At 42.3% G+C, this 122,854-nt stretch overlaps 1 protein-coding gene across 3 annotated transcripts; it reads right to left on the reverse strand.

Moving 5' to 3' along the window:
• Nucleotides 1-61,868: 61,868 nt before the first annotated feature.
• On the reverse strand, nucleotides 61,869-115,937 carry LOC115077541. Of its 3 annotated transcripts, XM_029579837.1 has the most exons (10): nucleotides 115,890-115,937; nucleotides 110,754-110,875; nucleotides 108,166-108,378; nucleotides 94,121-94,327; nucleotides 91,727-91,960; nucleotides 77,008-77,161; nucleotides 74,333-74,442; nucleotides 69,995-70,108; nucleotides 67,851-67,997; nucleotides 61,869-63,892 (listed from the first exon to the last, which is right to left on the reverse strand). In XM_029579837.1, exons 2-10 carry the CDS (start codon nucleotides 110,850-110,852, stop codon nucleotides 63,758-63,760), a joined length of 1,413 nt encoding a protein of 470 aa, XP_029435697.1. In that variant the 5' UTR covers nucleotides 110,853-110,875; nucleotides 115,890-115,937; the 3' UTR covers nucleotides 61,869-63,757. The 3 variants fall into 3 exon arrangements, with proteins under 3 accessions (XP_029435697.1, XP_029435712.1, XP_029435704.1); XM_029579852.1 differs by lacking the exon at nucleotides 115,890-115,937 and having other exon boundaries at nucleotides 108,166-108,308; nucleotides 110,754-110,881; XM_029579844.1 differs by lacking the exons at nucleotides 108,166-108,378; nucleotides 110,754-110,875; nucleotides 115,890-115,937 and adding an exon at nucleotides 103,355-103,611.
• Nucleotides 115,938-122,854: the final 6,917 nt, after the last annotated feature.

The following is a 122,854-nucleotide window of genomic DNA, read 5'->3' on the forward strand; positions in this document are numbered from 1 at the left end:
TAGCGCCCGTCTACAATAGAAGGGATCATGGCGATGGTAAGGAATAAAAGATAAGCCTTTATGCAGAAGATTAATGTAATCCGATGATAACTGTATTTGAGAAAGGTTTATGACGTTGCATTCCGCGTCTGTGACCTGGTGAATGGCCTCTGTTCTATGTCCGGTCCCATGGGTTGTCATGTGCAGCGAAAAATCCGTCTCTGCTGAGGACGAAATGATTGGTAATTTCCTCTTCCCCGATTATTATAACCAGTGTTGCCTCCCTGAGGTGCATCCTCTTCCGAACCAGATGAATTATCTGAAGAACCAGCGAAAGCCACTTTTCTAGGCTGATTTAAATTGGCACGTCACTGCCACGGATAAATAGCTCCTGTACTATAATCCTTTTCATCTCGCTTGAATTTGGTAATTTTGTTATTTTTTAACTCACTCTTAAATTTATCAGTCGCCGAATTGAACTCACATATTTTCTGATCATATTCATCTAAAGATGATTGCTGTTGTAAATTTGTTTTCATCAAGTCACACTCTGGTCGGATGGATTCAGCTAATTGGTTCGTGGTTTCCACCAACAACAACAATAAATCTAACAAACACTTGTTCAGGATGGCAATCCATCTCTGAACAAAGTCTTCGTTGTCTGGATAGATTGAAGGTTCCAGATTAATTCTGAGACCCCGAGGGATTCTTTCTGTTTTGATGTATTGCAATAAGGTGGCAGAATGCAATTCTGATCGTATTAGTCTTTTGAGAATCCATTAATTGTTCCCATGTTTGTCCTTCCGTTACTATACCTGCATCATCCAATAATAAGGCACCCTGAAGTGCCACAGCAAGCTGTTGCTCGGAATAACTATAAACGTTGGTCCACATGATAGAACAATTCAATCCACCACTGTACACGTCCAGTATCCACTTATGATATAACAGAAGGTAGACTAAGAATTTTGTAGAGGAATGTATTGGTCACCAAACATTCAAATAACTATACCAACACTTATCCACATATGCACATCATTTAAAGACGCCGTACCCAGACAACTTATATATCTTTATATCATGACCATCATACTAAGTCTCATCGTTTAAGCTTGCGCTATTTGGACTCAGCCTTATTTATAATCATAGGACATTGTGGTTGAATAGTCCCAATGAACTTAATTTTTTGAGCAAATATTTTATGCAATTAAAATTCAGCTGTGATATTTAACTTTTAATACTTCAAGCATTAATGTTCATATGAATTTCACATTACTTTAACGAAAAGCTGGTAATACTGAGCAGATATTTTGTGCAAAAGTAAAATCAAATGTGATACTTAGCTTCTAATGTTTCAAGCTGTACTATTCGTGATGGTCTTGCATTATTGTTTTTGGCCTGCCATGGCAAATTTCATATTTCCCATGGTTCGGGCCTTTGTAATTTGGGGGGACCCAAATTTTGGGTTAGTGCACGCTAACTCCCTGTTAGTGCATGCTAATATTTTAACGTTAGTATGCACTAACAGGAGTTAGTGTGCACTAACCTGAAAAATGAATTTTCACGAAATTTCGGGAAAATTTGGCTCAGTTTTCGGATTCCCCGAGCCAGGATGAATTAGGCAAATTCATTGAAATTGCCTAATACATCCTAAACGATTGCACATCCCTCAACAAACTTTTTAAATAAACTATATAACAGAGCACCAAGACAAATTTAAATGAAGTACAAAATAAAATAGGTAAAACAACATAGTGCAATAAAATAGAGCAAACTCTCATAAAAAAAAAAGTGGAACTAGAATGAATGAAGCCTGCCTCCGTTCCCTCCCCTCACCTTCCCCTCCCTTCCTCTACCTAACCCACCCCCCCGGGCCCTATCTAAACCCCCCCCCCCCCTACATTTATCCATGGATTTACGCCTCCCGGAGGGAGACGTAAATCCACTCGCCAGCGGGCTGCTGGCGCGCCGAGACCCAACCTGGGGGCGGTTCTGGAGGGCGCAGCCACGTCCCCAGAATGCACCCGGGCCGGCGCCACGCCCCGGGCCTGCCCCCAAACGCCGTACCACGTTCCCCAAACGCGGCGTCACTCGGCGACGCCCCGACACGCCCCTTTTCAGAAACCCCGGGACTTACGCGAGTCCCGGGGTTCTGCGCGTGCCGGCGGCCTATGGAAAATAGGCGCACCGGCGCGCAAGGCCCTGCTCGCGTAAATCCAGGCGGATTTACGCGAGCAGGGCTTTTAAAATCCGCCCGTAAGTGAACTTAATAGCAGGTAATGGATTTCTCCTCCAAGAACTTATCCAATCCTTTTTTAAACACAGCTATACTAACTACACTAACCACATCCTCTGGCAACAAATTCCAGAGTTTAATTGTGCATTGAGTAAAAAAGAACTTTCTCCGATTAGTTTTAAATGTGCCCCATGCTAACTTCATGGAGCGTCCCCTAGTCTTTCTACTATCCAAAAGAGTAAATAACCGATTCACATCTACCCATTCTAGTCCTCTCATAATTTTAAACATCTCTATCATATCCCCCCTCAGCCGTCTCTTCTCCAAGCTGAAAAGTCCTAACCTCTTTAGTCTTTCCTCATAGGGGAGATGTTCCATTCCCCTTATCATTTTGGTAGCCCTTCTCTGTACCTTCTCCATCGCAATTATATCTTTTTTGAGATGCGGCGACCAGAATTGTACACAGTATTCAAGGTGCGGTCTCACCATGGAGCGATACAGAGGCATTATGACATTTTCCGTTTTATTCACCATTCCCTTTCTAATAATTCCCAACATTCTGTTTGCTTTTTTGACTGCCGCAGCACACTGTACTGAGGATTTCAATGTGTTATCCACTATGACACCTAGATCTCTTTCTTGAGTTGTAGCACCTAATATGAAACCCAACATTGTGTAACTATAGCATGGGTTATTTTTCCCTATATGCATCACCTTGCACTTATCCACATTAAATTTCATCTGCCATTTGGATGCCCAATTTTTCAGTCTCACAAGGTCTTTCTGCAATTTATCACAATCTGCTTGTGATTTAACTACTCTAAACAATTTTGTGTCATCTGCAAATTTGATTATCTCACTCGTCGTATTTCTTTCCAGAACATTTATAAATATATTGAACAGTAAGGGTCCCAATACAGATCCCTGAGGCACTCCACAGTCCACTCCCTTCCACTGAGAAAATTGCCCATTTAATCCTAGTCTCTGTTTCCTGTCTTTTAGCCAGTTTGCAATCCACGAAAGGACATCGCCACCTATTCCATGACTTTTTACTTTTCCTAGAAGCCTCTCATGAGGAACTTTGTCAAACGCCTTCTGAAAATCCAAATACACTACATCTACCGGTTCACCTTTATCCACGTGTTTATTAACTCCTTCAAAAAAGTGAAGCAGATTTGTGAGGCAAGACTTGCCCTGGGTAAAGCCATGCTGACTTTGTTCCATTAAACCATGTCTTTCTATATGTTCTGTGATTTTGATGTTTAGAACACTTTCCACTATTTTTCCTGGCACTGAAGTCAGGCTAACTGGTCTGTAGTTTCCCGGATCGCCCCTGGAGCCCTTTTTAAATATTGGGGTTACATTTGCTATCCTCCAGTCTTCAGGTACAATGGATGATTTTAATGATAAGTTACAAATTTTTACTAATAGGTCTGAAATTTCATTTTTTATTTCCTTCAGAACTCTGGGGTGTATACCATCCAGTCCAGGTGATTTACTACTCTTCAGTTTGTCAATCAGGCCTACCACATCTTCTAGGTTCACCGTGATTTGATTCAGTCCATCTGAATCATTACCCATGAAAACCTTCTCCATTACGGGTACCTCCCCAACATCCTCTTCAGTAAACACCGAAGCAAAGAAATAATTTAATCTTTCTGTGATGGCCTTATCTTCTCTAAATGCAAGACTTTAAAAGTAAGGCATCCTATTTTGAATTGAATATGTAGGGACCCCAGGAGCCAGTGAAGCTCAACTAAAAGGGGAATTACATGGTCCAACTTTGATTTACTGCAGATGACCCAGCAGCATTGTTCTGTGCCAGTTGACATTGTTTGAACTGAGTGGTGGAAAGACCATGTAGCAGAGCATTGCAATAGTCAAGTCTAGAGAGCAAAAGAGAATGGGTTAAGGTTGTAAGATTAGAACAACCCAAATAAAATTGAAGATGATATATAGATCTTACAAAGAAGAAAGTGGTCTTAAGAACATTAGAGATATGGGAAGAGAATTTGAGCAATTAACTCATATAGGCTCAACCTAAATCATTTAACAGCAGTGACAGCAGCTGGAGAAATTTTCAAATTGAATAAGATCACAAATAAGGTATTTGCAGGGAAATTTCAAAAGAAATGTAGCACTCAAAGCCAAAACTCTGGGTTTTAAAATCAAAAACAACCTCTTGCGTGCTTGTGTCTCTTTAGCAACATCTGAGACTATGGTAATCTTATGTCCCAAAAAGGCAATGTATTTGAAATGAAAAAACCAATTTTAAGGTTCATTGTTTATCATACTCATGACCAAATATCACTAACAAAGTGGTTCTATCCTGGACAATCAAATTTGATTCTTCAAGAAAATTTAGTTAAATCAAGAAAATCATCTTTAGGTTTCTCTGCAGCATCTTCTATTTACTGAGAGTTATGTTTTAATCTCAGAAAGGTAATACACCTTAGAAATCTCAGGAATAGCTTCCTTGGAAATTCCCGGAAAGTCTAAATAAAACTTTCCAATCATCTCCAGGGGAGGAACCAATGAATATGGTAGAAAGTTTGGAAATCTCCAATTACCGGTAAATCATTTAAAGTAATTGCCCATACTTTTAATTTTCCTATGTAATAACTGGTTATCTTTTATCAAAGAAACATTTGCATCATACAAATTGGAACACATTTCAGTCATCTTGGCTATTTTCTCTCCTTGCTCTGAGATCTTCTGCGAATGAGCATTAACTTGCACAGTCAAATTCCCCAGTGATCAAAGAACAGAATCAATTCTTGAAGACAGAGCAGACTCCAGGTTTGACACTGCTATCCATAATGAATCCAAAGTTATTATTGCAGTTCTAGCCATCACCATGGGAGAAGATGATGAGACTTCTTGTCCTGACTGAGACCTCCCATCCAGGGAGGAAGCAGGAGTACCAAAGTAGCTACCATTCCCTCCACAGAACTCAGTGAAGATAAATCAGGTCATTGCAGAGGATCCGGGCTTAAGGGACTAAGGGAAACCAAACTCTCCTATTCAATGGAGCCTTAGTTCCCACCGTCTCCTAACTTATGTCAAAAATCATGGCAGGTGAAATTAAAGGCCTCCAAAGATGGTTAGGTCAGTTGTGAGGTAGACAAAGATGAGGATGGGACCTGCTTGTTGCATTCATGCCTGTTCTCACCCTCGCTCCACCCTCTTTACCTTAATGGCGACTCCCTTAGGGTCTGACGGTCAGATGCTGCCACGGCTTCTCCTCGCTGCTTCTCCCTGGAATCCCCGGGCTGGCCTGAAGCTGTGGATCCGCCATGTTTCTGATGACGTAAGGGCGCTCGCATGCGCGCGCTTCAGAGTTTTTACCGGCAAGGGTGCGAACCTCGGGGGCGTCCCCCAGTGGTGACGTCATCTGCTTCCACCTTAAAAGGTCTTTGCTTGCAACTACGAATCGAGTTAGCAAGGGGAACTCTTTCTCCACTGCTCTGCCTCCACCAACTTATCTAGGGGTACCAACTCCTCAGAGGCTCCGTTCTCTCTTCTTGATTTCAGATTGATAAGACAGGATCCGGTGCTCGCTCCACGAGGGCCTATGTCCCTGAATGCTCAGAAGACTCCTTATTACCTGGAAGTGATTGCAGACGTGAACACTGTGAGTTCTATTACAGATAGGAATCAGTACTCGCTCCATGAGGTCCTATGTTCCTAATCTCCGAAGACTCCCTTCAGTCTAAGATGTTATCGCAGGTACGGAGATTGTGAGTCATTATTGCAGATTGCAGATAGGAACCGGTACTCGCTCCTTGAGGGCCCATGTTCCTAAATCCCTTCTCAACTCTCTTCTATATCAGAAGCTATCATATACCTATATCTTGTGAATTACTATTATAGATTGCAGATAGGAACCGGTACTCGCTCCTATGTTCCTAAAACCCTCCAAAGACTCTCTTCTATTCCATAAGCCATCTCATACACAGATATTGTGAGTTCTCATTCCAGATTGCATATAGGAACCAGTACTCACCTACAGTTCCTGTTCCTGAATATACTGAAGACTCTCTGTTGCATAGAAGCCATTACAGATATCTACAATTGTGAGTGTATCATCTACTACTGGTTATGTATCCAGCATACCCTGTCTACTCACTACCTATAGTCTCTCTCTACAGCTCAGCAATTCCAGTATCTGAGAGACTTCAGCCCTGCCGGGCACATCAGCTCACTACTGCCACCTCTGGAGGTTATACTTCCTAATAAAGAACAATCTGTGTTTGTCTCCATACTCCAGCCTAGCCGGAGGTCCTTCTCAGGATATCCTCCTGAGGGCACTGTCATCTGCCATCGGCCCAGGGATTCACTAATTTACCTTAAGTGTTCATTCCTTACATTACTAGAGTGGTATTATACGACTGCCACTCTCTGGGAAGCCAACCCACCACAGATCATTAACTCCGGCTATGGAGTATTGCAATTGTTAGCTCTTTCCCTTGGCAGGGTGATCCATAACAGATTGCTAACTCCCTGGCGGATTCATAACAGATTACCAACTCCTCCCCTTGACAGGATGATTTATTACAGATTCTAACTTCGCCCCTGGGGAGCAGTTTCTACAGATTGCTACTCCTAGCAGCAGGGATTGATAACAGATTGTTAACTCCTCCCTCTCCAGAAGGAGATCCATAACAGATTGTTAACTCCTTCCTCTACAGGAGGAGCTTGATAACAGATTGCTAACTCCGAGCAGCAGATTTATAACAGATTGCTAACTACAGTGAATCCGGCTAATAGTATTGGAGAAGAATTGGAGAAGCTGTACCTCCAGTGAATCTGGCTAAATTATTGGAGAAGAATTGGAGAAACAGTAGCTATAGTGAATTCAGCTTTCAAGAAAAGTATTTGGAGAAGCAGTACTCCTGGGGATTCAGCTAAAGGTATTTGATGTCTGTAGCCCATGGACCTGGCTCACCTTTCTGCCTTGCAGGCTATTCCGGGCCTGGTTCAACACCTCTCAGAACAGCAAGAAACCTTGGAGAAACTTACTGCAGCTTTCCACCAACTTCACACATAGAAGGCACAAGGCACAGCTTCTATACAAGAAAGTTTGTTACTAGAGGAAACTTTGAAATCAGCTGTTCCACTGGCGGCGCCTATTCGATTCTCCGGAGAACTCCAAAAGACTCGGGGCTTCTTGGACCAGTGCAGCTTACATTTCACTTTACAACCTTCATTGTTTCCCACAGGCCTCTCTAAGGCCAGGTACATTCTGTCTTATTTGGATGGGAGAGCCTTATCGTGGGCATCTACTTTATGGGAATGCAAAGACCCTATCTTGCAGGACATAGAAGGATTTATGGACTTGTTTAAATCCGTTTTTGATGACCCTGCTCGTATGTCTGTTGCTGGGTTTGCTTTGGTGGACCTGAGGCAACGCAAAAGATCTCTGGCTGAATTTGCCATATAATTTAAAACTCTTGCAGCGGAACTTCGCTGGGACCCCAGATGTCTGAAGACACTCTTTTGCAGAGGCCTGGACACCCGCGTAAAGGACGAGCTGGCTGCTCATCAGACACCTGACTCGCTTGAAGAATTAATAGCCTTAGCTACTCGGATCGACTGGCAGCTCCGAGACAAGGTGAAGGAACTCCGGCCTAAGGTGTGACCTGGGTTGAAGTAAACCAGTGCTCCTGCACTGCGAGGGGATACAGCACCTTCTGCTGTGGGGAAGAAGGAACCGAAGGAACCTGGTCACGGTCACTTGACCTCTAAAGAGAGATTTAGGAGGAAGAACGGCCTGTGCATGTACTGTGGTCAGCCAGGCCATGATGTTTTCTGCCTGCTCTATTTGTCCGGGAAACGGATAAGCCTGAGTCCCACGGGAGGACTGTTCTTGGGCTATACAGCAATATCTCCTCCACTCTCTCGTCCAGTCTCTGTGATGTCTGAACCAGTGACGGTTCAAACCTCTACCCTGAAGGACTCAGGGGCAGGAGGCAACTTTAATCTCAGACATTTTGTGGAAGACCTGAGGAGTCCATTCAGCAAATTTAAAGATCCATTCTTGTATCACAATTTGAAGTGGGCCTTGGACGATTGTTTTTACCACCACTTCTTTTGAGGATCTTATCAACATCACCAGCAGTTTTTCTATTACCTGCTGTTTTTATAGTGATTGCTATGTGCGCCATAGCTAGGTGGCGCTCTACATAGTTAATGTCTTCTTGGATTACAATTTTGAGATATCCGCTACATTCTACTCACTTGGAAGTCATGCTGAAGGACTAAAGCACTGTTGATTCCGAAGAAGAAGATATCTCTGACTATCAACTTTATGTTTGATTTACTTGGAAGTCGTGCTGGAGGTTAACAGCACTGTTTGATTCCGGGAATGAAGATATCGCCATCCATCAGCCTGATCATTTTGCTGGTATTGCCATCATCTCTTTTCCAGTATCCTGCGGAAGAGCCAATCAGAAGTGGATTTTGGACAAGTGTCTACATCACCACTTCTACTGATACCTCAGTGACATCCACGGCAGCCCTCTCATTGCTGCTGACTTCATTATACACTCTGCAAGATTCTTCAAATCTCAACTCCATCTGCCATCATGAAATTACGAACTTGAACTCAAGAATTTAGAGATCCTGGATGCTTGAACAGAGGCTGAGTTTTGTTTGCCTGAAAGGGCTTTGGCCCCGAATCCATCTTTGGGAGACTCAGATCTATTGGATAAAGACATGCTTCATCAATTCCATCTCACGCATCCTTGGAACTTAAACCTGGTAACCAAAGAGGAGACAGCCCTTTGAAGGGGGTACTGTTGCGTTTGTGCCTGTTCTCGCCCTCGCTCCACCCTCTCTACCTTAGTAGCGACTCCCTTCGGGTCTGACGGACAGATGCCGCGGTTGCTCCTTGCCGCTTCTTCCTGGTATCCCCGGACTGGCCTGACGCTGCGGATCCACAATGTTCCTGATGACGTAAGGATGCGCACGTGTGCTCCAGAGTTTGTACCGGCAAGGGCACGAACCTCGGGGGCGTCCCCCCATGGTGAAGTCATCCACTTCCACCTTAAAAGATCTTTGCTGCGAACTACAAATCAGTTAGCAAGGGGAATTCTTTCTCCACTGCTCTGCCTCCACCGGACTTACCTAGAGGGGTACCCGCTCCTTGGGGCCCTGCTCTATCTTCTTGATTTCAGATTGCTAAATGGGATCCGGTACTCTCGCTCCATGAGGGCCTATGTCCCTGAATGCTCAGAAGACTCATTACCTGGAAGCGATCGCAGACGTGAACACTGTGAGTTCTATTACAGATAGGAATCGGTACTCGCTCCACGAGGGTACTATGTCCTATCTCCAAAGACTCCCTTCTGTCTAAGATGTATCGCAGGTACGGAGATGTGTGAGTCATTATTGCAGATTGCAGATAGGAACCGGTACTCGCTCCTCGAGGGCCCATGTTCCTAAATCCCTTCTCAACTCTCTTCTATATCAGAAGCTATCATATACCTATATCTTGTGAATTGCCTATTATAGATTGCAGATAGGAACCGGTACTCTCGCTCCTATGTTCCTAAAACCCTCCAAAGACTCTCTTCTATTCCATAAGCATCTCATACACAGATATTGTGAGTTCTCATTCCAGACTGCATATAGGGAACAGTACTCACCTACGGCTCCTGTTCCTGAATATACTGAAGACTCTCTGTTGCATAGAAGCCATACAGATATCTACAATTGTGAGTGTATCATCTACTACTGGTTATGTATCCAGCATACCCTGTCTACTCACTACCTATAGTCTTTCTCTACAACTCAGCAACCCAGAGACCACAATTCCAGTATCTGAGGGTCTTCAGCCCTGCTGGGCATATCAGCTCACTACTGCCACCTCTGGTGGTTATACTTCCTAATAAAGAACTATCTGTGTTTGTCTCCATACCTCCAACAGCCTAGCCGGAGGTCTCTCTCAGGATATCCTCCTGGGGGTGCTGTCATCTGCCATCGGCCCAGGGATTCACCAGTTTACCTTAAGTGTTCATGCCTTACACTACCAGAGCAGTATTATACGACTGCCACTCTGTGGGAATCCAACCCACCACAGATCATTAACTCCGCCTACGGAGTATTACAATTGTTAGCTCTTCCCCTTGGCAAGGTGATCCATAACAGACTGCTAACTCCCTGGCGGATTTATAACAGATTGCCAACTCCTCCCCTTGGCAGGATGATTTATTACAGATTCTAACTCCGCCCCCTGGGAAGCAGTTTCTCTACAGATTGCTACACCTACCAGCAGGGATTGATAACAGATTGTTAACTCCTTCCTCTTCAGGAGGAGATCCATAACAGATTGCTAACTCCTCCCTCTACAGGAGGAGATTGATAACCGATTGCCCTAACTCAGAGCAGCAGATTATAACACTGCTTCAGATTACCTTTTATCTTTCCAACACAAAAGAGGAACCCTAGAACAATGAAGAGATTAGGGGCAACCCAAAAATGCACAAATTGGTGTGCCCCTTTGGTGCTTGCCTTTGGCACATACTAGCAGCTGCATGCCACTGCATGCCATGATTTATGTAGTGCAGTTTGCAGCATTAAAGTCCCCGGATGTTCCAGGCTGCGGTAAGGGAATACTTCCTCCTCATTGTCTCCCACTTTTTGCTGCATGGCAGGATTTTATGTGGTGTAGGCCTGAGACGTCAGCTGCAGCGTCAAAGTCCTCGGAATGTTCCAGGCAGTGGTTAGGGAACACATCCTCCTCACTCTCTCCCCTTTTAAAGCGTTTTAGTGTTCTTGCTAAAGAGATTTTAGCTTGTTTTAATGCACAAGCCTCTATGAGCCCGATATTCAAAGCTGCTTAGCCAAATAAATAGCAAATTATGCAGCTAAGTGGCGGCCACTAAATATTTGGCTATGTTCAGCAGCCACCAATTAGCTAGATAAGTGACTTATCCAACTAAGTAGTTAGCTGGATAACTCAAGGGGAGAGAATGGGCAGATCTGGGTGATGCTACTTATCCAGCTAACTTATCCCTAGCTTCATCAAAATGCTATAAATATAGCAGGCAGGAGAGCGAGAAAGAGAAAGAACCTCTGTAGAGACCACAATGTAAGTATAACATTTATACCACTGTAAGAGGGGAGCACTATTAATTCAGGATGAGGTTTATGGGGGGTAGGTTTTTTGGGGGGGAGTTTTACATACACAGTCAGAGGTATGAACAGAAAAGTTGACATCAATGAAGATTTTCTGTCATTTCGAGTGATGAAAGTTAAAAGAGGAACTGATTTGTACAATGTACTCTCTTCCTAGCTTTATGCACTCTTGACCTAGCTGCAATCAAGCTAGGTAGAGAGTACATTGTACAAATTCAACTCCTCTTTTCACTTTCCATCACTTCAAATGACAGAAAATCTTGACTCATGTCAACTTTGCGTTCATACCTCTGACTGTGAATGTAAAACTGCCCACCCAAAACCTACCCCACCACCCAAACCTCACCCTGAGTTAAATAGTGCCTCCTACTTATAGTGTTATAAATAGTAAACTTACATATTGGTCTCTCACTCTCTCTCTTGGCACAATGCACAAAAAAAGGTGTAGTTATTTCTGGCATTAAAACCTACACTGTTGTGCATTTCTCTATTGCATTTGACATTAGGAGGCACAAATGAAAAAGGTGTAGTTAAAAGCCGTGCAATACAGCTGTGAAAATCTGTGAGCTTAGCCCACTTGGCCACCAATCCTCTCATTTGCATCACATTATGGTATTTTGCATGCGGTAAAGGCGTTTTTTGCATGCGAAAAACGCCATAAAGCACTTTGATAAATGACCCCCTTACTTAGCCATTTTCTTTCACTACTGACCTCTATATTTCTAATAAATCTATCCTGAAAATGTAAATGATCATTCTTTGCTAAGGAATAGAGCATTTAGAAATGATTATACACTGTTAAAATGTACCTGTCAACTGAAAATAATTTATCCATGATATTAATGCCACGATCTGAATCATGATGGTGTAGTAGCATTTTTCTGATTGGAGTAGTCTTCATATTTGGTATGTCATCAACACACCCTTCAGATGTGTCAATTATCCTTATTGGCACAAAATGCAACCGCTCAATAAATCAAAAGAAAGCTCTGGCATTTGAATGTTGTCAAAACAAAGAATGATTAGTTCCTTCTACCTGTAGAAATTCTGAAATTGGCCATAATGATGCTAAATTTCTTAGAAGTGTATCAACTTCAAGTTAAATCAAGTTAAAGGTGTTTTCAAAGCAACCTAATGGTTTAGAAAGTTTGTACACAAGCAATACTTGCAACACTTGTACCATTTACAGTCTTGACAAAAGTCATCATTTGTGGGGATGGGAGTCACAAGTCATTCTGATGCCATTGTGTGCCTGCTCACATCCTTGAGGGAAGCACAACTTCTCTTTCTTTGTACCTGGAATCACCATAATATTCAAACATGCTAAAATGTCTTAGAAGAGATCACAGAAATGAAATGGTCAGTTCTTAATTGTTTTAATCCTTATAATGTTTTGCAAAGCTCAATCCACAAATATTTGGCAACCAGCACTCACAGAAATCCAAGTTTAATTCAGCATCAAAAAAATATGAAAAATCCCTCATGAGAGTTATCTCATACATAGGGTCATTCATCAAAATGCGTTATGGCATTAACGCATGCGATAATCGTGTTACCACATGGCGTGAATACAAAGCTTTTGAAGGGGTGGGATTAATTAAAATGAGGGGCAATATCACATGGTTCAGAGAGAGAGAGAGAGACTCTTTATATGACCTTCACAGTAGTCAACTATTTATATCACTATAGTACGGCTAGCTAACAGCATGAGGTGAGGTATTGGTGGTGGTGTAGGATTTAGGGGCTAGTTTTACCTGCAGAATGAGACATATGAACAGCATAGATCACCTTGGTGAAGATTTGACATTATTTGACTTCATTTGACATCATTTGGAGTTATACAAACAGCACAGTACACCTCGGTGAAGATTTGATTTATTTATTTTAACATTTTATATACCGATTGCCGTTTACACATCGTACCACTTTACAGATAACATATGGAAGGCCACAGAAAGAAGACACATCCGTTACATGGAACATAAATCTAAAACAAATAACAAGCTTAGGGCGTACGAGTGAGTTTCCTCACTCCGTAGGTCATCAAATCTTCACAAGAGACCACTGTTCTGTTTGTACGTCTCACGTTGAATGTGAAAGTAGCCCCTAACCCCCTACACTAATACTTAAATCTCACCTCACTAGGTGGGCCTCCCATAGGGATACAAATACCTACCTATGGGCCATGATATTATGGCCAGGCTCGCTCTCTTTCTCTCTTTCTCTCTCTCTCTCTCTCTCTCTCTCACTCACTCAACTTTACCATACCCCCCTCACAATACTACCTATGCAAAGCTCATGGTGTAGTAATTCTAAAATTATCATAAACACACTCCTTTTTCTTGATGAATCTAGGGGACAGTTTGTTTCTATGACAGTTTCCCTTTTCAGAAGTTGCAGGAAACAGTTGATCACAAAATGTTTTCTGAAATTACATAATGAAACTGGCTTCTTGCAAGTTTATTTCCTTTTTTTTTTTTTTACCAAAACCTTAAGTCCAATCAACACTCATCTTATTATTACTAAAATCCAGCAGCATAAGTCAAGAGTATCATTAGACAACCCTCTTTAAATAAATAATCATTCAGTTCATTCACTAATATAACATAATTTGTATTTATCTCAGGGTGCTCTGCAGCTCCATTCGCACATCTGGATACTGTGTTCAAAACGTGTTTTGTTTCTTCCATAGATGCTCAGCACAGAACGTGTTACTAATGGGGAGAGGCTTTGAATGCTTGTTTGCAATATTAAATAGGAACTGGTTTAAGGTTCCTCTTTATTGCCCCTTTTTAGAAAAAAAGAAATTCTCCTTATTTGTCTGACAATTTTCTGCTGCTCAGTGTTGGACATCTGGCTTGGGACCTCTCTTGGGAATAAAGAGGCTTCCTTTGTCTTCACTGCCATTACGGTGTCCCCAGACCTAAGCGGTCTGCAATTGAACTCGGGTCTCTTGTGTATTGTTTATCTGCTCTTCTGCCCTAGGTTTCTTCTTTTGTTTTAAATACAACAGTACCTGAACATAATCTGCTTTGAAATCTTAAAAAAAATGGAATACAAATCAAATAAATTATAATAAATAATGATAATTTGGTAATAAACACTGGGACGGTAACTTTTAAACAGGCACGCAGGCGCACATGTGGATGTGTTTGCTGGCTTGTGCCCGTGGACATGATCATTTATAACATGCGCGTGTATATGCACACATGGTGTAAAATAGGCAGAGCTGTGTTCACATGTGTGCACAATTTTAAGGGGGGGAGGGCGTACACCTATGTGTGCAAATACCACTTTTGCCACACATGCCAATGTAATTGGCCATTTTCCCAGTTTGTTCTCAGTTCGCCCAGGTAAGGGATAGGACTTCCCAGACTCCCAGTTAAATAGCCTCCCTTCTTCCCTGTTAGCCCCCGACCCTTAAAACCCCACTGATCTTTGTATTTTTTATGATTTACAAGCCATCCATAGCAGAAGTAAAGTTACGTGGCAGGCAACCCTGGTGAGAACTGGTGTGCGTAAGTATTGACGCCCATGCCAGCCCCTTACCCCTTTTTTTGAAAAATATATTTGTGCATCCAGCGGGAGATACACGCGTATGCTGGCGGCTTTTAAAAATCCTCTCGGCAAGCGCCAGTCCAACATATTTGCGTGCCTTATAGTTTTGGTGCGCATCAGGATTTTAAATTTCACCTTTAATTGTGATATGTAGTGAATCTATTATGTTTTTGTATCGAGGTACAGGAGCTAATGTAGAAACCATCTCCATCAAAAAGCATCTCTTTGATTTACCAACGTCCTCTCACCTTTGGAAAATAACACATCATATCCCATATTCTGACAGACCTGTTTGTCATATCATACTTGACAATGTATGCCATCCTGATACTAATGGATCAGGTTTCATGTGGATCCTGAGAGCAGAATTTAAAAATAAGTCAAGGTGAAACTCACATGGATTTTATGTTATCTTGTTAAACGTCTACAGTTTCTTAGCTGCTTTACTTGTCTTAGAAGGATACAGCCCAGTTTAGCATGGCTAAAAGAACCACAACCTAGTCAGTCAAGACTTAGATCCACCCATACCTAGATCTTTCAGGAGCTCATGCCACTTATGGGCTGGTAGCCAAAAGGAAGGAAATCAGGCATTATTTTAAAAGCTTAAATTTATGTAAGAACATGCATGCTTTATGTCTTTGACAAGCATTTAAGATTGTAACAAATTATGCTGAAATAATGCACCCGCCGAACGCCACTAATGCCTGCATGCAGTTAATGCCAACACTGCCCCCAATAGCACCTCAGATTCTTCAGTGCTGTGCAGCACTTTTCCAAATTAGCAGACATCTATTGCAATGTGAATGGATCAAGGACAAGTGAGCTTTCCCATCAATTGGCCACCTTTCCACACAAGCTTGCCATGAGCTAATGCTTCAACATAAACTTTTTTAGGGAAATTTACAATTTTCTGTGCAATTGCGTGCTACAGTCTCAAGCATTCCTAAACCATTTATCATTGCTATGATTATGAAAATGGACACTAGAGGCAGGATTAATGAGTTTGCACATATTTTAGTGTGACTTAAATACCAGCAAGACAGTGTCAGCGGTGATGTTCTTAAAAAAAAAAATTCCAGGGTCATGGCCTGTACCTTTCATTCTGGCTTCATTAGGAAAAAGGAAGTGATTTGTCTCGATTCAAAAAAGATTGCAGGTCAGCAATCTGGCAGAAAAACAGTACTAGGTAGTAACACATTCCAAGAAAATGTGAAAATCCTTTACTTTTTTTGTGAAATTGTTTTTTTTATTGGGGGGGGAAGGAGTGTAGTGCACCCCTGTAAGTGCAGATTAATGAAGATCTGTACCCTGGAGATTCTGCCTTCTCCTCCTGCCTGATTGCATTAGCAGGATCACAGGTTTTTTGAAAGATCACAAAGTGGCCCATGGGAGTGAACTGCAGCTGGATCCTAACTGTAACCTGTGATATCATCCAAGGACTGAAGCAGGAGGAAAAGACAAATTATGCAACATACAGAACCCTCCTGCATGGAAGGTCAGAGATCCATGGCATTCTCTGGCTTTCCTGCAGATCGACAGGAAATTCAATGGAGTTGTTTTAGGTTGCTATGGCAACCCATAGGCAAACAATAGCATCACTTTAGAATTAGCAAAAGGTTTAACCAGCTAACTTTGAATATTAGCCAATTAAACCTAATTGATTAAATATACCCCTCCCTTTTCTCAGAAAGGCTATATTTAACCAGCTGCATGCAAAAATGTAGCTGGCTAAAAAAAAGGGGTGGGACCAGAAATGTTGCTATGTTGCTGGACAGAATTTAGCCAGTTAACGCTTCTTTTCTAGTGCTAACCAGTTAAGGGGGTCATTCTCTAATGTTATCGCACGCAAAAAGGAACGTTTCGCATGCGAAAAGTCCCTTTTCTCGTGCGATAGCTAGCTCGGGGCAGAGTCAGGGCGGAGTCGACCCCGGAAGAGGAGGAGTCGGGGCAGCACCAGGGCCGATACGGCGGACACATCGCTGGTGGTGAAAGGTAAGATTGCTTATCGCTGCCAGTTTCGCGCTGAATAACTTCACCTTTTATGGTGTAGTTATTCGCTGCCGGCTATCGCAGGACTGCCCCCCCCCCCTCCCCGGTTACCGCCGGATTCTCTGTGACCTTAGAGAATCCAGGCCTAAGTTAGCTGGTTAACTTTCAGTGAGAAAAATAGGCCAGCTAAATTTAGCCAGGCAAATATTGACAGGCAACATTAGAAGAATTTTCAGCCAAAAACCTAGCTAAAAATCCAGCTAAAGATAACAGGGTAAAATTATCCGGGTATCTTTTCTTCTCAGTGGCTTTTTGAAATTGGACCCTTTTCCAATCATAAAGGAAGGGGGACATTGAATATAAACCACTCTACAGCTAAAATAATGTTTCTATTATGTGCTCAAAAGCTATGCATGCTTCTTTAGACATTCGGAAAAACATTTTTTCTAATTTTAGAATTGCACAAACTAGTTTGGAACTCAAATACCACAGTAAACCTCCAAGAACCATTAAATAAACTTACAGCAGGCATTGCAAAAATGTCTTTTGCGTTACCAAAGTCCACAAGAAGATGATAATGTAATTCCTTGTACCTTTGTTCTGAAAAAGCTTTGGGAAGGCTTAGCCCTCTATGTTTGAATCGTATAGATTTTCTCAGTCTCCTGTAGCTGTAATTACATTATATCCAAGCCCCCCTCCCCCCAACACGTACTCCTTCTGATGAAGTTCAAATTTGTCAGCAGTTCCTTTATAAAAATAAAGGTTTGTCTCAGCAAATTGGAAGAGGAGGCCTAGCACCAAACCTGTTTTGCACTTGCACACTTCTCCAGGGATCTGGCTGATCACTGTGGCAGATCATTATTCTCTTCCTCATTTAAATATTCATGAACATTTACAAATATTTTGTGTTTAATAAAGAAATTCACCCCTTACATAACTTGTGTTTAGAACTCCAATAAAACATGCATTATAAATCAAAGTATGCAGCTTGTTAACATTTGAATTTAAATGATTTCATCCTTTTATTTTAATTCCAATCATCTATTCATTTTTCCATTTTCTTTTTTCCAGCAAATCTATCCATCTTCTATGTTTCCATACCATCAATCCAGTGCAATTTATAGTTTCAGCTTTGCAGTATAAAAGTCATATTTTGTAAGCCAATAAAGGTTTTAGGTCATATTTACATCTTAGTAGGAAGAAAATGTTTACTTTTCATTGGGTGTTCATTTTTTTATTACTTTATTTGTGCAAATAAAGGTAGAAGTGGTATTTTCTCTCCATATCTAGCAGCCCATTTAGGTTTTGTTTTTTTTAATTACCATTTCAAAGCCAGCCTATAGTCAAGTCCTTCATTCAAGTCAAGTGGAGTTATTGCTTTTGGTTTGAATTATCTGGAGCGTTTTCCCAAGTATCAAGATATATAATCTACTTCCACTTCTGTCTGGAATCTTTGTTTTCTCAGTGCCAAATCACATCAAATCTTCACCGATGTGTACTGTGCTGTTCATACGTCTGACTGTGCAGGTAAAACTGCCCCCCAAACCTTAGACCACCACCAAGACCTCACCTCGAGTTACTAGTTCACCCTCCTATAGTGGTATAAATAGATAATAAATAGGTTTGCCACCCTAGAGGTACTCGCTCGCACTCTCTCTTGCTCTCTCTCTCTCTCAGCAGCCCAAAACATGGAAATGTATGTCTGAGCTTGCCCTAACGGCTGCTATTCATGTGAAAATTATAGTAAAATGGTGAATCTAGGCCATAGCTGGCTAAATTTAGGACTGCTGAAGAGCAGCCCTATAGTTGGCCAGATAAACTTATCTGGCTAACTTGTACATAGCTGTTATATTCAGCTGAATATCCCAGCTGAGTTAGCTAGGTAAGTTGATCTGAGTAATCTTGGGGCTGATGCAATACAATGTGCTCAGCCGAGCGCACTGTTAACCCGCAGTTGGATGCAGATTGTAGAGGCGCTAACTAATCCTCTTATGCAAATGCATGTGAATGAGGCTATTAGCTATGCACTCCCTATGCAAAAAACAAATGTGCATCTAGGACGCATATTTAGCGATCAGAAATTAACGCCAGCCCAATAGCTGTGCGCTCCATAAACCAGTACAGAAAAGCAGGAAAAACTGCTTTTCTGTACTGCCTCCTACTTAATTTCATTGCGGTGTTAAGTAGGAGGAAAAGCTAAAGTAATTTAACAAAAAAAAGCACTGGCAGTCGGGTGCAGGAAACAGACTCTCAATTGAGAAACTTCTGTTTCCTGAACCCCTGGCTGTGCGGCATTTAGGAAAACCGACACTGAAAAAACTCGGCTTCGGTTTTCCTAATCGGCAGAATGCCGACGCACTCAGGCTCTCCTTGCTAATGCGACCCCCTATTTATTTATTTATTTATTTACTGATTTTATATACCGGCATTCAGTGAGCCATCATAAAGGTTTACAACAGTAAAAATTACAACAAAATAAATACAATAAAATACATAAAATTACAATGGCATAAGAACCTCATAATAAAATTATAGTTACAATAAAAGTAAGAGAAAGTAAAAACAACATAATAAAAATGGCTACAAAAATGATATTTATTTATTTATTTAATACAGTTCTATACCGTTTCACCATTACAAGAATGACCGAAGCGGTTCACAAAATTTTCCAAAAAAATAAACTCTTAAAAAAAATTGTTTTAAATAAAAGAAAACGAAAATATAAAAATAATATAAAAATGACATAATAAAAGCAGAAAAAATATACATTAACATCTTGATCAATAAAACAAAATACTAAAATAGACAACTTTTACCGTTACCTTATAAAATAAGAAAAAAACATATCGAAAAATAGCATGTAAAGAAAGGTGTGTTTAGTACCTTAAAAGTAATCATAAGATAATAAAAGATAGAGGTTGGTGAGTATGAGTAGGTTAATTAGATTCATTGAATGCCTTCATAAAGAGCCAAGTTTTTATCTCTTTCTTAAACATCTTTAAGTTTTGTTGTAGGCGTACTTCTGTGGGGAGTGTGTTCCAGATCTTCGGGCTAGCAAGAGATATTGCACGTTCTCTTACTAATTGGAATATTTCATGGCGCCCCCAGGGGGGCACCTGGGGCACATTAAGAAAGCGGGTGCTGACTGTTCAGCACCAGCTTTCTGCGTCAAAATATTGCATTGGCCTCTTTGATGGCCAGCCAGCCACTGAAAATTGATCCCAGTGTGTTAGGGACGAGCCACTAATGTAGTCAGACAGAGAACAATGTTCTGCCTTCAGGCTTGGAGAGTGCTGCCGTGCCAAACGTCTGGGAAGCTGCAGCCAATTCTTATTGGAGATCTGTTGTGGGAACTCAAAACTGGTGGTGGGACCAGAGTGGAGCTGGAAACAGTTAGCTGGCAGATGAAAACTGTATTTTCATCCATGCTAATGACCTGAATTGAACTTCCTGGTCAGGTCATGTTAAGGACTCAGGAATTTAGGGGAACTAGTGCCATGCCCAGTGACTCAGAACCTTTTAAATACAACTTGTAGACAGAGCTGACCAATCAAATGAAACACCCAACTCAGAAACAGTGACAAAGTCCAACGTAAGGAGGTGAATTCCTGATGATCCTGTCTAAATTTGAATGGGGGAAGGGGGTAATAATGACTGTGACCCCCTGAAGGTTTCAATGGTGGCAAGAGGAAGCCTTGCATGCAGAAATCACTCAGTAGACAAGATGGCAGTAGATGTCGTTCTGGAAAGAAGGAGCAGTATTTCTCTCTAAGAAAAATCCCCTGATGGTTCTCCGTTAGGGGACAGTCTGTTTCCTCAAATAGAGAAGTGGATAGCAGTTTGATGTGAAGGAGTTTTTTTCCCATTTGTTGAAACTAAATTCTGTTGAGATATATAATCTGTATTTTGCACTTGTCTCTTGCTGCCAGCACCCTTGGTTCCATGTTACTGTGGCTGTAAGCTCATATTCTTTGAAGCAAATTGCTACTTCAGAAAGATAAAGTGAATATCCCATTAGAAACAGTCATTAAGAATGTATATCGAACAGATGCTTTTCTCCCATGTTTTGTCTATATTGTTGTATTTCTGAATTCATTGGGACCTAAATAGAAATTTTAATGCAGGCATTTGAACTAAAAAACAAAAAAAGGAAATTGCTAGATAATAATGGCCGGATTTTAACACCCCCCCCCCCCCCCCGCGCATAAAAAATGGGGGTTATGCACGTGGCCGGGCCTTGCGTAGGCTGCGCACATTTTAGAAGAGGCCCGGCCACGAACGTGACCCCCGTTACGCGCACAAGAACCAGACCTCTGTGAAGGCGCGGTCCTGGGGGCAGGGAGGGGGGGGGGCCGGGGGGGGGGCAGAGCGGGATGGGCCGGGACGGCACCATTCCTCGCTCTGCCGGTGCGCACAAGTTATTTCAGGTCGGGCCCTGAAGTAACTTGCGAAATAAAACGTTAAAAAAAAAGGGGGTTTAGAAGGTGGGGAGGAGAGGGGAAGGGGAAGGGAGGTTAGGGTAGGGGATAGGAAGGCCCCCCGATGTGTCACCGCATGAAAGTTGCCGAATTTGACTCCACCTTGTGCGCGTCGCCCCTGATTTTATAACATGTGCACGCACCGGTGCGCGCATGTTCTAAAATCGTATGTCCATGTGTGTGAGCCAAGTAGCGCGTGCGCATGGACAAGCGCGTGTATTTATTTATTTATTTTTTTAAATCTACCCCTAAGTGTATGTGGTTTGCACCCAAAAGTCCACTGGTTTTAGTGTCTGAGATACAGCAAGCATGTCAGTGTGTAGGTCTGGGACCCAGATTCAGAGAAATGAATCTACACACCAGCTATCCATTAGGAGGGAAAGTTTGAATAGCCTGAGTTATTTGCAATGTTCACAGGCACCTGAGTAGTTTTTGTTTGAGAATTCGCTTCTGCAAAGTGCATGCATACAAAAGACCTGCACAATTTGCCCCTTCAATTTGTGCAGGTGGGGGCAAAATAGCACACATAGGATCAAAACTCCAATGCAGACCTGCTGTTTTCCCTCCCCTGACCTGACCACGCCCAAAGGAACGCCTCTTTTTAACCCAACTAAAAGTACGTGTGATGTAGAAGGGAAGCCTTCCTGTGCTTCTAGTTAGACATTTTACCCTGGACAAATAAAATAATTTATCCAGGTAAAAGGCTGTGAAAATTATCCTCTAGATGCAGAGTCTGTTCACACTGTTTACCCAGGAGAGGAGAAGTTTCTGTAAGTAACCTGGAGGGCGCAACCATGGTTAGAGCTAAATCCACTTTAAACCAGGACAGAGAGAGGGAATGGGAGATTTGACTTGAATTGCAATATTTAATCCATTTCTGATTCTGATGTGAAACGGCTCAGGGTTAGAGCCTAAACTGAACATAGGATAAAGCAGTGGCAACTATGCAGTTAAATGCCAGATAATAGAAAGATCCCAGAGCAAAATGGAGTGAGTATGACACCTAGGGGAAAGAAACAGAAGATTACATTTCATATAGAAGAGCACAGAGAAGAAAACGGTGGATCTGAAAAGCAGAACTGGATGAAGGCATTAAGAAAAACAATGTCATCCGTCACTATTAAGTATCAGCTGTTTTATCCAACAGAGATGTTTCCAGATGAGTGGGATCAGTAAAGATAAACATATTCCCCTGATACTCTACAATTTATGGGAACTGTTCTCTGCGAAATAAATTCAACCAAGCTCCAAAACATAATTTTAAATATACGGCATTGTGGACTTCACAGAGACATGGTTCACAGAATCTCATGATTGGGACACGGCAATACCAGGCTATAACTTGTTAAGGAAGGACAGAGTGGATAGAAAAGGGGGAGGTGTGGCTCTTTATGTCAGAAATAATATCCAAGCATCTGAGCTGCAAGGTAGTTGGGGCAAGGAAGAAGCACTATGGGTCGACCTAAAAACAGATGATGGAGCATCCATTTATATTGGAGTGGTTTACAGGCCTCCAAACCAAAAGGAAGAGCTGGACAGAGATCTGGTTGAAGACATCCATAAGATAGGTAAGAAAGGGGAAGTGGTGATCATTGGTGACTTTAATATGCCAGATGTAGACTGGAAAATCCCATCTGCAGAATCTAAAAACAGTAGAGCAATACTGGATGCCATGCAAGTATCTTTGTTCAAACAAATGGTATTGAAACCCACGAGAGAAGGAACTATTCTCGACTTAGTGCTCAATAATGGAGAAATCGTCTCTGATGTCAAGGTGGGCGCCCACCTCAGCACCAGTGATCATCAAACGGTATGGTTTAATATCACTAAAAGAATAGGGAAAAGAACCACAAAGACCCGAGTTTTACAGTTCAAAAACACAGACTTTGAGGAAATGGGGAAGTACCTAGAGGAAGAACTAAATGGATGGGAAAATGAGAGAGATGTGGATCAACAGTGGACCAATCTAAAAGGAGCAATCGCCAAGGCAACTGCTCTATATGTTAGAAATGTAAAGAAAAGCAAAAGAAAAATGAAACCTATCTGGTTCTCAAAGGAGGTGGCTGACAAAATTAAAGCTAAAAGAACTGCATACAAGAAATACAAAAGATCCCAAAGGGAGGAGCACAAAGAAGAATATCTGATTCAACTGAGGGAGACTAAGAAATTAATCAAGTTGGCAAAAAGTCAAGCAGAAGAGAGGATTGCCAAGGAGATAAAATATGGTGACAAAACATTTTTCAGATACATCAGCGAAAAGAGAAAAGTCCAAAGTGGTATAGTGAAATTGAAAGGTGGAAATGATCAATGTGTGGAGGGAGACGAAGAAATGGCAGAAATATTAAACGAATACTTCAGCTCTGTGTTCACTAAAGAAGACCCTGGAGAAGGACCATCTCTACACAACAAGAAACTGGAGGGAAGCGGAACAGAGGAAAATCCATTTACAGTAGATAATGTATGGGAAGAGCTAAAGAATCTGAAAGTGGACAAAGCCATGGGGCCTGATGGGATTCATCCAAGGATACTGAGGGAGCTCAGAGATGTTCTGGCGGGTCCGCTGTGCGACCTGTTCAATAGATCCCTAGAAACAGGAGTGGTGCCGAGTGATTGGAGAAGAGCGGTGGTGGTCCCTCTTCACAAGAGTGGGAACAGAGAGGAGGCTGGTAACTACAGACCGGTTAGCCTCACTTCGGTGGTGGGAAAAGTAATGGAGTCACTGTTGAAAGAGAGAATAGTGAACTATCTACAGTCCGGAGAATTGATGGACCAGAGGCAGCATGGATTCACCAGAGGAAGATCCTGTCAGACAAATCTGATTGACTTTTTTGACTGGGTAACCAAGGAATTGGATAGAGGAAGAGCACTCGATATCATATACTTGGATTTCAGCAAAGCTTTTGATACGGTTCCGCACAGGAGACTGGTGAATAAAACGAGAAGCTTGGGAGTGAGTGCCGAGGTGGTGACCTGGATTGCAAATTGGTTGACGGACAGAAGACAACGTGTGATGGTAAATGGAACCTTCTCTGATGAGAGAGCGGTTTTAAGTGGTGTACCGCAAGGATCGGTGTTGGGACCGGTCCTGTTCAATATCTTTGTGAGCGACATTGCGGACGGGATAGAAGGTAAGGTTTGTCTTTTTGCGGATGACACTAAGATCTGCAACAGAGTGGACACGCTGGAAGGAGTGGAGAGAATGAGACGGGATCTAAGGAAACTGGAAGAGTGGTCAAAGATATGGCAGCTGAGATTCAATGCCAAGAAGTGCAAAGTCATGCATATGGGGAGTGGAAATCCGAATGAACTGTATTCGATGGGGGGGGAAAGGCTGATGTGCACAGAGCAGGAGACGGACCTTGGGGTGATGGTGTCTAATGATCTGAAGTCGGCGAAACAATGCGACAAGGCGATAGCAAAAGCCAGAAGAATGCTGGGCTGCATAGAGAGAGGAATATCGAGTAAGAAAAGGGAAGTGATTATTCCCTTGTACAGGTCCTTGGTGAGGCCTCACCTGGAGTACTGTGTTCAGTTCTGGAGACCGTACCTTCAAAAAGACAAAGACAAGATGGAGGCGGTACAGAGAAGGGCGACCAGGAAGGTGGAGGATCTTCATCGGATGACGTACGAGGAGAGATTGAAGAATCTAAATATGTACACCCTGGAGGAAAGGAGGAGCAGAGGTGATATGATACAGACTTTCAGATACTTGAAAGGTGTTAATGATCAAAAGACAACGACAAACCTTTTCCGAAGGAAAAAAATCAGCAGAACCAGGGGTCACGATTTGAAGCTCCAGGGAGGAAGATTCAGAACCAATGTCAGGAAGTATTTCTTCACGGAGAGGGTGGTGGATGCCTGGAATGCCCTTCCGGAGGATGTGGTGAAGACCAGAACTGTGAAGGACTTCAAAGGGGCGTGGGATAAACACTGTGGATCCATAAAGTCAAGAGGCTGCCAATGAAGAGTGGGTGACTCGCCAGAATGATGGCTACTGCCTGGAGTCAATACCCTTATTAAATAAACATACACAGGCTTACGGTGACTCCAACATCGCTCTAAGCTTCAACAGCAAGAGGAAATGTGGAAAAAAGGATTCACACTCACAAAGAGGGGAGCAGCTGGCTTGTTACGGCGGTTACTACCCCAAATCAAATAAGCCTGATACTTCACTTTCAATGCATATACAGCAAAGTTCTCTGATTCAACGGCAGGGGAGAAGAAAAACTGATACTGCACACATCCAGCAGAGCTCTCTGCTTCAACGGCAGGGGAGAAGAAAAGAGGGTTCGCATTCACAAAGCGGGGAGTAGCTGGCTTGTTACGGCGGTTACTACCCCAAACCAAATGTGCCTGATACTTCACTTTCGATGCACATCCAGCATGGCTCTCTGCTTCAACGGCATGGGAGAAGACTTATACGTCACGCATATCCAGCATAGCTCCCTGCTTCAACGGCAGGGGAGAAGAAAAACAACCAATAAGGGCTAATAACATAGTCTGGGTAAAACAAATAAGCATGGGTGCAGCTTGCTTATTGCGGCGGCTACCACCCCTAACGAATCAAGCTAGATATTTCTCTTGGATGCAGCTCCATCACTGCTCTCTACATTAAAGGTGGGGGTGGAAGGGAAATAGAACCAAGAGCTAAGAGAAACAGATAAGTATGAGAGAAAATATGTGTGAAGCTTGCTGGGCAGACTAGATGGGCCATTTGGTCTTCTTCTGCCGTCATTTCTATGTTTCTATGTTTCTATGACCTGCCAGTGACTGACAATTATGACTCCAAGATGGCGACAACCCCTTGAGACAGGGATGGTGATATCACAACGCGGGCCTAGCATCGGGGCAGATCCGCTCATCAGGCAAGTCACTCTTAGCTCTGTGCTTTCTACCTTGCTACGCTGTACGCTTGGAATAAATTTCCTACGTCCTGCTGCCTTTATTGCCTTATTCAACTCCGGTCTAAAATTCTACCTTTTTGGGGCTTCATTTAAATCCTAACACCTAATTATCCCACTTCTAGCCTTATTGATTTTAACCATTTCCTGGCCCTGTATGTTTGTCTTGGTAAGACTATAAGCTCTATAGAGAAGGTTAGCGGGAGGCAGTGAATGCAAATTATCTAATGCATATTTATTGCAGATATCCTGAAAACCTGGCCTATTTGTCACTCTCAAGGACCACAGTTGGCCAAACCCTGTCCTAGTTTTTCCCTTGCTCCCCCTATACCTGTTTCTAGTTTACTACTTTCTGAGAGATGAATAAGATTTATTTTATATATAGTATGCTTTAAACAGCAAATATATAGTCCTAAATATTGTTGCTCTAAATTGAATGATATCCCCCCTCCCCTTATTTAACAATCTAATATGACCTATATAATATGAATTTCCCTTCAGCTTTTTCTGTGTCCACTTATTATTGGTCCAAAAGGGCTAAATGAGTTAAAAGAATATTCTACTCAAATAAATTACCTTTTAACAAGCATTTCAAAGGAACGAAGGGAGAAACTTTTGACTTTTGCTTGCTTATTTGACTGAGCCCTCCTTTACTCACAATCTGGGTGTTCTTGTCCGCTGATGTAACTGTCCTTCCTGGAAACCTTTATTTCTTTATTGTTCAGTCACATTTGTTTTTCTTGGCCTCCCAAACTACAATCAATCCCCAACTAATTAGATTAGTAATTTAAGGCAAGGCCTATTGTTATGATTTCAGATTAAACCAGTTCAAATTGCTAGTTTTTGCAACAAACGTCTTAAATGCAAGTTCCCTAGGGCACTATTTCCCTTTGAATCCTCTTGCTTCATACTGGCTTACCACGATTTATGCAATACCTTTCATTATCTCATTATTCACTCTTTCTCTGTCACTGGAAGACGGGTTCATTTCTTTCTAGCCCATCAAATGAGTTTTCAGACTTCTGCATAATTTAGCACAAAGTTAAATGCAAGTTCAGCTATTACCATACATACAGATTTTCTATCAAGACTATTTATTGCAGCCTCCCAGCTGAAGTGGCTTTTCAAACACTGAGTACCATAGTCAGTGGTTTCTCCATCCCAGACCAACATAAAATAAAAATAAAATAAAAAATCCCCTATCAAAGGCCTTTTCTGCATTCGAAAATAAGGGCATCATAGCACTTGCCTCATTCTTTAGCAAATTGTAAGATATTGTAAGATACCGTTATCTGTATGTAGCCAGTTACTCAGTTAAGCTGTTATAATGTACCATGTCATTACAAGGTCCGCCTTAGACATATTGTCATATGTAAACCGATGTGATATGCCAGATCGAATGTCGGTATAGAAAAATAAATAAATAAATATATAAATATTACAAAAAAATCTGGCTTTATCCATTGATTGTCTCCCTCTCATAAATCTTTATTGATCAGAATGAATTAGCAAATTCATAACATTCCCCGGGGCTACTGAGTGCTGGCAATTTTTCCTCCATCTGCTTGATTTGCCCTACAGTCCCTCAATTTAAAAAATATGCGTCCTATATATGAATACTAGGTACCTTTTTTCCAGAAAAAAAGCAGTGACTAAATGGTGGGATAATACCATTAGCATAGATTTCACATTCCACATCAGTTGCAAATAATGGCCTATAATTTAATCTTTATCTGACTTGGCAAGTACAGTCATCAATACTTCAAGCTTTGCCTTGTTGAGTAAAGAATTGTTGAGCAGCTTTTTATTGCTGAAATGAAATGTTTATTGCTGCTATTTTACTTGCCGGTTCTTTCAAATTATTGTACGCTATGGGGTAATTTTTAAACCCCGGCGCACATAAATCCCGGGGTTTACGCGCATGGCCGGGCATTATGTGTGCCGGGCCTATTTTCAAATGGGCCCGAAAACACCTGTAAACACCAGGACTCGATTAAGTGCCAAGGCCTGTAAAGGAGGTAGTGCTTGGGGCGGAGAGGAGTGGGGCTGGAGGCGGCCGGTACAGCGGTCATTTGCCGCTGTGCCAGGGAAGGCATGCCGGCAGTCGGCCGGCGCACGCAAGTTGCTTCTGCTCCAGAGGAGCAGCAAAAAATTTATTTATTTATTTAGTTATTTAGTGCTTTTATATACCGACATTCATGATACAGATCAAAATAAAATAAAATAAAACAAATATGTAAGGTAGGTTAGATTTAGGGGGTGGGGAGGAGAGGGGATGGGAAGGGAGGTTAGGTAGGAGGGTAGGGAACTGGGGAAGGCCAGGATACGTTGCCGTGTAAAGACTGCGTGCGCCGCCCACTCATGCGCACACGGATGATATAATCCGGCGTGCATGTGTGCGCGGCCCCTGGATTTCATAACATGCGCGCTGGTGCACGCATTTTATAAAATCAGCACATCCGTGTGTGCACACCAGGAAGCGTGCACACATGGACGCGCACGAGTAAGTTTAAAAATCTACCCCTATTTGTTTTATAAAGCTACAAATGAACTTTGCACATCTGCTGCTATTTTGATGTACGTTAAACCGCTTTGGGTGAATTTCATATTCAAAAAGGCAGGTAATCAATCAAAATAAATAATAAAGCAGTATCAGGATTGATTTAAATGCCTGAGAAAATTCTATAGCAAAGCCATCTATATCAGATCATTCACGTTGGTGCGAAGATTTAATTCACCTCTTCAATATCTCAGTATTTAAAAGAATACTTTCTGGTTTCTTCCTGAATTTGAGAGATACACTGAATACTTCCCAAAAATTCTTGTTTTTTTATTTGCACCACACCTCTGCTCTGCTTTATATAACTTAGTATAAAATTCCCTGAAGCCCTTATAGATGTCTGACTATTTATTTACCCAGCTCATTTCTATTGCAGGGAATGAATGGCAAACCTTTTTTTATTTCAGGTACTGGGCCAAGAGATGACCACCTTTAATGCCATCAGAATAATAATAAGCCTTACTGATAAAGATAGGACTAGCTGCCTGGGAACTACAAATGGAGTTGTATTTGCACCCATTTGCTCTCATTATCCAAATGTTGGGATGGCCGGTGCCATCTTGTGCTCCTACCATGTGACAGGAGCAGACCAATGGCACCAGAAGCCCCTGTGACATAGTAAGGGCAAAGGCTATCGGTGCCATTTTGATTACTGGTAGCCTACGGCCTGAGTGCAGGAGATCACTCCCGGACCCCCGCTAGACCACCAGGGACTTTTTGCAAGTCTTGTGGGGGTCAGGAGGGTGGGGGTTTTGTTTAAATTCGCTCCTTTAGACAGCCGAATAATTCGGTGAAGATTCATTGTATTTGTGGGAAATCGCGATACGTTTCGTGACTCAACAAATACAACGAATATGGCCCTATACATTGCAGATTGCAAATACATTGCAAACGAATGCACACCCCTACTCATAGCTAGCTACCCCATTCTTTTTGTGTACAGCAAGCAAAAACACGCAGGCTTCACACATTCTCTTTTGTAGTTTGAGAGACTCAGGTTAATTTAAATGAGTTTCCTGTAACAGTACATCAGAGTTACCCTTGTGAACAAAACTCAAAATATTCTCTCTATTCATGCTATTCACATTTAGAGAAGTAATCTTAACTTAAAGGATAACATTTTAACAAAACTTAACAGAAATTTGACTCATTGATGGAGTAAAAACTCCTAATAATTGAAATAGGACACACAGTTTTGATCTGCTAACTCTCTGGTATAAATCTGTTATAAGAAAAACGAAGGAAACCACAGAACAATAAGCACAATTCCCTCACGGAAATGGCCTTTTTGTGGGATGCATTTCAACAGGGGCTCTAAATATATCTTTATGATGTTACCTTTACTATATATTTACAAGTGAATTTTCAAAGAGTTATACGGGGGTTATGCTCATAAAAATAGCACATAAGTAGCATGTACGTGCGTATAAGATATTTTATAAACCTTGCGAATGTGCGTGTACTTGGCTTATCATGCGTAAGCTTAAATGGGGTTGGGGAAAGGGGTGGGGTTCGGTTCATAAGTGCATGCACAATTTTGTAAGACAGTGTACGCAATCATTACCGAACTTGCCCAGACGCTTTTCCAACCTGCTAATTGCCTTGTGCAATTGAAATCCGACTTGTCTTCTCTCTGCAGTTTTTGAGTGGGGGAGGCTGGGCGACTTGTTGGAAGTATTGGTGAACTGGGGATTCTAAGTATGCACGCAACTAAATATTTTCAGATTGCTGTGCACGCATTCTTTAAAATATAGCTGTCTCTGCATTTTATTCTGTACCATTATGCACAAGCTGTTACAATTATTTTACATATGAAATATTCACATGCATTTTTTTTAAATGGATAGAGAAAGTATATGTGATGTGTTCCTGTATTACAAATACAAACGTACAACACATAAAGATATATTTAGAGCCCCTGTTGAAATGCATCCCACATAAAGGCCATTTCTGTGAGGGAATTGTGCGTATTGTTCTGTGGTTTCTTTCGTGGTCCTTATGCCTTAGGGTATAAGTAAGTACACGGTATTTTATAAACTGTTGGCTCCCACCATACAGTTTATAAAACACTAGAATAAATCTCCATGCATCCACTTACATGCACAAATGGTGTACTTCGGACTGTTTTGAAAGCTGGGCTCTTAACTTTCAGAAATATACAGCACAGATACAGTTTCTCCTCCTGGTTTAAATACCTAACTTTCATTCAAATCATAGCGCTCATCTACATGTAGCCTGATTCATACGTCTTCATTCACTACATACAGGGCAATCATAGAGCAGAGTTTGGGATTACCTAACTTCTCCCTCCCCAGTCCAATATAACTAACACAATAACACAACATTCAGGTTACTCATGCATTTTAACTTTCAGCTTTGCTGCGTTAGTTGTTTTCACGGCACCTGCTGCTGGTCAATTTGGGTTTGCAGAGCGTTCTGCAGTTGCTGCTGCCCTGTAGCAAGGACCCGGATCACTTGTTCCATCTTCCCTGCTTTCCAAGCTGCCTCCTGAGGAAAGGAAAGGTGGGCAAAAACCAAAAAAAAAAACCTGCTGGCCTGTCTGGCCCTGACTCACTGCCTGAACCCTAACTATACAGACGGGCTGTTCCCTTGGCCAGTTGTAGCTTCAGCTGGGTGAGTGGAACTGGGAGGCCTCAGGAAAAAGAGAAAAAAAAAAACAAAACAAACTCTGCAGTGTATTGTTTGTCTGTTTATTTGTTTTGCATTTTAACTGTTGCTGCAGCGCCAGCTATGGGCTCTGCCCATGCTTCCCACTTAGGCAGCTGCCACCTATCTGGTAACTTGAGTAATAGCAGCTTGGAAACTGCCAGAAGGAACAAGGAGGCAGACTCTGGCTGTTTCCTGTTGTGCAATTTATTTACAAAAAAACAAAGTGCAGAGTAAAACAAACAAATGGATGTAGCTCACCTTAAAGTTTAGGTAACAGAGGTACCACACATAACAGGTTTTAGCATATGCTGGCTTCCTTCCTGCTCCCTGGGCCTCTCTAATCCTTCTGGGCCCTGTCTTCTAATGCTAGGCTGAAGGCATCTTCCCTGGGAACAGAATCCCTTGCTAGGTTGGGGCTTATGAAGACTGGGTCAGATCGCTATGGCCATTCCCTTAAGGTGGTCTGAGGGAGTCTCCTGTAGACTTCCTCACAGGGCCATTTCTGTGAGTGAAGCATTATTTTACCTATCAAATGGGCCGATAAAGTACAGTGCACTCCGATGGAGCGCACTGTTATCCCGCCATTGGACGCATGTTTTCCCTTACCCCTTATTCATGCAAATGCATGTTGATGGCCCTATTAGGTATTCCTGCGCGATTCAGAAAACAAAATGTGCAGCCAAGCCACGGATTTTACTGAATTGGCCCGAAAGTCTCTTTGAAAATGTTGCTCCCTATGTGTAGAATGCATTACACTTTTGAGTGGCATTAATCAAAACTACCCACATTGGTTCAAAATCCGCAGGTATGTTTACCCATGGGGTTTACACCAATATTCCAAGCAAAAGCTTGCAGTCTTTTGCTTTGATGATTGTCTCTGGAAATATTGCCCACATAGTTTGCATCTATGTTTTCTGTGGGTAATTTATCACTCAGAAACTACAGGGGTAGACATGAATAATCAAACCTATAGGTATAGTACTTCTCTCCACCCCTTCTCTGCCTGCTCAAACCATGAGTAAAAAAGTATGCATATTGTTTACATGAATGCAGGCAATTTTGAATATTACCCCAATATGTGTAATACCTTCTAAAAAATAAAATCAATACAGATGTAAATCGATCCTCCAACATCATCCTAATCCATTCACTACTCACCCTCATCCTCAAACCATTCTCCTCCCCACACCTTCATACCAAACCTCAAATTAGTGGTATCTTGTGGCTTGGCAGTGTATAATAAACTTTTTTTGTATATGAAATGTGGAAATAAAATGATTTTACTTTTATTGGTAAATCATTTAAATTAAATAAAAAAGAAAGAAATCAAGTGATAAACAACAAAAGACAGGTTGGGCAATAATGAAGGTATTTGACAAAGTTCCTCATGAGAAAGCCCTCAGGAAATCATGGGATAGCAGGCAGTGGTCCATTGTGGAGAAGTAACTGGTTAAAAAGTAGGAATGAGAGCAGGACTAAATGATCAGTTTTCAAAACGGAGAAAGGTAGTTTGCGGAGCACCACAGGGATTGGTACTGGAAATTGCACTGTTTAACATATTCATAAATGATCTGGAAAAGAGAAGAGTGAGGTAATCAAATTTGCAGATGACACAAAATTATTCAAAGTTGTTAAAATGGCAGTGCATTGCAAGGAACTGCAGAAGGACCTTGTGAGACTAGGAGATTGGGCATCTGAATGACAAATGATATTTAAATTTAAACTGGAAAAGTGCAAAGTGAGACACCTAAGAAAAAATAATCCCAACTTCAAGAACATGATACTGGGTTCTGTTTTAGGCATCACCACCCAGGAAAAAGATCTTGGAATCTTCGTGGATAATACTGTGAAATCTTCAGCCCAGTGCTCAGCAGCAGACAATAAAATAAAGAGAAGGAATGTTAGGAAAGGAATGGAAAATAAAATAGAGGATATCACAATGCCTCTGTATCACTCCATGGTGCAACCGCACCTTCAGTATTATAACAGCAACTTTCAAACCGGCGCGCAGGCACACTTTGGTGCATGTGTGTTGGTGCACGCCTAGATACACGGCCATTTTATAACTTGCAAGCATGTTATGAAATGGCTTGGCCGCACGTGCAAGTGTGCCCAATTTTAAGCGGTGCACAAATCCCGATTCTACTGCATAAGTCAGGGTATTTTATAATGGGCACGTGCCCATACCATGACCAGTTTCACCAGTTAGTCTACCAGATCACTCAGTTAAGAGCTAGGTCCTACAAACTCCTCTGGTTTGATTACCTGTAATTTCCCTAGTTTCCCCAGACCCTTGAAATGTGGCAGAAATGGCTATTTTCTTTTATTTTTCAAATTACACTTCTTCCAAACCAGAAGAGAAGTTACACCTCAGTAGGCCCGGGCATGCTCCAGGGCACATAAGTATTTATGTGCACATCTCTGACCAAGCCCTGAAATGCCCAGACCATGTCCAGACTTTGTCCCTTTTTGGATCCGAGTGAGATGTGAGCACTGCAGGAGATACACGCACATCTGGGAGGCTTTTAAAATTCTATGAGCGCGCGTGAACCCTATTTGTGCGTGCATCTCCTGATTTCAGTGCATGCTGAGCTTTTAGAAATCACCTTTAAGTGCAGTTTTGGGCATCCCATTTCAAAAAAGACAGTGGCAGAACTAGAAAAAGTGCAGAGGAAGGAAACCAAAAAGATAAAGGGGATAGAATGGCTCCATTATGACCAGAGGCTCCACAGATTAGGACTCTTCAGCTGGGAAAAGAAATGACAATAGGAGGGAACATTATAAAGTTACTAAAATCATGAGTGGGGTGGAATAGGTAAATTAAGAACATTTATTTTCCCTTTCAAATAAAACTAATAAAAGGAGGACACATGATGAAACTAATAACACCCAGATTTAAAATAAATCATAAAAAGTACATTTTACTCAAGTACAATCAAGTAAATAGTCAAGGCAACTAGCATAGTGGAGTAAATAGTCAAGGCAACTAGCATAGTGGAGTTTAATAGAGATTGGAAGAAAACGTCCATAAAGCATTAGTAGCCAGATAGACTAGGGAAAGCCACTGCTGTCACTAGGAGTCAGAAACATTAACTGGATCTAATTTTAGAGATCTACCTTTAGGGATCTACCAGGCAGTTATGACCCTGACTGGCCACTGTTAAAGACAGAATCCTGAGCTTCATGGATCCTGGGCTGATCCAGCATGCATTTCTTAACTCATGTTCTTAAAGTCCTGATATTCACAGATAAAATGTTATTTTACTCGTGGAAATGCCTTTCATTATTGCCTTCACGATTTATAGTAGGGATGTGCATTCATTTTTAATGAAATAGACAATAGCAATGAAATGTCTATTTTGTCGTGTTTTGGGAGTGCCCTGAAACAAAATGAAATTGACAACATTTCTTGAAATTTCAAATTTTGTGTTAGTGCAACTATGTCCCATTAGCGCGCACTAAATATAGTTTTCCTATTTACAGGCTTAGTGCGCGCTAATGGGACTTTGGTGCTCACTAACTAGATGTTAGTGCGCATTATGTCCGTTAGTGTGCACTACCTAATTTTCTAATTTCAGAGTTAGTGAGCCCTAATAGGATTTAGGGCGCACTAACTGTATGTTACCAAAATATTACCAATAAGTTAAAAAGTGTCAATTGGGGAGCAATTTGTTAGCTAGAGGTATGGTTCTGCATTCTCATTGGCTGTCTCCTTCATAGTTAGTGCACGCTATACGCTAATATCCAGTTAGTGCACCCTAACTCCTATTAGGTGCACTAAGCCCAAAATTAGGAAACTGGTAAGTGCTTACTAATGTATGGTACTATACTAATGTATAGTAATATTAATTGTTTATAGGCAGGGTAAGGAGAGTTTGGATAGGTTACGATGTTGAAGGATGGATTTGTGTGAGTATTTCATTTTAGCAGGGGATTGTACTTTAATGTGTAGAATGTGCTTAGATACTACTAGAAATTAGGCAATATGTATATTATGCGAAGTGCTCGATTTAATGACAGAGGAAAGTATCCCAAAGAATGAGAAAAAGAGCACTGATGTTTAATATGTATAAATAAAATAAAATCTTTATTACCACATTTTTCAAAAATAAAATAAATGAGCAACTATAAATCTATAGCTTTAACTAAACACAAATATGTTTTACATAAACATGCATAAATATGTACAAAACCCATTTGATACCTGCACATATTACAAGGCAAATTGAACTATGTTTGATTTACAACTTGAACTGTGTTGTATTAATATTAGCCACTATGCCAAATGTATGCAGTGGATTTTCACATGCATTCTATACAGTAATATCAGTATATGACATATTCAATAAAAAATCTCACTGAATGCACTTACAAACATGTTCATAGTCATTTAATGAGATGTTTGCATCTTGTGTTGATTATGGATGCCTCCCAAAACATAATTAAGTTGTGAATCAATTATTTAACTTACAGGTCATGCCCTTTAACAGTTATAGCTAGGTATTAGAAAATCCTTAGATGGAAATGTGGAGCCCCCACTACCTCACTAATACTCTCTACTACTGTATATATTAGTTATAAGATGATATACTGCATATTCTTGGTGTGATGTAAATTCCCTACATTTCATCATGTGCCAGTCTGCTGCATATCTAAACATGGATCTACAAAAAAGAGGTCAATGTTAGACCTAAACTACAGAAGAGAACACTACAAGACTGGGTGTCGAATCATGAGAACAAAATACGAGAACACACTGTATTATTCCTCTAGTTCAGTTTCAGTGACAGAATTCTCTCATGTGACAAAACATGAATCTTAATATTTTGACTGCTGTCTATGATTTAAAAAAATTTTACTTTGTTTAAATATGCTACTGTTTTTTTAATGGCTCTTTATTTTATGAAACATTTTGTTTCATTTTTTAGTTCTGTCTTGGTATTTTAATTGATGTTCAAGAATTCATTGGTGAAACGGCTCCTTCTGTCCATGAAGAGGAGCTGATAAGACTTTATGATAGTTTTTGTGTCAGAGGTTCCCCCTGAGGAAGCCCGCAGCAGCAAAACAAGGGCCTTGTCGGGGATTTGGCATAATATCCAGGATATGCATTACACCGGCACATGGTCAAATGTAGGGAATTTACATCACACCAAGAATATGCAGTATATCATCTTATAACTAATATTTATAGTAGTAGAGAGTATGTGAGGCATGGGGGCTCCACATTTCATAAGAACAAGCCATACTGGGTCAGACCAAGGGTCCATCAAGCCCAGTATCCTGTTTCCAAAAGTGGCCAATGCAGGCTACAAGTACCTGGCAAATACCCAAAAATAAGCATATCCCATGCTACTGATGCTAGTATTAACAATTTAGCTGGGGCTATTTTCTAAGTCAACTTGATTAATAACAGGTAATGGAATTCTCCTCCAAGAACTTATGAAAACCTTTTTTAAACCCAGCTACACTAACTGCACTAACTACATCCCCTGGCAACAAATTCCAGAGTTTAATATGCGTTGAGTGAAAAAGAATTTTCTCCAATTAGTTTTAAATGTGCCACATGCTAACTTCATAGAGTGCCCCTAGTCCTTCTATTATCCAAAAGAGTAAATAACCTATTCACATTTACCCTTTCTAGCCCTCTCATGATTTTAAAGACCTCTATCATATCCCCCCTCAGCTATTTCTTCTCCAAGCTGAACAGCCCTAACCTCTTTAGTCTTTCCTCATGGGGGAGTAGTTCCATCCCCTTTATCATTTTGGCCGCCCTTCTCTGTACCTTCTTCATCGCAACTATATCTTTCTTGAGATGCAGCGACCAGAATTGTACACAGTATTCAAGGTGCGGTCTCACCATGGAGCAATGCAGAGGCATTATGACATCATTCGTTTTATTCACCATTCCCTTCCTAATAATTCCTAACATTCTGTTTGATTTTTTGACTGCCACAGCATACTGAGCAGATTATTTCAAAGTATTATCCACTGTGACACCTAGATCTCTTTCCTGGATGGTAGCTCCAATATGGAACCTAATATTGTGTAACTATAGCATGGATTATTTTTTGCTATATGCATCACCTTGCACTTAACCACATTAAATTTCATCTGCCATTTTGATGCCCAATTTTCCAGTCTCACAAGGTCCTCCTGCAATTTATCACAATCCGCTTGTGCTTTAACTACTCTGAATAATTTTGTATCATCTGCAAATTTGATTATCTCACTCGTCGTATTCCTTTCCAGATCATTTATAAATATATTGAAAAGCATGGGTCCTAGTACAGATCCTTGAGGCACTCCACTGTATACCCTTTTCCACTGAGAATATTGTCCATCTAAGGATTTTCTAATAACTATCTACAACTGTTAAAGGGCATGACCTGAAAGTTAAATAATTGATTCTCAATTTAATTGTATTTTGGGAGTCATCCGCAGTCAACATAGGATGCAAACATCTCATTAAAATGACTATGAACATGTTTGTAAGTGCATTCAATAAAATATTTTATTGAATATGTCATATACTGATATTACTGTATAGAATGCATGTGAAAATCCACTGCATACATTTGGCATAGTGGCTAATATTAATACAACACAGTTCAAGTTGTAAATCGAACATAGTTCAATTTGCCTTGTAATATGTGCAGGTATCAGATGGGTTTTGTACACATTATGCAGGTATACGTGAAACATAGTTGTGTCTAGTTAAAGCTTTAGATTTATAGGTGCTCATTTATTTTATTTTCGGAAATGTGTTAATAAAGATTTGATTTTATTTATACATATTGAACATCAGTGCTCTTTTTCTCATTCTTTGGGATATTTTCTTGTATATAAATATATATAATGTATATGGATGTATTTATTGTTTATGTCTGTCATTTTGGTTAAGCCATTCAGTCTGTAAAGGTGGTTTACAAATGTATAAATAAAATTACAAATTAAAACCAAAAAACTAGGATAACATCTCATAGTACTTATTAAATCCTTCAAACAAAATGGCTAAAACCCCGACACCATCTCTGAGAAAAGTGTATTTTCACTTGAAAACCTTCTGCAAACAATCAGAGAGGAATATAGAAAACGTATACTACTTCCAGGGTTGTAGCAGCACAGAATTTAAATCTGCCCGCAGCCCGCGGGTTGGAAGATGGACACTCAATTTAGCCGGCGTCCATTTTCCGAACCTGTGGCTGTCAGCGGATTCGAGAACCGAAGCCGGTAAAATTGAGCGTCAGCTGTCAAACCCGCTGACAGTCGCAGCTTCTGTCAAAAAGGAGGCACTAGGGACGCGCTAGTGTCCCTAGTGCCTCCTTTTAGCATGGGCCCTCATTTAAATACTCGATCGCGCGCCCAGGAGAGTGGGCTGGGTACACGTCAGGAGAGTGGACACTCACCTCGGAGCGCCAGCTCTCCCGCGATTTTTACTATATCAACCCATAAAAGAGATATCACCTGCAATTCCAGTTCTAACTCCCTGACAGCAACTTAATCTGAAACAAAAACTAATATAAGAATATAAGAAGTTGCCATACTGGGTCAGACCGAGGGTCCATCAAGCCCAGCATCCTGTTTCCAATAGTGGCCAATCCAGATTACAAATACCTGGCAAGTACCCAAACATTAAGTAGATTCCATGCTTGATTAATAGCAGTTAATGATCTTCACCATCCAGGAACTCATCCAGACCTGTTTTTTAAACCCAGCTATACTAATTGCCCTAACCATATCCTTTGGCAACAAATTCCAGAGCTTAACTATATGTTGAGTGAAAAAGAATTTTCTCCAATTCTTAACTTCATGGAGTGCCCCTTAGTCCATCTACTATCTGAAAGAGTAAATGACCAATCTAGACCTCTCAAGATTTTATAGACCTCTATCATATCCCCCCCTCAGCCGTCTCTTCTCCAAACTGAACAGCCCTAACCTCTTTAGCCTTTACTCATAAGGGAGCCGTTACATCCCCTTTAACATTTTGGTCACCCTTCCCTGTATCTTCTCCAGTGCAACTATATCTTTTTTGAGATTCGGTGACCAGATGTGTACACAGTACTCAAGGTGCAGTCTCACCATGGAGCAATACAGAGGCATTATGACATTATAGAAAGTTAAGTCACTGAAATTGGTTTTACTGCTATTCATGCTTCATAATAAGGATCAGTTTCACAATTATAAAAAGCATATCTAGCATGACCAAATGTTTGTATCTTGCATTGAGTGATGAGTCTAATTAGTTATAATCTAGTGGTTTATGTTGATAGTTATGTGGTTAGAAGGTTAATCATAAGTATTTTGTGGGTTCTATGCTATGTGATTTGACTTATTTTATAGCATTTTGAGTGTTGTGTGTTTATGCAATTATCTATGTGCCTGTAAGACTTTTGTTATCTACTTAGCAAATAACTGAGGCAACAGGTTATAAAAACAATTAAAAGTAAAAATCCCTCCAAAGGAAATGGCTCCAAATTCAGGTAATACTAGTGTAAAGAACATTGCTATTATAATATGCTTTTTTAAATTTCACCAGATACTGAATTCTCACATCTCCACTTCACTGGTCTGCATATGTCCACAGCTGTATTCTTCTACAAACGCATCAGAAAGTGAACAAGCCTTACCTAGAATGCCTAGTCGAAATGCTCCAGTCCTCCCGCTGCCCAGCATTGCGAGATTTTGAACTGTCATTGCAAACAGGTTCAGCATGCTTGCAGGGGCATTTGGCTTGAGGAGTCAAGGGATTATCACTTAAACTGGCATCACTGCATATGTCTCTCTGCAAAAGAATATGAAACAGAATATTTAAATACATTTAGAATTCCAAGTGGTATGCCTCAGCAACCATAGTTATATAGCTGCCCAATATGTATCAAACCAGCACAGAGTTTATACTCAGATCCCCACCATTTTAATAATGAACAAAGAAATGATCTTCAATTAAACACAACTGAAGCATAATTCAGGAGAGTGAAAATAAATACATAAATCAAGTAGCGACCTTGTCACCCCTGCATCCTCAAAACCATTACTAGTCATCTAGGCTTTTTATTTTTTGGTAAGACTTGAGTTTTCTTCAATTACAGTGCCAAAACAAGCTGCTTCCCAAATTTTTTAAGTCCTATAATTACTGAGAGGGTGTACGATTCTTAGTTTTTTGAAATCTACGATAGTAGCACCATGCCTTGAAAAACTCAAAGAAGCATGTTTCATTCAGAAAAAGAAGAAATTAGAAAACCCTGCAAGATATCAAGCCTCAGCGTATCCTTGGTCAAAGGGGATCACACTCACGCTCCTTCATTAATGTGGTATATATATATTGCCCAATGTAGAAAATGTGAGGAGGGCTATTACATCAGCAAACAGCCTAGGGATGAGACATTAAAGACAAGCATAGTCCTTAGCAGCTACAAAATTACAAATCTCAGAGAAAAGCAAGTTGACATTCCTCTGAGGGAATATTTTTCCATGCCAGATGACTTCATCGGTGATTGTACTTTAAGGACACTGAGATGACACTTGCAAACTTTCCAAGAATGTAAGATATTCAAAAGTGAAATGATGAGGAACTTTGAAACCAACACATGGGAACGTAACAGAGACTTTGGTTTCCTCAGCCATTACCAGACATGAGTTCCTAATGTAACTGTAAATTTTGCTGTTTGTCTTCCTCCATTTTTTTTCAACCCTCCTCAAAAAGCCTCAGCCCCATCCTTTTCCTTTTACAGTTTCAAAAACAAGCACCACCACAGCACCATTGTAATGCAACCTGCAATTTACTTGTTGTATTTGGGCAACATTAGCCAAAGCATTTTGCACTGGTGTGACCACCTTCATTTCTACATTTTTAAAAATGTGTAAATATTCTTGACCCAGTTATGACTGGCTGACTAGTACATTTCCTAGAGCAGGAGCTAGTTCCATTCTGAGGTTAGCAATCAACCCTTCCTCTCAGTTTCTTCAATGCCTTTTCTAGTGTTAGGGTGGCAAACAGGGCTCTATTAAACTAGCAGGTTATAGTTCTGTATTACAGGATGGACGTAAACATGTGCACACATTCGTTCGCCCGCACCAAGGCATGTGGTCATTTTATAACACACGCACGTATATGTGCGCAAGTTATAAAATAGCCTGACCTTGTGCATATGTGCGTGCAATTTTAACTGGATGCACGCCTGTGCTCACAAATGCTGCTTCTTTTTTTTTTTATTGAAGTTTCAATTTCAAAGACATTGAAAACAATGTTAACAGAAAATAATAGAAATATAGCTTTCTTTTAACACATAAATCATGACATATAATTGGTTACATATTATAAGAATAATGGGCGAACCAAATATCAAGCGGGTTCACAAGCAATAAATCTTCATAATAATTAAACTGAAACACCATGTCATGCAGCAGTTATTTTCATTGACCAACACCTCATGGAGTAAATTAGGAGTGTGAGTCTAAGTATACACGTAGTTGTTCTGAAACAGAAAAAAAATATCTATCATTTTGATGTATCAGTATGCACCTACAAGGAAACCTTAGATAGAATTTAGTACCTCGCAAAAGCAGTTCCTTCTTCATTAATAGAAAAGATTTCCTTTTCTCCTACATATTTTTAGTAATATCTGGGAACACACTTATTTGATAACCATAAAAAAGCTGTAGCTGTTTCCTAAAGGATAATCTCAATATATTATCTCTATCCGAAGCCTGTATAAAAGTCACTAGCAATGTTGCCCTTGCTTCAATCTTGCCTTCATAGGATTTTTCCAAAAAATCTGTGAGGTTGTCAAGAGCCATACTATCCTGTTCCTCTTGCTGCAAATTTACTTCTTTTCCAGGAAGATAGTATATTTTAGAAGTCTCTGGCATGTTTATTTCTGAGAAACCTAGAATGTTAATTAAGTAACTTTTAAGAAGATCTTTTGGTGTCACCCATTTTGTCTTAGGAAAGTTCAGAAATCTTAGATTGTTTCTCCTTATTTCATTCTCCAGGAAATCCATCTTCTTCATTAGTTTAGTTTAGTTTATTAACATTTCTATACCGTTACATCAGACAAGCCTTCACAATGGTTTACAATTAAAATTTTTGAAAATACAATAATTATAAAATAGAGCACAGCTAAAAACTACAAAGGGAAAATAAATAAATTAGCTGTTACAGAAAAATCAGATAAGAACTATTAAGATCATAATAAATATATACTAAATAAGACTAAAATTAAAACAAATGATTCCTTAAAGTTAAGCACTTGTTGTTAATCGATAGTCTGTGGTTGCTATCAAGGTTTCATGTTCTGTAAAGAAGTCTCGTACTCAGCGAAAGCACATTTGAATAACCAGGTCTTCAAATCAGATTTAAATTGCTTTCTCTCGGCTGAAACTCTCAGATATACGGGTAAAGAGTTCCAAACGTTTGATCCTGCAATATTAGAAATGGCGCGTTCTCTTACATTGCTAAGTCTTGCTGATCTGATTGTGGGGATTGACAGTAGCCCTGTATCTGCAGATCGTAGATCCCTCTACGGGACATGAAGGTGTAAAGAGAGGTGTTAAGCCATTCAGTCTGATCACCATATATAACATTATGGACTACACATTCCCAGATTCTCAGATTTTATTAAATTGCTTTGTACTTCTTTTATATCCTTAATTTCTATTTCAGCTTTGTTGAACGACTTTTCAACCAGCTGAATCTTATTGTCCAGGTTATGTGTCACCTCCATATTACGTTTTACAACGTTAGTTAAATCATTAATAGCCATATTCATCTTTGTAAGAGCTTTCCAAATTTCAACAAGAGTTATTTTACCCGGCATTTCCAACGAGGTATTTAAAACTATTTGTATCTCAGTCTCCTTAACTCCTGTCTCCAAAAGGCCCTGCTTGCCTAAATCCATTCGCCGCACTTTGTCTTTGTTCTCCCTGAAGCCCAAGATTGACGGGCTCGCCGAAGACGATGAGGATTTTCCGTCCCTTTTCTGGGGGTCAACAAGACTCTCAGATGTTTGTAACCACGGCGTTGGTCTTTTGCTGTTCCGTCCCCTCTTCAATCAGAGGCTTGTAACACAATGGAACTGTTGGCGCTCCGGGGCTGAGTGATGCTTCTTCAACCAGGGCGTCCGGCGCCCGCTCTCCATCGCTAACACCAGCGGCCTCGCCCTCCGATGTCTGATGCATGGTCCGGAAAACTTCTTCAATCCGCGTTTGTCGCAATGAGGCATCTGGAGTAGAGGTAAAAATCTCTCGAATCCTTGCCTTTCTTTTCGAGTGTGGCATCAGAAAGGTAAAGAGACAATATTCAACAAAGGAAAGGATTTTCAAGAAAAAACCACGGAGCTAAGAGGTTTCCATGCTCACGGTGTAGCAGCCATCTTGATTCTCCCCAAGCAAGCTCAGAAATGCTGCTTCTACCGTGGAATTCGGGGGATTTTAAAAGCCACACATACTAGCACAATTGGCCATTTTCCCACTTCATTCCCAAGCCCCCTAGTTAAGAGATAGGACTTCCAAACCTCTGTAGTTTACTAGCTTCCCTTCTCCTGTTGCCCCAACCTTTAAAACCTGCTGATCTGGCATAATTTTTTTTCACAACTTACACATCATTCATAGAAGAAGTAAAGTTATGCAGCAGGGGACCCTGGCGCATAAGTATTTACGGGCAAATTTCATGGTAAAATCCCAGATTGCCCAGACCACACCCACACCTTGCCCCTTTTTGGAAACTTCATTTGTGTATGCAGTGGCATGTACGCATGTATCCCAGTGGCTTTTAAAATCTGCTTGGCATGCAGTGCCAAAATATTTGTGCATCCCCTAATTTCAGTGCATGTTGGGTTGCTGGGGATCCAAGATGGCGGATCTGATTAGATGTGTTTGAGCTAGTTTCTGATGGACTCCTATTCTATTGCCTGATGCCGCACTCTGTAAGGAAATGATGAGCCCGAGACCGTGAGTCTTTGACCGCTTCCCGTACTCCTTTACCTGTGGGACCGATGGATCCTCATGTAGTCCGGAAGGTTACTTGTCCGGGAGTTGGCTCATGGCAGGGTAAGCGGGAGGAAGCGAAACCTGCCGCCCTGCAGGAGCTCCTAACAACTTTGTCCCCGGAGGATTGGAGGGCCCCGGAAAATCTTGCAGAGGCCCATTTCCCCAGCTACCCCTGTGGATCACCAATAGCTGCGAAGTAAGCGCTAATTGTTTGCAGTTGTAGTCAATCATGTTTGATTACCTCCTGTTCAGATGCCATATCTTAATATTATGAGAAAATTCCTGTGGCAGTGATTGGATCCACAAGTTGGGGACTAGATATGCAGAGGCTTTGTTTACCTTAATTTTCCTTTTTCTTTAATTTCTCTAATATGTACTCTGCTTGCAAATTCAAGTTGTTTTCTTGAACATGTAATGAGTAAATTCATAAATAAAAAATTTAAAAAAAAATCTGCTTGGCATGCAGTGCCAACATATTTGTGCATCCCCTAATTTCAGTGCACATCGGGCATTTAAAATTCACCTTTAAGTTTTTAGAAAAAAATAGTGGAATTTAGTTTCTATTGAACATGAGTATGGAAATTCCAAGCCTTTAGAAGAATTTAATTGGAGGCTTGCTTAAACTTTCCAGGAACATTTTCAAAAAGCCCACATAATTATAAACTACGTATGCACTAAAAGCAGCTTTATTCTTTTCACGTGTTGGCGGCTGAGAGGAGTAAAATTGCATATATACACGTTACAATGCTACAATGTTGGGGACCTTTGTTTTCAGTTTTTGATTTATTTTTTCCTGCAAATTTCAAAAAAAAGAAATCAGTGCAAAATGACTTTGTGATAACAAAAAAAAATCAGTGAAAAAGTTATCTAGATAATTTTGTCTGGATATATTCGGTAGATATCTTAAGTTCCATTAGATAACTTTCCCACTCACCAGCTTAGTGTGGATCACTCTGTATTGTACAGCTCACATCTATCCTATTTACATTTACTGATCAAAATTAAGTTGATATGCTCTTTGAACTTAATGAGAACAATTTTTAAAATCATTTACCCACATAAATTTCCCTCCTCAGAGTAACTAAAACTATGCACAGGCTTCCAGAGCTGGGCTAAAAAGAGGCATTCCTGTTGGTGTCTTTATGTTGAGGGAGTACATGCAATTTTGAAAGATAAGCACCTGATTTTGCTTCTCCTCAGCCACCCATACAAATTGCCAATGCAAAATATGAGAGCTCTTTTAGTGCATGTACTATGTCCTCACAAATTTTGAAAGATAACTACCAGGTTGAATTCCCTTTGAAAATTTACTGAAATGTACTCAGGCTAAAAGTGCCCGTGTAAATTATAAACAATGTGGGCTATTCTTCAAAATTTACCCAACATACTGAAGGTTTTCTCCACTTCTATGTCTATGAAAAAATCAAAGCCTTAGTTTCTACACAGTAAAAATCAAGTACCTCAAGGGTCTATTTACTAATGCCAGTCTTGTGTTATTTGCACGTGTGTTAGCTTTATTGAAGTATTCTCCAACAATGACCTAATGTGCTTACAAAAAAGGGCATGATAATCAAAATTAGGTATTTACACTGAATATTCTGTCCTGCATTACTACCTACAAGGGCTAACACAGTGCACTTAATCCAGGAAAATGAACTACACTACATGTTAACCACCAGTGATGAGCCTTAAAGGGACCCCCTCATGTCCCCCAAACTGGATCCTTCTTAAAGATGATATCATTATGGAATAGTATAATCATTGTGTAAATATTTTGGTCAACTCTCTGATGACAAACAGCTATAGAAAATAATCTTATATCCTTAATTTGCTATTCTATTTACACAATGCAATTGTTGAATATGAACATTAAAAGATTTTAGTCCGTGAACTGAGCATATATGAGTCATATTTTACAACATTATAGAACCATTTAAAAAATGTGATACTTCAAAATTGAATAATTATATGCAATTATGTATAATAATGTTTAGTACTTTTCCAAAGAATATTCTGGTCAATAAATAGGAATGAATGGGGCGTTGGCATTTTAAGATTCATGTATCTTATGTGGTGCATCGGTGATCTCATATTTATATCCACTAATTATAAAAGCTCAAAGCCGAACTACATTTTCAAAATATAAGTTTTCATAGCATTAAAAATGAGAACAACTGTCTGACAGGCTACATAAAAATATCAAATATTACATAACACATCCTAATAATACTGCATGGAGCAATGATAGCTCATATGTCACCTGATACATTTGAAGAAAGATTATATTTTGAAAATGTAGTTCAGCTTTGAACTTGTATAATTATTATATATGAACATGAGATCACAATGCCCCACATATGATGGATGAATCTTAAGATGCCAACACCCCATTCGTTCCTATTATTTATTGACCAGAGTATTCTTTGGAAAAGTCCTAAAGATTATTATACATAATTGGTTCATGCTAGTTTTTATAGTTTTACAAATGCAGTGACAAAGGAAAATGGACATGTAGTGAAATGGCAGGGAGACAGCTTCCCACATTCTTAATGCAGATTTCATTGTTTAGTTTTCCCAAAATATTCTATATTGGCATACTTTTCTAGGATATTGTATGTACTATGCAGAAGGCCTGAGTAACATTGTGCATGGAGCTTGGTTAGTTTGTCTACTTAGGAAAATGAGGAACAAAACATCTTCTTTAATGGCAACAGAATTAAAATTCCAGGACTATTATTTTTATTCTAATGTGGATGGTATATTTATCCCCAAACTGATTCTGATACCTAACACTACTAAATTCTATAGAAATTGAAGAAATTCCATTCTCAGTGGCAATTTTCTGCCAGGTCACCATCCCAGAACTTTTTGAACTTGCTTCTTTTTCCCTATTAGAAAAAAAGTGGAAGGTGGGTCTGCCATTGGACCTGACCCAATAACTTTTGCATTTAGAAAATTACTACTGCTCATACTACTAGAAAGTTTAATAGTAAAAATGTGAAACCTATCCATTCTGTTTGATTCTACCCTGTATCTGAATTATCTGTTACATCTGTGTGCTAGGAATCAATAGTAAACCAAGCAACAACACAATAAAATAAACTAGGCTCACCAATACATCTTAACAAGAGAATATTGCCAGTAACATCATGCAAGTGTCTCAGGTGTGACAGCCTCCTCTTGCCTATCTATAATTAACCCCACCCTTGTCCCAAGTTATTATTGCATTTGTAAGAAACAACTCTGTCAGTCCATTGTTTGAAAAGATCTTTATTGGATGGATATGGCCGCAGCATAGGTCAACAATAAAATTTTACAAGGAGACGGGAGAATAGAAATTATTCAGGAATAAGCAGATAAACACCGACACACAGTACTTATGACAATACAGTAGAGTAGTCTATGAACCCCACATCACAGCTAGCATATTGATAACACTATATATAATAAATTTACCCGTAAAAGTACTTTCAGTACACTCGGTCATGACCCACTTCTCTAAAAATTATTTTGTCTAATGATATATTGTAACCGAACCTTTGACGGCACCTGTTAGAATGTACTATAGTACACTTTTACTTACATTAAATATGTGCCTACATGTAAACCGTTGCGATGGTATATAACTTAGCGACGGTATAGAAAAGATTTTAAATAAATAAATAAATAAATAAATAAAACAATTACTAACATTCATTCAATTACAAAAATATCAATTACTAATATATTCTCAATCCCCATGGGTGACCATGCTCTCACCTGCTGAATTTCAATTCAGCAAATGCTCCATAGGATCCTGCTACTGCAATGTAGAACTGTTGTGTACACAGAGCCATCACAGCTGTATTCCAATTCACATGTGCTCTATAATATTATGCTACAGCAATGTAGCGCCATTGGGGGACACAGGGTTGTCGAAGCCTTGACCCTCAGGTTATTCTACCATTCGATCCTGATTACTGATGAGTTTCTCTGTAGTACAATGAAGTCCTACTCCATAAAAGAGCAGTTGTCATTCATTAAGCACGCCAACACAATTTTGGGTGATGCACAGGCCAATCCCAGCTGTCAAAGCTGAAGACTTGATAGTCAATTCATCTTGCTGTCACCCTCCAGGAATACCATGCTACTTGGTATTCTCTACCTAGCCAGCTTTCAGGAATTGCACATGCCATGCCCCCCAGGTTGTGGTCAACCTCTGCCACAAGCTCATGGTAGTGACACCTCACTTACAATGGGTACCCCACCAACCTGGCTGCAGCCACATCTTACAACCACTGATGCCACCTAGAGCTTTAACAACTCTTGATGTTCAACATCTTACCTGAAATGCATACGGTTCCAGAGATAGCACCACCCCTCCAAAGAACCACAGGAGGATACTGCATATTGTCACCAACCTATGTGATTTCCTCCATTCTGGAATGTATTAAAATACGTGCCTTTTGAACCCTCCATCCCAAAACCTATGGTATTTATCATGAGGGATGCGCTGTAATGCAATAATAATTGAATGGGAATATGGTAGTCCTGAATCACCTCAACTGCCAGGGATCCACTAAGCTCATTTCTCTATCATATATGAATAGCGCTAAATTGCGTGGTGCTTGGTCTGGAGACCTTGCCATAAGAAATGTAATAATTTTTATATAGTGCGAGGTAGAAAGAGTCGCAAGATCAAACAAAAGAACTTATAACAAACGTAGCAAATGTATTAGTGAACACTGGGTGATTACTAGCACATAATATTTCAGGGTTATTTTTCCAGGGTCCTTCAAACACTATTGTGCATATGCTAGAGACATGTAACAAATCACCTTCCACTCACTTGCAGCAAAGAGGAGATTAACTTCAAGCTAGCCCCAATGCTGTGTAAGCTATGATGCCATCTTGTGAACACTAGATGAAATATTTTACGTGGACAAGAACCAGTCATTCGCAAGGGCAATACTTCCTGGTAAAGAAAAGAAAATCCGGCGTGCAAGAGCGAATATTGCTGTAGGCCGTCACAAATTACCCTTATCAGGATGTGCTATATGTACTGTTCTTAGAAAATGCTAACATGCAAATGCAGGAGTGTAGAAGGCTTCAGGGGTAGTGAGTATCCCTTATGCCCAGCTACACATATTGTCAAGCCTATAGGATGCTGGGGTGTCGAGCAAGGTATCAGACTGCAAATGCATGACTATCTAAACCAGGAAGAATGCAGAGGATTTATAATCCTGCATTTAATTTACCTAAGTGGTCATATTACCTGCCACTTAGATAAGTTAAATTCAAGCAATATGGCCACTTAGATAAGTTAAATGTCATGACCCCAGATTCTTAAGGAGGGGGGGGCACACTCTGATGATGAGGAACTAGAACCTTTGCTGGATGGCACTCTTCTGATCCAACCCATGAGATTCATTGAAGAAACCTGCTGAACCAATCACTGGAAGCCAATGGAGGCTCTTTATGTATTGAGTCCTGGATGCATGCCATGGCCTCTCCATGAAACCAAGAAAACAAAACAATAAGAGAAGTCAAGCAGCAAGGGATCAACACCGAAAATATCTGGTCACAATGAAGTGTATTTTAGACGACGTTAACGCTAAAAGGAGATAGTTCAGAGGAAAATGGATTAAAATGATGACAATAAGCAAGAACATCCATACTGTAAGCTTAGGTGTGTAATGATCTTGCTCAGTGCCAAGAACCTGCCATGTGTTCTCTCAAAGGCAATGCGATAGGAGCCCACTACCAAGAAAATGCTGAGACAGAGAAACAGTGTCTGGGTGCTATAAGAGATTGGGAGAACAAAGTAACTGGACAGCTCTAACAATATGGCCCAATTGCACTGTCAAAAATGACTAAACCCAGCTATCCCAATGCTGTGCCCTCTGTAGTAATGTTTTCTTGCACATCTCCTGCATACTCAAGGTCATTCTGAGGTGGCCTGATTAAGAAGCATTGCCAAGCACACAATGCTATGTCTGTACACATTAATATCATAAGGACTCTAAGGGAATATTAACAAGGACATTGGCTAGCAGGAAAAGGCTGCCAACAAATGGATGCTCATACCACCCCCAGCATGATAACCTGCAAGACTGTAGCAGAAGCAAAGTCTTTAAATGAAGCTTGTTCAATCAGCCTTATCCAACTTAAAGAAAGTTGCTCCTCTGAAAATGTTGCTAGCCGTAATTTTTTGTTATGGGTCTTGCAGCTGCTCAGTTTTTTATGAAATTTTTATTACCTTTAACATAAAGCTTGGAAGGTAACCTGCACAAGGTGGCAGTTAATACTCTTCACAGAAGCATGGTCGCCGCATCTCAAAAAAGATATAGTTGCGATGGAGAAGGTACAGAGAAGGGCAACCAAAATGATAAAGGGGATGGATCAGCTGAAAGGCTGAAGAGGTTAGGGCTGTTCAGCTTGGAGAAGAGACGGCTGAGGGGGGATATGATAGAGGTCTTTAAGATCATGAGAGGTCTTGAACGAGTAGATGTGACTTGGTTATTTACACTTTCGAATAATAGAAGGACTAGGGGGCATTCCATGAAGTTATCAAGTAACACATTTAAGACTAATCGGAGAAAATTCTTTCACTTAACGCACAATAAAGCTCTGGAATTTGTTGCCAGAGGATGTGGTTAGTGCAGTTAGTGTAGCTGGGTTCAAAAAAGGTTTGGATAATTCTTGGAGGAGAAGTCCATTAATGGCTATTAATCAATTTTACTTAGGGAATAGCCACTGCTATTAATTGTATCAGTAGCATGGGATCTTCTTAGTGTTTGGGTAATTGCCAGGTTCTTGTGGCCTGGTTTTGGCCTCTGTTGGAAACAGGATGCTGGGCCTGATGGACTCTTGGTCTGACCCAGCATGGCAGTTTCTTATGTTCTTATGTTCATAACCTGTATGAAGCAGACTGGCAGTGGATGGACCATTCGGTCCCTCTCAGCTGTCATTACTATCCAGTCCCACTATCTATGGCAGCTAACACCATAATGACAAGTAAATGGGGCTACCATACTATGCCTGCTTCATGGGCTGATTGCGTTTTCACTACAGTGCTCCTGGCTGAATCGTCCTTCTGCTCCCAGTGCAGAAATGTGCCTGAGGTCATGCTTTTTCCCCAGTGAGCACATGCACATATCAAAAAGGCATCCCACCGATGTGGTAGTGTCCAAGCCTGGCTGCTATGCACATCAGTCAAATGGAACAGGCAGCAGTGTTCGCCAGAGTGGGAATGTGGGGGCAAGCTGATATGGTAATGAGCTGCCACCAAAGAACCACCTTAAAATCGTACACTCTAATTATTCAGAGTAGTTAAAACACAAGTAGACTGTGATAAATTGCAGGAGGACTCTGAGACTGGAAGACTGGGCACAAGTGCCAGGTAAAGCACATAGGGAAAACAAACCATGCTGCAGTCATACGGTGTCAGACTGCACACTAGAAGCAACTCCCAGAAAAAGATCCAGGAGTCATAGTGGAGAAAACATCAACATAGTCATCTGGTTGTGCCACGGTGGTCAAAGCAAATGGAATGTTAGGAAGAGAATGGTGAACAAAATGGAGAATGTCACAATGCATCTGGATCACTCCATGGTGAGACGGCACCCTGAGTAAAGAGGCTAGTGCTGTTCAGCATGAATACGCTGGGGCTGGGGGCGGGAATATGATAGAAGTCTACAAGATCAGGAAAATACTAGAATGGGCAAAATGTGAATTTCCAATAATGCAAAGACTAGGGTGCACTCCCTGAAGGTAGTAAGTAATACAGTTGAAACAACAAACTTAACACTATACTACTAACTTCAAATTGTATAAGCAACATTGAAGAGCAGGCAAGTGTGACAGAAAATACAGAAATTTTCAAATCTCCACCCTTTTCCACTACCAGAGGGCACATGTGAATCCCGACGATATCCTGCAATGTGGGTCAACGGCACTGACGATGTTAAATAAGTTGAACATTTTGATGAGAATGACACACAGTCTAGAGAAATATCTTGTAGTCTATTTCTTCTTTGCCATTCCCTGCAACCTTAAAAACAAGCTGCTATTTAGTTCTAAATATTTAGTCACCATAGCAGCAGAACAAAACTGCAGAAGGCGTATGGCACGGTCTTGCAAAAGTACTCACTATTCCAAACTGAGGTCTCACCAGGGACCTAAATACAGGAAAATTATTGTTTCCCTTTTTGCACTGACCATTGCTCTCCCTATGCAGCCAAACATCCTTTTGTCTTCAGCAGTCGCACTCATCCACCTATTTTGGCTGCCTATCACTATCAGATACAATCGCCCTGGAATCCTGTTCCCCTCTTCTGCAACAATTTTTTTTTTTTTAATAATCGTGCCCATTCCAGTGGTCACACCTCTTTAGAGCATGTGGCTATGATACTTGGTGAACAGCCAGACTGCCCCAGACTAGAATGAGGAGCCCTTAGAATTGCCTCATATCCCCTTACCTGAGCACCTCGACACCACTCACCCTCTGCTTCCAGGCTGCTGCCAGTACATGCAGAAGGCTCTGGGGTACTTGATCTCCACTTGATCAGATCTAAAAAGCCTACATGTGTGCCACTGCACACCGGTTATGAACCATTGTCCAAAAAGCACCACTCTTCCCCGCTCGAACAGGAAGCAGGCCTACCTTGGGTCCTTGTGCTGCTCCTTGTGCAAATCATGAGACCACTCACACCTCCTGCCAGGCCCCCACTGCACTCAAACTGTCCTGAAGCAACAATGTAAAGAGACAGATGTGCCCTGACTGCTCGGGAAGGGGTGATGGGCTCTGGTGAAGTAAACACCAGCCATGTCCCCTGCATAAGCTAGACTGATGTCACAGAGCAACAGGGGGTCAAGGAGCAGCTGCCCCCCAAGTGCCTCCAGTGCTGACTGTAAGAGCTCCAGCATCCTCGATCCAGCTTTTTTTTTTTTTTTTTTTTAATACACGCATCCGGCTGCCCCGAGACCCGGCCTAAACCCGACTGTCCCTGGGCCTACCAGGCCTGAAGGCTATATAGTCCTGAGACCTGCAGGGGCTGGGTCTCATTCACCCCAGCAAAGGCCTGCCTCATGGGTGACAATGCCCCATCCCAGGGCCACCGCTACACCATTTAAACTATCTAATGGACCAGCGTGAACCTCACAGCCTATCGCAACACACGTGTGTGCTCTGGCCTCTGAATTTTGATGGCCTGGGAGTCCCGGTAAAGGAGATCGGGGCTGCACTCACATCGGCAAGTCTCATCTGGATGCCTCCTGCAACCACGAGAGCAGGCAGCAGCTGGGCAGCCTGATTCAGGAGGTCCCAAAATCCAGTGTGACCAACTTTAAGAGAAAGGCCTCAACACCTGGAGTCACTGCAGGGGGAGCAATTTGCCAACCCTCTCCTAGAAACCCCATGCAGTCATGCACCTCCTCCCCAGTGCCTGTATCCCAGACAACGCAGCAGCCAAGGCCCAACCACCCAGTCAAGCGCGCCCTTTAGGAAGGCCCACTGATCCCAAACAAAAGTACATACTGCAGAAAAGAACAGGGCTTCGCAGCACCAGCCGGGAGCAGCAGCGAGACCCCCGATCTGACTGCAAGAGCTTGTGTGAACAACCTCCGGTCACTCTTCCTTTTCGGCACACAGTGTGCAAAGGGAGTAGGAGTCACCACAACAAAACCCAGGCATGCCGAAACTGGGAGCCTGTTTTTATTTCTCCAACTACAGCCTGAAAAGTCACACACCCGGCATGCCGTCACCGATCAGCGAATGTACACTCCCAGGCCCTGCGTCCCATGTCTGCAAAATCCTCATCTTCCCCCCTTTTTTTTTTTTTTTTTAAATATAAGGTTCAGGCGCTCCCAGTGCAACCCACCAGGATAGTGGAACACTGCAGCAGGCAAACCCCAAAGGAGGAAATAGGAAAGAGCCGCATGCACAAACAGCGGGACGGGAGGGGTCAGGTTCCAGCCATGTATGGCCTACCAAGCCTGCAGCCCACTCCCAAAACAGGTCACACCAAGCCCAATCAGCAGGTCCCAAATCCCCTACCCTCCTCTGATCATCACCATCACCATCACCTACCCATTGCTAGTTGAAAGACCTGAGTTGGCGAGATTGCCCGCAGAAAACCATGCTGGAACATGGGCCAGGCCAGGAGCCAAGGTAGGCCGCACAAAGGCATGGGAGGTGGGGGAAGGAAGCCAAGAACACATCCTTACCCACAAAAACTGCCAAAAGACTGGGTAAATGTAACATCAGGATATATATATACACTTTTCAAGTACAATACAAACCCTGCCCCTTCACTAAAAAAATACTTCACGTGGAGGCCGTGACCCCCATCCCCTGATCCCTCCTTTTTTAAATAAATTATCCCTGTAGTGCAATGGACAGCTTCCTCCCCCAACCCCTTACACATAAAAAGATCCCTGGTGGTCTAGAGGACCCTGACCCCCACTCCCTACTCTAGCCCACCCCTCCAGATCATCCCTTACTTAAAAAATGTCATCCTGGTAGTCTGCTGGAGGCCCAGAGCATCCCTTAGACTCTGGGCCTGGGCAGCAGCCATTTTCCAAAATGGCACCACCCAGCCTGTGCCCCTATCATGCATTTGTTACTGGATTTGTAATGAAAGTCTCTTCTGAGTCCTGTTTGTTGACACTTTCATCCAAAATCTAGGAGTATGCATGAGAAAACTGTTCATATTGTTTTTCATTTTTCATTTCGTTTGGTTACTTTTTATTAAATATACTTTATTTTTGCATTTGTGCTGTTAAATTAAAATTGGAAATGTGACTATTTATAATTTCTCTTTGGTTACATCATCAGTAGGCATGATTGTGCAAGAAGAAATAACTTAATAGTATTTCTCTTTACACTATGCAACCCTGACCTCTAGTGGCAAATGTCTTTTTGTGGATTACAAACTGACCTCTAGTGGTGATGTCCTTTCGTGGATAACAAACTGGCTAAAAGACAGGAAACAGAGAGTAGGATTAAATGGACAATTTTCTCAGTGGAAGGGAGTGGGCAGTGGAATGCCTCAGGGATCTGTATTGGTACCCTTATTTTTCAATATATTTATAAATGATCTGGAAAGAAATACGACGAGTGAGGTAATCAAATTTGCAGATGATACAAAATTGTTCAGAGTAGTTAAATCACAAGCACATTGTGATAAATTGCAGGAAGACCTTGTGGGACTGGAAAATTGGGCATCGAAAAGACAGATGAAATTTAATGTGGATAAGTGCAAGGTGATGCATATAGGAAAAAATAATCCATGCTATAGTTACACAATGTTAGGTTCCATATTGGAGCTACCATCCAGGAAAAGATATCTAGGTGTCACAGTGGATAATACTTTGAAATCATCGGCTCAGTATGCTGTGGCAGTCAAAAAATCAAACAGAATGTTAAGAATTATTAGGAAGGGAATGGTGAATAAAACGGAAAATGTCATAATGCCTCTGTATCGCTCCATGGTGAGGCCCCCACCTTGAATACTGTGTACAATTCTGGTCGCCACATCTCAAAAAAGATATAATTGCGATAGAGAAGATACAGAGAAGGGCGACCAAAATGATAAGGGGAATGGAACAGCTCCCCTATGAGGAAAGACTTAAGAGGTTAGGACTTTTCAGCTTGGAGGAGAGACGGCTGAGGGGGGATATGACAGAGGTGTTTAAAATCATGAGAAGTCTAGAATGGGTAGATGTGAATCGGTTATTTACTCTTTCAGATAATAGAAAGACTAGGGGGCACTCCATGAAGTTAGCAAATGGCACATTTAAAACTAATTGGAGAAAGTTCTTTTTTACTCAACGTACAATTAAATTCTGGAATTTGTTGCCAGAGGATGTGGTTAGTGCAGTTAGTATAGCTGTGTTTAAAAAAGGATTGGATAAGTTCTTGGAGAAGTCCATTATCTGCTATTAATTAAGTTGACTTAGAAAATAGCCACTGCTGTTATTTATTTATTTATTTATTTATTATTTTTATATACCGACATTCTTACATCAAATGCAAATCATACCGGTTTACATAAAACAGAAAAAGCAGGAAATATATTTCCAGAGTCAAATACAATGAACATTTATAAAAATTGTTAACAAGCCATAAGGTAAGAATTTGGAAAAAAGTTAATTAACAGAAAAAATAAATGAAAGAATTTTAAATGAAGCACAAAGGGTTGCACAAAGGAGTACACAAAGGGGAGAACCCCTTTGTCGCGCCCCTTCGGCGCGCGGCGCATGGTGGTGAGGTGCTTTTCAACTGCCGACGGAGCTCTCAGTGACGTGTTGTTTTTTGGGATCAACTATGATGAGGCCTTTCCTGAAAGAATGGCCAGTAAGCCCACTATGTCTTGGGGAAGGAAAGATGTCAGCCTGTGGCTCACAAAAATGACGACATAGGCTTTCGACTCCAAATCGAGTTCACGGCCCTTTCGTAGTGAGCAGGCGCATGGCAAGCAAACCAAGCATGCGCAAGGCCCAAGCGGCACCTACTGGAAATACAACCAAGGGGCCTGCTCTGCTGCCGACTGTAGATATAAACATGTCTGGAGTCGATGTGCTGCACCCCACCAGGCAAACAAATGTCATCTTGGCTCAAGCCAGCTGCATGGGTTTATCCTTGGATGTCAGCTGTGGCAGACACCAAGCAAGGGATAATATTGATCTTTGAAACCTGGGGGCCAGGCAGGCATAGCATCAAGGTGACTGCTATTCTCGGGATCTTTCTTGGAAACGGATGCCAAACTTTACAGCCACAGATATGAGGTTATCCAACTTGGTGGGGGCATCATGGCCCACCAACTGATCTTTGATCCAGTTCGATTGCCTTTGCCAAAACATGGCCACCTGTGCCTCTTCATTCCAGGAGAGCTTAGATGCCAGAGTGCGAAATTGTACTATGTAGTGTCTACTCTCATTGATCCTTGTCTCAAGCAGAGTGGCTCAAAGGTTGTGGAGAACACTCGAGCGGACTCATCAAAGAGCTTCCGGAACTGGGTCAGGAATGAATGAAGGTCAGTAAGACTGGGGTCATTTCTCTCCCATAAGTTAAGGCCTATGCCAGGGCCTGACCTGACAATAGGGAGATTATAAAGCCACTTTGGCTCATTCCAATGCGAAGCTGAAGTTTGAAATGGATCAAACATTGGTTAATGAAACCCCTGCTGATCTTGGGGTTGCCTCCTTACTAGGGTAGCAGATGTATTGATGAGGTGATGTGTGAGGAGGCAGAGCCAGCAACTGGTAATGGGATGGCTGGAGGTAGTGTAGCCAGTGGCAACTTATTCAATTGCATAACACCATTGTTGGCTTTGCAGGACACCAATGATGTGGTGGTTCTGCTGCTGCTGCTGCTGGATCATCTGTGAGAGATCACACAGAAACTCAAGCAAGGAAACATTAGCAGGCTCCATGGCCTGAGCAAACTGTATGTGGACCCTTGGGACCGCTATTGGAATGATGCAGTCTAACCAGTACATAGCACTGCTTAGGTTCCACTAGGCATCAGCTAAACTGTCAGGAAAGTCTGCAGGCTGGAGCAAGTCAAGGTTGGAACACCGAGGCAGCAGCGAGGAAAGACTGGAACACTACTGAAAAACAGAATCACGAACAACAACGGCACTGGATCAGGACTTATTGCTCAAACACTCAGCAAGGGAATTGAACCTCCTTTTATTTTAGAATGGCAGTCTTGTCATCAGCGAGGCTGGGCCTATAAATCCAGTGAGTGCTATGTGCCTTTAGTCTAAGCCACAGGATGTAGTCTTGAGACAGGACGCGGACAACCATGCCAGAACAATACTGCATAGGGCATGACGCCAAGTCGGGCCTGAGGCTGTAAGATACAGGATGCTGACCAGAGTTTAGCAAGAATTTAGACTTAATTCGTGTAATTAATACCTATGCATAAGCTTATGTGTTGCCTACGTGAACTAATGATTAACTTTAAGAGTACCAACAATAAACGTATTCCAGAGACCCACACAGTCCCTTACTGGAGTGAAGATATGGAACTGGTCCAGGACGAATAATAAAACAATATAAGAATGTGAGCAGGTGGATTTGATTTTTTCCTCCCGAGGCAGACAGAAGTTTGAAACATGATATCGTGTCGGGGTTGGATCGGACATTTGATGACATTTGATGACAAGATAAGTGTGAGAATACTTTGATGCTCATTTGAAAGGGAATTTTGTTCTGTGAATGTGCGGGACTGTTTTTATTGATTTCTAAATATTTTTGAAAAAATACAAAATAACATAAAAAAATATATATATGGGATTAAATAAAGTAGAATTTCCTCCTGAATTGTCTCTTTTATAAAATTGAAGAGCTTAGGATTGTCAGTCTCACATAAAAAGAGTTTTTTCACATAAAGTATGAGTTTATAGAAAATCAAGTTATAAAACCAGTTGACCAATTTTGTTTTTGTGAGTTTATATAACTTTAAGAGTAAACAACTTCAAGTGCTGCAGTCTTTAGCTTCTAGGGATTATATATTTATTTATTAGACTTAGAATGCTGTAGCTATGTCATTTTCTGTTTTCTAGCCTTTAGCTGTTTTTGCCTTCTTGCATGGGCCTAAAATGTAGTCCCACATGTTATGATGGCTGTTAGCATAACCTAACAAAGGAATTCAAGCTAGAATTCCTGAAATTCACAACAGTGACAACTGATAAGATCATGTTCAAAGAATAAGGAATGCCCAATGGTTGTTAAATGAAGAGATACTGATCTAATGCATTGTTAAATGTATTTTATTTGAAAATATTTATAGTTCACCAATCCAGTAATCTGTTCTTGGCAGAAGAGGAAGAGATTAATATGTTTATTTTTTTGACTGCTCCAGTACTGAACTCTCAGGTACCTCATTGGTCACTTTATCTTCACCCAAATGGCCCCCATGGACTGCCACTCACTGAGTCCTGCTGTTTAACCAGTTCTGTACCCAGGTTACAACATTGTCTCCTACACCCATGCCATTCAGCCTGTCATTTTATTGTGTCTCTATCTTTTGTTGGATCAACATAAGGATTATCTAACTACGTAGCTGCTCATGAACTTTCAAGATCTCATAGGTCCTTCTTGAAGATGAGATTACGATGTGTTTACAAGAACTCATTGTCATTCTAGGAAAATCGCTCCATTAAATTAGAATTTTGGAATATTTATTAATAGTATCATTGTCATACTATATTGTCATACAGTACTATATACATGGTGTACAGTTCTGTAATACAAAACAACTTGAAAAGCTCACAAGTACAGAGAGCAGTTATAATATATGTAAAAAGGATTTACGAGATAAATAAGCAGGTTTTATTATTTAAAAATGTTTTAAATGGAACAATTTAGTTACAAAAACAAAAGCCAACATTTGAATTCAGAGATATGAGACAAGTCACTCAGAGCTCTAGAACTAACATCTTTAATACTGCAGTTCTCATTTGTACTGATCTGTTTGTCATAAAAATTATATATTTGCTGATTCTCATTATCAAAGAAGGAAAGTTTTCTTCCTATAGTAATCTTCCTTCAGCTTAATAATTATGGGCCTTTTTTAAAATTGACTTTTTCCCCCATTCTGTTCTTTTGGGAAAACTCTCTACTGAATAAAGCCCTATGTATTGATGTCTATTATTATATAAGCTAATTTATAAAACCATCCGTTGAAATACATGCACAAAGCATAATGTAAGTGGGCTTATATAGCAATTTATTTTATACAATGTTTATTGTATGGGTTTTGTCCCATTCGGTGCATTTAAGGGAAATACTTTTATGATTCAAACATATAGGCCTGGATTTATCGAAATGCACTAAATATTGCATGCGATAAGAAAAGGGATGTGTTTTATGGTAATAGGCAGTTTATTGCAAAGTGTGCTAATACCTATGTGAAATGCTAACCTTTTCACACTTTGTGATTGTTGTATTTCCTGCATACAACCACTGGGTGGACCATTTTTAGTAGTTTTGGAGAGAGAGAGAACCTAGCTATAATACCATTATACTAGATAGGTATTTATATCTCTATGGGAAGCCCACCTAGTAACTCGAGGTGAGGTTTAGTTATTAGTGTAGGGGGTTAGGGGCCACTTTGACATTCAAAGTGAGACATACGAACAGCACAGTGCTCTCTTGTGAAGATTTGAGGATCTTCGGAGTGAGGAAACTCACCCAAAGATGAGATTTGTGCAATGTTCTCTCAACCTAGCTTGATGGCTCTCTACCTGGGCAAAAACATCGCAATGTGCAATAAAGCCCTATCGCACGGCCTAACACTAATGAAAAAGGTGTAGTGAAAATCAGTGTTAAAGCCGTGCGATAGGGCTTCACAAAACTGTGAGCCCACTCCTCCTCTTTTTCAGATTTGCATCGCACCATGCGTTATGGTGCTATCGCAGGCGTTTTCGCATACGTTAAGGGGTTTTTGCATGAGTTAAAGGTGCTTAGCGCATGTGAAAATGCCTTAACGCATGTGAAAACGCAATAACGCGATTTGATAAATGGCCCTGATAGATTAATGTAAAAAAACAAAAAAAGATAATACTCCCAATATAAAAAATAAAAGATTAACAATAATTGCTAATGAATTTTCCAAAACATATTTTATGTCCTGATACAGTGTCGATATAACAAAGTCAAAAAAGGTATAAAAGCATGAATGAATGCGGCAAATAAATATGAATTAATTTAATTTATGAGTTTTAAATCCTCACCTAGTCAAATCAGTCCTTCTTTCTCAGTTTTAGACAACATAATTATTGACTGTAAGCAAGCAATTTTACAATATATCTATAAAATGCTTTGAATTGAACTCTTAAGGTATATAAGAATACAAACAATACTTTTATAATGATTTTCGTTCTGTTAGATGACGCTGTGTAATCACTGTGACCTGTCATTCCAAGGATTCTCAAGAGTTGAATATTCTTTCTCAGTGATCTTCCTGGTATGTTCTTTTTTTTTTTTTTTAAGGGGGATAATTTTCAAAATATTTATGCACATAAACCTCGATTTTATGCCCATGAACAACCTTTTGAAAATTACAGGGGGGGGGAGGTTGTATGCATAAAAATATGCACAGAAGCCAATTACATGTGTACATTTATGGGTACTTCTATAACAGGTGTTCCATGAGAGAAGTTGGGCAGGGACAGATTTTATGCACATACTTTTGATTTTTGTACATGCACAAAGTTATATCAATACCCTAGCGAATGTAACTTTGTGCGTTTGAGTCAGCACCAGTTATGTGCATATCTGTGAGCCTTCACGGCAGATCTATGCACAGAAATCCACCTTGAAAATTCTGGCTAAAATCTGCAAATAAAAAGTACCCACAGACTATAGCCTACACAGGCTGTTTGAAAATTTCTTTGCATTTTTTATTATTAGCCCAAACAGTCAAGAGTATGTAAGCATTGTCAAGATTTTGACAATGGTGTTTCTGCGTATATTTTCAAAATCTTGAATCGAGACGGACTACAAATACAACACTGAATTCCAGCCCTTGAGAAAGAACGATGAGCGTTCGAAACATGGTCCCATGTCGGGCATGTTGACAATCTATGGCTTCAGCGATGTCTTCAAGTTAAGTTTTTGGAATTATATATACTGCATGATTTTCACATTGCATATGAAAAATACAAAAAAATGGGACTTTGACCGATGATTAAAGATAAGGCTTATCATCCAGCAATCCTGCTCATAAGATGAAGCCTATTATGACTGGTCAAGAATACCTTAAAGCGTCTTTACTAATATTGTAAAGTACTATTGGCATTCTGGTTGGTTTCTTAAAATGCTATACATCTTACAAATTCTGCCAGAGTTATGTAAACTTATGAGCACAACTGTACTTCTGAAGAGTTAAATATGTTTAAAAAGTCACATAATAAATACAATTCACAATTTGCTTGAGCAAGTAACATGGCAGGCTGAATTCCCACTGCAACAGCTCAAAACCACAGTTAAGCAGACATGTAATAAAAGCACTAACATAATCTGTAAAATTATTTAAAATTGGCATATAAATTTGGAATATAAGATTTGACTCAAATTATACAAGATTCTCTAAAGCCATATGAGTCCATTTTCAATAAGCCAGAGAGTGTCAGCCAGGTAATTTGACCCATTATCTTTAGCCAAATTTCCAGGCATATGTAACCAGCTAGGTTTGCAGCTGATAATGCCCCTAAATCTAGTCAGACAAAATTTGTCAAGTTGCTAGAGCCAAAGCTTCACATTAAGTGATTAAATCAATATCTATCTCAAGAATACCTCCAGAGCTGACCTTTTTCCGTCTGGCTAAATTTATGCTCCCTGAGAATTTGGGGGACATTGACAAATTTAGCCATTCAATGGTGGAACATTTTCAAAATCAGAGGATTACCCAACCAACTTGTAAAGTCAGGTGGGTAAACCTTTTGAAAATTGATCCAATAGTTATTATGTGAGTTTTTCACATTACCTTCTGAATTAAATAACCATATTACAATATGCACCACAAACTAATAATAAATAGAAGTGGATAGACACACACTTATGAAAACAATTGAAAGGAAGCAAGTGTTAAACACATCCTTCTCTAAACAAAATACAAGTTTTGAGTTACACCTTCAAAATGTGCACAATGTTTACTGAAATAATCAACAGGAACTGGAGCTTTTCAGTAGGGAAGTGCAACAATTCAAAGTCAAATCAAGTAGACTTCAGCTTGTTTTGAGTTTCACAATAAACATAGATTTTCCCCACATCTGCTAAGAAAATTCACAGATTTAGAAAATAATCCAAAGCAGTTACAAAAAAATCTGCTTCTGATCTGAAATATTTGAAGTAAATCCACTAATCCATCCATAAAAAAAAAAAGTCCTTGGATTCACTTTGAAATTTCCAAGGTTTTAATTTTGACGTTTTTACTTTAAGAGTAATCAGTTCAACAAACTTGCAATTTTTTACAATTTTGCTGAACCAGAGTAACAAACCTCTTTTAAAATGATTTGCATATCTCCAATCTTCAATTTAAATTTTGCTTTTCTCACGGGTACATTTCTTTTCAATTTGACTTATAACCTACTAACTTCAAGGACTACAGACAAAAGCAGTGACAAGAACTAACTCTACTTGCATGGTAATAAGAAGTTTAAATAGTTTCATTTCCTTCTGGTCAGATATAATATCCAGAAATATGCAAACATATTCAAAGTGCATCCTCTTAAAAGCAGGACAAATACCACTTTCGTGTAAGCTACTATGGTAGGTTAACTGCTTGGTCTTCATTAAATCTTGGAATCTTCTTGAATTCTTCCTGTTTCTTTAAGAAAAGCTGAGCCAGGATATGGTCTGCGGTGGCATGGAAGTAATCATCCATATCCAGAGTTGCAAGCTGGCAAAAAGACAACCAGAGTTTTAGAAGAAATACTTTTTAAGTGTAGTGGTCCTTCCTTAAAGCAAATGAAAGGGCCAATGTACTAAAGTACACCAATCCTTTTGCAAATGTTAAAGTGCATTTAAAAGCTCTGGTAGCATTTTCAATCCAGTTTACATGTGTAAATTAGATTTTGAGATTTTTAATGCAAAATCTATGCTAATGAGTTAATGAGGTACAGTGAAATCCAGCTCCTTACTATTAGTGCATAGAAAAATAACATTTATTAAAAATTGGAAAGGTGAAATTACGTTTTTGCGAGAATGTCTGCATTAATGCACTAGCTTTGATGATTGTACACTATTTTACATGTTAACATGGGCAGTTAATGCAAGATAATTAATGCATGTTAACAACAGATGTTAATGCACTATAGTACCCATGGCACTGCCATAAGAAGACATCAGTGCTGCTGCACAGCTGAAACAACAAAATTCACGGGAGACTTTAAGTTGTGTGACTAAGGACTCAACTTGCAAATTCTTTTTTGGTCACTAAGTTTACCCAGATAGCTTTAGACCTGACCTCCACCATGAAGAGACTTATCTGGTTACATTTAGATAAGTAGCGCTTAATATCGGTGATACCTGGTCAAGTTTAAGCCCCACCCCCTCCACGCAACCTCCCTTTTTATCACGGTAAATTTTAGCCAAGTGATGCTTTCACCAGCTAAAATGTATCCACTGCAAGGGGTGTGAAATTCTAAACCTTGGATTTGTTGGGCTAAGTCCCGATCTTGGCTGGGCAAACTTAGGGGTAGATTTTTAAAAAGAGCACGTTTGCGTACTTTTGTTTGCGCACCAGGCACAAACAAAAGTACGCTGGATTTTATAAGATACGCGCATAGCCTTGCGTATCTTATAAAATCCTTGATCGGCGCGCGCAAGGCTGCCGATTTTGGGCAGCCGGTGCGCGCCGAGCCGAGCAGCCTGTCACCGTTCCCTCCGAGGCCGCTCCAAAATCGGAGCGGCCTCGGAGGGAACTCTCTTTCGCTCTCCCCTCACCTACCCCTCCCTTCCTCTACCTAACCCACCCCCCCCGGCCCTATCTAAACCCCCCCCCTTACCTTTGTCCATAGATTTACGCCTGCGAGAAGCAGACGTAAATCTACGCACGCCAGCGGACTGCTGGCGAGCCGTGCTCCGACCCGGGGGCTGGTCCGAAGGCCTGGACCACGCCCCCGGGCCGGCGCCACGCCCCCGGTCCCGCCCCCAAAACACCACGTCCCGCCCCCGAAACGCCGCGTCGTCAGGTCCCGCCCCTGACACGCCCCCTTCCAAAAACGCCGGGACCTACGCACGTCCCGGGGCTCTGCGCGTGCCGGCGGCCTATGGAAAATAGGCGCGCCGGCGTGCAAGGCCCTGCTCGCGTAAATCCGCGCGGATTTACGCGAACAGGGCTTTTAAAATCCGCCCGTTACTGAATTCTGATTTCCTTGCATTAAAAATTAAATTAAAAAGATATTTGTCACAGCCTGAAAAACAGACAAATCAAATTATGCAGGAGGGAAAGCTACCAGGGATGTTCCATTTATGCCCTTCTCTCCATATGCAGACATGCCCATGAATACTAGGGATGTACATTCATTTAGAAATGACACAAAAAACGTAAAGTAACACCTGTTTCATTGCATGTCATTTCAAAATGAAATGAAAATAGAACTCCAATGAAATGTGTTGGGTTTTTCTTTTTGTTTTGTGTAGCAGATTGTAATGGAGTGTACTGACAACTCCCTCATTCTACTATTCCCAAGACTGCAGCAGGCCCGAATACGCTACACGTGATGTGATTGAGGGAGTTGTCAGTACACTCTTTCTACCTTAAAGAGCCAGGTTCAGGTTTCTAGCCCAGTCCTCCATAAGGCAGAACGCTCCACCCAACCATAAGAACCCTGGCCTAGAAAGCTTGAAGAAGCCTCAGGAAGCTGGTATATTCGTACGGAGTATCTTTACCTGACAATTGTACCAGACACAAGGTGAGCCATTATTTTGTTACTGTGTGAAGCACTGTAAATAAATACATGTACCAGAACTGGACTAGTCAAGTCTTGTTGTGTTCCTGGACTATTCCCAAGGCTGCAGCTGGCCCGAAAACGATAAACGTGGTGTTAGGAATGGGATTTTTTTTTTTTTTTTTTTTGCTTAAGTAGGAAGTACAAGTAAAATACCCACAGAAAAAAAACTCCCAGAAGAAAAAAAAAATAATCCTTGCAGAGTTTTCTTTCCTGGGGCCCTTGAACTTCAAATTCTACCACAGCAGGCCAAAGGAGCAATGCCCACCTGGATAGTCAGGGGTAAAGTAGTAAGTTAGGGCCAGTAAGACCAGCAAGTGTTTTTGTTTTATGCACCTCATATGAGTTATCCATTTGGGAGCTGGCCCCAAAGGGAGATAAAATGGATCAAGTAATCCAGGTCCTAGCCATGAGTCAGCAATAGCTGAAGAATGCCCTGCACACACAAATAGATAAACAGCAGTAGCTGAAAGCTTAGTCTTAACGCAACTAGATGAGGCCCTGCAATCAGCTCTGTCCAGAATACCTCAGGCACCCTCATCTTCATATATATATGAAGATGAAGGCAGAAGAGAACCCAGAGGTCTTTCTAAAATAAATTGGAATGGACAGCCCACCTGTCGGCCTGGCTGGAGATCAGCTAGACATTTTACTTGTCAAATTTGCTCACTGGCAGGAGTCAAGCGGCTTTCCAGGCAGCCAATCGAGATGGGAGAACTTCCTATGAGGGCGTCAAGACGGCTATACTACAGAGAGCTGGATACTCCCCAGAACATTTCTGGCAGCAGTACCAGCGAGTAGCCCTGCAGCCCAGGGAGAGCCTCAGAAACCTCTTTCATTGATTGAAAGATGCCAGTTGAAAGTGGCTGTAGCCAGAGGCAAGTTTGGGACTAGAAATTGCCCATCAGATACTCCTGGAGCAGTTCCTAGATGGTCTAGACCGGCTCATGAGGAGTTGGGTCTGCCAGCACACCAGGCTCACCTTGGGGAGAGCCCTGGAAGTGGTGAAAGCCTTCCACCATGCTCCGTCAATGCCACCTGGCATAAGGGGCTTAGAAAGGCAACCCATAACCATTCCTTGGCGTGGGACGGAGGATAGAGGACCTCAACTACGAAACTCCGAGGAAGGCGGCACGACCTCTGTACCCACCTGGTTCAGGTTTCTAACCCAGTCCTCCTTAAGTCAGAGCGCTGCAAGAAATTCTGGGTGAAGGGAAGGCTTGCAAGAAGTCAAAATAGTCCTTGTCGCTCCTGTCCTGCTGGGTCTTGTTTTCAAAATGGTACCAGCCAGCCTTGGTATTCTGTTGTAGGGCCGCATGCCATGCAGACTCACAACAAAATGGCACTGAACAGCCATTTCTGCTGCATAGCAGATCACCACCAGCCTCCGGCCCGGCTCTCGCCATTTTGAAAACAGGGCCCGACAGGGCAGGAGAGACTGGGAATTGCTCCAGCCTCATTTCAACTTCTTGCAACCTACAGATGGGGTAAGATGGGTCCAGGGAAGGTGGAAGGAGAAAGGAATGCCTGGAGGAACAGGGGAAAGTCATTGGTTTTTTATTTTGGCAGCAGAGGGAGGGGGAACCCTGCTTCTTCTTTTCCTTTCTTTTTTTTCAGTTTGGTTTTTGTTTTTTTTTTGCTTTGGTGTTTACTTCATTTCGAGTAAATGCAATGAACCAAAATAAACATCAAACTAAATGAAAAACGATGTAAAAACCCTAAACAAAATTTAAAAAAAAATATATATAAAATTGTTTCCCATTCATTTCCAAAGTAAACACCTATTCAACCCAAATGCATGCAAGTCTTTTGCTCATCTCCCAGAGCCCTGAGACTCAAATGTATTTATTCCTACTTCAGGCCTTATATGCCTGTCAAAAAAATAAGGAAGGTAATTCATCCTACCTCATTGCCAGTGCTAAAGGCCAGAATCATAAACAAGTCTTCATCACAAGAACTCTTAATATAGTGCTGGGTTCCAATGGGAAAGAAGAAGACATCGCCAATCCCAATATTAAAATCAGTGCTGGGTCCAGTGCCAACAATTCCAACCTAGGGATAAATGGATCATAAAGTTTAATTTATCAAAGTACCTTTCCACTGGTGTCATGCTTTTCTTTTTCCTTTTAAATTGATCAGATTTACAGGTGGACTAGCACAATGCGTTGATATCCTTTCTGTCAAAATATGAAAAGTACATAATGCAAGTGTAGAAAAGCATTACAGCATCAGGTAAAAAAAAAAGTATCTTTATTTATTGCATCCATTTGTAAACTGCCTATCCATACAGAGGCTCCAGGAGGATACAGAACATAAATATAATAAAACATCAGTATAACATTTACAACAACAAAAAATACAATTACTCTTGCCTTGTGAATATACTGCTCCTTACTCTTTTATTTTGTTTTGCCTGGCAGTCTCTTTCCTTTGGTCTTCCAGCTCAGTCAGAACCAGCTGCTATTGGACTACATTTAAAACCAACCCAGATTTTTTCTCTCCCGATTTTATAATCCCACAGTTCAACTCAACCCACTCACTGCAGAAGCAGTCCTTAACCCAAATCACAGTAGTATGGATCCTCCTGGGTCTGGCTACCAGGTGCCACTGTGTTTAATGACTGAGATTCTCTCTCACCAGGGGCTCTGAATGCTGCCTCAGAAGCAACAGCAGTCGACCCAGTACCAAACAGTCCAGGAAGCAGACGCCTGGCCCAGTACTCCAAGCCAAGCCAAGCCAAGCCAGTTCACAACACTGCCACTTATCCATTGCTCCAGCCCTACTGCACCCTAATTAAAGCATTTCGATCCCCTGCCAATGCTGCTGTTACCTTTAAAAGATTAGGAAATGAGAACCCTAGCAAACACTGACAAGTTTAGATTTCTTTTTAGAAATGTTTATTTTACGCTGGCCCCATAGCTTGTAACTGCTAGGCCTGTGATACAGCTATTGACCTTCCCTTTCAACATGGGAGGTAGCTGTTTGGACTAAAAGGCCTATAGAAGGATGTTGGCCTGGCAAAAGAAAAAATGTGTTCTATAAAACTGGGGACCACAAAGAGTGCTGATAGCTGGAACTGTACCTCAATATTCTTATGCCATTGACATACAATATTACTTTAACCAGCAAACTAGGACTGAATGTACAAAGAGGTTGCTCCCCATTATATTTATTTGATAAAGGGGTCCATATTCAGTCACTGAGTGGCTAAAGAAGGTAGCCGGATACACCTATCTGGCTAATTTAACTGGGATATTCAGCAGCGCTGAAGCACCATGAATATACCCAGTTATCTTAAAAGTTAGCTGGAAAGATATATCCAGCTGACTTTTAACCTGCCTGCATCGCGGCCAGAGTTAGCCAGTTAGGTTCACCAGCTAACTCTGAATGTATTTATTTTGGCAGCACTTGGGGGAGGGATATTTGATGGCGGCAGTGGCAGGAGTCCAGGCTGTGGCTGCTGTATGCCAATAGGTATATCCAGCTAACTTTAAAACCAGCCTGCAGTACAGCCAAAGATAGCTGATTAGGTTCATTGGCTAACTCCGTGAGCCTAATCTGCTAACTTCACTCCTCTGGGAATGCCTACCTCTCACCCCAGGATCGCCCCCCAAGTAGGGTTGTCAACTGGCTCCAGATTTTCAGGACAGGTTGATCCAGTCCTGCTTTTACTCACCTGCATGCAGGTATTTATAGTCTTGCTTTTCTTAGGGAATGAATAAATCCCCAGCCTGCATGCAAAGGGGTAAAACCAGGACTGGATCAACCTGTCCTGAAAATCTGGAGCCAGTTGGCATCCCTACCCCCGACATAACTCTTTATCTGGCTAGAATTTAGCCAGATAAGTCACCGAATTTTGTGGCTCAGCCATTTAAACGGCTAACTTTTCAGTTATACATCACCATGGCTTTTGACTATCGAAAGGTTTAGTGCATCCAACATTTGAAATTTTAACCTAAAACATTGCCACTGAAAACATGACCTCTGCTAGGTCAATCTCATAATCATAGTTATATAGAAAAACAAAAAAATTGCTTCTAACACATTACCTTTCCACAGCCGCTAATGACATATCCCATTTCATGAGCATTAAAGTGAAAATGAGGCTGTCGTAGGCCATTGGTGTATATTCTGAGTGTTCCTAAGGTTAAAGTATCTGCATGCTGGAAACATAAAGAAATGCTATTTAATTATGCTGCATGGATAATTGATCTACAATATTTATATATTTAATAATAAACAAGAACTATTAAATTAAATCGACCTAGGGTGCATGTAAACCTTTTTGACCAATGCATAAACTCCTTCTATATGGGCAATATATACCATTTCAAGAGGTCTGAACTGGCTCAAGTACAATTGCTTAATTTTAATTTAATTCAATGTATAAATGTATAGCTCCATTTTGAAGAAAACTCAACATAGCATTACACTACACAAAACATATAATTCAGGGATAGGGAACTCTGGACATCGAGTGCCACAAATAGGCTTGGTTTTCAGGATATCCACAATAAATATGCAAAATGAATATGCAGTATATATGCATTCATCTGCCATCATTGAATGCAAACCTGTCTCATGCATTTTCATTGTGAATACCTGAAAACCAAGCCTGTTTGTGGCTTGAGGACAGGAGTTGCCTACCCCTCCCCCCCTTATAAATCATTAAAATGAAGAAAAACATATCTAGAGATCCATATTCAAAATTATTTAGACGGATAACTCACAAGTTATCCATCTAAATGGCAAATGTGGCATATTCAGCCACTTAGGATAAATTATAGCTAGATAACTATTTATACAACTATAATTTAGCCGGATAAAAACAGGTGCTTTAGGGACGTTCCTGAGAGAGGTTGAGTTATCCAGTAACCCAAATGAATCTCGGGTATGTACGGCAAGGTTAGCCGGATAAATTTAGACCTGCTTCTTAGCAGAATATCTTGAAAGACATCTGGCTAAGTAGCGCTGTCATTATCAAACCAAAGCAAGATTCAGAGGGTCAATCCCCTCCCTCCCCTCCCAGAGCTTAATATAAAGGCCCTCAGGCTGTACTCTCCCACTACCCCTCCCCAGCAAACCTTTGAAAAGACTTAGGAAGGGGCCTGCTCCCTCTCTGCCCCTCCCCTACCCACCCACAAGGAATTAGTGGTGCCTACCCCGCCCCCATCCCTCCAACCCTCTCCTAATACCTTTTTGATCCACAGCTAGGAGCAAGGGATGTTACGAGCGCCCGCAGGCGCGGTCGTCTCCAGCGGGTGGTGAGCACTTGGGCCACGGCAGGACTCAAGGAGGAGCCCAAAGCCACACCGTGGGAGGTGAGCTGAGCAGGCATGGGGAGCCAGGCGGGTACAAAAGCAGGGAAGCAGGCACGGAGTCTGACCCTCAGCCGGACCTGCACGCCCATGGTAGCCAACACTGGGAAGTTGACTGATGAACGGTCCTCCGACTGTTCCCGGCCCTTTCGGACCTGCCGCTGGGAACGGCAATGGGCAGCAGGCCGGACAGAGGCGAGGGCAGACAGAGTCCTTTACACTGAAGACATCGTAGACAAGGCAGGTGCAGACATCGTAGACAAAGGCTAGTGCAGACATCGAAGAGGAGGGCTGGAAGGAGACACGGGCACTGTCCCTGAGGGCGCCCTACTCAGCCCACCCACGGGACTGAGTCGCGGACCACCCCGTCCCATACGCGCCCTACACAGCCCAGGAAGGCTGGTCGCGGACCACGTTGAGAACAGGAGAGCGCAGGGAAGATCCAGGCGAGCAGGAACTCCGATGCTGGGATACTGACATCCGAAGCCCCTTCGGCTGGCAGGCAGGGAAGCTCCAGAGCGCAGGGAAGAATCCCACCTGTTGGCCACTCCAGGGCCCAACAGGCCAGAAGGCTCAGGAGCCAGACAGGACATAGGGCAGAACAAGCGGAACTGGATCAGGACATCAGGAACACATCAAGGCAGACGTCAGAAACATCAGGAAGCAAACATCCGGACAGAGACAGGACAAGGAGCCATCAATACAAGGCAGACCACGGAAGACCTGGATTGAGGAAGAGGTACAGGCAACTGTAGCACTCGATCCGAAGGCAAGTTGCAAGTGACAAGAAAGTCCTTATATACTGGAGGTTGTAGGCAACTCCCTGGGAGGAGTTTGCCAGGACCGCCCCTCGCTGGCCCTATAAGTGGGGTAGAGAGCTGCGGGCCGGCCCCTAGGAGAAGGGCGTCGCCAAACAGGAAGTCCAAACGCCGGCAAGCAAGCCACAGGCAGGCCTCAGGAACCGCTAGGCCTCCCAGGCCCTGGAGCAAGTCCCGGATGGTGCACAGGAGAGGCCCTGGCTTCGAAGCGACCTCCGGGAGGAAGGTAAGATACCTCCTGTAGCGCAGCAACAGGGGGGATCGTAACAAGGGACCCTTTACCCCATTCCCTCCAGCACTGCTCTGATAGAGGCAGCACTGGAAGCGTAAATTTCAACGTAGCCAGTTAGAATTTTTTATTAACCGGCTATATGAAGCCAGATAACTTTAGGCTGGTATATTCATCAAGATGATTCTCCCGCTGAATATATGGGACAAGTTGTCTGGCTAACTTTAGCCAGATAACTTGTCCACTAACCAGCCTAGTGAATATGGACCTCCCAAAAGTCAAATGAGATTAAACCAATATAAATTTCACATTCAGAAGAATATCCGATTATGTTTAAAGTTATCCTGTTATAGTTAATCGGATAACGTTCATCAGGGATATTCAGTGGAACATTTCTCCCACTGAATATCCAGGACAAGTTATCCATCTAACATTAGCAAGTAGCGCTTTGGAGATGATCAAAATGTTTTGAGATGAGAGGTAGGGGGTATTTATTTTTTATCATGATGATATTTAGGCCTCTGTAGTCGATGCAGAGCCATAGTGTCCCATCCTTTTTTCCTACAAAAAAGAACCCTGGACCGGCTGGAGAGGATAACAGCCTGATAAATACCCATTCTAGGTTCTCCTTGATATATGCCAACATGGTCAACGTTTCTGGTATTGACAGATTTTATAACTTGCGCGCGCAAGTTATAAAATCAGGGGTCGGCGCGTGCAAGGGGGTGCACAATTTTGCACCTTGCGCGCGCCGAGCCGTGCTGCCTTCCCCCATTCTCTTCCCCATAACCTAACCTTCCCACCCCTTCCCCTAACCTTTCCCTCCAGCCCTACTCTAACCCCCCCTGACTTTTATTTTACCTTTTGCGCGCGCCGGCAGCCTGCCAGCAAGCAATCCTCCAACACAGCAGTAATGGCTGCTGTGTCGGAGGCCTCTGGCCCCGCCAATGCCCCGCCCATGCCCCTGACCCTTTTTGCAAGCCCCGGGACTTACACACGTCCCAGGGCTTTATGCGCGTCGCCGGGCCTCAGGATATACGTGCGTAGGGCTTTTAAAATCCAGCCCTCTGTATACCCGGGTATAGTTACTCAGGTAACTTTAAGCCACAGTATGTTTTTGAAACAGACTTACCTGCATAAGCTTAGCTGGATAACACTCAATATTAACGTTACCTGGCTAAAATTAATCCCCACCCCCACCCTCTCTCTTTTAACCTGGCTAAGTGTTACTCAGGTAAAAAGCTGGTGAGGGGGATATGTTCAATTAGTTTTTTGTATGGATAGCTGAATAGTTCAACCAACAACCTCCTTTAAATAAGGACTTCTCAATGGTCTCTGAGCTCACATAGGGCACCTCTGTGACCTGGAAGAGGCACCACCATCTGAAATGCTCAGCTGCCGAGAGTGCCACCATGGCTTGAAAGGGGCGCCACCGCCCACAGTAGTCCAAGGGGGGAAACCCCCTTCTATGGAGGCCACTGAAGTGACTTAAAAGAGGCACTGTCACCCTCAGTGCTCCAAGGGAGATGGCCTCCTCCCCAGCCATAGAGGGTGCTGTTTCCTGTGGTCCCATAGGGCACTAAACCCAGACCCGCATAAGTTGATGGTCTCAGTCTAGTTCCCAATGGCCAAGTGTCCACAACACAAAAATATCAAACACCACCATTTGGTAAAACTGCTGGTGATCTCAAAAGAGAGGCCAAAATTTTCAGTCACATAGGGGCTCAGATGTGCTTCCTCCAAAGCAGGGTTGACACACATTAACAGGACTATATGGAAGAAGCTTGTATTGCTACTACCTCTGCTTTAACTGTCCTAGTAGGTTTCCTATGTTGTCAATCTGACACCATTCATGAGAACCCCAGTCACTTGAAACATTTATTTGCAAAAGCCTTCTTTCTAAATTAGAAATCACAACTGTAAGGCACATTATAGCTGCTAGATTAAAATCTTTTTAAAAGGGGAAAATGTTTGTACAATATGACAGCTCTCAATAAACACCAGCGCCTTCCAAACACTTACTTGATTCAAAGACTCACTAAAAATTTTCTCATTCTTGTTTAAACCATTTCCATCCTTGCGATAACGAGCCCATTGTATTATTCCTCCTGGGAACTGGAATTGTTTAGAACCTAAAACAATAGAATTCATGAAGAGAAAGATCTATTCATTCCATTTTATTTCTTCTCAGCTGAACGTTTCCTTCTGAGTGCTCATGCTCTTCATTATGCCTTAAGCTATTTACCTGTTCCAACTACAGAGTGTAGGCTACCCAGAGAACGTGACAGGGGATAGGTTATTGCCAGGTAATCCCCAGACAGCAGCAAGAACACCTCAGAGTACTGCTGCCTTCTCCTCACTTTGTAATCCATTCGTTTTAGGAGGCAAGAGCCTCGTTGCTATGTCATCAGTTTAAAAATTATTTCCTTTTCAAGATTTTATATCACGTTCTTATATACTTCATGTGTTACTGTATTGTGCAGATGTAGAATAAAGATTATTTAAAAAAATAATCCAACTTTGGTGGAGAGGGTCACTTTCTTCACTCATGATGTCAACTCCAATGTATATTATATCTGATTACAAGCTCATTAAAACAGTCTCTTTTTTTCGTTATTGCTCATTTGATGTTATTGAGCTAAACAGGTTGCAGATGTAGATTATAGGTAAATAGATTAAGTAAAATGCTGCGATCAATGAATTCACACCAACATAAGATATAATTCTGGCAACTGAAGCTATTACTGTGAAACAAAGTATTTTTCACAATAGCAAAGTGCAACTATGGGTATTTTGTTATTGGTCTTCACATGTAAGGATAACTCTGAAGCAGGAAATGGTGAAAGAAAAGCTAAATTTGGCAGCAAGTGGGTGACGGAAAGAAGAAAGTAAAAAGGAAACACTATTTTCCCCACAATAATTTGGTGAAAATATTACATACATGAAGACAATTTAACTTTTCTTTTTGAACCTAAAACTAGATAAAATACTTAACTAGTTGCTGGGTCAATTAATTGTATTGGGCAAAAAGGAAATTTAGATTTGGTGATTAGTAAAATCAGTGTTGCACCTGCAAAATTCCGTTTTTACCAGTTGCTTTTTCCAGTTTTCACCTTTACGGTGTTTCAAAATGAGTTTAAATCCCCTTATAATAAGTCACAAGAGGCCTAGTATTTGCTTTGGCGATGGGCCGATTCAGGTCACTCGCCTCTGCGTGCGATTGCATGTTGAGGGCGCTATTAGGTGCCGCGAGTTGGACGCGCGTTTTCCGCCCCTTACTGAATAAGGGGTAAGGGAAAACGCGCGTCCAAAGGCAGGTTAACAGACAGACTGGCTCCGTGGCAGGGCTGTCATGCAGGAGATATGGGTTCAGTTATTCAGGCCAACTGGGGCTGGGGATGCTGCAGTGCCAGGTGGAGTGGGTAAAAGCAAAGCCCAGCCATCGTAGCATGCTGACCCCTAGTGGTCATATTCAGTATCAGGTTCCGAAAGGAGCTGTGGGCTGTTACTGCTGACCAAGGAGTTTTGTTGTTATGGCTAGAAAGGAAATTGAAAGCTCAAAATGGGAATTAACCATGGGACATTCACAATGAAAGTTGCCACAGGAGGTTGGGATCAAAGTGGAAAGCCAAAGACCAAAAGAAGAGTGTTGTGCCTCATCCCCATCCCCCCTTCCAAAAAAAAAAAAGGGATTATATTAATTAGATTATTTTCAAATATTTTTACTGTATGAAGCAATGATTATGTTGCAGCATTTTCTGGAACATAGCATCTTATTGAGTTAATGCCCACTGTGATATGATGCAGAAAGTACTAAAGTCAGTTTGATAGGACTAGCAGGACAGTTCTCTCTAAGGTGGGACTTTTCAGTGCAATTTAATACCTCAACAAGAGACCAATATGATCTCAAAAGCTAATGCACTAACATCTTTGGGTAATTCTTCTGTAGGTCCAACAAAGAGGTTTCAAAATTTACAAAGAATCCACTATTTCCAGGACCAATATAGCACCTACAATGTTTTCTGTTTCCAAACTATGAGATTCACTGTTGTATCATTCACATGCATCCTCCCTGGAGGCTTGAAACTGGATTTTTTTTTTTTTACAGCTGGTTGCGCTCACTGCCAGCTTCCTCAACTATATCTCAAAGGAAAACAAGTAAAAAAAGAGATTCTGCTACCGCCGGCAAATTCAGCATCCATGGAAAGACAGAAACAGAAGGGCTTTGTATAGGATTTCATTAATTAATGCTATTTGTATGCTACTGACTGAACACATTTTTAGAAATTTAAATTTTTTCTTCATTTTTAACCCAAACACATAAAAGCATAGTGGAAATTACCAATTCATGTAAATATTATTTGTTGGATGAATTTTCAGTTTTCCATTTTTCCTGGCTGTCAAACTAACTGGGCTTTCATCTTTTCATGCAAACTTTTACCACATTTTCGCAAAATAAGAGATTAACTTTCTACATAGCCTTGCCAGAGACACCATGCACTCTGAATATAAGCAATAATTTGAATGGGAAAAAATCAATTAATGCTTGTGGTTTCTATCAAGCTGAGAACTGCCTTCTCCCATGTGTACTTGACTTCAACATAGAACACATAACTCAAGTCATTGGATGTTATTAGTCAGGCTAAGCTCTGTGGGAGGAGATATTTCTTAAGGAAAGCTTTATTATGTTCTTATACCTTTCAGATCATAAAAGTACTTCCAAACAAGATCATCTGGAGACTGAACATAGCTGGCATTCTGAACAAGCTCCACCAGGTTCATTGGCAGGTTTACGGCTTGATCTTCTTTTGGTCTTTTGAATGTTCTAATAAACTCAACTCCACCTTGAGGCTGAAAGATAAAGTGCTAAGTTAGTGAAACATGCACTGGAAGCCCTGATACATAATTAACTAATTAGACTGTCAACTTTGAGCTACGAGGTCAAAAGAGCTGCCAGACTGGCACGGAAACAGCTTGGCAGATTCTCAACTTAACGTTTACCCATGGGTTGATTTATGACATCTAGTCATACTCACAAAAGTCATAAATTACAGCAAATAAAATTAGGTGTGATGTTGTGCCAGTAGTTATATTTGGTGTTCACTGTTCAACCACACAAATAGAAATAGTCTGAGAAATGTCAGGAAAACAATCTTAGAACTTGCTTTTCTCTTTCGAATGGTATCAAGGAGCTATAGTTTGTTCCTTCTATTACTGTAAACTGAAAGGCAAATATTTTCAAATTCATAACAAAAAAATTTGCAAGAACTCATGTTAAACTAGAAACTAGGAATATGATTCATTAAGAATGTTCTCATAGGCACAGAACTGAGAGAAACATTAATTTAATTTATCATTTGAATGCACCCAAACTGCATCCAGACAATGAGTACCTTCCCTAAAGAGTTTATAATTTAAGTGAAAACTTGATGGACAAGGAGATAAAGAGACTTTCCCCAAAGTCAAAGAGAATTATAGTGGGGAGCAATATTCAGCAGCTGCCTGGCTTGCAAAGTTAGCAGGACAAACTTATCCGGCTAAGTATCTGATTCACTAAGGGGTTTTCCCATAGACACAAAATGGGAGGAAAGCCTTAATGAATCTGACCCTAAAATTTGTTGAGATCTTCAAAGGCACAGCAGCACCATTGAACATATCTAAATATCTTAAAGATAGCCAAATATCTTTATCTAACTTTAAGACAACTTTATGGCACAACCAGGGTTAGCTGGGTAAGTTATCCACTTAATTTAACTCTGCTCTGGAATGCTCCTAGAACACCCCTACATTATCTAGCTATATTTTAGCCAAGTAGTGAGTTATCTTGATAAAATTTAGTTAGTAAAATGCCCAAAATATTCAAAATAAAGCATTTAGCTAGATAACTCACAAGTTGTCCAACTAAACACCTTTGAATAAGTCCATCATTCTAACCACTAGAACCCTAAATTAATCAAATTCTATATGAGTGGGATACCACCTATTTCTTTTCACGTACTATATTGCACTGATAAGATTCATAACTCTTATTTCATTAAAATGCTATGAATGTTCACATATGCATGTTTTTTATACTATGGTCATGCAGTAAATCATATGCACATTAATACAGTTTAATTTATATTTTATGTATGCAAAGATATAATCCATGTTGAATTTGTAGAAACAGCAGAATAATAAAACAATTTAAATAAATAAAGTTCATGGGTAAAATATACCCATGGACTTTGCATTTAAGTGGGCAATTATGAAAACTGTTCATATATTTAAAAAAAAAAAAAAACAAAAAAAAAAAACTTATGGTTACATTTTTAATGTAACAACATGCTTTCTGAAACTATAATCATACTCCAGGGGTGGCTCAAGGCAATCCACTGCCTGAGACTACCAATTTTAAAAAATTATATTAAATTATATTAAAACATTTACTATAAAACACATTTGGGGGTGGGTGGAGCACGACAGCTGGGATAACCTGCTATGCCCCCACAGGTTTTCCCTTATTTTTGGGAGATCATAAAATCATTACTGTTTTGAGCTACAACTGTGCAGGTTACCCCAAGCCTTCTAAGGCGATAGCTAATGACAGAAGAATGCTGGGCTGCACAGAGAGAGGAATATCGAGTAAGAAAAGGGAAGTGATTATTCCCTTCTACAGGTCCTTGGTGAGGCCTCACCTGGAGTACTGTGCTCAATTCTGGAAACCGTATCTCCGAAGGGACAGAGACAAGATGGAAGCGGTCCAAAGAAGGGCGACCAAAAAGTTGGATGGTCTTCATCGAATGACTTATGAGAAGAGATTGAAGAATCTAAATATGCATACCCTGGAGGAAAGGAGGAGCAGGGGTGATATGATACAGACGTTCAGATACTTGAAAGGTTTTAATGATCCAACGTCAACAACAAACCTTTTCTGTTGGAAAAAAATCAGCAGAACCAGGGGTCATGATTTAAAACTCCAGGGAGGAAGACTCAGAACCAATGTCAGGAAGTATTTCTTCTGGGAGAGGGTGGTGGATGCCTGGTGGTGAAGGCCAAAACTGTGAAGGATTTCAAAGGGGCGGATTTCAAAGGCCTATTGGTCTTCTTCTGCCATCATTTCTATATTTCTATGTTTCTAAGAAGCAAAATGCAGTCATATCACTGCTGTTCCTCCACTCTCCCTTTCTCTCTCTCCTCCCATCCCCACCAGTCTCCCTCTCTCTTCTTCCCCCGTCCTCACTAGTCCCCCTCTCTTTCTTTCCACATCCCCACTGGTCTCTCTTTCCCTTTCCCTCTCCCCATCTTCCTCTCTCTCTATTCCATCCTCACGTCTCCCCATCTTTCTCTTTCCCCATCCCCACAAGTCTCTCTCTCATCCTCACCAGTCTCCTCTCTCTCTCCCCTATTCCCACCAGTCTCCCTTCTTTCTGTCCCCATCCTCATTAGTCTCCCTCTCTCGCTCCCTCATCCCCACAATTTGCCCTCTCTCTCTCATTCCCCATACCCATCAGTCACCCTCTCTGTCTCCTTCTCCTATCCCTATCAGTCTCCCTCTCTCTCGCTTTCATCCCTCATACCCACCAGTTGCCATCTCTTTCATATATCCCCCTCAGCACCATTCTTCCTCACTTAACCTCCTTCACTCTCCCAGGTAGGCGCTACAAAATAGAAAGCAGCTCTTACTGCTGCTGAGCTCCCCCTCCCCCCCCCCCCCCCCCCCCCACCTGCTGGGATGGCCACCACTGTTTGCTGCTATCACATTGCTGACCCTGCACTGCCGAAGTTGAGTTTCAGCATGTGATGTGCCTTCAGATAGGAAGCTGGTTCACCTACTTTTCATCCTGATGGCTGCTCTCACTTCCAGCTCATGGGTTGGAACTGAGGAATATGAGCAGCCTGATCATGGCCCACCATCCTTGCACCATCCTTTATATGTATATTGAAAAAAAGACAGCAAGGGCTACTTTTCCTACTCGGGATGGTGGTGCTCAGGGCAAGTACTAGGTTTTTTGGTGCCCTGTGTGAACAATTATTTGTTCTGCACCACACACACACACAATTCATTCAGAATCTGTCCTAGCTCATCAAATAAAGCCCAGCACCCTCCTGCAATCTATATTTTCAAAAACTGACATGCCCCCACCCCCATCACATATGCAGAACACAGAGAGATCCTGACCAAATACAGAATGAAGAGATCAGAAAGTATAAACAAAAGCATACTGAGAAGAAATTAACTGGAACCCACATCAAGCCTCCATATGCACAGCAACAATGGAAAATCAGAGACAGTACAACTCTTCATAAAGCATTAAATAATAAAATCAAGTAATATAAAACATCAATCATAATAGTAAAATCATATTCATAAAAAGAATATTTCAAACCAGTTAATGAATAAGAATACCCAAAATTTCCCAAACACCAATAAAATATTTCAAAACATCTGATGAATAAAAAATCCAGTAATTAAAAAAGTTCTATTTCTTCCCAAAAAATTAAATATTTCAAAAGAGCAGAAACATCAAATTATACCCAATAATTAAAATTAAAGGAAAATTAGGACTTACCTGATAATTTTCATTCCTGTAGTACCAAGGATCAGTCCAGACTGCTGGGTTATGCCTCCCGTCCAGCAGATGGAGTCAGAGAGAAACTGAAAAGGCACCACTGATATACCCTGGTGCACCCCCTGCAATCCTTCAGTATAATCCATAACAAAGCATTATGAAATTAGAAAACAATGGCAAATTCTGTGACTAGCTCAATATAAAGATGAAACGTACATGAATATGTGGAAAAAACGAGGAAACCATGAAAACAACCAAGTGCCCGTAAAAAACGGAACCCGAAAAACACGAAAAACAACAGTTGCGGGACTCTACACTCTTCACTGATTTTGGGCGTCTGGACTGATCCTTGGTACTACAGGAATGAAAATTATCAGGTAAGTCCTAATTTTCCTTTCCCTGTACGTACCAGGATCAGTCCAGACTGCTGGGAAGTACCCAAGCTGCCCTAAACGGGGTGGGACCCTGCCAGTCCCGCACGAAGCACACCACTGCCGAATGAGTCCACCGTCGGAGCGCGCACGTCCAAACGGTAATGTCTCGCAAAGGTGTGCAACGTCTTCCAAGTAGCCGCTCGGCAAATTTCCTGTGAGGAAATAAACCCACTCTCTGCCCACGACGCCGCCTGGGAGCGCAGAGAATGAGCCTTAAGACCCTCCGGAACGGCGCGACCCTGGGAAATGTAAGTAGACACAATCGCCTCTTTCAACCAGCGTGCTATCGTAGCTTTTGAAGCTTTATTTCCCTTCTTTGGACCACCCCAAAGACAAACAAATGATCAGACAACCGAAAGGGGTTGGTAACGTCCAGGTACCGCAAGAGCGTCCTTCGAACATCCAACTTGCGAAGTTCCGGTTGCCGCGACGCCTCAGTCCCATCCACCGCAAAGGCCGGTAGGTCCACCGTCTGGTTGACGTGAAAGGCGGAAACTACCTTAGGCAAAAACGAAGGAACGGTACGTAGAGATACCCCCGAATTAGAAATACGGAGAAAAGGTTCCCTACAAGACAACGCCTGAAGTTCCAAGATTCGGCGAGCAGAACAAATAGCGACGAGAAAAACAGTTTTGAGAGTGAGATCCTTGAGAGTAGCCCTTCGTAGGGGTTCAAACGGAGAAGTACAAAGGCCCCGGAGAACCAAATTTAAACTCCAAGAAGGACAGATAGGTCGTACCGGGGGACGCAAATGTTTAACTCCTTTTAAAAATCGTGCCACGTCCGGATGCATGGCAATGGAAAATCCGTCAAGTTTACCGCGGTAACAGCCTAAGGCTGCTACCTGCACACGCAGAGAATTATAGGATAAACCCTTCTTCAGACCCTCTTGCAAAAAAGTCAGAATATGAGACACCGTTGCCTTCCGCGACAGCACTTCCAGACCCTGACACCAGGAGTCAAAAACCTTCCATACCCTGACATAAGCAACCGAGGTAGAGGGCTTACGAGCCTGCAGAAGAGTAGTAATGACCGACTCGGAATATCCCTTCTTTCTCAATTGCCGCCTCTCATAAGCCAAGCCGCTAGACAAAAGCGATCGGCCTGGTCGAAAACTACTGGACCCTGCCGAAGGAGTCAAGGCAGATGACCGAGCCGCAAGGGGTCATCCACCGCTAGATTGATGAGGTCGGCGAACCTCGGCCTCCTCGGCCACTCCGGAGCTACGAGAACGACGGGTCCCGTGTGGGATTCTATGCGACGCAATATTTTCCCCACCAACGGCCACGGTAGAAACACATACAGAAGAACGTGCGCGGGCCAGGGAAGAACTAGCGCGTCCACGCCCTCCGACCCGTGTTCCCTTCTGCGACTGAAGAAGCGAGCTGCCTTGGCATTCAAACGAGTTGCCATGAGGTCCAACCGGGGAGTTCCCCACCGGCAACAGATGAGTCTGAGTGCCTCGGGAGATAGTTCCCACTCTCCCGGGTCTAGTCGTTGCCGGCTGAGATAGTCTGCCTGAACGTTGTCGACTCCTGCGATGTGAGACGCCGCAATCCGAGACAGGTGCTGCTCTGCCCACACCATCAATTGGCTGGCTTCGGTTGCTACCGGTAGACTCCGTGTACCGCCTTGCCGATTTATATACGCTACCGTGGTTGCGTTGTCGGACAAAACCCGAACTGCTCTGTCCCGAATCAAAGGCAGAAAGTGCTGTAACGCTAGGCGAACCGCCCTTGTCTCCAAACGATTGATCGACCACTTGGTCTGAGGAGGCGTCCAACGTCCCTGAGCGGACTGAGACTGACAGACTGCTCCCCAGCCCGTCAGACTGGCATCGGTCGTGACAATGATCCATTGAGGTGGCTCCAAATCGGTACCTTGGAGCAAGTGGACCGGATCCAACCACCATTGTAGACTGGTCCTTGCTGGGGGTAAGAGTGGCAAAGGTATCTGAAACTCTTCCGATTTGGGGTCCCAACGAGACAGAAGCGCCCTCTGTAGCGGCCGCATATGCGCAAATGACCACGGAACCAAATCCAGTGTGGACGCCATGTATCCAAGAACCTGTAAGTAATCCCATACCACAGGCAGGGGAAGGGCGAGGAGACGGCGAACGTGCGCCATCAGACGCTCCATCCTTGCCTGTGGGAGAGAAACCTTTCCCACTTTCGTATCGAACGAGGCGCCCAGAAATTCCAAATTCTGGGAGGGGATCAGATGGCTCTTGGGGTAATTGACAACCCACCCCAAGGAGTGGAGCCGGTGAAGGACTGCCTGAATCGCATCTTCGCAGAGACGTCGCGATTTTGCTCGGATGAGCCAGTCGTCCAAATAAGGGTGTACCAACACTCCGTCTCTCTGAAGACTCGCCGCCACCACCACCATTACCTTGGTGAACACCCTCGGAGCTGTCGCCAGACCGAACGGAAGAGCACAAAACTGGAAGTGAAATCCCAGGACCATAAAGCGCAGAAATCTTTGATGGAACTCTTGTATTCCTATGTGCAAGTAAGCCTCCATGAGATCTAAGGAAGCCAAATACTCGCCTTTGTGTACCGCAGCGATGACCGAGCGCAGGGTCTCCATCCGAAACCGCGGTATGCGCAACGCCCTGTTGACTCGCTTGAGATCCAGAATTGGCCGAAATGTGCCCTCCTTCTTGGGAACGATGAAATAGATGGAATAACGGCCCGTGCGTTGTTCGGCGGGCGGCACTGGCACTATTGCTCCCAGCGCCTGCAACCGCTCCAGGGTCTGAGCAATCCGCTGTTGCTTTACCAGAGAACCGCTGGGAGAGATAAGGAACAAATCGCGCAGGGGCCTTGCAAAATCCAAGGCGTAGCCGTGAGATATAATGTCGAGGACCCATTGGTCTGAGGTAATTGTGGCCCATTCCTCCCGAAAGTAAGAGAGTCGTCCTCCTACCTCCGGGACGGAGGAATGGACCGGCGTCCCTTCATTGAGCCGCCTTAGAGGTGGCGAAGGTATGAGACGCCCCTGCGCGTGCCGGCCTTCTACCACGAAAGGAAGAAGTCCATGACTGGGAACGCGTAGACGGCTGTCGTGTAGCAAAAGAGGACCCCCTTCCCGATCGAAAACGGCGTTGTCCGCGAAATCGTCCGCGGAAGGTACCCGAAGGGCGAAAAAATCTAGGCTTGTCCTCTGGCAACTTGAACACCTTATTCTCCCCCAAAGATCGAATAAGGTCTTCTAACTCGGTGCCAAATAACAATTTGCCCCGAAAGGGAAAGGAACCGAGTTGGGCCTTGGAGGAAGAGTCTGCTGCCCAGTGATGCAGCCAGAGTAACCTCCGTGCCGACACAGCCGAAGACATAGACCGGGCCGAAGTGAGTAGGAGGTCATAAAAGGCATCCGCGGCGTAAGCCACCGTGGATTCTATACGGTTTGCTTGCTCTGCTTCATCCGGAGGCAGATCTTGAGATGTCAACATCTGTTGTACCCAGCGAAGGGTAGCCCTTTGTACCATGCAGCTGCAAATGGCCGCCCGTACCCCCAAAGCTGAAACCTCAAAGATGCGCTTAAGCAACGTTTCCAGCTTCCGATCCTGAAGATCCTTAAGGGCCGTACCCCCTGTTACGGGAATGGTGGTATGTTTAGCCATGGCAGTGACCGCCGAATCCACCCTTGGCACCCTAAGGAGCTCCAAGGAATCAGCTGGGAGAGGGTAAAGCTTATCCATAGCGCGGCTGACTCTAAGAGTTGCCTCCGGATTATCCCATTCCCAGGATACAAGCTGAAACAGTTTATTGTGAAAAGGAAAAGCATGCGCAGGCGTGCGGAGCCCGTCTAATTCAAAATCCCCTGGCTGGGAATTGGAGTCAACCTGGGGTACTGGAATCTTTAGTTCCCGAAGAACATGGGCAATCAAAGGATCCAGTTCTTCCTTATGAAATAATCGGAGTATCTGAGGATCATCCCCCTCAACCGGGTCCGTACCCCCTACATCCATATCAGGATCCGGCGTGGACGGATCCTGTGAAAGGGGGACCGGAGCCACATGCTGAGGGGGTTTTGGAGGGGGAGCCGAAGGAGCTGAAGCAGCCTGCTGAGGAGGTTTAGGAGGAGCCGGGGCTGCATCCCCCAAGCCAAAGAGACCAGTAGAAATTCTCCCCCGTTTATCTGGGGCAGGAGTACCCTGCTCCCATTCCGTTTCGGCCTCCATATAAGCCTTGTGGAGCAAAAGTACAAATTGTGAGGTAAAAGGATGAGGCCTCTTTAAAGAACCTCCTTTTGCTCCCCCAGGTGGCAAATTAATAGGCCCTGGTAACCCGCGGGGGCTAAGGTCCGGTGGGGACAGGGGGGGAGGTCCTCCCATTCTTCCGACGAAACCGCGTCGCGATCTGAGTCATTTAAAATGGCCGCCAAATTTTCCAAAATGGCCGCCGCCCCCGGTATCGGCAGCGCGGACTGCCGAGGTTTGGCCGACGCTGCCCTTGCCCCAAGCCGCGGGGAAGAGGAGCTCCCGGCCGCGGCTGACCCCCGCGAGGAACCCTCACCCCCGGGAAGGCACCGGGAGCAAAGGCCCTCGCGGGAGAGCCGTCGGCCCGGCTCCCCACATGCCGTACAAACAGTTCCTCGGGGCATGCTTTTTTTTTTTTTTAAGACCAAAAAACGGCGCGAAAAACGGCGCGAGCGGGGGCTGGGTGACAAGCCCCCCCTTCCGGAGACCACAGTGAGGAACGCAGGCAGTGGACACAATTACCTCGTTTTCTTTTTTTTTTTTTTAATCGCTGCCACCGGCAGCTAAGACTACCTCACAGACAATTTGCTTGTGGAGCCTGCAGGGGGTGTAGCACACCCGACTAAACTTACTTCTCCGAGGAATTAAACTTCTCAGGAGGCGGATAGGGAGAGTGACCGGCCCACCGATTAATCCTCCCCTCCTCTCACTGGGTAAGGCTGAAAAAACCCCGGGAAAAGGCTGTAGGGCAGTGCCCTGCCTTGCCTGCTACGGCTCCACTTATTAGTACCAAATTAGGTACAAACCATTAATTGATCTAGTCACAGGATTTCTCCTCTATATTAAATCAAACCTGATAGGGAAACCCCTTCACAAATCAATTTACAGGAGATCAGGACCGCAAGGTTATGCTCTCTCATCTGCTGGAGTCAGAGATATACTGAAGGATCGCAGGGGGCGCACCAGGGTATATCAGTGGTGCCTTTTCAGTTTCTCTCTGACTCCATCTGCTGGACGGGAGGCATAACCCAGCAGTCTGGACTGATCCTGGTACATACAGGGAATAAGGAGTTAAAAATCTCCTGCTCTCCATACCTGGGATTGTTTGATTTCCAGTCACCCTGAGATCATCGTGGATTAGGGGAGGTAGGACCATACAAATTTTATCTTCCCCCTCACATACATACACAATAACACATTCATTCTCTCACACACTCTCTCTCTCACATACACAGGCTCCTTCTCCCTTACAGATACATTATCGGGTAGATTTAAAGCCCTGTGTGAGGTAAAATCTGGGCTTTACGCACGTGCCCAGGTCTTGCGCACACTGACCCAATTTTCAAAGGGGCCATGTGCATAAAGCCTGGTAGGCGTACAAGTGCCGGGTTGCTTTGAAGGGGCAGGCCGGGGAGCTGGCCAGGTCAGCACCATTGTATTCTGTCCCAAAGAAAAAGGCTGCTGGCACACACAACTTACTTACTTCAGCTCGGGAGCTGAAGCAAGTTTTGCAACAAAGAAAAAAAAAAACCGAAAAAGGTAGGGTTTAGGGGGTAGGGAGGAGAGGGGAAGGAGAAGGGAGGTTAGGAGGGGGTAGGGAAGATCCCTCCCAGTCCGCTCCTTAATTGGAGCGGACTGGGAAGGAACTGGGGAAGGCCAGAATGCATTGCCGCACGGAAATTGCAAAAATCCTCCCCCCCTTGCGCGCTCTGCCCGCACATATGTGCACGGATTATAAAATCCGGCATGCATGTTATAAAATTGTTGCATTCATGTGTGCCCGCTGGGAAGCACGCGCACATGGACACGCGCATGCACTTTATAAAATGCACCCCTAAGTGTGTGTGTGTGTGTCTATGAGAGCCTATATGTGATACATAGGTTCTCACAAGCATACAAACCTTCACAAACACACACACAAGCACATAGGATCTCACAGACACATTCACAGGCACATAGGCTCTCACACACACACACACATAGGCTCTTATACAGACACAAAACACATAGGCTCTCATACAGACACACACACAGATGCTCTCACACAAACACATTCACACATTCTCTCACAGACACACACACACACACATGCAGGGCCTCCTGTTGTCATCCGGCCATGGTGGTATAAACTCCACCATGGCTCTGAGTACCTCCTGTAGTCTTCTGGCCATGGTGGGACGAGCTCCATCACAGCCCACCGGCCTTCCTGCTTGAGGGGAGGAGCGGAGGTTGTGCGCAGGCTCATGCATTACACAAATAAAAAATTACACAAGCATCTCCTTCTTCAGCCACCAGCAGGATAAGCGCCACTGGTGGCCTCACGGCCTCTCCTGCTGCCACCCCCTTCCCCCCTCACAGATGTGCCCCCCCTTTGCAAATGCACGGTATGCACACCCGGTCGTGCCGGGTCTGGTGGTACCTGCTTTTTTATAAAACACATTCGCATACCTTAATGCTTAGGTTCTCATCTACAACAAGCTCAATCTTTTTTACCCTAATGTGAACCTAATTTTACTTATATTCACATCATTACTCTCTCTTTTTTTCTACAAAGATTCAGTCACACTTCACACACTGACAATTGCAGTCTGTACACTTTCTATGTCATCATAATCATCATTGTTTATTTATGACTTGCTTTTTCACCATAAGAATTCAAAGTAAATTAAAATCAGTGAATCAACAAGGCAAGAAACAATGATATTCATTAGCATTTAGATATAGTGTTTGATCTTTCAATAAGGGAGTTTCAGCATATCTCATTAGTAGAGAAGGCGAAGAGCTAGAGCAGATTGGGATAATAAGAGTAAATGCTTAGAATTGTGTTTGGTAATGTATGCTGCACAGGTTAAGTGTATCTGTGGGGAAGGGGAGGATGTTTCAGCAGGTCCAATGCAAATTGAGTGCCAGGCGTTTCCATTAAGATATAAGTAGGTGCAGGGTTTTGGGCTAGCATTGAATGCTGCCTTATATAGCCAGGATTGTACTAATTTTCTGAAGGGAGGAGGTCTGGGGCAAGCCTGGTGTGCAGGTGCAGAGAGTTCCAAAGGGTAGGAGCAGAGCCCATGAATGTTCTATTTCTGGTGCTTGGGAGGCAAATAGTTCTTGGGGATGGGATCAATTGCGTACATGCAAACCCTTTAATGCATTCACAATTCTCATCTTCTCAATATATGATTGTTTTTCCAAGAATTTAGAGATATTGGAAGACTATTGCAGTGCTGTGACATTGATAGCTACATTAGGAAGCATGACGCACATTTTCAAACTACTCATAATCCTTGATAGCATTACTAACTACAAGCTTATCTCAGGCATAGAACCTATTGTTCACATATCTTAGACTCTTCCCTCTCATTACATATGCACCATAAATCCACCTTCAGGTCTTCCAATATACAGGGAAAAATAACTCATGTGGTAGCTCCTTAATGTTAGGTTCCATAATAGGAGTTACCACCCAAGAAAAAGATCTGGGCATCAAAGTTAATATTACATTGAAATCATCAGTGCAGTGTGCTGTTACAGTCAAAAAAGCAAACAGAATGTTAGGAATTATTAGGAAGGGAATAAAACAGAGGATGCCATGATTCCTCTATCGCTTTATGGTATGACTGCGCTTTGAATTCTGTGTGCAATTCTGGTCAACACATCTCAGAAAAAACAGAGTTGCTATGCAGAAGGTACAGATAAGGGTGACCAAAATAATAAAGGGGATGGAACAGCTCCCCTAGGAGGAAAGGCTAAAGAGGTTAGGACTGTTCAGCTTGGAGAAGAGACAGCTGAGGGGGGATATGATAGAGGTCTACAAAATCATGAAAGGACTTGAATGGGTAAATTTGAATTGGTTTTTTACTCTTTTGGATAATACATGGAGTAGAGGACATGCTATGAAGTTAGCAAGTAGCACATTTAAAACAAATCGGAGAACATTCTTTTTCACTCATTCCACAATTAAGCTCTGGAATCATTGCCAGAGAATGTGTTTAAGGCAGTTAGTGTAGATGGGTTTAAAAAAGGTTTGGATAAGTTCCTGGAGGAGAAGTCCATAAACCGCTATTAATCAATAAGGAATAGCCACTGCTTGCTGCCGGCATTAATAGCATGGGATCTATTTAATGTCTGGGTACTTGCCAGGTACTTGTGACTTGGATTAGCTACTGTTGGAAACAGGATATTGGGCTTGATGGAACCTTGGTGTGACGAAGTTTGGCATATCTTACGTTCTTAATACATTCACATCACAGCATAAAACAGGTCATATTCAAACTGACATAACATATCAGAATTACAAGAGTAATAAAAATGTTATTTAAATAAGAGACATAAAATAAAATTAAATGATACTCTGAGGAGATAGTGAGGGGGTAGGCTTGGATTTGGCTGGGACTCTCCCTATTATCCTTGGCTGCTATTGAGAGATTTGATAACCTACAGTTTGTAGCTCCTTAACTTGCCACCAGATTTAAAGATGTTTTTTGCAACCTTTCCAAAATATGGAAAGGGCTTCTCAATCATCTTCTTAACATAGGATTCTGATATTTTTATTTCTCAAAAGCCCCCCTGCCATCCTCCTAGACAGCAATGGGTCTTCCATGCCTCTGCATTCATGCTAGAATATTAGCAGCATGAAGTCAATTTTGCTGCCATTGCCAGCATGAAAAAAATGGATTCCCTTTTGCTGGAGAAGATTGGAGACATGGCTTTGATGGTGAGTGTAATCTCAGGGTAAGTAGGAAGCCTAGGGTTTCCAGAAGGTCATTTTTGTTTTAAACAGAAACATAGAAATGATGGCAGAAAAAAGACCAAATGGTCCATCCAGTCTGCCCAGCAAGCTTTCACACTCTTTTTTTTTTCATACTTTTCTGTTACTCTTGTCCCTTTAAATAACTTTTTTTGTTCTATTTCTCTTCCACCCCCGCCATCGTGGATAATAGTGCTGGAGCTGCATCTAAGTGAAGTATCTAGCTAATTGATTTGGGGTAGTAACCGCCGTAATAAGCAAGCTACTCCCAAGCTTGTTTACCCAGCCTGTGCAACTCAGTCCTTGTTGGTTGATTGAATACAAATCCTCTTTTCTTCATTCCCCCTGCTTTTGAAGCAGTGAACGGCGCTGGATATGTATTCTAAGTGAAGTATCAGGCTTGATTCGGGGTAGTAACCACCGTAACAAGCAAGCTACACCCATGCTTATTTGTTTTACCCAGACTATGTAATTCAGAACTTGCTGGTAGTTGTCTGAATATAAATCATCTTTTCTTCATTTCCCCTGCTATTGAAGCAGAGAGCTATGCTGGATATGCATTGAAAGTGAAGTTATCAGGCACTTTGGTTTGGGGTAGTAACCGCCGTAACAAGCAAGCTACTCCCCTGCTTTTATGTGGATGCAAATCTTTTTTTCCACATTTCCTCTTGCCGTTGAAGCATAGAGCAATGTTGGAGTCACATTAACCGTGTGTATGTTTATTGAATAAGGATATTAATCTCCAGGTAGTTGCCGTCATTCCCACAAGCCACCCCCATGCCTCTTCCCTTCATTCACAACCTCTAGACTTTATGAATCCACACTATTTATCCCACGCCCCTTTGAAATCCTTCACAGTTTTGGTGTTCACCACTTCCTCCAGAAGGGCGTTCCAGGTATTCACCACCCTCTCTGTGAAGAAATACTTCCTGACATTGGTTTTGAGTCTTCCTCCCTGGAGTTTTAAATCATGATCCCTGGTTCTGCTGATTTTTTTGCAACGGAAAAGGTTTGTCGTTGTCTTTGGATCATTAAAACCTTTCAAGTATCTGAAAGTCTGTATCATATCACCCCTGCTCCTCTTTTCCTCCAGAGTATACATATTTAGATTCTTCAATCTCTCCTCATAAGTCATTCGATGAAGACCATCCAGCTTTTTGGTCGCCCTTCTTTGGACCGCTTCCATCCTGTCTCTGTCCCTTTGGAGATGCAGTCTCCAGAACTGAACACAGTACTCCAGGTGAGGCCTCAACAAGGACCTGTACAAGAGGATAATCACTTCCCTTTTCTTACTCAATATTCCTCTCTTTATGCAGCCCAGCATGCTTCTGGCTTTAGCTATCACCTTGTCCAGTTAATTCATCATTATTATCAGATTATTATTATTAAAAACTGAAAATCTGTCCAATAATATGTTACAGTTTAGCATCTTACAATACAGTAGTCGTCTTTTAGCCATGGCTCCTATACTTAAGTACATACCTTTAGTGACCTTGCTGCAATATCTTCTGGAGTGGAGAAAAATGCATCATCAACATCTAAAGTCTGAAGTTCATCATGTGTAGTGAAAAAAAGAAGGAAGAAACAGTCTTCAGCTCCTGTACTCTTTATCCAGTGCAATGTGTTTTTAGGGAAAAAAATTGCTTGACCAGCTGTCACATTATACGTCACTACTTTATTGGCACCTTCATCAACAACACCAATCCATGCAGAACCCTGCAAAGAATTACAAACATTAATTATAATATTACAAAATAAATTACTACAAAACAAATTACTTTACAACTCTTGAAAAATATTTCTTTCATTTACGCTATATTATAATGTGTTCCATACAGAGACAAAAAGATAGGATTATAGCTACTTAAAGATAACAGAGCGCCTTCTGTTTTGCCTCTTTTTGACTTATTAGTTTAGCTGTTGTCTGAAGACCAACAAATTCTAGATCTAGCTGATTCATGTTTATTTTCTGTTTTGTCCACTAGAGAGATTGGAGACTCCTCAAAGATCAGATCCTTTATGTGGTTGAAAATCCTTTTTCAATGAAAATGATGATATATTTGTGTGTGTGAATACTCATGGACACACAGTTGTTAGAGAAATGCTGCATAATAACCAGTTGTAAATGGAGGTTTCAATTTCTGACATAAGCTACTCACAAAACATGGAGGCAAATATTTTTTTTTCACAAACTTGTTTATTAGTTTTCAGTAAAACAATGAATGTACATTATAGTAGAAACAAGCAACCAACATTATCCCCTCCCTATCACCCCATCCTGCTCCTATCCCCTCCCCTCCCTTCCTACCACTCTCTCAGTACACAGATTCAAGCTTCCATAGCGCTAATATTCCACATAAGGAAATCAAAGAATAATAATCGTGAGAATGTTGAAAAACTTTGAAAAAGACTTTGAAAAAACCCATCTAAGACAGGTCAAATTCTGGCAGAACTACAAAAGACTAATGATTGAACTTCACACAGACGAGGGTAGATAGGTGAAGAAACCTTCCCACACCTGCAACATAAGTTCATAACTTTTTTCCGAAAGGTTTTTAGCAGATAAATATTCATATGTGAGTAACTTTATCATGCGTGCTTCCTATTGCACATACTTCAGTCTGCCATTCATGACCCATGAAGCAAGGATAGATTTTTTGGCTAAGAGCTTTTGCTAAAAATAAACTATGATACTCAGTAATCAAAGGTGATATATCCCCATAAATCCCAAAAAGCCATACCGTAGAATGAGATGAAAGAGACCTCCTACAGATTTTCTCAATACCTTCCCAGACCACACTCCAAAAGGTCTGGATTTTGTGGCAACCCCAAAAACTACATATAAAATATCCCTTTTCAAGGCCACATTTTGAACAGGCTGGGGAGGAACACAACTTTTGAATCGCATTCATTTGTGATATATAAGCTTGATTCAAAAACTTATATTGCGTCTCTTGCAACATGTTCCAAACTGTGAAAATAGGGTTAGCTAACCCTGCCCTAAAAAAATGATTCCCAGATAGAGAAATGAATGAGGTCAATCTACTTGGCGTTTGTGTAAGGCCGCATAGAAGATGCCAAGCCTTGCGGCAAGATTGTACTATTAAAAGATCCTTTACTTCATTGGATACTTCTCAATCCAGAATCTGAAGCAGAGAGACTAACGATAGAGGGCCTAATCAGTCTTGCAATGGAGATGTGGCAGAGTGAACTGAAGTGTCACCCAGACAATCCACGATACGCCTCATCATGCAAGCTAAGTTATATAAATGCATATTAGATCAGTTCACCCCTCCAGGTGTAATGGGAGCAATTAAGATTTCTAAATGTATTCTTGCTTTTTTCTCATTCCACAAAAATAGTCTGATATGTAAATTGAGTTCCCTCAGGTCTTTTTTGCTCAACCAAATGGGAAGAATTTGTAGAGCATACAACCATTTGGGAATTATCATCATTTTTAACAACTGGTCTTTGCCCAACAAAGATGGCGGTAGCGCTCTCCATTGACTAAGGGACTTTATCAAATTTTGCATTAATGGGGCCACGTAAGCTGCATAAATTTGTGCTATGTCTATCGGGAGTTTTTTAAGATTTATTCTCACCTTAAAATATACTGAATTATAACATTCAGGTATAAAATTATATTATGCGACTATGCATCCTCCATGAATATGTTAACACAGTCTGCTTTTAACTGGTCTCTGTTAAAGAGCTGGATTAATAATGGGACAATTCTATTGCTAAAGACCAAATAATTCCAGCTGAGAAAAGATAAAAGCAAGGGAAAGAGAGACTACAGCAGGGCTGTGTCACAATCTGCATATACACCAACAGGTTTTAGAAATTCATTAGCTCACGAGGAGAAAGAAGTTGTACCTGCAGCAGAAAGCCATGCTCATTAGCATTGAAATGCCAGTGAGGTGCACGCAGCCCTTTACTTTTGATTCGCAAAGTTCCTACAGTCATTTTAGATTGCTGATTATTGATGCTTGCTCCAAATTTCATTTCTTCATCACTAGAATAATCTTTTGCATCCTTTCTGAATCTTGCCCATTGAATAGCACCACCTTGGAACTCGAAAACCTAGAAAGCAACAAACATAACAACATAAGAGCGATAAGAATATTTTTTAATTTATCAGAAAGAAAGATTGTAAAATAAAGCAGCAGAAAATGTTATATAACATATAGTCCATTAATTTACTTATGTAAGTACAGAGTATCTACTACATGGTACTTGGATTTTCATTTCATTTTGAACTGAGTGCCAACTTCCTACTCAGACCACCCAAGGGGTCCATCTACTAAGCCACAGTATTCTCCCCGGAGGGCTCATTTGCCTCATGGCATGATAGGGGCACATTTCTGTCAAAGGCCAGCCAACACCATTTTGAAAATGGTACAGCTGGACCTGGTGTTCTAGAGGGATCCCAGGACTGATTAGACCACTGCGGGCCTCGGATAAATATGGAGGGGAGGTCAGGGTGGTCAAGGGGGTGATGGAGCAATAGACGCTGGAGGCAATAATTGGTTCTAGGGGCTGGGCTGGGCCATACCGTTATACTTTTAACATTTTACAGATCAGTAACTTGTGGGTGTAGTGGGGATGATGGGACTGGAGGTCTCAATAGGACCCCCAGGGTTTTTTACATATCAGATGGGTGTGAGGGGGGGATCTGTGGAAGAAAGATCCCGGGAGCATTGGGCCATCCTTTAGACTAATCATTTCCTTACTTACAGCCTCTGAAATTTGTCAGAATATTAAGGAAAAATAGAAGGCACGCCCGGCCTTTAATGATCAAGATGGAAAGGGCTTTTAAACACTTTGCAAAGTAGGGGCATCTCAGGTGAATAGAGAAATCATTTGCATTTGATTACTTTCCTTTCCATGTCTGAGCTCGAGAAGAGGCACAATCAGGAGTCAGGAATTTCCTGGTCCCGAGAGGACATGCAATCAGGGTGGATAACTTTCAAATAACTCTGAGTGGTGGCATGTACATGTTTATATGGCCATGAGGAGATCTACGCTACTATTTTATAACCTGCGTGAATCGTATATATACATTTTATAAAATTGCATATCTCTGCCCTGAAACAAATGCGTTTATAGGCTTCTGCGCAAATGCATGCAATGCATTGAAAAAGTATCTATCAATGCACTGAACGTGCAGACTTTACCTATTTTAAAAATATAAGCATGCATTTTTTATGCATGAAAATCAAGTAGGACTCACTCAGGTAAGTCAATGTATTTTAACACAAACTGCCAATTTTACAAATTAGTCCACCAATTTGACTGGTCATTCTTCAGGTCATCAAGACCCTTCTGTTTCTTCAGCCTGAACTCACCCCAGTTCTCGTAGACAGACCTCCCATCCAGTTAGTACTACACAATAAACACTTTTAATATCACTTCTGCCAGATGATTAGCAGCTGTAAAATTACATGATAAATCTATGCGCATAAGTGTCTTTTAAAATAGCAACTTTCTCACGTAAATGTTTGCCTTGCCCCAGAGCATCCCTCTTTTACACATGTATATGTACACACGAAAGTGAAATTACATGCATATTTTGTTTACTTTTATAAGATACAGAATACACATGTAGAGGCTTCTTATGCACAAATATGCTCATTTTTACACAGAAACATTTTGAAAATTTACCCCAAAGGTTGTACCTGAGGCAGTGAAGGGTAAAGTGACTTGTCTAAGTTTACAAGGAACATCAGTAGAAGAAACTAGATTTGAACCCTGGTTTCCCTAGGTCTTAGTCTACTGCACTAACCTTTAGGCCACTCTCTTGCTAGTTAGACAAGATCAGTGATCCTGAAAAGAAAATCTGGACATTTGAAAGAGCTCATAAGCAAATAAGCTTAACAAAGACCTTCCAGCAAATATGGCGGCATAGAAACCAGTTAATGACAGTTGTTGAATGACAGAGTGGGATGATTGATAAAAATAAATAAAAGACTTTTATGAGAAAGGGACTAGGCCCAAGGGAATCCATGATTGCTTGCTGGGCAATTGAATTAAGACATCTAGGTCTGTTAAAGATCTTCAGGTAGGAGAGCAGTCAGTTACATTGCTTAAAGATATTGTCCTTGCCCTTTAAAAAAAAAAATAAAAATCTTTATATACATTTCAGGGAAAAGCAGAGTGTGCTTTGGTTGGAAAATCTTCACAAGATGCTAAATTATCAAAGCTTACAGAGTCCGATAGACAAGCAGTGGACACCCCTCCCTCCCCCATGTCTGCTTTAGAAGCTTCAGGGCCATTAAGATGCTGAAATCAGGAAAATATGGGGAAGTAGATGGATTTAGGATAGAATAATATAGAAGCTTTGCTGCTTCACTCACTCCTTTACTGGTGCAAGAGGATACATTTGGTTGCTGAACAGAGAGATCGGGAACACTAGTTGTGCTCTTCCTGTTCATGAGATCTCCAGGTGAACACCTACGGATTGTTTTATGGTATCCTCCGAGATAATAACCAGGTTCATGTTTACACAGTAACTCATGTCAGTGTAACTCAGACAGCAATAATAATTATTTTTACTGGCTCATTAAACAAATATGATCTGTCAGTTACTGACTGAGAGCACATGTTGCAAAACCCTGCGGTATTTTTTTTTTTTTTTCAAAGCAGAGGTAACATAGTAATAAAGCAAATGACAACAGATAAAGACGATAATGGCCCATCCAGTCTTCCCAGCTGTAACTGACACTTCCTGTAGGTTAAACTCTTGCCTCCTTTTTAGAGTTGTAACTGCGGCCTTGTTCAGGTTATCTCCATACGGAAAAGCCACCACAGGTTACCCCAGGCCTTCATTTCCATTCTTCAGCCTCTGTGTTAATCCCATGTTCTTTTTTAATTCTGTCACTGTTTTTGTATTCACTACTTCCTCCGGGAGGGCCATCCTTTCCGTGAAAAAAAATATTTCCTGACATCATTTCTGAGGCTATCCCCCCTTTCCCTTCGCCACCCCCAGAGCTTGATATCATGACCCCTAGTTCTACAATTTCTTTCAATCTAAAAAGCTTTGTTTTGTGTCCCCTCCTCTAGGGCACATATATTTAGATCCTCATCTCACATCTTTTGGTGCAGGCCCCCCAAACCATTTTGGCTGCCTTTCCCTTGACCGCTTCCATCCTAGCTCTGTCTTTTCAGAATTATGGCCTACGGAATTGAAAACAACACTGAAGGAGAGACTTTGCCAATAATCTGTTTAGGAGCATTGCCACCTCCTTATTCCTACTGGTTACGCCCCTCCCTTACAACCTAGCATTCCTCTGGGCCCTAGGCATCACTTTCTCACACTGCTTTGCTATCTTCCGATCATCAGATACTATCACCCTAAGGTCTCTCTCCCATTTCATGCACATCAGTATGCACTTTTTTACCATTCCTCAAGCCTTTTCACTTCTCATTCTGTCTACTTCTTCAGGGGTGTCCACTCTGTTGCAGGTCTTAGTGTCACCTACAAAAAAAAACAAAAAAACCAAACGTTTCCTTCTTACCCCTCTGCGATTTTGCTCACAAAGATACTGAACAAAACTGGCCCCAAAACCAGTCTCTGAGGCACTCCACTAATCACGTTTCTCTCCTCTGAGTAAATTATTTTTTATCACTACCCTCAGTCAAACCATCCCGTCCACCATCTTGGGACCTATGCCCAGGCTGCTCATTTTATTCATGAGCTTTCATATCCAGGACAGTATCATAATTTTTTCTGATATCCAAATAAACCACATCCAATGCATGTTTTCACCCCATTCTGTAATCACCCAATCAACAAAAATTGATCCAAGTCATTTGACATGATTTTCTCTTAAAACCATGCTGCCTCAGGTTTTGCCACCCACTGGCTTGTGGCTAGTTCACTATTCTTTCCTTCAGCAGATTCTCCATTAATTTTCCCACCATCGAGCTAAGACTAACCAACCGTCTCTGTTACCACTTTTGAAAAGAGGGATCATAGCCATCCTTCTCCAAACTTGTGGCTCCACTCCCATTTCCAAGGATCTATTGAACAGATCCTTCAGTGGACCCACCAGAACTTCTTTTGGCCCTCTTAGAATTTTAGGATGAATCTCATCCAGCCTCATGCATTTGTCCACTTTCATTTTTGCTAGTTCCACACAAACACTGTTTTCAGTAAACATTCACGTAACCAGCAGTTATCCTTCTCCAAGATCGTCTTCAGTGAACATCAAACAGAAGTATTTATTTAGCATTTCTGCTTTTTCCTCATCTCTCTCCACAACATTGCTCCTTGTCGCCTTTTAACCTTACAGTTCCACATCTGGCCTCCTCCTTTCGCTGACATACAGTACCAGAAAAATGTTTTGTCATATCTCTTAACCTCTTCCATAATCTTTCCTTGCATCCTAATTTCTTCTCCTGCTCTTTCCATTTTACCAGATATTCTTCCATGTGTTTATCTTTTTAAGATCCTTTGTGCTTTCTGAATACTGCTTTGCTACGTTTTTTCAGCCATCTCTTTGGAGAACCATATTGGTTTTCTTTTCTTCTTACTTCTATTACTTTTCTTACAAAAATATTCATTGCCATTATATATTATTATAGCTCTGTGTGTCCACAGGTGTGGTGTATATACTAACAGATTCCCCCCTCTGTGGATAGATTTCCGAGGGGAACTGTCCACAAACATACTGAAATATTATTGCAGGAACCAGGATTGCATTAAAAGCTGTGCATTAAAATGTTAAACACAGATACCAGTGCAAACATCCATAATCAGTAGGGATGTGCATTGGTTTTACGAAATAGGAAATAGAGACAATATTTCCTATTTCGTCGTGGTTCAGGGGGCAACGAAACGATAAGAAAGGGCACATTAAAAAAAACCCAAACCCACCACAACCCTTCAAATTTAATTAATTGCAGCCCCCCCAAGACTTAACAAAAGTCCCTGGTGGTCCAGCAGGGTCCTGGGAGCGATCTCCCCCTCTTGGGCTGTCAGCTGCCACTAATCAAAATGGCACCGATGGCCCTTTGCCCTTACTGTGTGACAGGGGCTATCGGTGCCATTGGCCAGCCTCTGTCACATGGTAGGAGCAATGGATGGCCGGGGGAGATCGCTCCTGGGACCCCGCTGAACCACCAGGGACTTTTGGTAAGTCTTGGGGGGCGGTCGGGAGGGTTGGGGGTTACAATTAATTAAATTTGAAGGGTTAGGGTAGTTTGGGTTTTTTTACATTTGAAGGGCCATGGGGTGGGTTTCGTACTTTGGTTTGGGGTCAGACGAAATAAAATCAGCCCGAACCACTGGAAAATTAAATTTCCCGCGGCGGGCCAATAACGAAGGCCGAACCAAAAGGTTTGGCCAAATCACATCTCTAATAATCAGTATAAACAGTTTCAGAGTAATTAAATGCATATGCAGGTGCCAACTTCCATAATCAAATACTCCTGGGGGAATTCTGTGCACAAAAATTTAAAATTCTGCACACAAAAACTTAAAATTCTGCATACTTTATATTGGTCAAAATAACCCAATTTGCATGACATTCTTTAAGTAATTACATTTTAAATTAATACAGAAAAAAGGTTATTACTTAAAGATGTAGAATTTAAATATTTTGAGCAGAATTTCCCTAGAAATTCACTGTAAAAGTGTCACTTCCACTTGCTTTCCATACTTCCCTGGCCACTTTGCCCTCTCAGGCCCCAGCTCCTCCACCTCTAGGCTCAACCCCTACCACTCTATCACCACTCCCAGAGTTTGGCCCTGTTGTCAGTACTGCCCCTCACACAGGCTCCCTCTGTCCCTTCTTTTCTCACACACATGCTCCCTCTCACATACACACACCCTCATACAGGCTCCCTCACACTCTCGTACACACACATCCCATCATACAGGCTCCCTCACTCTCTCGCACACACACACATCCCCTCATACAGGGTCCCTCTCTCTTGCAATGCACACCCATACAAGCTCCCTTTGTCTCTCATGCATACATGCTCACACAAGCTACCTATGTCTCTCTCTCACAGACCCCTTCACACAGGTTCTCTCTCTCTCACACACATAGACAATCCCTTCACACAGGCTCTCTCTCTCTCACACACATAGACAATCCCTTCACACAGGCTATCACCCTTACATACACACAATCCCTTTTTCATTCACACCAGCTCCCAATCTCTCATACACATACACACTTCTTCACAATCTCCTCATATAGGCTCTCTCTCTCTCTGGCACCCACACTCAAGCACCCCCCCCCCCCCCCCCGCGCTCTCTCATAGTGCAGTCACATGAGGGAGTGAAACAGCTAAAGCAGCCATGTTATGGTTCTCTAAAAAGGTCTCAGCATTACTAGCCATTTGGCGCCTTGGCTGTTCCTCTGTGTCAGGTGCAAAGAGCAAAGTAGGAAGGCACTACAGTTCCTTTTAGTTTAGCCCACTATTGTCCCACTTCACCCATCTCCTCCCAGCCTACCAGCTCCTCCTCAAGATATTTCCGTATTTTACCAGTATTTTTTGAAATCCAGAGCTTTGAGCTTTGTGTGACTTCCCTCTGCCTTGGCCATTACATCAAAATGTATAATCTGATAATTACTGGTGCTCAGATGGGCACCTGCCTGGATGTCAGAGTCCCTGTCTGTGAGTACCAGGTCCCATATTAATCCTCCCCTCCCCTGTTTGAGGGGAGTCCCTTGAAGGGCATCTATGATCTCGCTACATCTTACCATTTTTGCAGATGGAATATGCCAATCCACATCCAGCAAGTTAAGGTCACCATCACCAACAACACCGCCCTCTTTATTCCCACCTTTTGAAAGTCTTCTGCCAGATCTCTGTCCAGTTCCTCCATCTAAGTCAGAGGTCTATAGACCACATCAGTGCATATGAAAGTTCAATTTCCTTTTTATAAGATGGTCTATATTGCTTTCTCCTTTTCCTACGGCCCCGGCATTTCAGTTGCAATGACATTACTTTTCATAGAAAGAGCTATTCCTCCCTCTTTTCTGTCATTGCTATTCTTTCTGAACAAATTGTAGCCTGGTCTGACTGTGTGCCATTCATGAGACTCATCGAACCACATTTCCAAGACAGGAACAATATCTAAGTTCGCTTCCACCATTAGTTCTTGCAGATCTAGAACCTTATTACCTAGTCTATAAGCATAAGCATTTCTGCTCAACTGCTCACAGCTTTCCAGCTCTTTCACCTTGGCTTGCTAATCCTTTCCGCCTCCTCTTCAATCCTGTGCTAAAGAGTACACTGTTGAGCTATGTTTTTTGTTATTTTACTCACCATGAGGAGAATTTTAAAAGCCCGACGTGCGCATTAATTAGGGGATGCACAAAGAAGTCGGGCTCGCGCGTACCGAGAGAATTTTAAAAGCCGCCGAGATACGTGGGTATCAACTGCAGTGCACACATCTTGAAAGCTTTCAAAAACGGGAGAGCCGTGAACCAAAGATGTGCGCATAAATACCGATGCGACGCAGCGCGCTGAGGCCTCCTGCCATATAACTTCTGCTATGGATGCCATGTTTGATAACATTTAAAGAAAACTAGGCAGATCTGTGGGGTTTTAAGGGTCAGGGCTAACTGGGGGGGGCGTGAAGGCTATCAAACCAGGGGAGTTGGAAGATTTCTCTCTTAACTTGATGAACTGGAAGCAAACTGGTAAAACTGGGACTGGTTTTCTGCATGCGCCCCTTTTTAAATTCACCAATTTACATGGTAGAAGCAGGATTTGCACACATGCGTGCACCTACTTAAAATTTGGCAAATGGCCACGCTATTTCATAACACATGCTCAGGGGCCCAGGAGATTTTTTCAAAACTTGACCCATGGGGTATCTGACACCATCATGCACTTTCCCTGCAGCACATGCATCTGCTGGCCGCAGCAGGATGGGCTCTGCCGTAGTCTCACAGGCCTCCAAGGCCGGTGCTAGCTATGTTGCTGCCCTGTGCGAACAGGGCAGCAACATAGCTAGCACACACCCACCCCCACCACCCACCCCCACCCCCCGCCCCGGCATTATTCAGTCTGTGTCCTGCACCCATCAAAAAAAAAGCCCAGCTCCCTCCAGCAATCTATGGGGCGGATTTTAAAAGGAGCGCGAATAGCCTACTTTTGTTTGCGCTCTAGGCGCAAACAAAAGTACGCTGGATTTTAGAAGATACGCACGGCTCCGCGCGTATCTGCTAAAAACCTGGATCGGCGCGCGCAGGGCTATGGATTTTGTATAGCCGGCGCGCGCCGAGCCGCGCAGCCTACCCCCGTTCCCTCCAAGGCCGCTCCGAAATCGGAGCGGCCTCGGAGGGAACTTTCCTTTGCCCTCCCCTCACCTTCCCCTCCCTTCCCCTACCTAACCCACCCGCCCGGCCCTGTCTACACCTCCCCCTTACCTTTGTCGGGGGATTTACGCCTCCCAGAGGGAGGCGTAAATCCCCGTGCGTCAGCGGGCCTCCTGCGCGCTGGGACGCGACCTGGGGGCAGGTCCGGAGGGCGCGGCCACGCCCCCGGGCTGCCCCGGGCCATAACCACGCCCCCGGGCCCGCCCCCGGAACGCTCCCGACACGCCCCGAAAACGCCGCGCGGTTTGGGCCCGACCCCGACACGCCCCCTCCGAAAACCCCGGGACTTACGCGAGTCCCGGGGCTCTGCGCGCGCCGGTAGGCCTATGTAAAATAGGCTTACCGGTGCGCAGGGCCCTGCTCGCGTAAATCCGCCCGGTTTTGGGCGGATTTACGCGAGCAGGGCTCTGAAAATCCGCCCCTATATTTTTAAAAAAATGACCTCCCCCCCAAACAGAACCCATGGTCAAGGGAAGGGTATTAGGTACCCTAAGCAAATCTTACACCTTTGCTCACACACACACAACTTCCACAGACATACACACAATTCAGTTATGCATTTATTACGATTTTACATGCAAAAAGAACAATCAAAGTACAGTCTTCTGAGCAAAATATCACTTGTAACATGCATATTATATTTACATGCACTGCTGTGATGCCAACCAGAAAATCCTGCAAAAATCCTAGGTGACCATGCAAACATCCAGGCCCATGCAAACACCCAGGCTCCCATTCTCACACGCATGCACCTGAGCTCATCACTAACCACTTCTTTGCCGCCACAGGAACGGGCTTCTGTGGCGGCCTTGTTTTGGTGGATCTTCACCGCCATGGTGACCGGCTCCCGTGGTGACCTTACTTTGGCGGGTGTCTTCACCATCACAGGGACAGGCTCCCATGGTGGCCTTGTTTCAGAGGGGGGTCTTCGCCACCATGGGGATGGGCGCCCGTGGTGGCCTTACTTCAGCAGGTGTCTTCGCAGCCCCACAGTCTCTCCTGCTGCTGCTGCTGCCTCCCTCCCAGGTATGCCGGGAAGTTTTAAAAAAAAAAAAAAATCATGTGATGGAAGCAACCGGTCCACTGGGGGAAGCCTGAACACCCAATAGGGCAATCCACCCCTGCACGTGCGCATATGCGTGTGTTATAAATTGACCGTGTACCTGGGCGCGCACCGACATATACGTGCAAATGTGCGCACGCATACCAGTTTGATAGTTACTGTCTTCTTCTTACATTTGTGAGGGGTGACATCCCAAATCAATTGGCTTCTAACTGCCACCTCCATTCTCTAGTCTAAATGATTGTCAACATATGATCAGAATTTCTCATTCAGGATCTTTTTCCTGCCATAGAAAGATGTAGCTTATCCTTACTGTATGGTCTTTTACTCTTCCTAATATGACCCTTGCCTCTTATATATCTAAAAACTAATTTAATACACTAGGTTTTGAGTCATCTGTTCAGCATAGCCTTTCTTTTCCTGTTCCATTTAAAGCTAAGACCTCTGAAAAGGCCATGGTCTTCACCATATGCCTAAGCCTCTCCACCAGATTCTGGAAATCTCGCTGTACTGCAGAAATGCAGTTTATAGCCAGGTCACTGGTCCCCATAGAGGCCTTACTTTCTTCTCTCATTTCACTAAGTATTTGGTTTGTATTCCTGCTAGCCAACAATTCTGGGAGGCATTTAACCTTTGTGTCTCCCTCAAAATGTGTCCCCAAGTGTATACCTTTGGTAATAAAGTCACTCAGCAGGAGTTTTCTCTTTAAGGTGCTTTGACAGTACTGTGAAGCTTGTGTCTACATTGGGTGCCTTCTTTCATTTCAGATATCACTTAAATTTAGAGGTGCACAGCCAAAAAACATTCATTTTTGGCATTTGGTTTCATTATAAGGGGGGTGGTATTTTTTATTTTGTTTTCTGTCATTGCATTTTACTGTGTACTAAATTTTTTTAGTCTGTACTAAAACCCATTTAATGCATACTAATTTGATCATGTGTGCACTAAAAAAATTAGCAAACACTAAAAAAAGAGAGCACACTAATCAAAACAAAACAGAAACAACAGTAATTCCCTCACTTCCGTTTCCATTTCTGGAGCATCATCATTTTCCAATGCTGAAAAAAGCAACTTGTATGGGTGTCATTTGAGGGGAGGGGTGTCTCTGGTCACAGATCTTACCATACCAGAGTCAACTGTAACCCATTTATTTTGGGGTTTCTGAATCTTCTATGGAAGTGCTGGCAGATTTCCTGGATGTTGTACAGTAGGGAAAGTTCTTCTAATGGTAGCTAATTCTTCTTTGGTTCCATTAATTATATAGCTAAATCAGCTTAAAGTTGAGTCAACTCCTTTTTTACTGTGGAGAGCTGCAGATAGATGGGGGCAGCCCTAAAACTCTAGATGGCCTTCCTTAAAACTAAGGCACTACAGTTATTACATTGAATATGTCATTATATTAATTTGTTTTGATATAGAACATCTGTTATATCATTAAAAAAAAATTCACATAACCTATTTACTACTTAATTTAATTGAAGAATCTTGGTTATGTGCCCTAGGAGGACTATATATGAAAATCAAGCTCTGGGATAGGTGGGGAAAGGGTTGGATGGAAGGGATGTTTAGTGGCAAGGGCCCTTCAGATCCAAAGTTTTTATTCAAAGGTAGAGCAGGACATAACAATACATAACAATACAGCAAGAGATGTTCAATCCTATAAGCAAACTTCAGTTATGAAGCAATAGGTAAAATATAACAAAGCAAAATAGGTTGAAACCAACAGCACAACTTTACAGGCAAGTAAGTTCAAAACATTGACAAAATTTTCACCAAAAAACACTTGGCAGTCTGAAGCATTTGAATTTAGGGGTCATGAAATGAAACTCCAAGGGGGACAACTCAGAGCCAATGTCAGGAAATATTTCTTCACGGAGAGGGTGGTGAATGCCCTTCTGGAGGAGGTGGTGAAGGCAAAAACAGTCAAGGAAATCAAAGGGCCATGGGATAAAAACTGTGGATCCCTAAAGGCTAGAGGATGGAAATAAAGAAAAGAGTGCATTGGGGTAACTGGGGGTAACTTGTTGGTGTGGCAGTTGCTACCCTTAACAAATAAGCCTTGATACTGATAATGCAACTCTATCATTTCTCTCTGCTTCAACGGCAGTGAGAAAAGAGGAATTGGATTCAGACAGTAACCAACAAGGGCCCTGACTTTTACATTTTGGGAAACAAATAAACATGGGGGTAACTAGCTGATGCGGCGCTTACTACCCTTAGGGGCGGATTTTCAGAGCCCTGCTCGCGTAAATCCGCCCAAAACCGGGCGGATTTACGTGAGCAGGGCCCTGCGCGCCGGGAAGCCTATTTTACATAGGCCTACCGGCGTGCGCAGAGCCCCGGGACTCGCGTAAGTCCCGGGGTTTTCGGAGGGGGCGTGTCAGGGGGGCGGGCCCGAACCGCGCGGCGTTTTCGGGGCGTGTCGGGAGCGTTCCGGGGGCGGGCCCGGGGGCGTGGCTACGGCCCGGGGCGGCCCGGGGGCGTGGCCGCGCCCTCCGGACCCGCCCCCAGGTCGCGTCCCGGCGCGCAGGAGGCCCGCTGACGCGCGGGGATTTACGCCTCCCTCCGGGAGGCTTAAATTCCCCCGACAAAGGTAAGGGGGGGTTTAGACAGGGCCGGGGGGGTGGGTTAGGTAGGGGAAGGGAGGGGAAGGTGAGGGGAGGGCAAAGGAAAGTTCCCTCCCAGGCCGCTCCGATTTCGGAGCGGCCTGGGAGGGAACGGGGGTAGGCTGCGCGGCTCGGCGCGCGCCGGCTATATGAAATCGATAGCCTTGCGCGCGCCGATCCAGGATTTTAGCGGATACGCGCGGCTCCGCGCGTATCTACTAAAATCCAGCGTACTTTTGTTTGCGCCTGGAGCGCAAACAAAAGTAGGCTATTCGCGCTCGTTTTAAAATCCGCCCCTTAATCACTAAGGGGTAGATTTTCAGACGAGCGCGAACAGCCTACTTTTGTTTGCGCTCCAGGCGCAAACAAAAGTACGCTGGATTTTAGTAGATACGCGCGTAGTCGCGCGTATCGGCTAAAATCCTGGATCGGCGCGCGCAAGGCTATCGATTTCGTATAGCCTGCGCGCGCCGAGCCGCGCAGCCTACCCCCGTTCCCTCCTAGGCCGCTCCGAAATCGGAGCGGCCTAGGAGGGAACTTTCCTTTGCCCTCCCCTCACCTTCCCCTCCCTTCCCCTACCTAACCCACCCACCCGGCCCTGTCTACACCCCCCCCTTACCTTTGTCGGGGGATTTACGCCTCCCGGAGGGAGACGTAAATCCCCGCGCGCCAGCGGGCCTGCTGCGCGCCGGGCCGCGACCTGGGGGCGGGTACGGAGGGCGCGGCCACGCCCCCGGGCCGTAGCCACGCCCCGTACCCGCCCCCAAAACGCTGCCGACACGCCCCCGCAACGCCGCGCGCTCCGGCCCCGCCCCCCGACACGCCCCCCTCCGAGAACCCCGGGACGTACGCGAGTCCCGGGGCTCTGCGCGCGCCGGGAGGCCTATGTAAAATAGGCTTCCCGGCGCGCAGGGCCCTGCTCGCGTAAATCCGCCCGGTTTTGGGCGGATTTACGCGAGCAGGGCTCTGAAAATCCGCCCCTAAGAGCTGGATTCATCATTCTTCGCAGCGAATTCTTCATCATGAATCCAGCGAAAAAGGGGATGGGGCGAAAGGGGGGCAGACCTGCGAAAGGCCGCAGCCTTTCGCACCCCGGCGGTGCGATTTCGCTGGCCGCAGTGCAGCCGGCTGCAGCCTTTCGCACAAATAGCACCACTGTAAAAGGTGTTGCTATTCACCATGCTACTGCCAGTGATAATGTCCCTCACATTACTGCCGGCAGCAGTGCTACGGCCGACTCCTCCCCCTCCCCTCCCCAACTCCTCCCCTCCCCATCCCGACTCCTCCCCTCCAGCTAATTAACATCCTAACGCACGTGATAAACATTTAAAAAATAACCCCCTAAGCTTGATAACTTTGATGCAACTCTTTGATCCAACATTGCTCTCTGTTTTTACAGCAATGGTTAAGGGAAATTGGATTCAAACAGCATCTGAGGGCCCTGACTTTTACGGTCTGGTAAACTGATAAGCATGGGGAAACCTGCACAGTGCAGAAGATGTTGGCATAAGCTTGCTGAGCAGACTGGGTGGATCATTTGGTCTTTTTTCTGCCATCATTTCTATGTTTCTATGAAATCCTTTGTAAAACAGAACCACATTCCAAATGTGCTCACATTTGGCAACAGAAGTAAGCCCTAAACCTCAATTCTCAAGAACCAGATTCAATATGTAAAAGTAGAAAGAGAATGCAGAAAGAGCATCTACAGTACTTAAAGGCCAAACAGTGGGAAAGTACTTATTCAAAGGTAGAACAGAAAATAAACAGCAATATCCAAATATTCAAAATATTTTCTACAAATGGAACACTGAAAATATTAATGGACAAAAATGGGAATTTTTCAACAATATTCACTGCAAAGTTTTATTTCTAACGTAAACAATTTCTCTAAAGCATGCAAACATGTATTACCTTTGATTTAACAAGATGATTAAGAAACTGGAATTGGATGTCAGTGATTTTCTCCACAGTTTCCTTCATTGTAGTGACCTCCACTTTTGCTTTAGGATTAACGTGCCCAGCATAGACCAACGCTAACACCAGCACTCCAACTACTGTGGTAATTATACAGGCCAATAGACAAACCAGAAAGATTTTCATGAGAGAGAAAGAATTATGTTTTACCTGTAAAAAAGAATAAGAAAAGCATCCAAAAGTACTGGCAAATAGAACATGGTAATTAATGACATTTGCATTGAATTGATTCATAGCTTTTAAAGCAAGTTAATCAGCAATAAGGGCATGGCAGGGCAGAGTCAGGCTGGATGCAGGCCACCACGCCATCTTTCCTCTCACTCCACGTGAGCAAGGAGCGTTTGACAACCATCCAGACATCGGAAGGGTTAGGCTTGTATGGCCTAGCCATATTGCAGACACAAGGAAATTTGGAGAGTTGGGTTTCCACGGCCTATACATGCTGCGGAGCAGTGAGGTTTTAAATTCCCTTCCAAAAATTGGTAGCAGTCTTGAACATATTGATGATCTTGCCATGGTCCCCTGGTTTTAAGGACTCCATCATAAGGTGCCCCTATATTGCAAGGTTAGTTCATATGTGGCAAGATTTGTTAATAGCTATGTTATATTAGAATAGAAATGGTCATTAACCTTTTGTTAATTTTGGAATTCTGTTTGTGCCGTGGCCTTGCATTTCCAATACAAAATAAATGTTGCAGTTTCAGAAATCCTTGTCAGTGTGGTTACTTGGGGAAGATGGTTGGTGGAAAGGAGAGGAAGAGGTTGCTAGAGTACAAACAGGATGAGTCAGGCTGCCGATAAATTGTGTCACTGGCAGAGTTGAGTAACAAATACAATAAGTATTATTTTTAACATAGTTTTTAATGCATATGTGCAGAACATTTTTAAAACTAAAACTCTAGAAAAATACAACAATAATTTTACATTTTAAATACCTGCTTTGAATAAATCCTTATTGGGGTAGAAATTTTGTTTTTAAACGGGTGAATTTTCAGAACGTTATACAGGGTATGCCCTTGTAAAAATAGCATGCATGCATATACTATCTTATAAACCTCCAGGGTGCATGCATACTTGCAGTATCAGATGTAAATTTTAATGGAGAAAAAAAGGGACAGTCTAATTGTGAGATTTATAAATGCACATATAATTTGCTATTTTGTTGGAGGTATACATGCATACATTACCAAATTTGTCTGAACAAGCTCACATCTGATAATTGACTCATAGAATTTGTCTTTAGTCTGCAGTTTTTGGATGGGAGTTCTGGGTGAACTGATGGGGATTCAGGGTGAAGTGCTAGTGAGTCTAGGTGAACTGCTGGACTAGTGATTCCATGAACACGTGCAACTATTTTCCAGAATAATGTATGAAAATATTCTATCAAATATCTGCTTTTGTGTTTAATTCTAGGTTATTTCCTGCACATTGGTACAATTATTTTGTGCATTAAATATATGCATATATTTTATTTTAATGGGTAGGGAAAGTGTATGTATTCCTGCATTACAAATATATGTGTGATGCAGTATTTTATAAACTGTGTGGCTTCTGCAACACAGTTTACAAAATACCAGGATAAATCTCTGCATGTCCACTTCTGCGTGCAAATGGTATACAATAGACAGCTCTGAAAGTTCAACTGAAAGTTCAACTGATAATGTACAGCCATTTTTGAGCTAGAAAGGACAAATAAATTCGGAAAATGTTTTGAAATTAAGTATTTTCCATGTCTGTATTATTTCTTGCGCCTCAAAAATGAGTGAACCAATTTTACTTAACTGAATTCTGACCCTGTCTATCAAACTTTTCCAAAAATTAAACTTCAATTGGCAGAACTCAGGACAAGTAAAAAGCATGTTTTACCATAGCAGTCAGACAGAACTTAAATTTTGAAGGGCTATCATGTCACCTTAATTTATTACTTATCTGACACCATTACTGTACAAGATAAATCCCATGGGTGTAATGGTTCTTTTCCAAAGAGCCTATAAATCCAGATTAGTGCCTAGGGAGGTGAAGTAATTTGCTCAAGGTCACACAGTGAGTAATAGATAAGGGAGTCAGAGCAGGATTTCATCTATCTCACTACAACATTTCATGGTTTTCAGAACCTTTTAAATCATGGTTTATTTTTATCGTTTTACCTTTGAAAAGTGTGAATTTCAAAGCCTAGATAGCAGATAGCCAGTATAAACAGGCTTATCCCATTTACTGCTGATGTTCCAGATTATAACACATGTTCTATATCTGTCCAAGAAGATTCCACACCGATCATGAAATCTAATTTTGCATTAAAAAATAGATATTTGCAAATTTTCCAGTGTCTGAATTTGCCTACCTATCACCTATCTTTCCTACACCAACATTTTTTTGTTTTTTTTATGATTTCCTTGTTGAGATATTGTGACCGAAACATAAAATGGATTGCATTTGCTTTTTGGGAATCTTTTAGAAACTGTCTACAAAATAGTTTATTACACTCATGGAAACGAAAACACTTTAAAGAAAAAAAAAACACTCACCGGTAAAGTAGGAGAGCACTTCTTTGTCTTCCCCTGTGGGTCTTTACATGAGAAATGGCTTGCACCACCTTCATTCATTTCAAATGCAAAGTTGTCCATTCTTACATAAACAAATCCCAATACTATTAAAGAAAAAACTGTTTTGAGTTAATTAAGCTTAACTCAGCTGAGTTCAAATAGAAAGAAGAGCCCTGAATTCTGTATACATGCATACCTCTTATAGTTCAGGAACAAGGAAATTATTAGAATGTATTTTGTAATAAGTAGAACAAGGTCCAGTTATTACAGTATATTGCAGTACTATAATAAAAGACGTCTTCCTTAGAATTACGACCTGCTTGCCCGTTTTCATTTTCTTTCCCTTGAACCAGTGTAGTTGTGAATCATCCACATAGTGAATCTTTAATATTTACCTCCTACCCCTATGCCACCTCCTCTCCGACCTAGACCTGAATTTCTTCCTATATGCAGATGACGTGCAGATTCTCATCCCGTTTCAAGGGTCCATAAGCGAACCTTTGCAACGATGGGAATCTTGCCTCACCACCATAAGCGCCTCACTATCCGAGCTCCATCTAGCTCTAAACACCTCAAAAACAGAATTACTCGTCATCTCCAATCACCCTGAACGTGTCACCCTCCCCATGCGACAGAACCCCCCCCAAAATACTACCACTGCCCTCTCTCAGACCCAATTTGTAAGAGACCTGGGCGTCTTTATAGATCAGAACCTAAGTTTTAAACCCCACATCAAAGCTCTCCTAAAAGGGGGTTTCTATAAACTTAACATCCTAAAAAAACTTAAACCCCTCCTCCACACCCACGATTTCCGCACAGTCGTTCAGACCACCATGCTCACGAAACTAGACTATTGTAACTCCCTGTTACTAGGACTCCCTGCCTCCACCATCAAACCCCTTCAGATTCTACAAAATTCCATGGCTAGAATCATAACCGGTACACGTAAAAGGGACCACATCACCCCCATACTAAAGGACCTTCATTGGTTGCCCATCTCCTTCCGCTCACAATACAAAACCCTCACCATCCTTCACAACTCCCTACATAAACACAATCACACCTGGCTCGATGAAATGCCTCATTACCGCTCCTCCGATCGCCCCACAAGAACTACCCATACAGGCACCCTCCACACCCCATCCCTCAAAACAGCTCATTCAGCTCACACCAGAGGGAGAGCCTTCTCAGTCGCTGGCCCTACCCTCTGGAACTCCCTCCCCACCCCCCTACGCCAAGAGACATCCTTTCACAACTTCAAGAAAGGAGTCAAGACATGGCTTTTCCGACAGGCCTACCCTGACGCAAACCATGACGCAAACCAAACGTAATTTCTCCCCCTAGCTCCCCCCTGCCCCCCCCCCCCTTTCAGTTTCCGCTCGGCCCGGCCACCTCTCACCCTCCTCCCGCCTGTCTTATCCCTTTCTCCTCCCTGCCCCCTGTCACCCTTTCGTTTCCGCGTCACCCGGCCGCCACCCTTCCCTTATTTCCCCCCCCCCTCCACCCCCCCTTTTTTTACACCCTCTGAAGTAACTATTTCCCAGTTTTACCGCCTTCCCCAACTTTCGATGTCTCCGTAATTCTACGTAGTTAAATGACACCTATACAGTTCTCCTGTACATAGTCTCACCCTATTCTTTTTGTATTCTCCCCTTACCTCCTTCTAACTATGCTTTCCCCTTCCCCTCCTACCCCTTGCCCACCCTCCCCCTCCCCTCCCCCCCTTTCCCCCCCCCCCCCCCTCAATTCGGCTCCCTTGGCTTCATTTTTTTTTCTGTACTGTTTTATTTGTTCACTTTGTTATAATGTTTTATTGTTTTATTGTTATATTATACTATATTGTTATATTGTTTCATTGTATCTCCCTCCTGAGTTCTTTGTAAACCGGCATGATGTGCTTCACGAATGTCGGTAAATAAAAGTTAATAAATAAATAAATAAATAAATAGTGAATATAAACTTTACCCTCCACTGCCTCAGGTACAAAAACTTAGATTGTAAGCCCTCTGGGGATAGGGAAATACCTACAGTAACTGAATGTAAACCGATGTGATATCTCAGATCGAATGTCGGTATATAAAAAATAAATAAATAAACATAACAAGGAAGAAAAAAAACCCCCAAAGTACATCTGAAAACTTTCAAACCAGCTTCTGGAAAGGGAGTTTGTTTCTTCCTTGAAATTATGGCACCTGCCACCAGGGGGCATGAAGAAAGAGAAGAATGAAAACAGGTTGCCCTAAAGGAAGAGATTTCTGGAAAGGTTGCTCCAGGAAGACAGGGCCTGGGAGGACAGGTGTAGCTCATTAGGCAGCTGAAGTGAAGCAGCAAAAAAAAAAAAAAAAAGGGCTTTACCAACGAAGAAACAGCCAGAGAAGCCCAGTCTAGGAAACTGCAAGGGCAGCAAGGACCCAGAAGCGGTTAATGAGGCTGAGGCCTGACTGGACAGGACAAGCAGACCCTGAGAGCTATCGTGCTGTTAGAGAAAATCCAAGCAAGGAGACTGGAAGAAGCAGCTGCTTGGGCTTTCAGCAGTCCATGGAAGGGGTGGTTTCGGGCTGTTACAGAAATGTGCTAGCTGAAGAGTTTGGACCCGTGCAGTAACAGACGTGGGGAGAAAGAGGCCTTTGTGCTGAGCGGCGGGGATTTTCATTGTGAATCATTACTGTCTTACCCCACGTAGGGGTACAGTGAGAATGAAAAGCTAAAAACTTCATGCCTGTCCTTGTCCCGTGGTGCTCCTTACTAGGAAACAGCTAGGGGGACACCAGAAAAGACTAGAAAAATTCTGCCATACCAGACACGATCACAAACTCAAACTAGAACGGTGTGAGACTGAACTTACTGAGTCATGTTTTCATCAATGCTTTGTAAAATATTGTCCAATAAAATAAGCACCCTAGATGTAGCTGTGGCAGGGCAAGACTGAGCTTGGTCAAACCTTCTGCATAGCAAGATGAGTTGCTGATGGGCAATTCTATATTATTTTTTATCATGAAGAGCCAGAGGTGCTAAATATTTTTCCCATAGTCACAAAAAGGCCATTATTCAAAGCATGTTTAGCATATTCGGATAAATAGGACTTATCCGCTGTCTAGCAGCCGCTGAATACCTGGTTATGTTCAATGGCTGCTAGATAGCCAGATAAGTCACTTATTCAGCTATCCGAATAGACGGATTATGTGTGGGCGGATCAGGGTGGCAGTATGCCATACAACCACTTCTTTTTTTGAGCTGTATCATATTGTCCCTTTTTTCAGTCAGTCTCCCAGAGGCAACTATACATTTTCTTCTACCTGACACAGCATATGCTGTTACATTATAGGCAAGCACAACTGTATTACAATGTATAAACTGTATTACAATGTATAAACTGTATAAACAATGTATTCCGCCCCTGAGGCGACAGTTCAGTTCCATGTAAACCGGTGCGATATGTATTGTATACAGGAACATCAGTATATAAAAATTAAAAATAAATAAATAACTGAAGAGCCAATGGCAGTCAAGTGGTCAACATCCCAGGACAGATAAGGGCCACCAATCTGCCCAAACCACTAGAGCTGGTTTGGGCAGATTGGTATAGCATCACTGGTATAGCATCACAGCTGGAGAAATGCTGCCAAAGACAGCCCATCACATGGGTGGCACTGCAATTGCAGTGGCAATTGATTGGTGGCAATGGCAATTGCAGTGCCACCAACCAACCCATACTACTGGAACAGCATCCTGACTGAGTAGCACCATTAAACCATTTCCAACCCATCATCTGTGTGGTGCTGTGGCTGGAAGACTGACAACAACTCACTTCATCACTCAAATAGCACTCCATCTGAGGGACTGCTAGGGCTGCCGTCCAGCTCCATGTAATAAAAAAAAAACAGGCTAATCCAGTCTTGATTTAACCCCATTGCATGCAGGGATTTGTAGTTTTGATTTTCTTAGGTAAATTAATGGGACAATCTATAAATACAAGTCCCTGCATGCAACAGAGTAAAACCAGGACTAGATTAGCCTGTTTCTTATGCAATGGAGCCAGGTGTTAATCCTACAGACTGCCAGCAACCAATCCCCCACCATCACCCAAGCAGCACTATGATTGGAGGACTACTAGCAACAAAAGCCCATATCGCCACTACCAAGCAGCACTAAGACTAATCCATCTGAGGGAAATGCCAGAAAAGCTTGCAATAAATAAGGTAAAATCAGGACTGGATCACCCTGTTCCTTGACATGCACCCTAAGACAGCCAACCCACCCCCACCACCACATTCTCACCCCTTAAATGTGTTAATTGGCTCCATTTCTTCAGAACTGGCTGCTCTAGTCCTGGTTGTTCACCGATGCATGCATATTCTCTAACAAACATGTGAAGAGGATGGATATGGTATCATACAATGTGCCAGAGCTTCATTTAAACATGACGTGTCTTACTGTTCCAAGATTTGTAGTATATATATTTACCAAAACAAAATCCAGTTTTCTTTTTTATAATATTTTCCATGTGCAAGTAAAATCAACTTCACAGTTTCTCAATGACAGTCAAAAAAAATTAAAGTCCATTCCAAAAACTAGATCCACTCAAAAAGTCGTACACAGTAAACTCTTGACAACAATATTCTCAAAAATACCTAACTTAGTAATGTCTTCACAGTACTCAAACGCTGATCTTATATGGTCCCATCAATGTTTCAACATGTATTGTCTGCTTCAGAGGTGCCCATGACATACAGCTCACGTTCACAATTGGACACCCTTCTCACAAAGTTTTTATAAAAGCTATTATAAAAAAGAAAATTGGACTTTATTTTGGTAAATGATTATAACAGTAGTAAGGAGTAGTAAGGCGCGTCATGTTTTATCAAAGCTCACATTGTATGATGGTATCTCTATCCTCTTCACTTGAGATTGATACTATTTAGGCTTGTGGGTTTTTTTTTTTTTCCTCTCTCTAATACATTTATTCCCTAATAAAAGCAGAATTATATCTCCATGGATGCAAGAGAGTCAAAACCAAGACTAGAGCAGCGTATCCTGGAAAAAAAAATGGAGCCAGATGGCAAACCTAAATCACCCTTTGGAACAGTTTTCTCCCACCCAAGCAGGCAGCATTCTCACCTTAAGGCTCCTTCTCCCACAAACAGCGTGTTGGAGAGTGAGTGAGAATACAAGAACTTTCAGGATTTCCACTAGCAGCTGTTGTAATATAAAAGGATTTCTTAAATTAAAAATAGAATTACTTCAGCAGAGTGAGGTGAGGCAATGTCACATGTGGCAAGAATGCATCCTATTTTCTTGGGCCCATGGTGTAAGAATTTACGAAATCAAGTCAGACCAAAGAACCATCTGCCTCGGTGTTTTCTACAATGGCAAGTTGCGAGTGCTCAGAGGAAGGCTGGAAAGGACTGGAAAGGACTAGCAGCACAATGAGGACAATTTTCAAACTATTTAACCCTGGTAATTAAGCAGTTGCCTGATTAAAATCGGTGCTTGAAATGTACCTTCATCTCTGCTGCTAAAAGTATCCGTGCTGTTTCACAACCCAGGCACGTTTTGCCCCTGCCGAAAAAGGGGCGGGCCAGCAAGCATTCATTTTGAAATCCCCTTGTGTGCTTTACAGCACTGACTTTGCCCCAGTGTAAAGCAGACGCAAAGTCTGTGCGTCCATCAGTACCTGAGGTGCCAACTATCTCCTGAAAAATGGGTTTGCAGGCTCATGAGAAGGAAGTGCCCCAGTGCCTGCATTCAGCTCAGGGATTTTAACAATTGCCTCCCATGAGGCCAAACAGAAAGTCTATTATTATGGTGATTCAAAGATGGCAGACTTAAAATAAACATGTTCTAAGAGATAAAATCATTAAGAATGAGCTCACTTGTGATGTCAGTGTTTAGATTTTTTTATTGTATTATCTTATGTATCAGGGAAGACCAATTTGCAAAGCTATTTATGGAGAAATTACTACATACATGATAATTTTGATAATTTTCTTTCCTCTATGGAAAGCAGGCCAATCCACTAGGGCATAGGCGGTTTTATGAGATTTGCCGAGCAGCGACGTGGTCCTCTTTATACACTTTCTCTGAGCATTACAGATTGGATGTTTGGGCTCAGGAGGACATGGCTTCCATGCATGCTGTGTTGACGGGACCGCGGGCAACCTCCCACCCTTTTCGGGAGTAGCTTTGGTGCATCTCACTGGTGTGACTTGGCCTGCCTGTGCAGAGGAAGAAGAAATCACTACTTTCCTGATAATTTCCTTTCCTCTAAGGAAGGAAGGCCAATCCACAACCTGGCCTAAGCTGCCTACTTGCTTTTAGTTCCTCCTTTATACGTAATCAACAAAGAGTGTTATTTCTGTCAATTCATTTGAAGGACTGGTTACCAGTCCCTAGTGCATGTTAATTCATTTGGCTGACCTCCGTGTTGTCCAATTGGTTGGAACCATGAGAGGTTGTCTGTTCATATTCAAGTATAATCAGTTTGTCCACAGTTTGGCTTTATCAGAGATACTGGGGGGCTGATGTCATAGCAGGAGTATAGCAGTGAGTGATAGCAGTGAGTCTGATTTACTCTTCTCCATCTGCTAGTAGGAGTTGGAATTCTACTGATATTGGATTTTTTACAGGAAGGCTTGGCCCTTAACACTTTGAAGGTGCAGGTTGCAGCTTCCACTTGCTATAGTGGGCAAGTCAATGGTAGAACCGTGTTTTTCCCATACAGGTGGATCCAGGTTTTTTAAGGGAGTTAATCATCAACAGCCTCCTTTGTGGTTACCGGTGCCTCTTTGGGACCTTAATCTTGTCTTACTCTTTTTGGTGGATCCTATATTCGGCCACTGCTTGGCCTTTCTTTGCAGATGCTCACCTTGACAGCAGTTTTTCTCATAGCTATCTATTCAGCTCAACGGATCTCCGAGCTCTTTTGTGCTGTGAGCCATTTCTATGAATGTCTCCGGTGGCAGTACAGCTTAGGACTGTACCTTCTTTTTTGCCAAAAATGGTTTCAGAGTTTCATTTGAATCAATTTATTTTCCTGCTCCCACTCTTCTGGGGTCGAGCATGATTATCGTCTGTTGCATGCCTTGGATGTCAACCGGCATCTGGTGTGGAACTTGAAGACATTTGCTCTTTCAGGACATCTGATCGATGAGTTGTGCTCCATGGTGGAGATAATCAAGGTGAAGTGGCGATGCATCCAACTATAGCCCATTGGGTGAAAGAAGTCATCACAGCCACTATGTGAATGCAGATGTCTCAGTACATGGGGGGGCGATGCAATACAGAGCACTCAGCTGAGCGCACTGTTTAACCCACTGTCAGACATGGGTTAAATAGGCACTAATCCACCCCCTAATGCAATAGAGGGATTAGCACCTATTTAACACACATCTGACGCGGAGTGAATGAGTTAGTGCTCATCGCCTGCAAATGCATGTGAATGAGGCTATTACTCATTCACTCCAAATGCAAAAAAATAAATGTGCATCTCAGATGCACATTTATGGCTCAGATATTAATGCCTGCCTGGAGCTGAGCACACTGAAAAAAAAGTACAGAAAAGCAGAAAAATCTGCTTTTCTGTACTTTTTTTAAAGTTAAAAAAAAAGAAAAAAAAACCTCTGCTGGCCGCTTTGAAGACTGACGCCGATATGCTCGACATCACGTTTCATAACCAGCTAACTGCAGTAATGAAAACCGACGTCATGTTTATCGGCATCAGTGTTCATAGCTGGCAGACCACCGGTAACCGCGGGGTCGCATTAGCAAGGATGGGCTAAGGTCGCTCTAGAGACCCTAGCACCACCTTGCTAACACGACCCCCTAATGAAGTTTAGTTGTATTAATCTATCATTGCTACTCCACAAATGTTTTGATATAAAGTGGTGGATTTTCTATTAAAAAAAAAAAATATATATATATATATATATATATATTAATACAATTGGGTGACAAAGAAATGATGTCAAAGATATGCGCTGAATGTGTTTACTTGGATTTCAGCAAAGCTCTTGAGAATATCCCACAACTGAGGAGATCCAGATGGCAAAAAGAAAACAAAAATCCTTTACCAAGCCCACAGTACAGAATAGGTGAAAGGAGGGAATGAGTAGAAAATGGTAAGCTAGGGAAGAATGGGCCTTGAAAGAGAAGTGAAGATTGAATTAAATACAGAATGGGAAATCAGGAGGCCCAAAGAGATGCGGTTTTAATTTTAGCACTAAAAAAAGAGAGTTGAAACCAATTTGAACCATAGGTTTATCAATTGCATCTACAAGAAAAAACCCACCTACCTTATCATAGGGAATTCACCCAGGAAATGTGAAACATATTCCCAGATTTCTAAATAAGCAGCCTTTGACCTTTCAGTTTGTCTCTTGACATAGTGTCATTCATGGCTTGTAATCATGACTGTAATTAAATATATGTTTTACTGCTTGATAAGATCAATCAGAACAGGATATGAGGGCCATTTTTCTAAGTATCTCAAAGTGTCATTAGGCAATAGAGTACCTACAGATTGTTGTAATTGACTGACATTGTCTATTAGAGACAAATCTCCAGAACAGTACACAGTATTATAGGTGAGGCTTCATCAATGACCTCTACAGAGGCATTATAGCCTTCTCTTTTTTCTGATGATTATGCCTCCTCTTATGCCCCCCAGCACTCCTCTGGCTCTGGCCACCAACTTATCACACTGTTTTGTCACCTTGAGATCAAAAGATACAATCACCCCAAGATCTATCTCCTAATTGAAGCATATCAATCTCTCTCCAGCCTACCTCCACCCCCATTATGTACTGCTTCCTCAAGTTAATTTATCAAATTTTTATAACAACTTATCTAAATAAACAGCCATTCTAAGCGGGGGAACATTTTTGCATACATTTTATAGCCTAGACAATATAAACACATAGGGGCGGATTTTAAAAGGGTCACACGCGTAATATACGCACGTAAAACTCTGGAATTCTGGAACACCTGCCTTCAATCCATAAACAACCTGCTAACAAACCTCAGCTTGATCCTGAATACCAACAAGACCGAGCTCCTCCTCGTCACCCAAGACGGTAATTACTCATTGCCCAACACACTCCCCTCAATGCAACCAGTTTTCTCCCCCCAAGTCAGAAACCTAGGAGTCATCATGGATAATCAACTGAACTGCAGAGGTTTTATCAACAACATGACAAAGGAGTGCTTCTTTAAACTTCAAGTCTTAAAACGGATGAGACCTCTCCTCCACTTCCAAGATTTCCGGACAGTCCTCCAAGCAATTATCTTTTCAAAAATTGATTATTGCAACTCACTTTTGCTTGGCATCCCGGCCAAAACCATCAAACCCCTACAGATGTTACAAAACGCCTCAGCAAGAATTCTGACCAGAACCAACAAAAGAGACCATATTACACCCATACTGCGGAACCTTCACTGGCTCCCAATCAAATTCAGAATTGCCTACAAAGCATTAACAATCATTCACAAAGCCATTCACAATATCACCCCACTGGATTTTAAAATCCCACTTCGACCTCGCACACTCTCCAGACCGGTGAGATCAGTATACAGAGATACCTTCCAGGCCCCTCCCATTAAAACCTCATTAAGGAAGAGAGCTCTCTCCACGTCCAGCCCAACTCAATGGAACTCGCTCCCCCCGATCACCTTTAAAAAGAGACTCAAGACCTGGTTGTTCAACCAGGCCTTCCCTTAACTCATATGAACAGATGAATCTATTATGCTGCCCGCTGAACAACCAAGCCGCCCCTTATCTCATATGAACAGATGAATCTATTATGCTGCCCGCGAGTAGCCTATCATCTCTAGTTAGCCTTTCACTGTACAGATGATCTAAGAAATTCTCCTCCTTAATACCTTGTCCCATTGTTATTTTCTTAGTCGCTTGACTATATTTCTATATTACTATGTAAACCGAAGTGATTTGTAACTATAAAAGTGCTAAATAAATAAACCTTTAAAACCCCTCCTGCGCGCGCCAAGCCTATTTTGCATAGACTCAGCGACACATGCAAGCCCCAGGATGTGCATATGTCCAGGGCTTGAAAAAATGGGCATGGCGGGGGCGTGGCCAAAGGCCTCGCCACTGCCTCTGGGCCTGGGCCTGGGGATCATGTGCCAGGACACTCGGCCGGCTCGCCCAACTTACACCTGCCCAGAGGCAGGTGTAAATAATAGAACAAAGGTAGGGGGAGGATTTAGATAGGGGAAGGTGGGGGGGGGGGGGCGGAAGGAAAGTTCCCTCTGAGGCCGCTACGATTTTGGAGCAGCCTCGGAGGGAACGGGGAAAACCATCGGGGCTCCCCTAGGGTTCGGCGTGCGCAAGGTGCACAAGTGTGCACCCTCTTGCATGCGCCGACCCTGGATTTTATAACATGCGCGCGGCTGCGCACGCATGTTATAAAATCGGGCATAGATTTGTGCATGCACAAATTTACGCCTTCGCATAGGTTTTAAAATTTGGCCCATAAAATACAACACTAAATACAAATAAAAGTTAAAATGGAGAATTGCATGACTACTTTTTTTGCATTGAATTTTAACTGTCAAGCTTTCAACACCTCTTCTAACTTTCTCAGAAATCTTCTCACTCTATTTCCTAGCTGTGTCCACTCTGTTGTAGATCTTAGTGTCATCCATAAAAAAGGTAAATCTTGTTTTCTAATCCCTCTGAAATATTGTTTACAAAGTTTTTGAGCTGAACTGGTCCCAGGACCAGTCCCTGAGGTACTCCACTAATCATCTTTCTTTCCTCAGAATAAATTCCATGTATTTATTTACAATGTTTTATATTCTGCTTATCACAAGCCACAACCATCCTAAGTGTATCATAATACAACAAATGAATTCATTAATAAAATAAAACAAATAATAAATTTATCATAAACAATTCATAAAACAGTCTAAATAGAACTAATCAAATAATACACAGTTTAAAATTCTTCAAATATTTGTCGAAAAAGCCAAACTTTCAACTGTTTACAAAATGATTTAGAATCCTCAGTATTAATTAATTCAAAAGAAGTTGCAATATCACACACCTTCTTCATACAATAAGCAGCAAATGTATCACTATCCAAACTAAAGCTTTCAATAGAGCTCTTAGGATTCATTAAATTCTTTACCATATTAAAAATCTTAAATGTTTGGTTCATTAATACTTGTAATCGTATTGTAAAGAATGACCTTCTGGCCATTTCAAAGATTTTTATAATTACCACGAACCACTTTGTATACTAGACCCTTTCTTACACCATTTGCACTCAGCCTGGTGCATTATTTGCTTCAGCTCCAGAAGTTCTTAAGAGAACCACAGTACCTGATTAACAGCATTATTCATATTAAAGGAAGTTAGCAAAGAAGAGGCCGCATAAATATTTGAAAGGTTCATATCAGACCAATATTGTTCAAACTTTTCTAAATCTATTGGTTCCATAATTAATTCTGTGGCCTGGACATTCTGACTCGTCCCCCCACCATCCAATTCATGTTGCAACTTGAAACCAATAAAATAATGATCAGACCATGGCATTTTTTTCTATGGTGAGATCATAAATGTGGTCAAAATTAATGATGCCTACTTTTGGGAACAATCACCAAGTCTAGCGTATGTCTGACTTAATGTGTGGGAGCATTAAAAACTTGCACCATACTCAATGCAGATATGCATGATAAAAGGTCTGAGACGTGTCTCTTGTCCGAGACTTAAGTGTATCTTCGGTATGGAAGTGAAAATCCTCCACCACAACCAAATATTTTGACTGTGCGTGCAACAAGGTAGTAAACTCAATAACATCTATTATATCATTGTGACATAGACTGGCTGATAGATTACCCAAAGTACTCAACTCTGTAATTTAACCATCAAACTCTCACACCCCTGCTCCAGGGGGTGACTCTTGTTCTGGGTGCTAGGTGTTAGCTGTGGATGGATGTAGGTGCCAAACAGACAAGACACTCAGTATGGATGTTCCAATTTAAAACTTTACTGTAGAAAATTTCCATATGAAATTAATTAGCACATACACATTTAAATCTGTTTAAATCCATGTCCCAAAGTTATT

This window comes from Rhinatrema bivittatum, chromosome 1, assembly GCF_901001135.1.
Source record: "Rhinatrema bivittatum chromosome 1, aRhiBiv1.1, whole genome shotgun sequence".
Taxonomy (NCBI): Eukaryota; Metazoa; Chordata; class Amphibia; order Gymnophiona; family Rhinatrematidae; genus Rhinatrema; species Rhinatrema bivittatum.

Bases quoted from the DNA above. Each gene is read 5' to 3' on its own strand.
- LOC115077541 (XM_029579837.1), bottom strand. From the start codon at position 110,852: ATGGACAACTTTGCATTTGAAATGAATGAAGGTGGTGCAAGCCATTTC. The intron at 91,961-94,120 runs GTACAACTTCTT...AATTCTTTGCAG, and splicing joins AGCATGGCTTTCTGCTGCAG to GGTTCTGCATGGATTGGTGT. The intron at 63,893-67,850 runs GTAGGATGAATT...TCTTTTTGCCAG, and splicing joins CCTTTAGCACTGGCAATGAG to CTTGCAACTCTGGATATGGA.